Source organism: Telmatherina bonti (genome assembly GCF_933228915.1).
Source record: "Telmatherina bonti genome assembly, chromosome: 4".
Taxonomy (NCBI): Eukaryota; Metazoa; Chordata; class Actinopteri; order Atheriniformes; family Telmatherinidae; genus Telmatherina; species Telmatherina bonti.
The window spans coordinates 22,928,151-23,072,329 of NC_136622.1; the positions used below are offsets into that span (position 1 = coordinate 22,928,151).

The following is a 144,179-nucleotide window of genomic DNA, read 5'->3' on the forward strand; positions in this document are numbered from 1 at the left end:
TGTGACACAGAATTTAAGCATGTGAACAATCTGTGAAAAAATGCCCACATCTTGTTTTAATTCATGCATTTTCAAATCAAGCAGACAAAAATTCCTTTTGATGTAATTGTTTTTCTTTTAATTTTTTCAAACCTTTTCAATAATGCTTCTTTTCAAGTTATTCAGGTTTTTATTTGACATCTTTGTTTAGTTGCCATCATGTTTGTTTGTCATCACCAACATGATTGCTGGTGTCACCTAAACCTAAGAATGCCCCCTTCCTGGGAAGAGGGTTGAGTACTGTCATCTAAAAAGAGACAAACTCCAGCATGCTGTGTGGGAGACAACTTGAAAGAGTGCCAGCGTAAACACTCCCAGAGCACATGTTCTCCCAGGGCAGAAGGGCTGGCCTCTCTCCAAGCACATCTGCACACAATCCCCTAGCTCACAGCAAACCAGCCAAGGAAACAGAGTACAGCAAAGGAGGGAGAGACGAGGGGGAAAGAAGTGTTCCCAGACAGAGAGAACGTGCTTTCTCTTTGATCATCTGGTGTCAATGATGAAAGTGGAACATCTAACTTGGAAATACAAGGAAAACAGAGTACAAAACATGCAGAGGGAGGTAGAGAAGAACCTACTTCCTGTGTATAAAATTGGTAAAAAAAAAAAAAAAAAGTGCATTTGAGAGTATTTAAACTGATATTTGCTGCTATCACAACACTGAACTTACATGCTGAGGTCTGCTTATAAATTGTCACGAAACTTGTCTTTAAATTTAAGAAAAAATGGATTCTAAAAAATCTCACTTCTGTTGCATAACACTGTCTAGTGCTGTGTATCATTTCCAACCATTGCTCCTCTGGTGAAGTCATTTAAAAAGAAAAAAATTCAGCTCATGTATGTCTGAGTGTAACAGAAAATGCCCCCCCCCCCCCCCCCCCCCCCCCCAAAATCCATCCATATTCTCTCGTTCATCAGACTTTAATTTCCCAGTGAAGTGTAGCTTTGCAAATATTTTCACAAAGACTTAATTACTGAGCATGCTATGCTGACAACACCTGAGGAATGCGGAGCATGCAACAACAGCATGTGTTCTTCTCACCACCACCCCAACATTAACCCCACCTTCATTTGCCCTCATCTGCAACCCTCCCCCATACAGCTCCCACAGCAAAGCATACATCCAGCACAAAGTTCAGCCAGCATTTTCACAGGAGAGACTTAATCAGTGTTATTACATGTTTATGCTCCTCTACCAGGACTGTTACTTCAGGACCAGTTTGTTGAAGATCCAAATGCTTCAGAATATTCAGTTTTTGTTTTGGTTTTCTTATCAAATTATTGTTTTCTGTAAGCAGAGGAAACTCTATCCCAGTTCCCAACAGGCCTCGCTATTCCTCCTACCGGTGAATTCAGTGTGCTGGCTGACTCAGATACTCTGACTGAGTCACTCCTCAAACTGGCCTTGAGCTCTGTGGAACTCACAGCCCATCTGGCTGAACACTTGCCCACCATCAAAACACTGCATACATTTAAACAGAGGGGACTGAACAATTTTGGGTGACCTAATTGTGGTCTGAATATGGTTCAGTCAAATATCTGGCTGGGAAAATGAAAGCAACACAGAATATTGTTACCTTTAGGCAAATCCAACCAATGCATTGCTCATGGTCTAACATTGTATGCACTTATGTGTTTGGGAAGTAAAGAGGATGATTATGAATTCAGAAGAGCCTCTTTGTTCTGCTTTATGACTACACTATCATGATGAAATCTGAATGAAATCCCATGTGCATGTGTGTAGAAAATACCATTACGCCATTTGCAGGCTGAAGCCAGGTCTCTGTACACATTTGATAATATCATAAAAAATAAACATTTTACATAATATTTTAAAACGATATGTACCGGTGCAGTCCAAAGCATTTGTGTATTCACCATAGAAATGCTGTTTTCTGTCCTCTATCTCCATCATCAGACCAGTGCAAATCACAACTATGTCCTGAGGTGTACAAATTTTAGTCTGAAATATTTTAAGAAATGACCCAAAATCTTGTTTACAGGAATGTACACAGGGAGCACAAAGAACTCACTGCAATCGTGTTGCAGTACAGAGTATATACAGTATGAAGTGCATATCCTTGTTTTCAGAATTTCACTGTCAACTTTTTTAAATCACTACATCAAGAATTTTTATAGGCATACAAAATTTGTTTAAGAAAGTGTGTGAAAAATAAGGCACAACTTTCCACTCATTATAATTGATGCAACATCAATCAGTGGTCTCAACTAAAGAAAATATTTTGGGGGGGTAAAAAGTGCTATTGCATTTTACTATCATCTGGATTCTTGTTGAAAAGAAGATGAACATTTCAAGCCTCAGTGTTGTTGGTCTTAACTGTAACTCTATTGTATTTATGTACTTATGATTGCCATAATGTAAAATGCCTCAACTCAATACAGTCAGAGGAATCTTCACGTTCAAACTTTATGTCCCAGGTGCATAGATTTACACAAACGATGTGAAAAAACCACAAAACAAACAAACAAAAAAAACCACAAAGTAATGACTGAAAATATAAATGATTATTTAAGGAATAAGCAATAAAACATTGATTTGTCCCATGCTGTTTGTATGTTTACTGAAATTTTCATTTGAATGTCTGATTATTAACACTGTCAATCTTTCTTATGTTAACTGGTTTTAAAGCAAAAATTGTTTCAGATATTTTGAACTATTTTAAAAAAAGTGCCCTTTCTTCTGAACAAATATAAAAATTTTAAGAGTTTTAGAAAATTTCTAGATATTAATGCGAAAGTACATGAGTGTAAATCACACTTTCTTCATACTTGGGGAACAAATAAGTGATCGATTTCTCATCACTTCCGAAGCGTTTCAGTTTCTTCCTCATTTAGCTTGATACTAAAACTGGCTGCTCAAAGTTCCGCTGAAAGTGTACAGGATGTGACTAATGGAACCACAAGTTTGCTAGGAAACAAAGGGTCTTAATCATTGTTTTCCCCCAGGGCTTTAGTGGGAATACTGGAATATATTTTTCTAAGTCTACTGGAGTCAAATACTACAGCACACACAGTTGTACCTTACGTTTCCAAACAGTAAATCATACTGGGTTAACTAAAGGACTAGGATTAGTACTTGTCCTCATCCTGATCAGCTGCTTTAAAAACTAGTGATGCAATAGATTAGAAACAACAACCTACTTTACTTGGAACCTCACAAGTTATAATATATGCGAGCTCACTGATTCACAGAGGATGCAGTCTTCACTATATTTCACTCTGTTCTCATACATCTGGCAAAGAAATACTACTTTTGCATTTAAGCTCATTAAATTAAGTAGAATAGGCCTGAGTGCTGTATGTTACAGCTGGATATAGAATTTTCTTACAATAAGACTTCACATAGCTCAACGTCCAACACAGTTAGCTGTGTCATAGTGGACATAGTTGTGTCCTCAGCTCCCTTTACTTTACATGGTATTTAACAGTATTGTATATTTATTATCTCAAGAGTGCTTAAATCTATTCCCAACTAGCCTGACTCACTTGCCTACCTGGTGTCTACAAATTCATTGGTCACTGAGCATGGCAACTGGCAGACAGTGTACACAGAGAGGCGTCTACCCAGAGCCCAGCTACATGGCAAGTTCCACCTCACCAAACTAAAACAGAGCTAGCCTATCACTTAAAACACTAAGGCAGTTTATAATCCTTTTTAATTTATAGCTTTAGTTTTTATTAGAAATAAGAAACTACATGTCATTTTGACAGAATCTTGCGTTGTAAAATGATTAAACAGAACCTCAAAACGGGAGAAGTTAACGCAAAATATCTCTCAAGGTGCATGTGTTGTGATGTTTTCAGCATAGCACACTAAAAACAAATAAATCACACAGGCAGCGAATAGACTCCATCAGAGTGCCGTGGAGAGGCTTGCCATAAACCACTACCGCTGTTCCTGGCTGAATTTCCCGGACTGACGTCAGCTGACTCCGCTCCTCCGGACACAGCGCCGCGTAAAAATGCTGCTCTCTGTGCCGCCAAGGACAGGAATCAACCATTATAACGACTACCCCGGCAAAAACAACAAGAAGGTAAATAACTACGGCGCAGCCACTTCTATCATGTGTTTGTGGAAGTAACTAATTTTTCGATGCGGGGTTGTTTCGAGCTCTGCCTCTTCCAGTTAAAAAGCTGCTCGGCTGTTTAAGCTGCAGTGTCCTTGAAAGTGGATCTCTGGCGACGTTTAAACTCGCTTGATGGCTGTTGCTGTCATTGTTTTGGGCTTTTCCCGCGTCGTTTTCACACTGTTAGAAACTTTAACTGGGCCTGTTACATTGTTTTCCGTGGATTACTAGTTCAGTTTGCTTTCGTTTGTTCCAACACGGTCGCGGCTCCCTTCCTACATCCAGCCTGCGCACAGTACAGTTTACGAATTTGCTATAGATGCGATCAGTATTACTAATAAGCTAATAAGTAATATTATAGTGAACTTCATGATGAATGGGAGTAATTACGCTTTTACTTAAATGTATTTCTTCAAATTGGACCCAAATTAGTAAAGTTTTCTTTCTCTTTTACGCGTAGCAATACGCCCCACCCCTTTAAAATGATTAGAGGGGGTTCATTAAAAAGAAGAGGAAAGTCGTAGATCCTGTGCAGTAAATCTGTTTAGATGTGTTTTGCATCCATACTGGATATGATCTAGATGTAAGGCACGATGACTTTAAGCCGGAAATATTATAAAAGGCTATCATATTGATTGGTCTGTTTACTGCTATGAATAATTAACGGTATGAAATTGTCTAATTTCGGTCCCTTTTACTGAGCAGATCAAATGGATTTTACATTGAGATGATGGAATATCGTTTACAGAATAGTAGAAATTATAATTTATGTCGAGGATGTAAATTTATTAAATAATATTTAATTCAGAAAAGTAATTCTTAATACAAATTTAAAATGATGATGAAAGGCTGTTAGCCTTCATCCAACATCCAAAACAGCTGAACCCAAACACATCCCTCTTTGCTTGTGTCATTCCATCCACTGCCTCACAGCTGGAAGGAATTCAGATTTCTCAGATTAAGGACCTGGAATTCCTGGAATCCTGAATTCAGACTGTGTTCTCTTCACCAGGGGCTATTCAAACACCAACTTTATTTTGTAATGAAGACGTGCATACACTACTTGTTACAGACATTGTCACAGAGCCAAAGTCACACAGAGGGAAATCTTGTAAATCCATCTTCAAGTGGTAACCTCTGTTCTGTGTCATTTACTACGAGAAAAAGGGCGGAGAGAAGAAAAGGATTAAGAGACACCCCTCCTTTTTCCTCTGCTTTCCATTAACTCCTGGTCTTTTTTCCTTCTTCCCGCGTGTTTCACATACCTTGATTTCAGTTGAAAACAGACTTTTCTGCTTTGGGTTGAAAGTGGATTGAGTCAGAAAAATAGGGAAAGGAAGGTCTCGCCTCTGAGCCACAAGACATCAAGTGTTTTCAACACTTTTCCTTTTTTAATTTTCCTGTCCTGCACCCCCCCACCCCCCCCCCACACACACACACACACACACACACACAAAACAGCTGCAGAGATTTAATATAAATAAACTGGATCTGTTCCTATGATCTTCCCCACTGTCTCTGTAGTCAAACAGGTAGGACCTCACATTTAAGATGTTCTTTTTAATTGTATGTAAGCCGCACACTTATGTTTTGCTTTGGTTGTTGCATGATATAGAGCAAACTGTTTTGTTTATGACTAACTTTTACATTTACTTTTGAATTATTGAAATGCTTCTTTATGATAATGTTATGTTTATGATAGTGATCACATTTTTTTTACTTTGCAGTACATTAAAACAATGAAGTATTATGCTTCATCAGAATCATGCAATTTGTTTTCTTTGGCTGATTTGGGCACCAAATGTTTATAGTCTTAGAACTAGTGGAATAATTTAATGTTATGGACAAAAGCTGAACAAAAGGTTGCTATTATTACAGAGAGAGTTTTCATTTAAAAGTGAGATGGCTATGGTATCACTTCACAGCTGGGGCCACATCCTGTTTTCTTTTACCCTCATTGTTCTGTTCATCTTAAAAAGTCCTTGAGTCACCTGCACTACTGGCATCACCTCTCTTCCCTCCCACTGTAATCACCTCATCAGTCTTCAACTGGTGCCTGGAACACACTCCTGTTCTTTTCACAGTGCTGTAGGCCACTTATTGTAATTATTCCTCTTGTACAGCCAAAGGAATAACATAAAGAACTGTCTTATCATTCTACTATTACTGTTGCAAAATGCAACAGTGATATAAGAACTGTTTGCATTTGAAGCTTCAAACAAAAACTTTGATAGCAAGCAGGGATGTGGTGCAGAGTAATAGGTATTTTGAAAAAATCTGTCTTTTTTTTCTTTTTTTTCTATTATTGTAGAGTATACCCACTTCTAGATCCTCTCATGTGGCCATCAGATTCAGTTAAGTACTGGAAGTTAATTTTTTTTATTAAATTAGTTCTGGCATTAGCTTCAGTTTTCATACTAATGCCTATGCTTATACACCAGCAAAACATAGCTGACAATGTGTAAACCATACTTGTCATTTTTGGATCTATAAATAATGCAAAGTAGAAGTTAATGCAGGGGTGCCCAAGTTCAGTCCTTGAGATCTACTCTCTTGCTACTTTTAAATGCAAACCTTCTCCAACACAATTGAACCAAATGAATGACTTATTACCAGGCCTATGCAGAGCTGAGTAACATGCAGATGAGGGAATTAGGATTTTTGATGAAGGTTTGTTGGAGAAGGGATGCATCTAAAAGTTGCAGGATCGTCGATCTTGAAAACCACACTTTAGTATCCCTGTGTTTGTTATTGCTTATAACAGAAACTCTTTATTGTTTACTGGTCAAGAAAAATAACATGCGGCAGAAATTAAGAGTATACCCATTTATCTAGCCACTACTATGGTATCTCCTCCTGACAGAGGCAATTAGATATGTTATAATGATGAGAATTAACACTCCCTATTTTTCATCCAATGTTCATGTGTATCACATCAGTGAAACCAATGGTGTAGTCCAGGGTATACGCAGGTATACAGAGTATACCCACTTCTTTTTCAGTCAGAGGATGTTATATATATATATATATATATATATATATATATATATATATATATATATATATATATATATATATATATATGTGTGTGTTAAATATAAACAGGTATAAGAACTGAAAAGTAGTAAATATGAGGAATATCAATTTCCTAACTCTCTCTTTGTTGGCCCTGTGATGGACTGGCGCCCAGGCATCACCTCTATTCCCTCCAGGGTATACCTTGCCTCTCGTCTACTAATTGCCAAGATAGGCTCCATCTTTCCTGCAGCCCTGAATTGGAGTAAACGGTATAGAAAATGAATGAATGAATGCACCAATCAAACAATCAATCAATCAGTCAATGACATGGCAAGAGGTTTTGAGCATAGACTATACAGACGGGTTGTCTTGCAGGTTGCAAGTCTATTAGATCTGTTTACCAGTGGTTCATACTCAATACTTTTGTTATAATTCCTGACCCTCCCTTCTTTACTATTTGTGTTCATCTGCATGCATATTTGCATGTGACTGCATCATTATTTTGGACTTTGCCGTACATGGATGGCAAACCCCTTGAGTTGACGCTGGTGCAGATACAGTCCTGACTCCATGCCATCCTCTTCTCAAATGAAGCCTAGCGGAGCAGTCTTAATGAGACACTACCTTCTGACTAGAGAGCACATGAGAGGGATTAGCACTTTCCACTAACAAGCTCAAATCCCAATTAGACAGGCCTCACTAGCAAGACTCAGCCTGGACTTGGTCTCCTGTCAGATTCTATCTCTCCAAGCCTCTGAAAGTATATCACACCTGATAGTTTTTGTGGTGGGCATGCTGTGAAGTCAGCAGAAGATGAGCGTGTGATTGTGGACAAATAGTGTATTGCTGCTACTAAATAAGAGAGGAAGATTAGAAAAGCAGACTCAGATGAATGGACTCTGTGAGTTATGGTGATTTTCCCAGCTTGGTTAAAAAGACAGCCATCAGATTCTAAAGACTGATCGCACTATAGTTTGAAAAATATGAGATAGCTAGAGAGCAAAGGTACAAGAATCACTACGGCTTCCACTTATTTTAATTAAACTTGAATGTATTCTGCTGTTACACCATACACGAGTATACATCAGGTTATAATGATATTTAGAATTTGGATTTATTATTGACATTATAATACATATTATACACCTGCGATGGACTGGCAAGCTGTCCAGGGTGTATCCTGCCTGTCGCCCAAGCCAGCTGGGATAGGCTCCAGCTTCCCCGCGACCCTGAATTGGATTAAACGGTTTAGAAAATGAATGAATGAATGAATTATTATACATTATACTAGAGAATACTGTCATTATTCTTTAAAATTTAGACAGCAAAATTCAGACGTACAATTGCCATTATTGTAATAAATTCAACATTTGTTAAAAAAAACAAACAAAACACAATACATGTAATCTTTAAATTTGCATCTGCTTTGCTTTATAAACTTAATTTCTTTAAACTTGACACAATGTGTAAAATTTACTGTTATAAACTTTTGACTCATCCAGTCCTTTAATATGCATGTGCCCACAGTGTGATAACCTTGTGTTCTTTGTCAGTATGAATGACTTTTGCATAAACATGCACATGGCTAACATGGTGAACAAATGTCCCAGGTTTAGCTCATAAATTTGGGTTAATTTAAATATTTTCACAAATAGACATAAAATGGTGCATGTGTGTAAAGATTTATTTAATTGTAATTATAACAAAGTGAGCTTGTTTTGTCTTTGTCAGTTCACCATCTGTTGTTTTCTTTTCATTATAATTCATATGAGTGTATCTCATTGTATGGTGGCAATAAGAGACACTCATTCTATCTCATTGCAATGAGAAAAGTCTGTTGACAGACAACTTAGATGAAGTACATCATTTCTGGATAGATTAGTTTGTCAATGTTTAAGTGAGTGGGATTTACTCATGCGCTTATTTAGAGGTGTATCTTTCATTAAATGGAATTTATTATTCCCGTGTAATTCCATGCTCTCATGTAATGTGGTTTACTTTTTTTCCTCCCAAAATACTGATTTCAAAACAGGTATACAAATTAAAAACTAGATTAGAATTTCTATTGATAATTTGTGGTATAGCATTATAATATTTGATCATATACAAGCAATGTGTATTTTTTGTTCATACCTTCAATGATAAACAGTGTGTTTTGTGTATGACATATCCAGACACAGAGGTCCTGAAATATGTATTCTTTACTTTATTAGTAAAGATTTCTCTTGTTGTCCTAAAGGCAGAGCGATGTGCCATTCAGTTGAACTTTCAGTCTTGGGGCCACTGTTCTCCAGTCTGTGTAGTAATGGAACCGCTTGCAAGCAGTTTGATAAATTTAGCAATAAATAATCAAACTATCGTTGTTTTTTATGATTTTCACTCTATCTTTGACCAATAGAATATTTTTCTTAGATTCGTTCTTTTTTTATTGTCTATCTCATCCCACCTAACCTTGTGTGATTAAGCAATAAATTTCTATTTATATCCTTGTTCTCTTCCCGGCTTGCTCCAACTCCACGGCCCCATCTGGCTGGATTGCCGTTTCATATCCAGTTAACTAACCCATTAGTTTATACGTGTGGGTTTATGCCAGTGTGTTCTCTGTGTGTAAGTGTACCATTTCAAATCTGATTATACTTCCTGTTGGCTCTGCAGCAGACATATGTGTCCCCCTCCAACCATCAAATGGCTCCTCCGAGCCCCAACACCAACAACAATAGCAACAACCACATCAGCAATGGCAGCAACAGCGCTGGGGGAGAGCAGCTCAGCAAAACCAACCTTTACATCCGTGGCCTCCACCCAGGAACCACAGACCAAGATCTGGTCAAACTCTGTCAGCCGTAAGTCACACAAAAACCAATTGCTCCACCGTCTTCTTAAACACCCAGTAAATCTCCCTGACTGTCTGTTGTGAATGTGAACCTGGTTAGAGGAGCGGAGCAGATTACGATTTTTTTGAGTGATGCCTGAAAGGCTGAATGGTTTGCACATTAGTTTGGCCGAATACTGTTGATGGATAGCTTTCTTACAGTTATGAGAAAGCTATCCATCTAATGTAAAAGAGGGTCACATTTTCATCTAAACCATTTTCAGATTCATCATGGGATGGCTTCATGGAAAAAACAACATTTGCTAAGCTCCAAACAAAGACTTCTCAGTTTGGCAAAGCTAAGCGCAGACTTTATTACAACTAGATACGAAATGTTTAGTCTAACCCTCTTAAATGAAATCGTTCACTGTTTCACTTCTCCCTTTTTAAAATGCTACACTACATGATTTATTATTTATCTATGCTTCTGTTGTTTTCATAACACAGTGTGATGAGAGTCAGACCTTGTCATCCAAATTAGAGTCATATTCCACTCTGTAAATATCACACTGTTGCACATCAGCATGATTGTAACCATTCTAAAACTCTATTGTGGTCAGCATGCAATCGAACATTAAACAGCACCATCATCAAATCCATCTGATATGTTTGTTAGGCCTTCAGTGGAAGACATCAAAACACCGAGGGCTGAAATGAATGATCTGCTTTTACATAATTGAATTGTGGAGCCTGGTGATGAGAACCAGAGGAGAGAGGAGGAGTAAAGAGAAAAGGAGGGAAAGGAGGCTGGAGAGATCGAATAAGGGAGGGTGGGAGGGTGAGGCCTGCTATTTTACAGCTGTCTGGAAGATATGGCTCACATAAGGTTGCCCAACCCTACAGGAAATGGCGAGCCCAGGGGAAAGGGAAAGACAAACAAGGGCAATGGCATAGGGGGTAGAGGGTAAGGATGTAGCGAACCAGAGGGGGAGGAGTGAATGGAGTTCAGGGTTTGTGTGTCAGGTGGTGTTCTGTGGGGGTAGTTCTCATATTTCTGCTTTTACAGAGCAGATAAAATCACTGCATGAAATTTGCCTTTCAGCAGGGTGCATTACCACCAGCAGTAATTTTCAGGTAAACAAGAGTGAAGGAAGATATTGTATCCAGTAGTTGTAAATAAGGGATTACTTCTACATGAGGATTTACAGCAGAAGAAAGATAACTCGTGGAAGGAATTGGACTTTCCAAACTTCAGTTTGTACAGTAAATCTCCTCACATTACCAGAATGGGACTCCCAAAGCTCCCCTCCCCCACACAGAATTGTTCTATACGACCAGTGAGATGTACTATGTACAGAGTGAGGGATAAGAGGAAGAGATGGGGGTTGGTTCTCCATCTCTGGCTCTGGCTGCTTCAGTTTTCTTTCTAGGTGCTTTGCTGTTGCGCTGGGCCTTGGCCTTATCTCTGGTATTGGCAATGGATGGACAGTAGGTTTGACCCTGTAAGATGTGACACATGGCTGAGTCTCTGGCCCCTCTTTTTGTCCTGCATTTCAAAGACCAAGACCTCTGAGCACAATTCAGCAACTCCACTATATGAGTAACAAGTTAACAGCAAGAACTCATAACATGAATATAATGTCAAGTGGTCGGCTGGTTGAATCACTGTCTATTCACTAAAAAGTGAACACAGATATCAAAAGATAATTGCTATATTATCAACTAAGAAAACTGGCTGTTATTTTAAGACTTGACATCAGAATGTTCCATGACAGAATAATTTTCTATAAGAGGTCAAATGCATATTACAACTAACCTTAAGTTGATCTATTCTAGATGATGATTTACAAAAAAATTCAATTTAATAAGATAACATAATGTTCACATAATGTTTAGTTATGTTCAGACATTAGTCTGCTTTTAACCAAAGCAGTTGTGGAGAAAAATATTTTTCACATTAGTTATTTTTTATGATTTAATTTCCATCTCGCCATAATCCAAGAGATAAACGGAAATATTAAAATTTTAGGTCATAACCTCATCTATATCAATTAAATTTTCTTTAAAAGTAACTTCTCTTGCTCAGACTTCTCATGAACCAGTGTTGCCGTGCTACACTGCAACTGAGACCCAGTAGAGGATAGAATGCAGCCTAGAGAGAAACTGGTTTGCAGAATGAGAGTGTGGCTTGGAGCCAGCATTGGACAGGACAGCCAAAGAAAGGCGTATCAGATTACACTGCATGAACATGCCTAGAGAGATGGGTGCTGATAGATACTGCTGCACAGATGCTTTTGCCAAAGTCAGGTACTATTTGTCCTATTCAGCTACTCTATCTACATCCCCTAAACTGAGTAGAAAATTCAGGACTCATATTTTCACAATGTATTGTAATGAAATCTTAAAAAGATAACAGAGAAATTCACCTTTATCAAATTGTCACATCATGTTGATTCCATTTGAGGTAGAGTCCCCGTCAATATTATGCATGAGCTAGAATGAATAAAAAATGGGAAATCTATAGGTCTTTGTAGCATGCAGAGACCCACAGGACATTACTCTCATTTAATTTAACCATTTCCCCTGAAAGATTTCCTTAAGCGTATGATTTATGATCGGATGGGATAATTATATCCAGTGCCACTGCACAGAATGTGTTGGGTGAAATATAATTAAATTGTGACCAACAGTGTGTGTATTAAGTTAAGAGAGAAACCACATTGTCTCAGTAAGGTTGCCATGCAGAAATGTAATGTGTGCTTGTGCTTAAATATTCTCCATACATAGTGCAATAGTGATCCACATGTGTAAATCTTACTGTTTTTCAGGTATGGGAAAATTGTATCCACCAAAGCTATCTTGGACAAGACAACCAACAAATGCAAAGGTGAGGTGTAAAAGCATAAGAAAATGGAAAATTGTTGACCAAGGCTGTAAGAACATTTTATTCTAGTCTCCAGTTCCAGAAAATTTGTGAAGTTTTATGAAATGCAGCAAGTAATACATTTTAAATGAGAACTTTTATTCATCAGACATGAGTAAGAGGCAACCAGTGTCTTCTTATATCTCTTCTTGTAAAACCTTTGATTAATTCAATAATTTGATACCAGCAACACTATTAAAGAAAATGAAGTTTATACACTATATGATCAGTAGATTAACGGTTCTACCTAATGCAGAGGCATTACGAATGGGCAGCAGAGCTTTTGGCCTGGCACCCTATTCCACCTTGAGCATTTCAGATTGGAAATTTTCTATTGTGGTTGGGTTCTCAGTACACTTGATCACATCCATCAGAATCCACAGCATGGGTGACTTGCATATGTGTGGAGGTACCATTGATGCAGATGTTTATATTGAAATTCTGGAAAGGCACATGCTATCATCAAGGTGATATCTTCTCTGCACAATTTGTGGTTATTTCAGGAAAATACCAGACCTCTTTTGGCACAATATACAGCAATGTGGTTTCATAAAAGCAGAGTGCGTGTGTTTGGCGGGCCAGCCTGAAATCCAGATCGGTCTCAAACAGAGAATGTACAGTACATAGGAATAATAACAACCACAGTGTGTTAAGGTGTTTGCTTATATTTATGGAAATTGCCTTTTTTTTTTTTTTTTTAACCCAACTTTATATTGGGGCTTTTTTTCTACTGTTGTGCTTCACTTTTTATCTGCCGAACAGGTATGATGTATCATGGGAAGTGTTGTATAACTCTTGATTTGCCTTTTGTGGACAAGTTAAGTTCACATCTATGGTCACAGATTCAAACACCACTAATCTTATTGTCATAACTTGTATGTCTTGTATGTTTTGATTCCTGAAGGCTATGGTTTTGTGGACTTTGACTGTCCAGCTTCAGCTCAGAAAGCAGTGACAGCACTAAAGGCAGGCGGTGTGCAGGCTCAGATGGCCAAGGTAAGAACCCCACTTAAGATGTCAGTATTTAGAAGGTTTATTTCTTACAATTTGCTTTGAGGTTAAATCATGTTCAATAGTCAATTTAAAAAAAATTAATCTAAAATAATATGAGACATTTTTAAATGTGTTGCAGTCTTCAATGGAACAGAGTTCACTCCTGTGTAATATCACATACATTTTAAACTGAAAGTTTAAAAGTAAGATAAAGAAATAAACTTTTAAACTGAAAAGTTGATTACTTTATTTGTATGTGTGCAGGTGGGGTATTTTTCTTTTGAACAAACAAAACAAATACTTGACTTGTAACTTTACTTGTAACATCTAAGTAGCACCAAAGTAAAAAATTTATGCAACAATAAAGAATCCACCATTGATCGCAAATGCATAGGCGCACAATTTCTTTGATTAGATATATGTCATGGGTTAGACGCAACACTGTCTAAACCCATGTGTGACTTGACAAACAAACAAAGAAAAAAGATATCTGAAAACAGTGAGGTACAAAGAACCTATCCAGTAGCTGAAAAAAAAACTTCAGTAAATCTTCAGTAAATCTGAAAAACCTTTGCTCAAGACCACTTGAAAGATTGCAATTGATATTTTTTGCATAATATTTATATTTATGAGAGAGAAAGTACAATTATGAACTTTCTTAGTTTTAAATCCATAGACTGTGTCCAAATTTACATTTTAGAATCTGGCAAAAGATGGGAAAGAATACTAGGGAGAATAGGTTACTTCCATAATCTTGCTTTGAAAACAGATGGGCACATGCTCAAGACTTACACAGGAGTTATTAATGGATTTACACATTTCTGTGACGGCTTCGGCAGTTTTAATGAAGCAGCATAGATCATATAACTATGGATTACATGAGAAAATTAAAGTCATGCTCTTGCACATAAAGCTGAAAGGTTAAACATTTCAAGAGGACAAGAAAACATTTATTAAGACCAAGATTAGTTGTTTGGACTTAAATGGCATCAACATGTTTCCCATAACTCCGACAGTCTCCAAAGCATAAAGGTCGGAGTGTGATGAAATGAAGCTTTATGAGTTCGTAAAGTGTTGAGTAGTTCATTACATATGAGACCATGAATGCATGTGATTATAGTAAAATGAGTGTCAACAAAGAGTCTCCAGAAATACGAGTGGAGAAATATCGCTGCTTAATTGTGATGCAACACTCACTGCCACAGAAAGCCACAGGAAATTTTCCTTAGTCACCTTACTTAAATCCGAAACAACACCCTTGGGGTATTTTTAAGACAAAGGCAGAGAAGAACAATTCTTCAAGCAAGGAGCAGCCAAACAAATTTCTTAGGATAAAGTCAGAACACTACTTCATATTTTTTTTTTTCTGTTTTTTGCAACTCTGATATTAAGCTCATCAGTTGTGTCGTCTGTTGGGTGTGTGTGTGTATGTGTGTTGAACTGTGTGGATATGTGTCTAAATCAATGCCTTCAAGGGTATTAATGCACTGAAGAATATGTCTTTGCATAAATAAGAGCCAATGGATGCACACAGGTACCTGTGTGTCCTTGGTAGTGGTGATGGTGTTTGGGGAGCATGTCCCAGGGCCTGCTTGCTGAACTGCCTGTACAAAGGAGCTGTCTGTTCTCCCTCATGGCATCTGACTCAGTGTCTGAGCAGCTCCCCAGTCAGCAGGGCGCAGTGCCCAGCCAACCGCCCTGTCAGCACACATACACAGACAGTGCACATAACAATCACACATGCACCTCAGCAGCCTTGCCTCTACCGGATTATGGTACACGCTCACCAACACGCACATCACCAACACCCTGGGAAGCTGATCTCACTTTAAGCTGGATCACTGACATTCATATGGCTTCTCGCTCACAAATATCATGTTTTCAGTCATCCCAGCAGTCAGGTCTTACAACAAGGCTTGTGTTTGCATTAGAATTTTTCCTGACTCAGTTTGACTCATTCACAGTTGAAACCTGCAGCAGGTTTCTTCTGCTTGTTCTCTGGGACTGAAAGGGAGGAAGCTGAAGGACAAATCACCTTCATCACAGGTCGCAGCGATAAAGCTGAAGGAGAAATCACCTTCATCACAGGTCGCATGGATTACGCATGCATTATTCATGGGATGGAAATGAACTCACACTGCATTTACTGGAATTTAATCACATCATGGACGATGAATATGCATGATGGCTTGAAGGTGATACAGACTGGTTATCTTACAAGATAGTGTAGGATGAATTAGATTTGTTTGAGGGAGGGTATGAAGGAAAGAAGAAACTAGCTCACAAGAAAAACAAACCACGACAATGTGTAAGAACGTTTTTCTAGGGGACATTCACACCAGGATATTCCAGGGGATTTGGTGCAAGTGGGCAGAAATTTTCTTATAGTTTTTACACCTTCCCCTTCACACCCTTTGTTTAGTTTGTGTTCAAACTGCACTTCACTCAAGTGGACCAAACCACCTGGGCAACGTCACAGTTAACAGAAGGGTTTGCTACGGGGCGATACTCCCCCAAAACCACAGGTACAAATTACATATAATAAATATCATGGAAGTGGGTATTAATTTAATGCTGGTGGGTTTTTTAGACATTTTTTTTTTTGTTTTTTAACCTGATCAGATGCCTAAATCACCTCTATTGTTAAGCGTTGCAGGAGTATTTCCAAACTGTGTGTTTTTTTGTGTTCTCGCAATCCCGCGCATCGCAGCCAGTGAGATATTTTTCTGCTGCTGGTTCTGTGATTTAGGATCAGATAACACAGCTGAACCCAGAGATGGTTTATGCATCTCTCAATCAAATGAATAAAGCTCCTAAGTAGGAAAAAAACCTACTATAGGGAAGTAGTCTAGTGATTCAGTGTGATGTTATGCAAGTTAGAAAAAAAAAATATCCTCAATCCTCCTGTGATTGTCTTTGGATGGGTTTGGATTGGTAAAATTTTCAAGAACTTGTGCTTATATTCAAGGTCACGATTATCACATGAATATAACAGCTTTAATGTAAGTGACATATTATTATAATAACCCAGGGAACAAGGTCATAACGATAGCACAGCTATTTAGATATTCTATAAAGATCTTTGTCTTAAATGTCACTGCTCTCATAACCAAGAGACGGCACTTCATCGTTTGAGACCATCCATACATGAAGAGCCAACATCTAATTATGCTTTGATATCACATTACCTGAATCATGCACTTTCAGCCTCTTCAGGAGCTGATCTCACAAAATGGCCTTTTTTCTGCCCTTATGTAAATAGCATGATAAGAGCGATGCAGTATGTGCACAGTGTCTATTGCCTATCCTGAAAGAAAAATATCTCCTTTGTTGCTCTGGGGTTTCTTCAATTTAATTCAATTCAACTTTATTTATATAGCGTTTCTTCCACTTTTTTCCTGCCAAAGACGATGTTGTACTATTTGTTGTACAGATTAATTAAGTAATTTGGGAAATTGGGCAATGCTTTCAATGTCATTGATTGTTGTTTCAGGTCAAGGCCTAAATTAAATCCACCTCCTGCTTCTCTACCCTTTCTCTTGTCTTGAAACAAACTTCGAACCCTTTATTGGGCAAATGACAAAATTTATATACGTCACTGGACATACAAAATTTCTCATGCAAGTTCCTGACATCATGAACCACAGAGTTCTCCACACCAATCATCAAAGATCAGACTATATCCCAGCTACGTCTTTGAGATCAGTTTTCAGCATAAAGATGTGAGAAAAAACTTAGTGCTGACCACTTATTATATAACTTATTTTAGAGAAAAGTATCTATGTTTTAAAGTATTGTTATATCCACCAATATTTTAATAACACTTTTCTGTGGTTAGAAATGTAAATTTCCAAGTATTTCAATGAGTGTCTGTTGAAGGCTTAAAAACCTGTCAGCATTTCAGATTCAGACGTTCCCAAAAGTTACTGGAAAAATTCCCTTATAACTCACTGAGGGTCGGTTTTAAGGTTCCTGTGCTGTTTTTTATAAAACTCTTTATGGTCTCTGCTCTTTGTGTATTTTAGAAATTCCCAATTATTTATGTAAAGTATGTTATGTTGCTATTTAGTATGAAATGCTGTTGAATTTTGATTTAATTTTATATGAATTTCACTTTGTAAAACTACAATGATCATGCAAATATTAGAAAATAAAATGCTCTGTATTCTTAATGTGCTAATTCATTAATTCCTCGATTGAAATTCCTCTGCTCAGCAACAGGAGCAGGACCCAACCAACTTGTACATCTCCAACCTGCCCCTGTCCATGGATGAGCAGGAGCTAGAGAACATGCTGAAGCCCTTCAGTCAGGCCATTTCCACTCGAATCCTTCGCGATGCCAATGGCACCAGCCGAGGAGTGGGATTTGCCAGGTAGAAACTCTGGGTAGTTAATCACTTGTATTTGGGTAGCTGGCTAAAGTCAGTAAAAGTCACTTCTGAAGTCCAAAACAACTTCAACATTAGTATTAAATAGTGCAAGTGAGCCCTCTGGTGGCAACCATAGATAGAAAATCTAAAGAGTTTTCAGTTCTGCAGTTATACCTTGTCACCAGAAGCAGTTTTGATTATAGCAAGGCGAGTCAAGTTTATTAACTCAGAACAGTTTAACTTGCAGTTTACAGAGACATTGAAACATCAGACAACAAGAAGCATATATTAAAACAAAGAGAAAGGAGAAAGAAAGAACATTAGATAAGTATTAAAAACATGATCAAATTTAACAATCCATGTTTAAAAGAAACAGTGCAGACTTAGACTTTCAAATAAAACCTATGCAGATGAGAACAGGTGGGTCTTTAACCTGGATTTAAATAAACTGAGCTGTTTTGCACCAATAATGGACTTCTTCCCATTTTGATATAGGATGGAGTCCACAGAGAAATGTGAAGCCATCATCCAACATTTCAATGGGAAATATATCAAAACTCCTCCTGGAGTTCCAGGTGGGTTTGTTTGTTTTGTTTTTTCCTCCTTTTTTTTTTTTTTTATCTATCTTTATCTTGAGCTGCCATTTGTTAAAAAAAAAAAAAATCTTGGTTCAATAAAATTAACAATCAAACAAACAATTTTTCTTATTTGTGGTCCAGTACCATCTGAACCATTGCTGTGTAAATTTGCCGATGGAGGCCAGAAGAAACGTCAGAGCCAAGGAAAATATCTGCAGAACGGCCGGCCATGGACTAGAGATGGGGAATCTGTATGTTTATTTATTATGTTTGGTTTTGTTATTGTTGTTGCCTTTTTAGACCTGTTGACTAGGTAACAGCTCTTCTCTGTGATGGCATATCTTTTTATCTATAACTTCCAGGGAGGGATGACTCTGACCTATGACCCCACCACAGCCTTACAGAATGGGTCAGTACTACATCCTTGTGATCCTTTTTTTACAGCCATGAGAATTGGAATCACATTGCAGTCATTCATAATGTTTTTTCTTCCTGTAGGTTCTACTCCTCCCCCTATAGCATCACCCCCAATCGGATGATTGGGCCAGCCTCCCTTGCACCATATATGCATTCACCCATGTCCACTTATCAGGTACAGGGATAGTGTTAGACTATTAAAAAGTCTTAATTGGGAAAATATTCTAAATGTATTTTTTTCTCTAATTAACTTCATATTTTTTACTTACATTGAACATAACCATATTAACTGGCATGCTTTTTTTTATTTTAAATCCTGCAGGTACACAATCCATCTTGGCTGCATCACCAGTCGTACATAATGCCACCCACAGTGAGTGTCTTTACTCTTCAAACTGCTTGCCTTAATATTCTGTTAATATCTGCTGCCTATAAATAGTTTCAAACCAATTTTGATAGTGTGTTAAACACTTCCAACAACATGCATGTTTTTTTTCTCACACAGGGAGCAGTTTTGACATCAGGAATGGACCACACCATGTCCATCCAACCAACCTCAGTGATAGGGCCCCTAACCCAGCAGCTCAGCCACCTTTCCATGAGTAGCAGTGGCACAGTAAGTACACTGCAGCTTGTTTAGCATTGAGCTGTTATTCAGATTTAACTACTAAAGCTGCGACCCTTTCTCTTCTACCTGGACGTATGATGTATTTTAGGGTAAAATAAATACTTCACCAGCATGGATTTAAAGTTTCAAAGAGTTGCATGGGATGTTCCTTTCCTTTCTGAGGATGACAGAAGCAGGTATATTTGAGAAAACTTTGTTTTAGTTTCTAATGGGATCAATATTTCTGTTTCCCTCCAGTATATGCCTGCAAACACATCTATGCAGGGGGCCTACATACCCCCATACACCCAAGTGCCTGCAACCAACATCTCAGTTGAGGTAACCTCTTTTTTTTTTATTTGTGTAAGACTGTAACATTATAACAAATAATCACTCATAACTTTAATCTTTATTGCCTCTTACTCAGGAAAGTGCCGTCCAACAACCCGTCGCCATAGAGACACCCACAGAACACACAAGCTACTCCTACCAGCATAACAAGTGAAGAGGTTAGTTTAATAATTTCTTTAAGTATGTTTTTACATCTTGTTTTACTGCTATAATCTGGCTGCAAAATGATGTGCTGCAGCAGCTTTTGTTTCTAATTGGTTGGTCTCTGTTGTCAGATCTTTCTCTGGAGCCTGGAGTGTATTTTAAGGGGCCCAAGTGCTTAAATGCAGCACAGTGACTCTGCAGACACTTTTTTAGGGGCGTGAACTGTTCTACATCAAGGACAAAACAAAAAAGAGATATTTTCTATAAGCTCATGTTTTGAAGCAAAATCTTTCCCTCCAAACAAGCAAAGCTGGAGGGTGGTGGGGAGACCAGGAAAAACAGAATAAGGAGCATCTATTTTGATAACAGTCATGACAAAAACACACACACTACACACTTCAAGGGTTTGTTGAACATCATTTATGTGCTTCTTTCGTATGACTCCAGGGAACTGGAATTAAACCAGGAAAAAGAACATCTCAACTACATGTCTTTTGAGTCATGTTTTGTTTAGACTTTTGTAAAAATATGCTGATTTTACTTCCCTTTTTGTATGATGTTTTCACTGTTCTTTTTTTTTTTTGTTCTTTTTTTTTGGTAGAGGTTGTACATAATTATTGGTTTTGGTGTGTTTCCAACTTGATTTACTGGTAAAACTATTACAAAAGATTGAAGTCCTTTTGAAGCTATTGACTTGTATTACAGATGTAGATTGACAGATTTTCTCAGAATGGTGGCAAGTTTATCAGGCCTGAAACCTTAAACTTCTTGTTTGAGGTTGTCACTTCTTTCTGGCACTTGACTCATATAAATTATAGTTCATATAGTCTTGACAAAGCTTCAGACAATCATAATTTGAAAAGGTAAGAAGTATTCTAAGTGATAAATTCAAGAGAGGACTTCTTATTATAAAAGAAATAAGATTTGAAGCATTCCAAAAACAGTGGCATGCAAACGATTGCCTGACATTTGTAACTGTGAATGGCTATTATCAGATACATTTTTGGAAGATTTTCAAAAACTAAAGACATTTCTTTTACATGTTTTTATGAATCAGGACAGTAACAAGAACCAGCGCTTAATAACTGTCCCATTGGCAAGTGTCATAGATTGTAAATGCTTTTTGCAGTAGTCAAATTTGAGTGTTTGGAATATAAATGTCCATTGTTCCTACAAAAAGCTTTCTGGTTCTGTAAGACGCTGCAGTCGTCTTGTTTTATTGGGATATTTTTTTTCACCACATGTCCAGCGTGCACTTCATGATCTTGCATCATCTACCCCAAAGTTTTTATTTTAGATCCTTATACTAATGCTAATGAAAATGATGCAACATCCTGTCAAGTTGTTAAGCTCGACACAATGACACATTAAATTTGAGACAGGTGTATTGAAGCTGGAAAATAGGCAAGACCTACAGGACAAGGTGGCAAGGACCACTTTGCGATACTAGATCTACCCATTCCTGATAACAACGGTGAACAAGCCTAGCCCTATCATACAACTGGTAAAAGTATCTTTAATTTTTAATTTTCCTGACGTTTTTTCCTTAATATTTCTTTCAAATTCAACACTTTAATGCTAATACCCTAAATTTGTGTTAAATGTTGAAGTGTTTGATTTCATGAAGTGTTCTATTTTAGTCCATCTTCTGCTCACTTATCACAGTAACATATTTTACATGTGACTGTAATATTAACAGAGTTCAAGTAAATAATTGACTCTGAGCTGCGTGACACAATAAAATTCCAAAGTTGCTTAACAGGGATCATAACATGCAGGGCTCCTGTAACTAAGAGATAAACATGCATTTAGGCTTCAGTTGATATCTTTTTCCTTTTTTTTTTTTTTACCCAAGTAATATTTCAGTTTTCAATTTTAATAATATTACACCAAAAGGTCTGAACCTTCCAACTAGTGTTTTTGTTACGTTTTCCAATATTACTTTCACAAGAGCAGAAGCTTGTTTCCACTAAATTCCACAAAATTTGTTTTCTGAAGCAAGACTTAGATGTTGTTATTAAAGAATGGAGATCTTTTACATAGACATGGAGATAAACTGGTAAATCATTGTTCTGCATTGTAAAAACACTATTATGGTTGATTATGATGGCCAGGAAAGAGATATTGGCCATTGCTGTTTGTCTTCATCGACTTTTGCATTTTTTGGTTTTCACATTCATTTTGAAAGCTTTTGTTATTTAATTTTTTTTTATTTGTTATAATGCCTTTAAGATTAATACTTTTTTCAAAGAGGCTCTGATTTTATTTTTGATAGTGTGTTGTGTGAGACAAATAGTGCAAAATAGATGATAGGATCTTTTGTTGTTTTTGTCCTTTTTTAAAAAAAAAATTATTTGTATGTTTGCATCTTACTTTGTTCTGGTTTCAGTGCTGATGTCAAAGAAGCTTTAATATTTTGCTAAACATTTCAGGTCAGTCAGTGTCACAAATGTTGGCACTTTAATGACATGACTTCAGATCATGGATGAAATATGTAAGGTTCAGATGCATCGTTACAGAGTTGAACCCCAAGCTGTTGGGATCAATGTTTGAGAAAGAAAAAATGTGCTCAAAACTTTAACTTACCTCATTCTGCCAGAGCAATGCAGATTCAGTTTGTGTATAAGATCAACAGGCAATGACCAACTACAGTCAATCTCATGGCTGTTCACAGCTGGTACTGTGTCCACATGCTTTTATTCATCCGTCCAATGTTTGGAAAACACTTCAGTGGTCTGATGATCTATGCAATTTATTTATTATCTGTTTAAATGCAATACTTCAAAACCCAAGAGATACCCCTTGCAATGACAATAAATCACCCCACAATGTGGCTTTTTATCTTTGATTATGAATAAATTTAACACAAAAATTAAATAAATTTGTGTTTGGCAATAATTACTCATCTTTAATAATACCATTTGGTGTTGTATTAAACTTAGTTGGAAAGTCAAATCAGTCAGCTTTACAACCAGGTATAGTTTGTAATTACTGTGCTTCTGTGGAATGAGCAGATTAGATAAAATTGTTGGTAATGACCTCAAGAAAATGCCAAAAGCCCCTGTAATATTGTTCTTGTATTCATTCTTGTTGAGATTAAAGTGCTGCGAGGTGTGTGGCAGTTAAAGACGCATGTCTGGCACCTGATTAGCATCTAATGTATAGATGTATTAAAATAAGATTCTGTAGCCTGTGATGATCCTGTATTTACAGAATGTCAGACTTAACTCTGTTCTCCAGGATGACAACACTCTCCCCTACAGAGAGGGTCATCACAGAAACACTGGGAGTGGAGAGGATGGAATCATGAGTCCATATCCCAATGCAGCATATCAGTTACAGGTGTGCTGTAGGTGCTAGAGTGACAACTCCTGGTTCAGGAATGAGTTACAATGCCATGCCAAAATGTCACCAGGGTGGTAACCTGCATGAGGAGGGGGCTCAGGCTGTTGTGGCTGAACATGGATCTTTCAAATACTACGGAGGTGCTTGAAGGTTTGAAATGAAGAGTAAAAATGGTAAATATGTGTGCATTTTCCATTTTACTGTTGGATAGTGCAATTATTTAATCCACTAAACAACTCAAAATATAAGTGAAAACTAACAGGACAATATTACATGGGGCCATCTTTGAGGGACACTACCCACATGTATAGCACTGTTACCTATCCCAATAAGACATGTATAAGTTATACTTCATTGGTGACTAATCATGCTTTCCAACTATGTAAAATTGAACACCAGTCGGTATTAATAAAGAGCAGAAATATTCAAACCCATATTTCCTCACTTTTTCACCTGGGTTTCAGATGTGTTCAATTTCTAACCAATGATATTTGGTTCTTTAAATGTGCTGCATTAAAAGGGAACAATTTCACTCAAAAAACTTAGTTAATAGGACTATAACAAAAGACGACACGGGTTGCTTTAAATACAACTCACAAGTCCAGATAGTTTCAGCTTTCATGTTGGGGTTCAGTCTCATTTTGTTTAACATGTTTGCTTTCCTTAAAGCATTAAATGTTTCTTACCATTTAAAATCTAACATCATAGAAATGCCTTAAATGTCTCTGGAAGGGAGTGTGAAGTGCTACTCAGTCTTGTTGGGTTTGACCTCTGGCTGGAATTGTTTCCATGCTCTGCAGATGTTGAAGCTGTTGCATTAAACTACTTGGAACATAAACATATAAAACAGACATGTTCAAATCATGTTTTGTGCTCCACTGTCATTTTTCATTGTCTTAATGCAAAACATTGAAGAAAAAGAGGAGTCTAAATACCTACTGCTGCTATTTTTGGTTTTCCCTTTTACCTGAAGGTCATTCAATATTTCACAAAAGGTCAACTAGCAATTGCTGTTCAATACTGTCCTGAAATCTGTTTTCTCAGCAATGTTTGTGTCATGATGCAGGTTTTTTTTCCTTTAAAGAATGCATTAAAAAAAAGAATCTCATCTTAAGCTTTTCACTGGTTTTACTTGTTTTTTAATAAATGTTTTTCCACTTAGATTTGTGTTTTTATTACACAACTACATGCCAATCAAACCATGTCAGCAGTGCTGACCTAAAAAAGAAAAACACATCGATTCTTCCATCTTTATAAAGTTGTAACTATCCAACTAATGACAAAATACACAAAGACGGAAACACTTTATAATTTATTTCTAAAACAGTCTAGATAAAATAGGAAATGCTTTTGAAAAGTTTCATACTGTAGGCTGCATATATTTTAATTATGTACAAACTTCAAAATATATTGAATTTGTCCCAAAAGTTGCAGTTGAACAAAAAGACTTGCATACATAAAATATACTTTGAACCTCTATTTACAATCTTATCAAGAATGAATAAGGAAATGGTAAAAGATTATTACCCTGCTGTTTCAGGTTGTAACTGTTAAACTTCAGTGAAGAAAGACAACATTCTTGTTTTCATTTGAAACCACACTCTGAGGCTAATGCATTTTATTTAAAAAAAAAAAAAAAAAAAAAAAAAAAAATCAGTTTCAGGCGTTAAGTTCAATATACCCTGCAGCAGTAACCAAAGGAATATAACCACCATTGCTTTTTATTTTTGTGTACTCAATAGTAGCTGGTCATCAACAGCCCTTTTAAATAAAAGAGACAAGTAAAATTTTCTTACAAAGTTTTTTGGCTTGACATCTTTAAAGTAACAGGGTTGTTTAAGTTTGAGTGATAGTCAAATTTTTCTGCACCATATAAATAGTATAAATGTACCAATACCCTTTCTGAACAACGCTTATGTAAACAAAAACATGAAATGAACATTACACCTCAGAGCATGATTCATAGGTCAGCACAGGAGTGATTTCAAGAACAGTTCTACCTGGGTAATACAAAACACGCAGTGTTTCAGCTGCTGCATTTATACTCCATTGGTGCACCAAAAAGTTAAGAACCAAAGAGAGGGACTAGGAGGCAGTGAGTTTTGCTCCAGAATCAACATCCCATCATCCACCAATGGCTGTTAGTTTAACTTATGACTGAAAATGAAAACAGCTGGTTCCTGATGCAAGGAGCTGGTGTGCAAGTCTTTCCCAGAAGGACCAATGTCAACTGAACCTCCTGAAGATTGTGCAACAATCTGTCATGAGCTGTGAGCTGACTGTACATGTTCTCACTCTCCATCTTGATATCACAACAGCTTGTGGTTCACAATCTCCCAAACCATCCGTCTTCTGAAGTAGGGCATGTGTTTCTGTCAAGAAAGGGTAAGCTTATCAATTTCAAGGCGACAATAATGATGATTTGCTAAATGTCATTATAAGTGCAATTTCAAATGACCTGTGTGAATGTGATTGGCTTGTCTTTGGTAATATAGTCTGCATATTTGCATGTGAACATTCCACAGTCACTACCATTCATCTGCTGTGGGATTTCCTGCAAGAAAAATCAAATCAAACCTCATTAAAACAGTGATAATCACAATCATTAACCACTGTCTGATAGAGGATTGCATTATCAATCACAAACTACTTATCCAATACAAAGATACTGCTTTGCAATGAACTTTTCACTCAAAATACAGAAAACATAGGAGCATATTCTTGAAATTGCAGATTGTTGAAATTTAGCAATTCAGATTTATCCATTTCAAATACATTTCTTGTTCTTTTCAAAATGTTCAAAAGCAGCACTGCAAAACAACCTTGCGATTATAAGGTTTATATTAAAGTGTATCTCCTTGTCTGGATCCATTACAGAAAACACCATGTGAAGTCAACATTAGCTTTGAGAGTTTTAACACAGAAAACACATGATTAAAAGACAGCCCAAACTTTTTTTAAATACACAACATACAAACATTATACAATGAAAGCAGACAATTTGCAGTTTTTGTCTTTGAACAACTTACACTGGGCTTTTTGCTGTGTAGAGTCCAGCCTGAGGTATCTAGTTCTTTGCCCTTCTTGTCTTTACTTTCCAGTTGCAGGTAGTCACTGTAAAACATCAAATTTAATCTAAACATATATTTGACTTATAGTTGAATGCAATAGCATTTAGCTCTTTAAATAAATATTCTTATTAAATAAAGATAAAAATGTGACTGAAACTTACAACAGTATTTGGCATGCCGAATCATTGTTTCCTCCCATTGAATCAAAGTACATGATGGATTTTTTGCGGAAATCCACTACCTTGATTGAAAATGTAAATAAAAATTTAATTTAGAAAAACAAGAAAAAATTTTTGATGGACATGTTTCCTCTCAGGTTTACAATTACAGTAATTTAGACTTACAGAGAGGCACCAGTGCATCCCCAAGTGAACAGGAACCAACAGGATGTCTTTAGCAAAAATGTCCATCTTTTTGGTCCATCGGCGGACAGCAGAGTAGCCGCTGCTGCGCAGCTTTGGATAGAAAAAAGTATTGAATGTATTGACTGATGGCAGGTTGGACTCCCGGCTTCGCTCAACCAGTAGGTTCATATAAAAGTTGATCACCTGAAAAATAAAAATGTACAATTTGAACAGACTTTATTAGTTAAACTGATTGCTACTGCTAAAGCAGCAATACCAGAAACACAGTTAAGATTTTTAAATTAGATATGAACTTAATGTGTTCTCACTTCATCATTGAGCCAGTTCAGATTGCTAAGGGTTTGCAGGTCTTTGCGTGTAAGGCTGAGACCAAAACCTTCACTTAACACTTCATGAGGATTTCCTCCTTTCATCAGCGCCCCGCTCACCTCGGCCTCCATTTCCTTAACAGAGAAAGTGCAATAGCATACATGAGAAAAAAAATAAATTGAATATGACAAACTCAATAATGGCCAACCAAGGCACCACTTAGGCTTAACATTTAGTTATTCGACTTAATTTACCTTGAAAAGAAATATGAACCAAATATTCTACACAACTCTACTTGAGGGGTTAATCTAAGTACATCTATTGAAGCGAGCAAACACGGTAAGTGTATCAAGATACCACACCTCTGTCAGCTCAGGAAATTCTGGTTTCTCTTCCAAACCCTTTGGTTCATCTATCACAAGAGCCAAAGGAACCTCCTTCTCTAAAGGAACACGAACACCGACATCTACATCTGAGCTATGTTGACCTTCTTCGGACAAGCGCTGAGAACATCAAACAGGACAGTGATAAGTTAATGAGAGACAGTTTAAAACTGTAACTGAATGAGGGTCTCGTGGTGCGTTCTCACCTGTCGCAGCAACTGGGCGGCCAGTGCTTCCTGTTCTTCTATTTGTCTCCGTCTTTCTCTTGCTCGAGAGTCATACATGCTAGTTCTAAAGAAAACAAATAAACCAAGTGTTTTCCCTTTGCTAAATTGAGTTATAATGTGTACAAATTTATATAAGGTTTGAAATAAAATATTTAGGGTATACTTACAATTCTTTGATCCATAACTCAGCTTGGAAACATGGCACACTGTAGAAAGCAAAATATATTGTTGATGCAAATAAAACTAAAATTGACTTTCATATTTATTACCTCTGGACATCTTGTACAATTAAAAATCAAATTTTAAATGTAATCATGTGGTGTAAAATGTTTCATGTTAATGCCAGCCTATTATTGAACTATAATTATGCCACTTCAGAATGGATATTCCACCATGTACAACTTATTTTCATTATATTTCAAAGTTGTCTCCCAGCGGGATCAACTGATTAAGCTCTTTCAAACCAAGATGATCAGGAAAAATTACACCGAATTTCAAACGAGTTGAAAAGGAAGTGGAGAGGATGCAGGGCAGAAGAGAGGCAGAGAAAAAAACATTTCTTCCAAAAGTTCTGATGGATGACATGAGATGGATAGCTAACAAAATGGATGACCTTGAAGGGCTAACAAGGTCCAAAAGAAGAATCTGGGGAGGCAGAAAGACATGGCTACATGAACAGATCCCAGACTTTAGCGTCTCCTCCTGGGGATCTTCCACATTGGAAGCTTTGCCTGCTTGGTCAGCAGTTGGTGCCATAGTGATCACCCTTGTCTGGATGGCTGGGGATTCCTGTACTGCAAAAGGATGGCTGTGACATGGATTCTGGTGTGCCCTGATCTGGATGGTTCCTGTGGTGGCATTCTGTGGCTATAGATGGGCTGGCGTATGTTAGATATCATGTGTACATGTTTATGTGTGTGTGAGTGCACTTGTGTGTAAATAGACTAATGAGATTCTTAAATTGTGGCTATATATTCTGGAGTATTTTTTTTTTGGGGGGGGGGGGGGGGGGTTAAATTTTGTAAAGGACTTTGGCCCTGTTAACACTAAAATGCTGAGACAGTAATACAGAAAAGGTTGCTTACATTCTGGTCTCTTGTTTACATGGTTACAAAGTTTTGGGTGGATAAAATTGCAAACATTTGACAACAGCCTCTAGAGTGAAGTTTTCTTGCACTCCAAGACAAGTCCTGTCAGTGTAAACTGGAATTGGTATCTTGGGGCAACCTTAATGTCTTTACAATCATCTTCCACTTGCACACTCAGACTGTGTTTAACCCGTGACAATCAACAATGGCAGACCCCTATGTAATGTTTGTGGACCTGCATGTTTTTATTTTGGTCTGATGTAGCAAAACTTGGTAGAACATTTATGCTATCAGCGAAGATGCATAGATTACATCAGGGGTGTCAAACTGCAGTCCTGGAGGGCCGGTATTCTGCAGGTTTTTGTTGTCTCCATGCTCCAACACACACCTGACTGACAAACAGGTTGACAAGAAGCTGCTGGATCCATTGATTTGAATCATCTGTGTTGGTGGAGGGAAACAACAAAAACCTGCAGGATTCCGGCCCTCGAGGACTGGGTTCTGACACCCCTGGATTACATGCACCAGATAACTAGCAGTTAACATGCAACGCTTCTGTTCTGACGCATCTCCCTCCACATTGGAAGACTGAGGCCTCCTTGGCCCCCACCCCTAGACTGTCTGTCTCTTGCAGTCAGGTGAAGAAACAACTGAAGAAACAACTCTTACTGTTTGAAAGTCAGTGCTTCAATTAATTCATTCTTTATACCGCAATTCAGGGTCACAGGAGACCATCTCATCAATTAACAAGCAAGAGGCACGGACTGTAACAGGTCATCGGTCTATAACAGGGCAAACACAGTAAGGCAACCACTCACACCCACATCTTTCTTTCCTTTAGAAATTTAAAGTGACCAATTTGGAGTAACAAATTAACCAAATGGGAGGAAACCGGAGTAACCAGATAAACATACAGAGAAAGCTCTCTCTCAACGGAGCTTGAACTATCAACCTCCTTGCTGTGAGGCTGCAGTGCTAACCACCACACCACCATGCAACCCTCTTAAAACATCTAAAAACTCTTAAAAGTGCAGCAACAGCATGACATGCTATTCAAGGACAAATGCACAAATCTGGAACACTTCTGCCTGAAAACTACATAGGGAATCTGTTTGCTAAAGCCACTGAAATAATACAATTGAATAAAATTGATCATGGAGTGAACATCAGCCTTTACTAAAAAGATTTACTAACCTCGAGCTGTCTTGCTTTTTACCTTTTTGCTCATTTACAATTATGACAGAGTCACCATCATGAGCTGCAAGACAATGAAAGTGTATTACAAAAAAACAAAAAAAAATTCAATTTAAAAAAAAAATTACACACTAAAACATTTATTCAGTTTACATGGGAGATCTCATCTCCATTGAGTGTTCCATGCTGGTATCTCACCTGATGACTGTGTGTCCTGAGAGGTGTTATCCTGCAGAGCTGATGGGGAGGGAGCAGATGTGAGAGCAGCTGCAATGCTGGAATTGAGGTCTGTGTCTTTAGAACCCATCCCTGACCTGCTGGATGCTCCCACTGGGCTCGGAAGGTTGCTGGAGCTCTGGCTAGACATCCCTCTGGGGCTGAGAGGGCTACTGGGTCCCTCTGAAGTTAGTCCGGCTGCTGACCCAGCAGGGGAAGAGGTATGTAGTATCCTGCGGCTGGTGAGGAAACTGGTGCTGATGATACATTGAAAGGGTAAGAGGGACAATCACAGCAGATATCGTCAAGAAGCAATTCAGTAGAGACTGACAGCAATAAAGAGAAATACCTATCTGATTGCTATATTTCTTACATGCCAATTCCAGCTACAAACAATGACAAATCAGCAAACACAGCTAAACTTTAGTGCATGGAGCAGTGAGCAATTTTCATCTGTGATTTTCCATCAATGATGATCAGCCTTATGTTAGAGCCAAGCCACTAAATGTATTTAAAATTATTTTTTAAAAATTAGCACATTAAAAACATTTTGATTCAACACAAACATGGCTAAGCTACATCCCTCTAACATAATAAAATTTGAATACATTTTTAAAGTATCCTGCATTTGTATACGTACAAATCTCTATGTGACCTGACAATGGTGTGTGAGCTGCCATTGTGAAGGAAAGATGACTGGCCACCAGAAACCATGGTCAAAAGCTGCCTGTAGATCTCCTTCTCCTCTTCACGAACAGACTGATGAATATACAGGAGAACAACAACATTAACAAAAGAAACAAAAAAAAACAAAAGAAACACGAATCAGATTTAAAAACACAATGTCTTCTTGTCTGTATGCCTGACCTCCTGTGCTGTGCAGCGGGGCGTGTTTCTGTGTAACCGACTTGATGAGGCGCTGTGCGTTGGACTCTGCACCACTTTGATAGGAAACGTCTTCTCATACATGCTTGTACAGGAACTGCTTGGGGTGCCCACTCCGCCAGTGAAACTGTGGACAGTTTAGTAATAAAAAATATATCAGAAACTGACAACCTCAGTAACATTTACTGAAACACTTTTTCATTGCAAAAGGTGAAAACCAAGAAGCAAGTAATACCTTGAAACGCCATGCGGTTTGAGGTTTAGCGGCCTGCCTAACCGTGGGGTGGGTTGAAATTTGGGGATGATGGAGGGCAACATGTTGACTGAATGCCCATTTGTTTTTGGAACCTCACGATGAGTAGGACTCATACACACTTGTCGTCTACACACTTTTGATCCCACAATGGACTTTTCAGTACGTGAGCACTCTGGAGTTGGAAGGAAATTTGGAAAACAACAGTGCAATAGTCAACTTCTGTCCAACAGTTCAAAGCCAGCAGACCTTGGCAATCAACACCAGATGACTAAAGCTGGTTACAAACTCCATGAAAAGCGAGAACTTTGCATTTGTTCTTAAGGCCGCAAGAACAAAAAAGGAAGTGTTTTGGTCAGGTCAATTCACACTTCATGAGAAGCTTCATCTGTGATGTGGTGGAGATTGCTGAAGTGTGAGATGTCTGTACTTCAAGGTGAAATAACCAGCCAAACATTGGCACAATGGGGCTGTGAACCCGACAGGGTCTGTGCTTTTAATTGCCACTCATGCTGTATACATTCAATCTGCAATAATGCAGAATTAGGAGCTTATTGCTTTTCTATGTTAACAACGCCCACCTGAAATATCTGACCAATCATACAATACATCTGAGAGCCCCACAAGAAGAAAGTTCTGCTTGGCTAATGCGACCAGAATAATCCACAAGAAGTCCCTAATGATGTCTGCTTTGTTCTTGTGGCTTCAAGACAAAGATAAGAGTTCTTGCTTCTCATGGAGTATATTACAGGCTTAACAGCAAATGAATGACTAAATGTATTTGTAAATATTATTTTTACAAAAACACTGGCAGAAAAACATGATTAAACAACAACATGACTTAATTAGCCTTATGTTAAAACATTGACACTAATGCTATGAAGGAATGTGATGAAGTTTTTCCAAATGGACTGTGTTGCACAGAATTTTGCATTAAGAGAGAGAGATTCACCTGATTTGGATGTTTTCCACTCCAATGTTGTCGAGGGGGCAGCAAATGTCTCATCCAAAGAATTCCTGTCAATAATCTTCATTCAAAACAAAGAAAACAAACACAAAGTATAGGTCAATATCTTTAGTTTTAAATTGTAGTGAAAGTGAGCCAGTGTATTTTTGCTACCACTTTATTTGGCTGAATACCAACATCTAATAAAGCACTGTAGTGTGGTTCTGGGAATTCCAACTAAATCCAAAAATGTAAATAGATGGTCATTAATATATACCGTAGTTGGTAATAAAAAAAAAAAAAGAGTCAGTGGCATTACAGTTTGTGCTTCTGCAAGCAGACATAACAGGGAGAAATTATAAAGAAATAGTGACAGACAATATAATCATTGTTGGTTTCATCCAATTAATCACAGAATTTGGAGAAAATAAACTTTAATTGACTGAAATGACTGTGATAAACTAATAAACCTATGATAAGGCAGTGATCTTAAAAAAAATAAAAAAATAAAAAAAAAAAAGGGGGGGGGGGGGGGGGGAGACAAACCAATTAAATGTGTTTTACTTGCTTTTTGAGTGACACTCTGAAACTGTAAGTCTTACCGGCTTCCCTGCCCAGACTGATGAGGAGGATGTTGAGGGTTGTGGCTCTCCAAGAGCGGCATCAGGGGAAGTTGGAAGAAAATTTCTCAAAGTTGGGCTAACATTATTTTTCATCCACGTAGCCACACTGGTACTATGACTTTTAACCCCTTCAGCAGCACTCTTGACTGTATCCATAAGATCCCCTGCAGAAATATTAAAAAAACAAATGAAAACCGGTTATGAGCGTCACATTGGTTGAATTTCAACCACATGGTTAATCACATGGTTTGGGTAAGTTATGATATACGTACCAATTCGCGATCTCTTAATCACTAAACCATCTTGATCAATGTTATGCCCATCCACCAAACTAATGAAAGAAAAAAAATAACGATGATTACTTGTAATAGATTAATGAATACCATTTACCGAAACAAGAAAAAACATACATATACGAGGCAATGGTATTCATACTGAATTATGAAAATATTTCCCGTGAGTTTAACTATGTGCACTTTTCAACGGAGTTGAAAAGTAAAGGCTTTATTTCATAAAGCTTTTACAATTCATACCATTCACTAGATCGTTTCCTTCTCACTTGACCATCTCTCGTTGCCCGGTGTCCATGTGAGTGTTCCGCAGCTGGCTCATCATTTCGGAGATTGGCAAAGCTCGTCTCGATCCATTCGTAGATTTTATTCAGCATGGCTCAAAAGTCCCAGAAATTAAACCGTTGATTTAAAGATGGGTCGCTATGGCTACTATCAGTAACTGTCAATATAGACGAGTCAAATAAAAAAAGGCTTCATTCAACGGAGATGGGTTAGCTAAGGCTTAAACAAAATGCTAACACTCCCCACAAATGCAATTTTACTTTCCCAACAGCACAACTAATAGTTAGCTAGTTAGCTTTGAAGTAGCTCTGCCTAGCTAGCACGCTAGCTAGCGTTGTTAGCTACAAAGCTAATTTTTTGGAGTATGGTTAAATTCCAACAGGAATGCAATAACTCTCTTCCGGTCCAGTCGGAAAACTTGCTATCATTTTGAGTCGCAACTTAAGTCATGTATATATCTCAAATATGACTATACATTGCAAATAAACTAAGAAAGAACAACATCTCCCGCTTCTTCCTCATTCAAAACCACAACATGGCTGAACAAGAACCTTGAACCATCGCACCTTCTGATTGGATGGCTGGATGCCGTAAAGTCAAGTGTGACCTAAATGCATTGGTTGATTGCGTATTGAAGGGTCGCATTTAATATCACGCCACACCCACCGGCACAGAGCTGCAAAATCCAGAAACATATACTTATAGCCATAGAAAAATAAATCTGTCAGAAAGTGGCTCTTGAATTCCAAAGCTCCAAAACGAGAAACGGTAACAAGACACGAGCTCTGTGTCCTGACATTGAACAAGCTCGCCAAAACGGACTCGAAGCGTATGATACTGAAATCAGTAAAATGAATCAATTTTATGCGTTATTGATTGAGCTATGCAGCTTCTGTAAAGTTTCTTTATTAGTCATGTGTTCTCTAGCTGTTCCCAATGTGGTTTCATGATTTCAGAGGTACCGTAATCTTTGAAGGTTCAAACCTTATACTATGCTTCATTTTCTAAACAAAAGTTTTCATGAGCTATGTTTCTATAGCAACTAATCAAAAGGTTAATACCTCTCTCCTTTAACAATATAATGGCTTCACACTGAAACAGGAACCTGACTTATTAGTTGACGTTTTCAAGAGTTTTTGGATTGTTTTAAAACATCTGTGTTGGAGTTACAATTATTGTCTATTAACAACAAGGGTTTGACTTCTCTCTTCTTTCTTGGATTGATCTTTGGCTTCTTGCAAGAGATATGGAAAGCAACTTCAGTGAAATTAGAAATGATCCCACTATAATGACTGACTATAAAACTTCTCAAATATTACCAATGGAGCTCACAGAAAATCTTTCAACAGCTGGAAATGAAATAGTTCATTCTTATCTAATGAAGAATTGGCTAAATCTGCCAAAAGATTTAAAAAATAAATAAATAAATAAACAAGCAAAATCATCAAGCAACCTTGGAAAGAACTCAATCCGGTAATAAAAAAATTTGGGGGTGTGGGGTCAAGGCGTTCCCAGGCCAGCCGAAAATTTAATCCCTCCAGCGTGTCCTGGGCCTTCCCTGAGGTCTCCTCCCGCAGGGACGTGTCAGGAACACTTCACCTTGGAGGTGTCCAGGAGGCATCCTGACCAGATGCCTGAGATACCTCAACTGGCTCCTCTCGATCCGGAGGAGCAGTGGTTCTACTCTGAGCCGGATGACCGAGCTTCTCCCCCTATCTCTAAGGGAAAGCCCGACCCAGCGTAGGAAATTCAGTTCTGCTGCCTATATGCGCAACCTCGTTTTTTCAGTCAAAACCCACAGCTCATGATCATAGGTGAGGGTCGGATCATAGAATGACTGGTAAATCGAGAGCTGCGCCTTTTGGCTCAGCTCCTTCTTCACCACGACAAACTGGCATGAGTTTGCATTACTGCAGATGCCGCACTGATCCACCTGTTGATCTCACATGTTATCCTTTCCTCACTCGTGAACAAACTCCTCCACTTAGAGCAGGACCTTTCTCCTGACCCGGAGATGACAATCCATCCTATTCCGGCTGAGGACCACGGTCTCAGGTTTGGAGGTCCTGATTCTCATCCCAGCTGCTTCACACTCGGCTGCGAATGGCTCAAGCTGGAGATTATGGCCAGATGAAGCCAGCAGGACCACGTCATCCACAAAAAGCAGGGACCCTATCCTGAGATCACCAAACTGGATTCCCCTCAACACCTCGGCTGCCATAAAAGTTATGAACAGAATTGGTGATAAAGGGCAGCAATGCAAACCAAGCTCTGACACCTGTCGTACAGGGACCGGACAGCTCATACAAGGGGGTCCGGTACCCCACACTCCCGGAGTACCCCCCACAGGAGGGACACCGGGGACACGGTCAAAGGCCTTCTGCAAGTCCACAATGCACATGTAGGGGTTGGTCAAACTCCCATGCCTCCTCCAGGACCCCAAAGACGATATAGAGCTGGTGCACTGCTCCACGACCAGGACGAAAACCGCGCTGCTCCTCCTTAACCTCCTGACCCTCCTCTCCAGGACCCCTAAATAGACCTTATCAGAGAGGTTGGGTAGTGTGATCCTCCTGTAGTTAGAGCACACCCTCTGGTCTCCCTTCTAGAAAAGGGGGACCAGCACCCGAGTCTGCCAAACTAGAGGCACTGTCCCAGATGTCCATGCAATGCTGCAGAGTCATGTCCACCAGGACAACCCCACTGCATCCAGAGCCGTAAGAAACTCCAGGCAGATCTCATCCACCCCCGGGGCCTTGCCACCAAAGATCTTTTTTTTTTTAACCACCTCAGCAACCTCAGCCCCAGAGATAGGAGAGTTCATCCCTGAGTCCCCCAGCTCTGTAGAATCCTGAAGACAGTTTGGTAGGAATGAGGAGGTCTTCAAAGTATTCCTTCCACCACTGCACAACGTCCTAAGTTGAGCTCAACAGCTACCCATCTCCACTGTACAGTGTTGATGGAACACTGCTTCCCCCTCCTGAGTCACCGGATGGTGAACCAGAATCGTCTTGAAGCGATCCGGAAGTCTTTCTCCATAGCCTCGCTGAACTCCTCCCATGCCCAAGTTTTTGCCTTGGTGACAGCCAAAGCCACATCCCACTTAGCCTTTGATTAATATTGTTGATAAATTCTATATCAACAATACAATAAGGTTAAAAATATATTTGATCTTTGATGTTCAAAATTCAAAAGATAAAATTACAAGTGAACTGAATTTTAACAACAAAACTAAACAACAACAATAACAAAAGCTTTTCAAAATGAATAATTTTTTGTAGCAGACCCTTAAACTTTTGATTTTTTTGTGTTTATCTCCCTATTATTTTTTCAGTGCTTGTCAATCTTTTCAATTATTTGTATTTCGGCATTTTTATATATGATGCTTGTGTTGATCCATGACATGCTTGTAAGACTATTTCTGCAACTTTCAAAATACACCTATGACGTTGGTTTTTTTTTTTTTTTAGAAAACTTAAAATATGGTGGTGTCTTTGTCTGCCATCAGGATAACACAATTTTGGATTATTTTTTTTATTATTTTGGATAACACAATGTAACTTTTCATCATTCATTTTTCATATGGACATTAACAAAGGTTTACAGATTAAATAACATGCTAATGCAAAGATGTTAAAGCATATTTTATTAAATCAAAGAACCAGTGACCATGTTCACACTTCATATTACAATAGAGTAACACCAGTTCTAGAATGAAATGCAGTGTCATCTTAAAACATAATACTGCCCCATCATAACAGAAGGTAATAAAAGGCCAAATTAAAATATGCACCATAAATTACTCTCAAACACCAAAACTTCAATTTTATATAACACGCTTTCTGAAATATATGGCTCTGTCATACAAAAATAAACTCCAAATGTACTTAAATATTATCTTTCATGTCTTTTCACAAAAGCAGGTCTCATTAAAAGTCAAGTCAATCCTTGCATATTTGGCACTGTTTTGTTTTTTTATATATATATATATATATATATATATATATATATATATATATATATATATATATATATATATATATATATATATATATATATATATATATATATATATATATATATACTGTGTGTTATCAAAATATCAGCACAGTAAAGAAAGTAAAACCTACAAGGCTCAAACTAAATACTAAATATTTTTGCAGAAACATGGTTTCCAGCTCAAACACATATGTTGAACAAATGAGATGCAAATGCTGCAAAGCTAATAACAAAAAGCTTTTTGATTATAAGTCAACAAGCTAAAGAGATGAGTTGCATAATACTAAATCAAAAAGAAAAAAATATCAGATTGTCATTCAAAATCCAGAAAAATGTGTCATCTACCCTCAAAGTGCCCAGTAAGTACATAAAACTACTTTGTTATAATTCACAGTACACATACATCATTGGAATTGCCAGAAAGGTCAGCAAAATTATTTACATCCTTTCAGCTTTTTGAAGTTAGTATTTTCTCTTTAAGTCACTGAATTAACACACATGGCAACAGTCAGAAGATGGAATGACTGCACTTGGTATGGTCAGGGCTAGAAGCCATGCATGATTTCTAGATTTTAAAACTTCCTAAAAAGCATCAATAATTACTTGCAGGAATGTACAACTCATGAGAATACATAAGACTGACAGACACTTCCAGAACCTTTCTTCAAGACTGAATGGAGAGAAAAGATCACCAACTTTCACAGAGTGTTTCTTGTCCATAGTTGGGGACACATAGGTTCACAAACATGCTGGAGAAGGATAAGGTTTCATACATTTTTTGGTGTAGATCTTGACATGCATTGGTATGCATAAACAGCTGTATGAGAGATTTTCAAGCTATTTTTGACTCCATCACTATCAGTCAAAAAAATAAAAAGCTGTAATAACTAATTGGAAACATTGTCACCACAATCACCAAAATTTATGAAGACTATTATCCCATTTGTCTACATTTCCATAAAAGCATAGCTCTTGTCTGTTGGCTTGAAAATGTTTTGTTTTTATTCTCGTTTTGTTCCGAAGATTTGGAGGAAGAAGGAGAAGACATACACAATATCAAGGTAGATGTTGAGAGTAGCAAAGACATATTCTTCTGGACTCATGGTGTAACGCTTGTTCCCCATAAGGAGCTGGGTGTCAAATGCCAAAAACTGCAACAGATGATAAGAAAGGAAGTAACTCAAAAAGTATTTCATTTAGTTAGAACAGTCGAAGAGAAAGGGACAGAAGTTGCGTTTATAATTGCAAATACTTTATGTAATACTATACCCAAAATCCAATATTAGCAAAAGTGAAAGCAGCTTGCACATCTCAGTACCCAAATCAAGGAAAACAAAATACTCGAATTAAGTTTTATATTTGGCTCACATCACAGGCAGAAACATGCTTACATGTTTTGGTGCAGAGTCTTCATCAGAGCATCTTCAGTTCTGATAAGGTCAATCACAGAATACAGTAAATATAATACAAACCCCACACTAGCCATGCACACAATGCGCATTCCCATGGAGGCTTTACAACACTGAAAGCCATTGTCATGCCAAGGCAGAATTTGGCTTGGGAGCGCACACCCTTCAGTATTGTTTGATTGCCTTTGGTATGCTATAGTTCACCATGTAAGCAGAAAAGAAACAACACAAATTGCTGGAATTATTGAGGGCTGTTGGTGTTTCAGCAAGGTTTGGATGAGTTTCTAGTTGCTTTAAGTACTATACTTGCTTCGATTTTTCCGTAGGTATGCTGCTATTTAACTGTCTGTCTATCCATCCATCTTATCCAAGATCAGATCACAAGGTGGGCCAAGGTTACTTTATTTCAAATGATTCACATCACCCTCTGAACAGTAGAAAAAGCACACTACGGCCCAAATTATTTAGCTCCAAATTATTTTGCAATATTATATCATGGCTATGTTTATCGTGACACCATTTAAATTCTGTAAAAACAATCGGTTCCAAGTTATGAAATAAACTACTTTGTAGAAAACCTGTAATGATTGTTACAATCCCTTTGGCTTAGTGACTCAGTTAAAAATTATAGGAATTTTGAGCAAACCATGGCTCACCCTCTTTATTGAGGTTTCAACAAGAGGGGATCTTTTGAAGAAATTGGCTCAAAGAGAAATCTACTATTTACACAAAATACTACAATGCCAAAAGGACTTAATGATTCTATTCTTTGGTGTTTTCTGACCTGAGATTGTTCATTTCAATGAAGCGCATGATGCAATTAAGAGGACTGGACAATGATTAATTAGTTGCAAGTGACATATGTATAGCATTTAGATATGTTGTATTTAATCTATGATGTCAGAATTGAAGATGTTTTGATGAAGGATCTGTGGCAAATTGTGTAAATGTATTTTTATCTGTAATGTAAGCCAATTAAACAACCTAATATGAGTACTATGCTCACTTTGAATTAAATACAGATGTGTGAGCCCTTCTTTTTTCCATTTTCCTTTTATTTAGTAAGTTTCAAATGTTATGGCAATAACAAGTTATGATTTAGTTCAGTGGTTCCCAACTTATTTTTCCCAAGGACCCTCTTCATGCAACCCTTCATTTCCTTTAATAAAACCAAAGTTAAGGTGGTTATCTATGTATAGCCTTACTTTTTTTTCCTCAAGATGGATGAATCATTGCAGCATTTTTGTGGCATTTCTCAAACATGTTTCATTAAAGAAATAGTGCAAAGTTAGTGTTTCGGGTCTCCCAATAAACTGATTCCATGTGACTGAAACACCCAAAATGAAAAACTCATCTCAACTTATTTCTGCGTGGACATGGTGTGATTTAAATCACACAGATTTTGAACAGTCAAAGCCTTGGGGAGCCTTTGTACTCTTTGAGGAGGCCCCCTTGGGAATCCAGGGAGTCAGAGACCCAAGTTATGAACCACTGATTTAGTCAATTACTGATGGCTTAGCTCTATCTATAATCTTACCATTGTAAATAGAATGGCTCCCAGGGCAGCATATATGGCATCCAACCAAGGTACCTAATCAGCAAAAATGGCTTAATTAGATGTGAGTGCAGACAATCACAATGTCAGAATTCCTCTATCTGAGGTGATATTTCTTTCAATGTTAAATGTACAAGTGGACTATATTTTACTTAATGCATGCCCAGGTCACACAACTCATTGAATATTATTCAATATATTCATGTGGCATATTTGTTAAAAGAGGAAAACCAAGCATATTTTATGCTAACCCTATTCTCAGTCCTTACTCTTACAGACACTTGAGTGAGACCCTTTGGAGCAATGGTTTAGTGCACATGGCATCTTTTTAGTATCTATTTCAACTTGTTGACCAGAGATCTACAGCTATATTAGGTAGGATGATGGTGTTAAACACTTTGTAGGAAGAGCAGTTGCTAGACAAAGGAATGACCTTTCATAGGCAACTGCATTGCTCTTTGTAGAATTATACTTATTCTTGGACTTTGTTTTAATTTTTCATTTTCAGTTATAATTTAGCTCTAGAAAAAATACTTCGTAAGATTTATCTAAATGCAATGGTTTTGGCTGAAATAAATCTTTTTAACAGAATCAATCACATTGTAGAGTACACACTTCTCCATTTCTGCAAAAAATGTCTTAATTTTCCTTTTGAACCCTGTGAAAAGTCCTGAGATAATGATGTCAGCTGTTTTTGGCTTTAGTTTCATGATATAATTTTCATACTTTAAGGGACAAGTACATCCCACTGCCTTCCAAATTAAAAACAATACTAAAGAGAAATGCTGTGCCTTGCCATAGGGTCCTAACCAAGTGAATATAAGAACAAGTTTCTGCTGGAGACAAATTTAGACCTCATGGAGCTGAAAGAATTCCTAGTTTCTGCATTCTTAGTCTGCACTTTTAAATTTATGAGTTTTATTACAGACAACTTATGTAGTTTACCGATTTAGTTGATCACACTTACATATTGAAAAGGGAGGACAACAGCCAACACCAGTCCAGAGATGAACATTACCATGCAGAAGACAAAGAGCACACCCTGGTATGAGGTCACATCAAACTGGATGGAGAGAGCACATAAAATCAAATAAGCTGGTCTACTCTGATATATTTGAACTTTATTTTGTTCTTTTGAATAATGCAAGAAATGCAAGGTGGGAACGTTTTCATTGTTCCTCACCTTAGTTTGGAAACTGAAGATTGTGACCAGGAGGCAGACTGCTGCTGTGATGCCCAGACACATCACCACGGACTTGGTATTGTAGAAGCTAAAACAAATATACACATTGTGATATGAAATATCGTTTTATTACACACACTTGGGTTTGACTGGTCTTCATGAGATTAAACAGATCAAATGAAACTGAACTTTTCAGATTAAGACTAAAACCAATACATTTAATTTGTTGTATTGATTGTTTTTAATATTTGTCAAAATGGCTTTCTGTAAAAAAGTATTAATAATGGGTATTCACATGAACACAACACCCATTATCATAGCTAAGAAGTCTGTATAAAGAAGATATCAAAGTTACAATAAGACAGCGACATGAAAGGGGGAGGAAACATGAAAATATACCTGGACAACATCCCTGTCATGTAGGAAAGAGATAGGGTCTGTAACAACACAAAGAACAATCAGGATTAAATATTTTCTCTAAAGGTCTGATGGAGTACAATAAAAACATATCCATCATTTACCTTTAAATCTGCTTTATAAGTAACTTGTCACATAAAAAAAGACCTCATAAATAGCAATGTTGATAAATGAATGTATCTTATATTTCAAATCTCAGTCTGTAACTCTACTGGACAACAACACGTATCCAAAAAAACATCAGTAATACATGATACATGTAATATTTCATAAAAGCATTTCCATTAGGAGCTTTGCACTTACAAAGACAGCGAGCAGAATCAGATTCCACGGAAACTGTCTCCTGCAAGAAGGAAAACAATATGGTATTGATATTTTTGGGCTGAGTTTTTTCACTTTTTTTGTGACACATTTGGCTTTTATAATCATTAACTTACCTTGGTGCAGAGCAGCATGATAGAGTAAGGTAAGTGACAAAGAATACAGCACTGTGGAAAAAAAACATTACACATGGATTTAGACAGAATCTACATCAGTGAAAGTAATATGTACTTCTGACTTAACTTATTACTTACTATGAGGCCCAGTACCACCCAGGGTTTGTTTGAATGTAGTCCTTCACGGGGTCACTAAAACACACAATTTAAAGTAAATACATTACTTACTGAGTTTCACATTAAAGTGAGAAGAAATTAAAATAACATTTCTTACACTTACCAGAATGTGAAAAGAGCCACAATAGCAAGAGTGACCAAAAGCTGTACCATCAAAATGGTGTAAACCTAACAGAGAGGGAATTAGAATAAATAAACAGATTATGATTACTGTTGTGTGTCTTAGCATGCTTCTGAGGCCTTGAGCAAAATGATCAGTGATACACAGTATTTACAATTGCATTGTCATTATATTTAAAGCGATAATAAAGCCTGGTACCTTGCGGATGAAGACTCTCCTGATATTTTCATCATCCCAGGTGAATTCTGTGAGCATCTCAATATCATTGTAGCAAGGAGCACTGACACCTAAAAGATGTATTAATTTATAACATTTAATTCCTAAATACACTTACACTATTTCAGAACTGACACACTTGTTCAACATAATAATGACTAGCATATATGTGTAAAAGATGAAAACGGACAAATAAACTATATCCATACCCACGGTGGCTTCCTCGTATGTGGGGGGAGGTGGTGCCACTAAGGCCTCTCCACTGGTGGAACCATTGCTGCCTTTGTTAGCAAGTGACAGCTAAATTGATAAAAACAAAATTAATTAATTGAGAAAATAAATAAACTGGTCAGGCCAAGTCAGTGCTTTTAACAAAAATCTCTGTTACATTTGGCCCATAGTCATCGAACGGCCAACTTGTTATGGAAGCTGCATTTACTGACATTAAATGAACCATTTAATTGATACATTAACTTAATATATAAAGGTATATTACATAGAATTAGAATAAATTATTCATGCTTTTCAGGATGATTACAAACAAATCTTCCAAGAGCTTCACCATTTCTTTTGTAGAAAATTACTTCTTACTAAACAAAATGATTGATTACTATGCAGTACCATGACAATACACTAACCTGCGTTGTGGTATGAAGTAATCAATATATATTAAAGTATAACATATATATTGCTATATATTGGGGGACCAAATGTAAAAAAAAAAAAAAAACATATTTAGAAATGAATCTTTGTGCATCATTATTATTAAGTTAATCAAAAATAGAATTAGCCCCATATTAATTAACACTGTCGATGGCAAGTGCTGGGCACAGACCGGCGTGTAATGGGTTGTCTGGGTCTAAACCTATGAATTCGTCGATTTAGTCGAATCGAGTAACATAAGCTGGAAAAAGTTAGGTAGGCAATTGTGTCTGATGTCAAGGTATTGTCTTCGTCAGAGTGTGGGTATCAGGTGGCGCAGCGCATTAAGAAACCACTGATGAATTCCACTCATCTTACACGGACTGCACAGGCTGTATCCTATCAGCTTTGAGAAAAATAACCATTTTAGGATGATGGTATTAGATGCCATCTGTTTTGCAGTAATATAGAAACCTAGAAACAAGTCTCTTACGTGCACAACTTTATAAGTAGCCTATTTTTGTTTTATTATTAGTTTAAAAAAAAAAAGGCATTAAATCTATCGATATTTTCAGCTAAACAGTCTGCATTGCCATTTCGCATTTAATAAGAATAAAGGAACTGCGGGCCTGGACTGCATACCTCTTATGTAATGATGAAGGGCACGTGTAAAATTTCTATAATTTTAAGTATTGGTTACAGTTTTAATTACATTTACATGAACAAAATCTTCTAACAAGCTCCTTCTTACCTTGCCCTGTGTCATGATGTCTGTCGTCCTGCTGTAGGTCGTCTTTGAAGCGGTCTGTTTATGGGGTTGTGGCGTTTTTTCCCGTCTTTTTTTTAGGGTATCTCTTGAAGACTCACCAAAGACTGACAGCCGTGAGACAAGACCTCGGACTTAAGGCCGAACAGCCAGCTCTGACGTTGTAGTGATGCAATTCCAAAACAACGCAGTTTAGACTTGTGCAGATGCCCCTCCCGCACCCACAGAGGGATGTTCTAGCAGCATCTAGATGAAGCTGCTCCATAGAGAAGAGCTGGGACTGTACCACAGCGACAGGGGAAATAGGGAGTATGGACCTGCATGATGTGTTATGAGGACAGAAGTCCAGAGAAATCTAGAAATATGCTCTGCGGCAGAACTAGGGGGTAGTTGCAAATGCTTTAACTAAATTAAATGTTCTAATCAGTGAATGTCAACATTTTTTGATACAATTTCATTCGACCTATTCTGTTTTAATGTACCATGCTGTTTTAACTCAGGTCTTTCAAATAATCATTTTTCCAGTCGATGAAAAACCAGTCACTGTCACATCGCTTGTGTTAGTAGTCAATGAAATCAAAAGTAGAACAATTTCATTCTGCATAAGTTTGGTTTATTTGGAAATCGTGCTTGACATTACAGAAGTCATGTAATGCACAGAAGTTTCTAAGAAGCTCACACATGTGCAGATATGTAGCTGTTCCTTATTATAGTAACTTTGTTGACCCTATTGACTGGCAGTCTGTTCATGGTGTACCTCTGTGTTTTATCCACTGCTTCCCCATCCTGACGCAGGATATAGAGGAAATGGAACAACTGAAAAATTAACAAAAATTGGACAAATACTTCCTTGGAAGACAACAGGTGCACTTTTATTTTAAAGTGTAAAGAAAAGTGTAAAGAACAAATATGTTAAGACAAAATATCCTGTATCTTATGCAGACAAAACATTCAAAGTTGACCTACTGCAACTAACTTTTAAAAAAAGTAAGAGAACGAAAGAAATAAAAAAAGTACTTTGGAAACAATTTTTCTTTTAAAAAAAATATTGCTCTACAATCAAGTCACAGCCATACAGGTTTACATAATGATTCAAGTCTTATTCAGATCAAAACTTTTCAAGTCAATTCTTCTACATTTGTTAAAACATTTGCATTACTGATTCTTATTAAAGATCTGAATTGATTTATGCACTGTATATAATACATCATGTAGTTGTGAAATAGGTTGATATTTTAATTCAGTTACATCAAGATAAATGAAGTGGTGCAAGAGTTGACCAAAGTTTCTGCTAATTGCCCAACAAATAAGGGTAGATGGTGTCATGTTCCCAAAGTATCTTTACACAGACAGGATTGATAAGTCTCCTCCACATTAACAACCAAGTAACAAAAAAATATAAGAGTAAAAATTTAATGGTTTAAATTGTCCAAGCTCCCCCAGTGGATGATCATTTTTTTCATTTGGCAGAATGTATACTTTAGTTTAGATAACAAGCTTAATCAAACAAAGATGACTTTTAAACCTGAATATAAATAGATGTGTAGCCCAGTCCTTACTACATCTCTCCCTCCCCACGAGTGCCCTCCAGCCTCAGGTCGGTGTCATTTCTGCTCAGGGTGAAGAGACTAATGACAGCCATGAGAGCTGCCAGCATCATGATGGCACAGCCGCCAAACATGTGTCTAGTGCCGCTGCCGCCTTCCCCCCCACCCGTTCCAGATACTTCTCCATGGAGCGCTAGCAGTCCTAAGCAGGCCAGCAGATGCAGAGGCAAGCGGAACCAGGCCAGCACACCAGATCGCTTATCTTCTGGAATTACCCTGCTCTGCAGAAAACTGACTGCAGGGAAGTAAAGTCCACAGGCCAGCTCCAGCAGCAGGAAGGCCAGAAAGGATTCGTGAGGTCTAGGTTGTCCTGGAGCAGTGGAAAATGTTAGCATGAAAAATGAGAAGAAGGCCATCAGTACAGCAAGGCAAAGCACATGACCGGGTTGTAAATGATAACGAGTGGAGGTGGCTAGACGGTATAGCAAGGAGCCAACCATACTGGCAGCCATTAGGCAGGAAAACACTATTCCTAAAGGAGGCCCATGAGGATCTAGTACTGGCGTCCACAGGAAAACAAAAATATAGAGAACACTTTCAAACAGAGCCTGGACTCCACCCAAGAGCAGGACTCTCCGGTCTGACAGCAGGCAGCGCAGCCCATCATGACAAGTGCGTGAGAACCGGCCTTTTGCAGACAATCGGGATACACCTCCATTTGAAGTGCCAAGGAGCCAAGTCGGTTTGTTTCCTTCAGGTTCTCCTTCAGCTTCCTCTTTTCCCCAGTCTGTTAACACCACCCAGCCACAACAGCCCAGGCAGGGGACAGCCAAGAGAAAGGGGGCCACTGGGCCAAGGTTGAGCCACTCAGCCAACAAGTTAGCCACCAGCCCTGCTCCCACTGCCAGGCTATGGTTCCAGGTAGCAGCTTTGGCAAAGGTGCTGGGAATCCACTCCTTGGGGAAATCATAAATGTCTACGTGGCGATGCACATACCAAGCTTCAAATGTGGTCGCAAGGAGGGATGTGGACAGACCCCCAAGTATACGGCCCACAATCAAAACAAAGTAGTCCCTGGAAAGCTTTGTGAGACAGCAAGCAGAGTAAGACAAGCAGAAGAGAAGACACGTCTGTCTACGGCCCAGGGCTTGAGGGAGCCAGCCTGAAAAGGGAGCAAACAGAACACATGAGGCCAGGCCACACACATATAAAATGGCTATTTGGGATTCCAGGAAGCTGTAGTGCCGGTACAGTTTGTAGAGGTAAGGGCCCTGGAGCCAGTCTGCCCACAAGGCCAACAGGTATGCCCGAAGAAATATACTCTGGAAGCGACAAAAAGCTGGGTTGGCCACAGCATTGGGAGTGGGCTGAGGTGGTGTGAAGTGGCGTGCTGTAAGCTCCAGCCCAACACAAAGGACGAGCAGGAAAATTATGGCAAGATATGCTGTCACCAACATGGTGTGAAACACTGCAATTTTCCCTTCAGGTCAAAGCATAGGTTATGGGGTGTTCCCAAGGGATTTCTTTCTGTTCCTCTGCACCTATAAAAAAAATAAATTAATAAATAAATGTAAAAAGTAAGTTATTACTAATAACTCAAATTTGTGTTTGTTTTTTGTTTTTTAAATTTAGTTATATGATTTCTCATGTTTTGGCTGCTACTACCCAAGTTAGTTATGTATGTTATATATAACGTCAGTTTTTCAAGTCTCAATAACATAAACTTCTGAAATGCCGGTTTAGTTCATTTATAACTTCATATATATTAAGTTAACAGGGCACAATACTTTCTTTGCTCCTGGTAAACTGTAAGCTAACCTGCTAATAACATAGATGTCGGTTTAATTTGCACCCATTTACCCCCATACGTTTTCAGCTGCTATGTTATCTTATATATATGTATATGAAAAAGTCTTACCTTATATCCTGACAGATGCGTCATGTTAAATATACGACTCAGGAAATCGCAATCTGAAACTATTTAGTACCAGTGGGATGTATTAGCAACTGTGCAATAGCAAAGACACCGTTTACTTCCGGTATCCGGTGTTTTCTCTGTTTCACCAGAAGGTGGCGTCCCTGTATCATTTGGTGAAAAAAACTATTGACATACCATTCGGCATCCTTTGTTGACTTCTTAAAGGTTACATAATTTATCTTCCAACTTAGGTTACATGTTTCCTGTGAAGTTCTTATGGCACATAGAGTAAAGGTTTGTCAAATAATGAATTGAAATTAATTGAAATCTATAAAAGTACACCACGTTTATTATAGTTGGTCATTAATATAGATTTATTGTTTATACTTCTGCAACAATACGATGTAAAAGGTCCATACATTGAGGTGCACTTCTGAGGGAAATGGGATTAAGAAAATGGCTTGAATGCAAAATGGTCTCTGGACACAATCATGATGAATTATGAATAAGGTTTAATACAAAATGTCTGGCATAAAAAAAAAGATCTGCAGAAACTGTAAGGATTCCCAAAGCCAATTATGGAAATTTCTGTTTACTACCTATGTCAGCTCGTTTATATAGAATACAGACAAAGACATTTCTAAGGTCACATTTGGGCCTAAGACTTACATGTAAGTGACATATGACACTGTCCATGTGTGGACCTAAAACTAGACCCTAAACAGAAAAACAGCCTAGCCCAGGAGAAGTAGGTTAGTATATCAAAATATGGTCATAATACCTATGGGATGCTGAGGATCACACACTACAATATATTGGCAGTAAAAAACTAAAAGAAGATAAAGAGCAACAACTTACATTTCATGAATTGTAACATGTTTGCTTTTTCATTCATTTATTTAACTGTAACCATATTGGATGCATATTGCATGGCACGTTGTGTAGATGTGCATAGATTACAAATGTAGATTATTTCATGTATGCTCTGATTAATCCTAAACATAGTCTTAGATATGTCTTACTATGATGGAACAGAAAAGTCTCCCAACATTGTCTTATACAATTTACATAAGTTACACAGTATTGGGAAAGATTTTTTTTTTTGTATTTTTGTAAAAAGTCGTAATTCTGACTTGAATCTGACTTTTTCCCTCCCAGAATTCAACTTGTTATTTTCTTCAGTGGCCCTCATACTCTTCCTGACTTGTATGTTTGGTTTAAAACATTTTGGCCAACTGTGTTGCTAGCATGCTATATAAATAAATTGGATTTCGAATTGGAGAATATAATTTGCCAGTGTTATTCAAAATTTATTGTTCCATCTAGTGGCAAGCTGGGAAACCATGGGAACATTGTCATATCTCATTCATGGAATAAATTGTGGTTGCAGTTTTAGTTATTCTTCAACCACAAAACTTAAGATATACAGAACCATTTTCCTTCCTTTATGAAGAACTGGCATCTCTTCCACACCCACTTTCAGTTGACCGTAATGACTAGAATTTCTCCATTAAAATAATTTCTTAAAAGTTACATGCTTTCTCACTCTCAGGTGTGTCCAAACTTTTGATTGTACTGTAAATTAGGAACTGGCATCCTGTTAAGTGTACCCTGCCTCTCACCTAACAGTTGTTGGGATAGACTCACAGCTGTATGCAATTATGACAATTAGCATAGTGAATTCAGTATGACTCAGGGTTGCTAGACATTAGGGTCCAGACATGAACATCTTAACTCAAAGTATAAATGGATATAGTCATAAAATACTGAACTTCTTTATTTATATATGATAAAGTAAACTTTTTGTCTTTCAGTGTCATTTTAGAGAGATGTACAGAGCTCAGTGTAATCTGTTCAAACAGATGCAAAGGAGGACACAGAGGCATAATGATGCGACATTTGAACTTTATATCATTGAATCATATGTGTTCAGGAAGAAAAAAGATTTACAAAATATACAAGATGTGCTCAATCAGACTTAATCAAACAAGCAAACATTGAGAGGACCAATCAAATTAGATCGCCCACCCAAAAAATATCTCTGTGTTTGTATGACAAACATTGGGGGCAGGAAAAGGGTGCATGTGGAGTGAGTGCTGGTGATTTCAGGGTTTACGCTGGTTGGTTACATTATCTAACAGCAGGAAGTGTGTTTTAGCCATCTGAGAATCCCTAATACACATTCTCCTGTGCAAAGCCCCCTTGACATACCCAGACCTCCTCTTAGCTCATGAAGGTCAATACATTCTTCTTTATACCAAACTTCTGCAGCATGTCTGACCCATTAAATCTCTTTAGCAAATGATACATAGACATTTGGATAACATAATATTTACAGGAACAAAAACAAATTAAGGAACTTATTGTCCAATTTGCTTGTAGCAACTCCATCAGTTCAGCCTTGATACAATACAGTGACAAAGACTAAATGTTTATGTGAAAAAATAATATAAAATGCCACAGACAACTGAAGTTAGCATGTTTAAACTTAGGTGTGTCAAATTATTTCTGGAGGATTAGTGACAAATTGGTATGTGACAGAATACTTCCTACTGTGAACAAGTGACACAATAAAATAGTGGTCACATTCCTACTAATGCAGATGGTATGTTGGTGAAACAGCAATACACAAATGCCTTAATATTTCTGGTTTCACTACTATACTGTATATACAGGTTCCCTTTCTTGTAAATACAAACTGATACACAGTTAATAATCAATAATGGTCCCTAAGTATTAACTGTTTCAATCTACAATATCCATCCTTCAGATGCTGCTTTATAATGGCCTGTTGATACTGTATGACTGACAGAATACTGGCTTTTATTCTTAAATACACTGGATATAATGAACAAATGAACAAATGATCTGTCAAAAATCAGTTACTTTACTAAATTATTATTATTTTCTAAATTTCCTACTTGAACAATGTCTCTTAAGAAGTGTTAAGTTTTATGTATGTACATGAGTTGGTGTGTATATATGTTTTCAGTCTTTTATATCTCAAAACATTGCATGAAAACTTACAGTATGTCAAAAATATGTTTGCTGCCCTTGTTTATCCTTTTCAAAAACACTCCTCAGATTGCACAATTCCTTGTTCCTCAATATTCAAGGAAGTCCTGCCCTTGGAAGATAAAATCTGTGTGTGTTTGTGTGTACTGTATATCTCTGTGTAAAACAGTTCATGTTTGCATCTAGTTTTGCATGTGTTGGCCTGTTCACTGTATGACTGCCCTGCTTATGGGTCAATGCGAAAGGCCAACAGTTTGTCAGAGTGGAGATTGTTGAGGGTTCGCAGGTCAGGCAGCCGCAGGAGGAGTTTTGGGAAGAGGGCAGTGTCATCAGGGTGACGGTGAGTTATCAGTGACCGAAGGGCTCGAATCAGACCTTCCTGTAGCTGCTCCACAGCTTGCATGTCTGAGATGCCAGAACGGTCTAAATAGCACAGAAGAGATTATTGTGAGTTTTTGACACATTTACTACATTATTGTCTGGAAACAAATTCTCACTGCTCTATAGCATTTGTAGCTGCCCCTTTCTCACCTGCAGATACCAGAACCACAGCCATAAAGAGAGCCATCTCATCAGGCTCTAGGCCCAGGGAGCTCAACTTCTCACTGAATTCAAACATTGCATCCAGCAGGGAGCTCATACCCAATGCTCGCAAGGTAGAGAGGGGGTAAGTTTGGCCATTTAAAAAAGTTACTGTACGCTCCTCAGCATTGAACAAGGTGCAAAACCTCACCATTAGAACCTGTGCAAACAAGAAAAATAAAAACCAGAGAAACAAGGTTTAGTTAAGGAACATCCTTCAACCAACAACACACTAAAACCCACAATACACAACGCATAAAGAATGAAACACATATTTTACATTTATGATCCCAAACTAAAAAAAATTGAAATGTATGATGTTACCTGGAAGGTGCCGGATTTTAGTAGCATGATCTGGTCTTGCTGGCTTAGCTCTTGAAATCCGGGAATGCCCTTGGCAAACTCTACGACCTCTTTGACAGCAGGTGTGAAACACTGAGAGAAGGATTCCCATATCTCCTGACTCGTGTGTTCTGCCCCTGATACCGGGCATGCATTGAGAGGACAGGCCTGAGAGAACAATCAAGGAATTGAGAGAAGCATAAATTGATGGTCAACTAAAAATAAAAGCAGGATTATTTATTTAATTTGAAAGCTTCTTGCACTTACCAGCACTTTAGCTCCTGGAGGTAATTTCCATGGACAGGAGGATTGATTTTGGGCACTTCCTCCATTGCGAAAACCGTTATGGTTGGTAGAGCTCCTCCTTTGAGATGTAGCATTTGACAGATTATAATTCTGATTTGTTGACACTAAATAGGTGTAGCGATCATTGTCCCCATTCTGAAATGCAGTTTGGTTGTCATTCGAGGCAACAGGGCACACACTGCCTGGGGCAACAGGGCAAGACTGGTAGCTCTGGGCAGGGGTAGGGTGAGATAAGACTTGTGAAAAACTGCCATCCTGAGAAATGGGAGAAGTGCTGTTGTTGTTGTTAGGGGTGATGTTGACGCGACTTGATGATCTTTCATGGTTGCTGCTGTTGCTGGTGAAAATATCCAAATAGGCTCTGGAAATGGCCTCTTTTGAGTTGCAGTCATCTGTGCTGGTGGGACTTTCTCTTACTGAAGAATCCATGTCCATGGCAGCTGACTCATTTAGGCTGTTCATGTAGCTCTGCATCTCATCCATAAGTCGCTGCTTTTCTCTCTTCGGGATGCGGCCAAAACGTACAGCTAGAGACAAAAGCAGTAAGGACAATATCAGCATCCGAGCATTAGATCTAACTAGATATCCACACAGGGTAGGATCTTTGCTCTGATTTCTATTTCTTTTATGTCAGTCATAAGGCAGACAACACTGTCACACACAAGACACAATTATAAATATATTATAAATAGATACTTTTTTTAAAGGCAGGTGCATTCTACCACATCGCTAGTCTAGAGTAAACTATACCCCTTTATACTTTTTTTAAAATTTGAAACCACAAAAACTGATTCAATGTGTTTCAAGGAGATTTTGTGCAGTTTGGGTTCAAAACCCTCTCTTTTTTCACTCACATCCCCATCCCCCTGAATACCCATCAGCTGGAAAGACTATTTTTAGACCTTCTGCTGCCATCTGCCTCATGCTCCCCTCTATCCACCCCTTTCTCCTTCTCCTTCTCCTTCTCTTGTGCTCTCTCCCTCCATTTGTAAGTAGGGCAGTGGGGCAACGTGAGCATGATGTCACTGGCACTCAGATTGTGAGAGGGAGAAGGATAAGAGAAGTGGGCTTGAGACACATAAATGTCTTGAGGAGACAGTGATGAGAACATGAAAGGGCTGACATGAGAGACATTAAAATATGGAAAGTAAGAAAGTGTGTGTGTGTATTTTTATAGCTCATGCTGGAGGGACTCAAATCTGTTTATAGAGTCACATTGTGAGGACAAACCTCCTTTTTGAGGACAAGAAGTCCTCTTGATAAGTGTCTTTTTACTTCAGCTTGTTCCTTTTTGGACTTGATATTATTTATTCATTCATTTATTATCCTAACTGCTTAGTCCAATAAAGGGTCGCGGGGAAGATGGAGCCTATCCCAGCAGTCTTTGGGTGAAAGGCAGGGTACATCCTGGACAGCTCGCCAGTCCATTGCAGGGATAATATATTGACAATAATTTCTTTTTTTATTTGTTTTGTTTAGTTTTTTGGCTATTTTGTAAAATATTATTACTTTTTTCTTTTGCTCAAAACAAACAAAGAAATACTAAAATACCAAGTAATATTTAGATTTCATTTTGTTTTTCTTACTTGGGTTTTATTGTTCTTGTTTTGTATAACCTGTTTTTACTGTGTTTTTACCTGTTGTCCCCATAGGATTTTCTTTTAAACCAAAGATAGTTTTTATTGATATCATTAGTGTGCATACTTTAAATTTGATTTTAATTTTGTTCAGTATTTTGGTCATTAGAGGTTGTGCTAAATGTGCTATAAAAATAAAATTTGAATTGAATTGAATATAAATCTGTAAATCTTAAGAGGAAGATTCGGCAGAAAGTTAAATAAATGTTCTGATCTGTGAGTTGTGATTAGGAGAAGGGGGGAAATTCAGGTCTGTCGGAAGTGAATCTATGTCAATGCGATGTCTTCTGAAATGGTGGAAATGAGATTGTTTGTGTGTTCCCACAAGATGGGGTTAGATGAGTAAAACTGGTGCAGTTTCAAAGACTTTTGCAAAAAAAAACAACTATATCTATATATTTATTTATGCACATATTTATTATATATTAGATTGGTGCAGTACAAGGGATTTCAATGTCACATAACTGCCAATGGGTGTAAAATCAAGGTATCTATTGTGGGCTGCAGTCAGTTGCATGCGGTTTTCCTGTTTTCACAGTGGTTGAAAGAGAACAGAAAAGGGGTTTTTAGGTTGTGGTCCTTAACATTTTCAAAAGTTTCCCTTCAGAGGGTTGGCCTGACTGTTTTCATATTATTGAACTGCATTTTGCCACCCTATTTTGTCTTTGCACCAGAAGTGTCAAGCACATGCAGAAATAACACTAACCTCTTTACTAGATTAGGCAATGCAAAATGCTGGAAGGGGGAGATAAGCAGAAACCATACTGAGGGAGAAAACGGGCAAACTACACCAAGTAGGTCATCATGTATGAGCACACTATAAGGCCAGCTCAGTATTGTTTTTCTAGGTCAGCTCAACTGTTTCTTTAATATGTGATGATAGGTGATCAATCAAGGCTCATCTTTCAGAGCAAAAACCAGGTGATGCAAGTGTTATGCCTGATTAAGCCTGTCACAGCAATGTTTTCTGCATCTCTTGCTTAATTGTTTCTCTGTCCCTTATTAATTGCAGGAAGGTGTTCTTTGTGCATACACAAGGTAATCAAATTGACCCTGTTCCAATTTCCCAAAATAATTCCTGTGTTTGCTGCAGTTTTCAAGATGATAGATAGCTTAAGGGACTTCAAGGCTCCTTTTCTCATAAATCACTGTCTAAGGGGGAGATATAAGAGAGCTGAGGGAACATGGTGGGTACATATAGGGGGATGGGCTGTACTAAACAAGAGCACAAAGGTAAGAGTGTGTGTAAGGAAGCTGCAAAGGACAGCTGAGAGACAATGAGAAACTTAAGAGATTGATGCAACGAGAGATGATTATCAATGGCAGTGCACTGACAAAGTAGAAGGGTAACACAGGTGCAGGTCCTCTAAATGAGAGTTACTGAGCTACTGGCATGATGACCTCAAAAGCCTCCCAGCATCACATTTTTCACACAGACCTACATATCAGCAAGATTCTGCTTTCTGGCTGTCCATTTTCCTGCTGCTTTGACTAATCGGAACACTGTTTCATTCTGTGAGAGCTGCATGAGCGTCTTTCTCATTAATGAAGTGCAAGGATGTCTCACCATCTCTTGACATGCCAACAGAGAGGCATTTCTTAAAACGGCAGTGCTGGCATCGGTTGCGGTTCATGCGCATGATCAGACAGTTCTCATTCTTCACACACATCTTGTAGTTGATGTTCTGCTGGATGCTACGGCGGAAAAAACCCTGACAAACAAGAAAAAACTTGTAAACATCATAACAATCGAGATGCCAAAATGAACAAACTGTGAAAACATTACAAGCATTTTAATTGTGGTTTTACCTTGCAGCCCTCACATGCATGCACTCCATAGTGGAAACCAGATGCAATGTCTCCACAGACCTTGCAGAGCAAGACCATTCCACCTGTCTCTGCAGAAAGGGAAAGAGGTGGTAATTAGGCCAGGAAAATATAGGCAAACAATTAAGAATAGCTTCAAATCAACAGTGGGGAAACACTAACTGGTGAAAGTTCCTGCAAATCCACAGGGTCTTTTTGCAGCAACAGGATGTGCATAGGTATGCTGTGGAGTTGCTGCTGCTGAAGGGTTGCTGTAGACTTCTGGGAACTGGAACACCAGTTTGGACGATGGGGTGGACGGAGTGTTTGATCCAGCTGTCCTCCCTTGTTTCAGTGCCCCAATCTCTGTGAAGGTAACTTCTTCTGGAGATGAAGGCTGGGAGTGTGAAGAAGGTGACTGTGTTTGGTAGCCACTGGAGGGGCTACCAGGACTTGGGCTGGCACTGCCAGAAGATCCTGCATACAGGATGACTCCACCTCCTGCAGAGATAGAAAGGCAAACATTTTAATTTATAATAGTTATTAGTAATTTTAGTACTTTATTATAGTTATTTAATTGATAGTTTATATATATATATATATATATATATATATATATATATATATATATATATATATATATATATATATATATATATATATATATATATATATATATATATATATATATATATATATATAAGTTATGTATAAGTTAATATAAAATAGTTAATTTGCGTTATTTCCCAACAAACGGTTCAGCTATACAGAGTTGAATAAGTTGTGATGTAATGTTGCTCAACCTCTGGCGAGAGAACAGCTCTGAATATCGGAAGCATCGTTGCCTCATCCTGAGTGTAACAGGCGTAATGGTGCGCTCAGGCGGATAAAGTGTGCGCTAAAAATACTGCTGGCTGCACAGCAACACAGCAGTGCACGCAGACATTTACTGGATGCTACAAGGCTAACAACAAATGCACTATTAAGACACTGCCTTAATATGTGGTAGGCTATGTTTTTCGTCCATCAACCCTGACGTTTTGCATCCCTCGCATCATCTCTCTTATTCTCTCCCCTTTCGCGCGCACTTCCAGTCATGCGTTGTGGATGAGCTGAGACACGACCTCACGTGTCTGTGGGGTCTGCTGCCTCCTCCACTCCAATAATAGCCTCGCTCCCCTGGCAGCCTGCCCAGCGCCAGCTAGCAGCACGACACCTGACCGCTGCCTCACATGCATGGATTCCTGACACGGTTACTGCCCGAATCAAATCCGCAGTCTCGTGTAAAAATAGTACTACAATGTGAAGTCAAATCTATGTTTATAAACAAAGCTGACTGGGAAGCTCTCAGAGCGCAAAGTGGCACCCTGTCCCAGCCCCTGCTGTCTGGGCACAACCAAAAGTTTTGGAGTGTGAATCACGTTTTTGAAAATGGAAAAAAAAATCTCAGCTGCAGATTTGATGCAAATTCAATTGGATATTTAAATAATATAACAGTCTATGTATAACCCAAAACGTAATGGGCTGGGAATGATTTTCATGCTATAGGTCACATTTCGTGCCCTCAGTGTGTGTCTGCCACATTAGGTACTTGTTTAGCTCAAATGTTTTGATAATCTCTCCACTAGCACGTGTTGGTGGATTTGTTGACTCATGCCAGAGTGAGAGACTGATCTAGCAGACGCAGGCCTGCACCTTACCGCCTCCTGAGCTCATGCAGTCGATGCCCAGCCTACTACTCCACCCCAACACATTGCATGTCCACCTGAAGACTCACATGTACAGTAGCCTTGTGTTTATGAATGACCCCCCCCCAGCCAATGTGCTGTCAACACTGTCAATTGATAATCCCTTTAACAGCCCACTTTTGAGTGGTGAAAGAGGAAGCACACTGAATAGGCTGCAAAGTGCCTTTACAGCTGCAAATCATTCAGCTATGCAACTGAAATTATTGCTGTTCTGACTGAGTGCTGGACATATTATTGGTTGTACATTAAGATGAACTCATAAGAGTGTTGGGGTAGGGGGTTAGGATTTATTCATGTAAAAATATATTCAGAAACTTGTTTTTAAATTGAACCTACTGTGCAAGCATTGATCTGCATGAGACTGCCAGCAGACAAAAAGTTTTCAGTCAGGGTCTCCTCTCTTTCTCCCTTGTCCTTTATCTTTTTTTTTTTAGTATTTGTTTGCACTTCGTATAGAAAATGTAAAGTTATTTTTCACTATCAGCATATCAAGAAAATGCACGCCCTTTTTTGTTTGGCTAATCGAAAATGATGGGTCACCATGAAAAGAGGTAAGTCTGCTCTGGTGCCATAACCAGAACACTTGGGTATTTGCAGTATACTTCATCACCCCAGTCATGTGTAAGTAGGTCAATACCACAGGAACCTGATAGAACTGTGTCAATGTACCTCTAACATCTCTTCAAACTAGTACTATCACGTGGTACCTTTAGCTCATGCAATTAACAGCACAGACCACCATCACAGTAAAAAGCTGTATTTAGTAAAGAACAGCAAAGTTGCTCAGTCTGTTTTTATGTTAAGGATTCGATTAAATTGCTTTAGATCTGCCATCTGTTTCTGCATCGGGGGACAGAGGGGTGAGAGGGGGTACCGTTCCTGCTCAAACACACTCTTGCGGATGTGTGCCCGGATGTACGATGAGGACAGATGTTGCAGTTTCAAAATCGAGTCATCTTCTACCACACGGCAATGTCCGTGATTCAAATGAGGGGAAAAGAGAAAGGGGGGGGCTTTCAGTGCACTAAGTAAGCAAACAGTGCATGAGGCGGAGGAACGTGACCACAAAGGGGGAAAAAGTTAATGCACGAAAACGCTGACCCACTGACCAAGCTCTCCCTCGCCAGCGCCGCAGGCAGCATCAACACAGAAACGTCCATGAGAGCAGAGAGGCGGTGGGAGGAGGGAGGGGAGGGGAAGGAGGGCCCGGTATCTCACGCGTCGCACGCGGCTCTGCAAACGACGCCACGTGAGGAGGCTTTTGACGGAGCTTTCAGCGAAAAGACATGGGGCATCGCTTCAACCAGGAATCAGAGTTTCTATAGTTCGCCAGCGTCTTCTAACCAAGGAGCCAAATGATATATAACATAGAGAAGCGTCTTGCAGCGGGGTGGTCCCATCGGGCACTGCCAGCAGCACCGCCTACAAAAAGGGTGAATTCAAGCCTATGTGTCACAATGTGACCAAGATAGTCAGATTTCTGCAGAATCCCGCGCCTTTATGTGATACTTCTTTTTTTTTTTTTTTTTTTTTTTTTTATTAGAGTACGAAACAGCAGAACAGCTTTAGCTGTAATACAAATCCATTAAACAGCTGCCAATAGTCAAAACTACCTCCATAAACCATGAATGCTCTGCTTGTTTTCAAGAATAAAAGTAATAGGGCTATTAATTTTCTTTTTTGTTTCCTCAGAGTTTTTTGGAAACAACGCCATAGCATTTGAGGATGGGCAACTGAGATGTTGACATGAAGTTTTATTAAAACTGTAAATCATCCTTCAAACTATTTGCTAAATTAAGTGTTTTTAATATATGTGATACCATATTGCTTGTTTCGTGCTCATTTCAAATTATGTAGGAAACCTCCACCAGGGGGTTCTCTAGGGAAATGTTACAGAGAGCAGCAAAAATGCGGGAACTTTGGATTCATGTACGCTACTATGGAGCCCTTGTCGATGGTGCATCTCTATTTTTTTGTATGTAACATTATAATTACATCATAATACTTGTGAAAGAGATTTATATGTGTCTTAGCTAACTCCCTCAACAGGTAGTACAACTGACCCTTGAACTAGGTTTTGCAGAGCATGTAAATAAAGATTCTGTCAAATATTTTATAATTCTTTTCGGTTTAGCAAATGTGATCCTATTCATTAAATACACCAAAAATCGGCGACAGCTGATAACAGGCTCCCTTCTACGTTATGTTTAATATATATATATATATATATATATATATATATATATATATATATATATATATATATATATATATATATATATATATATATATATATTAGATAATGCATAATCAGCTCTCATTTGTATATCCAATCCAATCCAATCCAGTTTATTTATAAAGCACCGTTAAAAACAACAAAGTTGACCAAAGTGCTGTACAGAAGAAACAATAAAACATACATATTTACATCATAATGGGGCATCAGCACATTGTTAATAGTAAAACAACCCTTTAAATTAGTCAAACGCCAAAGAGAAAAAATGAGTCTTCAGACAAGACTTAAAAACAAGAAGCGATTCAGCCTGTCTAATGTACAGGGGCAGCTTATTCCACAACTTGGGACCAATAACAGAAAAAGCTCGGTCACCTCAGTTTACGCTTCGTCTTAGGAACCACAAGCAGAAGTTGATCTGTGGACCTCAGAGAGCGTGTAGGGGAATACCTCACCAGCAGGTCTGACAGGTAGCGAGGGGCCAGACCGTTCAGGCATTTAAAAACAAATAAAAGAATCTTAAAATCAATTCTGTAACGGACAGGGAGCCAGTGAAGGGAAGACAAAATTGGTAAAACATGGTCAGACTTTCGAGATCCAGTTAAAAGACGCGCTGCAGCGTTCTGCACCAGCTGCAGCCGTGCGAGAGAGGACTGACTGATCCCACAGTACAGGGCGTTACAATAGTCAAGCCGTGTAGTTACAAAAGCATGGATCAAAATTTCAAAATCATGTCTTGAGAGTGAGGACCTTATTTTTGCAAGCTGTCTCAGGTGGAAAAAACTTGCTTTCACCACAGCACTAATTTGTTTGTCCAATTTAAGTTCCTGATCCATATATCCAAATATCGTATTGACATACTTGGGTGTGATAAAGGAAGTGTAATATTTACAATGGGATAAGACTCAGATCATTATCAGCTATGTTTACTAACTATTTTCATTGAATAAATAAGATCAAGGCATGTCCTGTTTGTGTAAACAAATAGGACATTTTTCTCTGTATCATAATTCTAATTAAAATAGATTATTGCAATATTATAGTACAGCTCTAAGCTCTCACTTGAATCTGGAAAATAAAAAATAAAATGAAAAGATGCTATGTCTTTTTAAATGATTGGTCCCATCGGTTTTAAGCAATTTATTAAATTATTTTTGCTGGATCAAAGCTAAAACTTGATTCAGTCCAGCTAGACCCAATGCTTTTCTCACAAACACCAAATATCATAAAGACACGAACCATAAACAGACAATTTATGGTTTCTCTTCTTTATTGGCTAAATAACGTGGATTTACTTATAAACACAAAGTCATAAATCAACAGTGAGTGGGTTCAGTCTTGATCCCAGATAATAGTAACATGTTGATGGAGCTCAGGGTGTGCCTATCACCTGTCCTGGAACGTGACGGTCACTGTTGTAAATGATTCGTTGTCAATTAGGAGGGAGAAGCCAAAACATGTGGCACCTTTGGCTGACCTCGAGAAAATGCTGCCTAATGCTTCTTAACGGATAGAAGTCTGTTATCAACTTTTATAGTTCGGTTATTCGATGATGACCTTGATATTGCAAAGACGCACTCTTTATGTCTGTTTTTACTTTCCTCCTTGAGGCGGCTCAGTGACATGAAGTGCTGCTTCTGACAGATTGTGATTACGCCGACAGCCTGGTTACTGTAGATCCACGTGAGTTTGTTTTCGTGGGGAGAAGCAGGAAGTGGTCGGTCTCACTACTACAGTGAGCAGCTGGCTGTATATGCACAGCTGAAGTTTCATACGTTGCGCTGTTGCACTTGAACGCAACACAACAGATAATTGAAAGATTATTTTACTAATTTAAAAAAATGTATAAAAGACATATTTTGTTTACCTAAATGACAACAAAAACCAAACATTCTAAAGCGATTCTGTGACAGAAGAACAAACTGTTGCACAAAACACGGAAAACCTGCTTAATATGACATAACAGAATCCATGCACTCTGGTTCATGTTATTAGAATTAAAACATTAATTCACATGATCCATTAAATGCAAATCAGAAAATAAAACATTTTGTCAGTGTCTCAATTATGTGTTTATATTACTCAATTGTGGGAATAAAATTGGTTGAGTGTTGCTTAGTGTAAGATAAATAAAATTAGTTGCTTTGCATATTGATTTTTTCAAAACAACATGAATGGATAACTCGATCAATTCTATGTCATAATCATTTCCACCACTATGAAACAGATGCTGCAGATGCCAAATACGATGTTAAAAGTAAATCTTACCTCCACCGGGGCTGTTATCCATCTCTGGGGTTGAAGACTTTGATGAAACTCGACGAAAGATGCCTGGAAACGCCACTAGGTTTGAGCACAAGCCTTTTGAAGACTGATGATAAAATTAATAAACAATTGTGCGCAAAACACCTGCTCCATATAGCACAAAAATAGGAAACTAGTGATAAAAAATGCGTCCAGCGCGGGCAAAGTTCTTCCCCACTTAACTGTGGTTAGCTGCGTAAGAGTCAGTTCCTCTCTTTCAAGAAGTGAATTACAATGAGTAGTCTCCTCTAAGATACCTGGATGCTTTCTGCGCTCTGGATCTCTGGATACTGCACCACACCGCACGGTTAGGGCACGCGTGTTGTTGCACGAGCGAAGATTAAATGATTCTCATGGATTCCAAGAAAGTGGAGTCAGCATGTCTGTGACCAGCGTGAGAGTGTCAGGCATGACATACACACCCACTGATACAAACACCCACATCAATCACGTTTGCAGGTGAGTGAGAAATGTGACCGCCTTTCCGCTCGCTCCAACTTCTGTTGAGTCTGTTTGTGTGGGATTTAGCTCACTCTCTGTATCTCAGAGTCCTTTCTTTGCCTCTCTCCCCTTCACGCCTTTGAGCAATTTCATTGGTGGGGATCTGGAGCTGAGGGGAGTTTGATGCGCTTATTCGACCGTGGTATGTGTTCAGTAAAGCCAAACTACATGTGCGCGCTGCATGTGCCGGAGAGAGCGCTGCCCTACTGATACACATTTTATGCAAAACACAGAGCGTGTGATTCAGGGAGGATAAAGAGATTGGTGGACGCAGCACATGGACAATAGGCGTGGCTCACCGTGACTGCTTGCTCTCTGGACAAGCTCCGCTGCAACAGGATGGTAAACACCGAGCCATGCCAAACATCGTGCAAGTGCCAAGTTTAAAACCCATGTGCGGATGGAGATAGGCAACTGGACCGATGGCACCCCAGCTACTTGGTTCTGTTTGAGGAAAAATTATGCTCACCCGCTAACTCACAACTTCTGTTGATATTTTTATCGCTTGAATAAAAAAAAACCCTCAGTTGCATAGATGATTGTCTTTGCATTTGTTCACATTTTAAGTTCCAATATATACCTAGTAGAACCAGTTGCCACGTGATCTTTAGAAATGGGAACAATCCTGCTGCCCAACATTCAGTTGACAACAAACAGTTCCTCGGAAATCTGAACATGCAGAACGCAAAGCAATACTGTCTGCACACAGCTTGTCGAAAGCGCCCCCATGTGGCTATTAGTGGCCTTGACAAGGTCAGCGGACCGGTGCCTAATCTACGGGCCGAGCATGGAGTGGAGGATCCATGTTTCACTCTTTTGGATTCAGTGGTGAAGCAGTGGACTCGACACACCCCCAATTATTGACTTTTCTTCACCATCTAATAATGTTAACACCAACATTTTAATGTTCTGACTTATGGAACTACAGGTTTCCCATGATGCCTTAAAGAGCACTACCCTAGATCGATCTATCTATCTATCTATCTATCTATCTATCTATCTATCTATCTATCTATCTATCTATCTATCTATCTATCTATCTATCTATCTATCTATCTATCTATCTATCTATCTATCTATCTATCTATCTGTCTGTCTGTTTGTCTGTCCGTCTGCCATCCGTTCATCCATCAACCCTAAAAAAGAAGCTCAAAATTAAATCCAACTGATTAATCCTACTTTAATGTGACTGCATCTTTCTTTTCCAGTGATACATAAATCCCATTAGTGTCATTGTGGGAAAAACATTATTTGTAAAGAGAAGCTTTAGATATAATACTTCAAGTAATAATATTATAACTAGAATTCTCCTTGTCATGATATTGTTAGGATGTTATAAATCTGGTGGTAAATAACACTCATAAATATCTGTCTTTAGTTTGGCCTATTTAATTTTACACAACACAACACAGCATAAACATAGCTGATCATTTTATCCTGTTGTTGGTCAGTGAACTCCATATATTAGTCCAGCTAGTACTTAATATATCATTTCTAATGATCACACTAGTTGTTTTATAGCACAACAGACTGTGATTAGGCAAACTTTACAGTTTTTCTCAGTTGCTTTGATGATTTTCTCACAAAATTAACATTCTCATAACTATTAGTTCAAACTCCAAAACCATTAGTTCTTTTTTTAGCATCAAAGTAGCATTTCTTTTTGCATCAATCAAATTGCAAAGGCTTTTTGACAATGTAACATTTGTTTTCATACTCTGTGCTTTAATTTTTATATAGTTTGATTTGGTCATATCAGTCAAAATGGACTATGCTTAGAAGTGTGAAACTGATAGTCCTCGTTTCATTTTTCACGTAATTACAAACAATTAATGACCTCACAAATAATACATCACTGGAGTGATTTGTATTGATATTTTTATACAGGGGTGTTTGGTTACATTCAATACAGTACATGTATGTACTGTTAGTAGCCAATGTTGTTTACAGTTGTGATACAGGGTTAATACTTTAGGCTTGTTGAAGAAACTGAGGTGTGTTTATGCATAATGCTCTGAGTAAATTACTATAAAATGGCAATGAGCAAATGAAGTAAAATGTTAATTAAACATGATCTGTATGTAATCAGTTGCTTTACAAAAACAGTAACATGTAACTCTATTGTAGTTTCAAATGGTATACATCCGGTGCGTTGTGGTGTCTTGGACATTTTCAGGTATAGTGTCTCCAAGTTTTGTATTAAAAAAATAGGCATTTGAGTACCATACCTTGTTAATACTCAATGGTGACAGGACTTTTCAGTTTGATGGTTCTGACAGTTCCATTGACATAAATACTTGCTTTTTAATAATCTATTTTTTAACAAGTGTGACACTTTTGAAGACTATCCACTAGGTTCTGCAGTTTGTAATAACTGTTTGAGAAACAGACTAACTGCTGTGAAAATGCTGATTTTGTTGTGTATAAAAGGCAGCAAAGCGACTGAGTAACACTTTAATGACAGTTATGATCATAGGCTCGTAAGAAGACACAGGCGTATTTAATTCAAATAATTATTACTGTTATAGCAGAGACTACCACAAGCAAGTGACTATTTATTTACATCAATACTATTTATTTAAATCAATACACACACTGATGTGTTTTATTTCGTTGTAATTTCCCTTCAAATCAGCTAAGATAATTTGCGATGCACCACTAATTCCCGTCACTAGAGGGAGGTATCGTGTCAAAATTGTACGCGCGCGGCAGTCCGATAAACGCCCCTGAACTGCGTTGACAAAGTGGCCGGTTGGCAACAAAAAAGGCAACTTTACAAATGTGTTCGGCGACATTTGAAGAAAAACAACGCCCAAAGAGGAATTTCCAGAAGACTGTCCATTTCTTTGTTTTGTCTCCGTTGCAAACTTCAGTGTGCCTGCTCGCGTCTTCCACCATAACTTCTGGTGAGAGAAGAATGCACTGTTTGAAGCCGAGGTATACACTCCTCTAGGTGAAGAAGGTAGGACTCCGTGCTTTTCATAAATCATCTCGTGTCGTGATTTATTGGATGTGTCTAAAAATAAGCGCAGTTCGAGCTGCGTCAGTCCGGGCGTATGTTTACTGTCTGTTACTCACACGCACTCATCCCGAGGACACGTTACGGCAGGGCACTAGATAATTACAGGCTGCTGAAACTGTGTTTGGGGACTGAACAGAATAGAAGTCGCTGCCAAAATACGCACCTGCACAGCACTGCCTTGCCCGAGGCTTAAAAGACAGTCTTCATCACTCTGAGACTGTATGGCTGTCGCCCAACTCATAACCACCCCTTTCCTCACTCGAGAGTTGAATGTGCGCTTTATGAGAGTGATTCCAGTTAGGTTACTGGCTGATTAAAGAATTAAGTTTTTTCCAGTTCAGACTTAGCCCACCAGACAGTTTTAGATCATCTTCCAGGACGCTGTTTAGCTCAGGAAGGCAAAGCAAATAAGCAAAGAATGCAGAACATTTTCCAGTAGCAGATTTTATGGATGTGGATGTGTTCATGCACTATATATATATATATATATATATATATATATATATATATATATATATATATATATATATATGTATATATATATATATATATATATAAAATGTGTATATGTATTTATATGTAGCTATATAGCTGAGGTATATATATATATATATATATATATATATATATATATATATATATATATATATATATATATATATATATATATATATATATAAAATGTGTATATGTATTTATATGTAGCTATATAGCTGAGGTATATATGTATATATATATATATATATATATATATATATATATATATATATATATATATATATATATATATATATATATATATATACATATATATATATATATATATATATATATATATATATATATATATATATATATATATATATATGTGTGTGTGTGTGTGTATGTGTGTGTGTATGTGTGTGTGTGTGTGTGTGCAATGCCTAGTTTTCTCATAGGGCCGTTTTATGTGCAGGGAAAGAGGCATGGAAAAGAAGACCTTTCCTTTTGAGCTCACAGATTTGCAGTAATTACAGAATCACTTCCATATGTGGCTTTCTGGCTGCCTTCTCACTGCCCCCACCACCCCTCTACTCTCTAGTGTTCTCTTTTTTCCTCTTTCATTTGCATTCTCCCCCATTGCTCATTTTTTCTGCTTTGAGTTTGTTGGCTTCCTTTCATGCAATCTGAGATTTTATGTGTGTGTGTGTGTGTGTGTGTGTGTGTGTGTGCGTGTGCGCGCGCACATGCGTGTGTGTGTGTGTGTTTGTGTAAAACCACAGCTTAAACAAAGTTTATGATAATCAGATCATCCTGGCATTTTTGGCAGATTGCACTGAGTTTGGTGATTCAATTAGGTTACGCTTGCCAGAAAAAAAGTTAGTATTCTTCTGAAGGAAAAAAAAAATATAGACATGGATGGGAGAGGGGAAATGTTGAAGAATATGAACAAGAATGTGAGCTCCGTGAAGTATCTGAGAGGCAGGAAGAGTGAGTGAAGGACGGAGAGGTGGAACAGAAAATAAGGCAGAGAGAGGGAGGGCTGGAGTAATGCCTTTTGATAGAGGTGGGTTCAAGATGGGTTCATGGTGACATCATGGGTGATTATTGAGGAAAGTATAGACAGGAGAACCGTTCATCTTTCATTGGACACACATGTTGGGGAATAGGCAGAGAGAGCTCATTCGCTGGCACACATGCTGGTAGCTGTATCAACAAACTGAGTGCACCCTGAAATATACACAAAAAGTGCACACACATACACTTTTTATTTTCTCTTTTCTCCAAAGTTTTATCTGCAGTAAAATTACGTTTGGCTTCTCCTTTTCTTTTTTTTGTTCATTTGTTTTTGTTAGAGTGGTGGTATATACCCTTTGGTCCCTAACACATACATTTCTCCTTTTGCCATGAGTAACTCATTTTCCTGTGAGTTGTACTCATCTGTGTGTTTTTACTTGAAGGCAGTTGGACTCTAAATGAGCTCACTTTGCCAGGTGGAATGAATGCACTCCTTTATTTCACAGGATGTGTGTAATAGTCTCTAACCAGAAAAGTCCAGGCAAAGTGTACATTTTTGAATGTGTGTGTGTGTGTGTGTGTGTGCTTAAATGTGTTTCTGCCTGTGTGTGTGTTCAAATTATTTTTAAGTGGGATGTGTGTGTTCACCCTGCACTAGCAGCCTTCTCAGCGCAGCACCAAACTTCACATGACATCAATCTGAATGTGGGGAAATAGTGATCTCATTTTGGGCATCTTACTGATTAAAACCTGCCACTGCAGGCACCAGTTCCTGGCACTTTGTCTTACCTCCATCACCAATCCCCCCACCCATCCCTCCGTCTCCCTATTTCACACCTCTTTCGCTCACATTCCCCGTACCACAGGCCCCCTCACCTCCAAACCTTTCCTCCCTCCCCCTCTCGCCATCTCCCTGTAACCCCTCTGACCTCACTTCCTCCTTCTCCATCACCCCCTTCTTCCGCTTTCCTTTCTGCCTTTTCTCCTCTTCCTCTGCCAGCAAGCCCCAGGCCTTTACTCCATTGCTCTGCGAATGCTAATACAATGAATGTAAAGTGAAAACACACGACTGACTAAGATGTTGCCATGAATATTTCATATCTTTATAAACGCATCGAGAGAAGCTGCAGACTGACATGCTGAACAATGCCTGTGTTTGCTGGATGATTTCCTGCGACGAATCCTGTCTGTCTTTGACTTTTTGTGGGAACGCACTGTGTTAGGATTGATGTCAGGGCACTGTGTTATGATGTCACCGACTGAAGTTAATGATACAAGAATGGCAGGGGCCACAGGCCATGTTTCCAGTGGTGCCCAGAGAGAGAGATAGCACTCTGATCTGTCTTCATTATCCCCCCACTCTGCAGCCTCCCAGACACAATGATCATAAATCTCTGCCTGGAGCACACTTCACTGACACTGAAACACAAACACTAGTAACCTCTGACCTTCTCACTGCTACTGCCTACACACTCATCCACACACACAGTCTTAAGTACACACACACACACACAGATATTACAGCTGCGGACGTGTGTGCTGCAAGATGACCACCACTCTAAACACACCCCCGGCTCAGGCTCGCTGTCATACTTTAATAATGAGCCACAGCATGTGCACTGTGTGGACTGTGCACTGACACACATCTGTCTTCAAACGCTTGACTGCACATTCTGACACAAATGCATGGTCTCAGACAGTCTGATGGCCTCACACTGACTTGGAATCCACACCTTTCTCTTCCTATTACTCTTAGTTTTTGAACTAAAGCTATATTTGCTTTCTTGTTTCCTATTACACAATTGCCAATTTAGTAGTGCTATGCAAACAGTCAAGGGATTTCTATTAGCCTTAGTGACCTCGTGAGCAACACATAAATCAAATGTAAACGAGATAAGGATCAGCTGAAGGGCTTTTTGCAGTATGGCTCAGATCTATGCTTCCTGAATATAAGGTTTCAGCAAAAAGCCAACCGTGCCTTTCGCTGCTTATAAATCCATTCATTCACCCTGATTATGTGCTGGCAGATCCACATGAAAAATGTTTGAAGAACAATTCAGTGGGCTACTGTAGACCATATGTGGCTGAAGAGATTGGAAGGACACAGGAATAACAAGAGTAAAGCGGAGAGGTTTTTTTTCCCCTATTACAATGGCTTGACTTTATCCTGGAGACATATTGGGGTCAGCGTAAGTGAGGATAAGATCTATCTCTGTGTCAGGCCAGTTGCTGAGGTTTACAAACAAAGTAAGCAGCTGGCCTTACATGCACAGGTAGCTAGAGAGATGACTGGTGTTGCATCACCTGAAAATTCTGCTGTAGAGTGAGTGATGCATGTCTAAGTAATTTTAAAACTTCTCACAGCATTTGCTTGGTTCAGACAAGAAATTGCTAGTATTAATGGAAAAGAAACCAGCATGTATTTAGACTGGTTGTATTTACTTCTGTGTATCTTCCATATCTGATAAGAAGAAATACATAAGTGTGCCCGTTGAGGTGTGCCTACCCCTCCTAGTTTTGAGGTTTTGAGGTGCTCCTCATAAGCAAAACATGTTGAGAAACATTACATTGAGAAAAACAGGGAAACACACCCAGAACCACAAACACATAAACACAGATCTGAAACATATGATCTCATATGGAGAGAGGGGCACATTCAGGGGCACACCCAGATCTGTCTCTGCTGCTGCACGGCCCTGCCATTTCACCCGGGACTTCCCTTCAGCCGATTTGCCAACACACTAGTTTCAGTTTAGAAAGTTAAGTGATTTAGTCACTGCCTTTTAAAAGAATAAAATATCTTGAGCGTTAGAAACAGTTTCTTAGTGCATACTATTTGGCAGGATGTTGACAGATGCTGTGTATCCCAAAAAATGTTGGCTGTAAATGCCAAATTCTGGTTTTCATTTCATTTCCACCAAGATCAAAATGTTTTGTCACATTTCTTGTGTCCAACATGGTTTTCCAAAGGTTACTGTCTTTAATAAAGTGCTGTCAGTATCAGGAAACATTATGGGTCATCTAATAGAGTACCCAACTTAAGTAGGTGCTAAACTGTGCACATACGCTTAGTAAGTTGACAGGCATGGTATAAATCTATTAAATAGATCACACTAAAGATTTATGACTAAATTAGCATAAAAAAAAGAAAAAAAACAAATAAAAACAAAACACACATACAAAAAAAACATTGACGACTCAACAAAAATTAGGACACCCTTTCCTATTAGATTTAATGGGGAGGTGTGTCCAGACTTTTGACAGGTAGCGTAGAAGTTCTTGGAAGAATTAACTTATTGGCTCTCAAATAACTTTCCTCGTCTTTATTCAAGAAAGTAAAAAGTGGATGATCTGCATTGCTCAGGATACCAACACTTTCTCTCCCGATAAACCTGGTTACTTCTCTCATTGACTAAACACGAATGATCTAAGATCACAACATGACTTTACATTTCAACATGCACAGTTTGTAGGCAAAGTAAGTCTCCAGCCAAGAACTAGAGGGAGGAAAAAATAATTCACCCAAGAGACAAAGAAGGCAGAGAGAATTAAAAACAGAAACTTCAGCTTGCTGGGCCTTTTTCTTCCCTCCAGGCGTTGTGTGGCTTGTGAAAAAATGTGCTGTATATTTGAAGTGTTAGGGTCACGTGACAAAGGAAGGCTTTATGAATCACAGTATAATTATTTCTTAGTGAGAGAGTGAGTGTGGGCCTGTATTTGGGGAGTGAAAAAGTGATTTTAAGAGGTAGGGACTGAGAGGAGGAGGAGGAGAATGCAGGAGAGAGTGAGGGAGAGAATTTGAAGCTCACTTCTGCTCTGTCTTTGCTGTTAGAGGAACTCTGTTGAACGTGCACACATCTTTTCTTCCTTTCATTGGCTCGCGCTGGTCATCAGACCATTTTGTCAAGGACTTCATCCATCCATCCATCCGCATCATCAGCGTGAGAGCTTGTGAGTAACTTGTTCTTATGTTTGAACGTGGTAACCTTTTTGTCAATGTTTTTTCTTTTTGGCATGCTCTCTCTGTCAACGGAGGGACACTGTTGTTGTATTTTAAGGAATGGCTTGGCAGTTTTCATTTAAATAGAAACAGAGCGTGCAAAACATTTGCAAGACTTTGACACAATTAATCATGCTCCAAAATCTGAACAGATTTACACATGTAAACACTGAAATGTCTCAACACATGCGTTTGTTTGCATGCTGTGTTTCAGTTTGTTTGCCTCTTGGTGTCTTATAAATGTGAGCGTGACACTGAGTTTATGTGAAAACTAACTCGACCATGTGTGTTTGCCTGCATGTGCTCGTGTGTGCATATGTGCTTATTAGTGAGTGTTTCAAGTGTTACCCAGTGCCTGTGGAGCTCTTTATTATTAGCATATGTGTGTGTCGGTCTTAGTGTGTACACTTTTGCATGTGTTTCATGTGTATTCACCAGAGGAGTCACCACTCCTTGACCTGTTTTTTTTTTTTTATAACTAGCACATGAATACTTTGAGAAGAGAGGCATTGTTTTCCATGTTTTAAACAACACCAACTGATTCCTGTGGAGTGAGGTGTGTCTGCAACTATTGGCCATGCTCTCATAACCAGCTGGATGCCAGTGTAGATAATTGAATGATGTTGGAATATGTTCTAGGTTAAAAAGTTCTGCTTCTTATAACCATCTGTAACACGAACAATTTAGCATTGTGTGATTTAGATATCAGATAAAGATTACATGACTTGTATCAGAAAGTAGCTTTACGCCAGTGTGTTTTGATTTATTGCTCCTGATGTGAGTGGCCAGTAGGCAAACTGCTTCAGCTTTGCACCTGCTCTTCAGCATTTATTTCCCCTGTTGGGACTGATGTAAGTGTGATTGAAGTGAATAAACAGAGTTCAGGATACTTGTTCCAAGATTTGTAATATGTGAATCGCTCTTTGCTGTAATCTGGCCTGATATAGTCTGAAGTAGAAAAGCAGAAATGATCTCTGAGAAAGAGAAATCTCACCACACTCTCCTCTCTATCCTTTAATGAACCACCTGTGGGTCTTACTTGAGGTCAGACTGTCTGTGCAGAACAGCTTCTTTTGAAGGCGCTTGTTCAAATCTCATTGTTTATATTCAATAGTGAAGTATATTCATGATTAAAAGTTTGACTGCAAAACCATCTTTACATTAACTCATTGAGCATCAGACTACCTTAAATTCTAACCACAACTCCACCATGTTTCCATGTGTAAGGTACAATCATATAATGGCAGTATGTATTACATGCCAATGGATGTAATAGTTGTTTAAGCTTTTTCTGCTTTTTGTGCTAAATACATCTGGTAGGAAAGAAAATAACTTGTGAAAAAAACAACAATTTGCAAAGTACAGGATGTAATAACAATAGCAATCCATCATTTTGTCAAAATCTTTCATCTTAAAAAAATACTGTAGTGTGGAAACGTCAAATTTTTGCATCTTTTGTTTACAAATCTTTTTTGGATTTTGAGGTTTTTCTAAACAACAGTTGGCTCACCAAATCTTCTGTGTTGCAAATCAGACCTTATATGTCATGACTTTGAGCAGTAAATCAAGGAATTGTTGGTATTGGTCTGTTTCTGGAATTTCTATAGCAATTAAAACCTAGTGGTGGGGAGGGGTTTGCCAGGTGATTTTTATAGGAATCGAGGGGCTCTGTGTTACTACACTATAATTAACAAGGGAACTATTTGCACACCATTTCCTGTGTCTATTTTTTCAGGTGTGCTATTCTGATTGTAATGATTTACATTTTTATCCTGCTTCCAAACCCCATTAAAAGAACTTCTGGCATAAAGTTAAACTTGTGTGGAGGTGTGCTTTAGTGCATGCTGTACATGCAAGTGTGTGTTTGGGCCTGCTTGTGTTGCTTTTACTCCTGCGGCTAAAGTCAGCGGTGGTGGTGAAACCCATCCATTATGCTTCACTTTATACAGAAGAAGGATTGTTTTCAGTCTCAGTTAAGAGGGGGAAGGGGGTTGGGGGGTACGACACCTTCATAGTTGCCTGTGTGGATCTTTTAGAAGTCATTCCACATGACATATTAGTAACGCCAACTGTTATATTTCACTATGTTGCCATTTTGAAATTTTTCTACAGACAGTTCTCGGTCTCGTAACATAATTTTTCCATGTTTATTCCCTTAATGGTGCGTGTGTATATGTGTGTGTATGTGTATCAACTTGTAAACTGTTGATACTCCAAAGAACTTACCACATTATGGAAACGGCAAGCTGTCAGGATGACTGCATTATGTCATCCAGTGTTTTATGTCTAACTGTGAGGTCTCACTCTTTCCAATGCTCTTTTCACCACTGCAAGTCAACAAAAATTATTATGTGATGTTACGTTTAACTAAAAAGGGTTTAGGGAAATGTTTTCAATTATTCATATACAGCAAAAGAAGGATTGCACACCTCCCAGTGGCAGTACTTGAAAACAACAATAAAAAAAATAAGAAAACACAAAAACAATATTCTCTACAAGGCAAATTGCCACACTGAGTTACCTCTTTTCATTGTTGCTATAAGCAAATATGTCTTTGTGAGATTCCAAGAGTAGGCAGAAGTCAAACAAGTTTCAGGTGATGGAATGCAGGTCTGTTTGGAAACATCAGATCATCTGTCACTCTTGTCTCTTTTGGAGCCATTAGCCTACCAGTTGTTGAAAGATTGGAAGTTGTCACCTTTTCATCAGATAATAGTGTTGAGCATATTGCTTTCACAGCCAAAATACTGCTGACGCCAGCAACAAGATCAGATAATTCTCTTATGAGTATGTTTCAGAATGAATATTTAAGTTTGTATGGACAACTCTGGGTCCATTAATCTTTACAGTAGCTCGTTGTGACCTCATTCAGCAGTGATGATGCTCTGTTTGATCTAAGGTGTTGAAAAAGCCAGGCTGTCAACTCTGTAGGATACACTGACAGTAAAATAATATTTTAGCTGCTTTGTTAGCATGACTTCATGTACAACGAAACTAAAACATAGCCCTCTCTGCCACGAGTAATTTCCTTTACAAACTCATGGAAAATAAATCACTTGACAATGTTGATAATTGGAAGAGAGAAAATGGGGAAAAAAAACATGCAGAATCTTCTGTCAAAAATGGGAAAAAGCCGGCAAGCCAGAGGCGGAAAAAGAGCAAAAGAACACTTTCCCCGGCAGGATACATGGCACAGTTCATTTATTTAGAGGCTCTTAATTTATATCTCAGACTGTGTAGTAAGGCCTTTTATTTGCTTCTCTACACAAGCGAACTGACATGTTTTTATTTTACCTAATATAAAATATGCATATTGTGGCCATCTTAGGAGACTCAGCACAAACCTGTGCACTTTCTCAATGTCAGAAAAGTGAACAAAAATGTATTATCTACAAGAACTGTTTTGAAATGAGTTTTGGAATACCTACTGAAATCTAAAATTACAATTTTTATTTTTAATTCCATTGATGGGAATAAGAATCGTCCACCAGGAAACAGTGCAAAGAAGTTATGGTACCTTAAACCCTGTGCATATTTGTTGAGTAATAACTAGTTTTTTCTTGGGCTAACTTTAAAAAAATGCACCTTTATTTGTTGTGTGGTGGAAAGCTTCTAGGGATGCTGTGATTGTTTTGTCATGTTTGATTGCAGAGACTTCACTCTGTCACGGTTAATGCATGATTGTTGTTTGGGTCACTGAAGACTCGATACCTTATGTTTCACAGATATTCAGTCTCTGAGAACTGTTCTCCCTTTCTGTCTATCTTCTTCATGTTTTTTTTCATTCTGCTCTTTTCTTTTCTTTTTTTTTTTTTTAAAGCAAACTCTTAGCAAACAACAGAATCTCATTCTTTCCAAGCATGCCTCATCTTGTAGCTGTCTCCATATTGCCAGCTTGATTAAGTTAATTTTAAATGGTAGATGGTGTCATGTCCTGATAAACCTCTACAGCTTACCTCTTAAGCAATGATGGAAAGTCCCCACAGTAGCAACAATAGTCGCCATGAACCCACCCATCACTTGCTCTGTTGCTCCTTGCCTGCCGGGTCGCCTGTTGGCTTCTGCCTGCCCCCCAGGCTCAAGGGGGAAATGTGGAGGCCCTCCATGTCCATTGGCCCTGGCTAACATTGGTATGAGGTCACTCCAAATTCCCCTTATTCTCTTATAACCCCAGACGGGTTGGCGAAAAGAGACTACCACAGGACCCAACATAAAACATAAATGGCTCTGTAAAAAGCTGCCGGGCTGATGTGACTCATTAAAAAACACTGGCGCCAGCTCGTTTTATTAATTCATTGTTATGTTTGGGAAGCATAAAGTTACTAGGCTTTGCTTTAAAAGCTTGCATCTATGCTTCAGCTCCTTATTTTTGAGTGTCAGTTTAATTTCTCACTTCACAATATTTATTTGTATGTACAGTTGCATTTTGGTTTACTGGGTGACAATAACTGGGTCTTGTTGCCTTAAAACCAATGTCAGCCAAAGGTTTTAGACTGATACAGTTTAATTTACTGCTGTAGGAATGAAAAAGTCAAAATTATACTGCTTTATTTTTCTGCTATCATTAGCTACCTTTTCCTTTTTCTTCTTTTCTCTTCCGGCTGTTGTAGAGATATTGTGCTGCCTTTATGGAAACTGGTTAGAAATCATGATGGAGATATCCAAACGGGCCAAGTGCTAGCCAAGCACATATATATTCACACACTCACTTGAACAGTGTACACATACACACATAATGAGCCTAAGTGTTGCTGGCAGTTATGTTTTTCCAGTCTATACCTTTTCTCCCATTAGGCATACTGTGAAATCTTTAGTGATGTTTTTTGCGTTAGCCACACAGTGGAACTGCTGAACAGAGTCACAATACAAGTTGTATAAGCAGTAGAAGAAGATTGAATGGGTATGGTTGGGGAGACAGAGCCAGAGAAACGATTGAGTATAAGGACGTGATTATAAATATACAACAAGAAATGCATAAAATAAGGAATGAAAAAAGAAAAATTATGGCAGGGTGTGTTGGCAGGATGGGGGTGGGTGCCTGTCGGCGGCTGCTCCTTCCTGAAACGTGGCCACCCGAGCCTGCCTGGGCCCTGGATGCACATGTGGAACAGTTTACTGTAATGGAACTCTAAATTAGTGGTGGTTTGAAGCTGCCTGCAGCAGTAGGGTGTAATTAACTGGCTCTGTTGAAAGAGAAAGAGCCAGAAAGAGAGGCAGGGAGGGAGCCAGAGCCCTGGAAAAAAGGCATGGGGTGAGAAGTGTGTGTGCATGTCTGCATATGTGTGTGTGTGTGTGTGTGTGTGTGTGTGTGCATGCTAGACAGGGTGCTCTCCCATGTGTGATGTGTGGAGTTTTTGAGTGCTTGATTGCATGTGTATGTGTCACAGACTGCGGTGCATATGTGTGCATTTTGGAAAGCTTTCCCTCTTTTTCCTGGGCATGGCGCCACCCCTTAGTGCCCCCAAGTGCCCAGATCCTGTCACTGTTCCTCTGTGCCTTTTTTCCCCTCTCAGTTCAGCAGTTCACCGGTTCAGCCTTAGATCTTTTTTCCCCTCTCATTTCTTTGTTTATACCGAATTCATTACCAAGATTTTTTCCCTGTCTTTTTTCCCAGATTCACAAGCCACAGCAGTTCCAAATTCCTTCGCTCTGCTCTTTTTCAAAGCCACATTTTAAAAAACAAGCTGATCACACAACCTACTCATGAAATCACTCTAAGGAAGCAAAAGGCAAAAAGAAAACGTCTTTTTTTCAGATTTTTACCTTCTTGTAAGGAGAGTCAACAGTGGGGCATAACTGCAGGATTGTCCAGTGTTGAGCCTCACTACAATGAGCAGTCAAAGTGATGAGCTGACTGCAGGAGGTTAGAACTAAAATGACTCTGTGGGATGGGAGCCTGACCTCAAGCGAAGATAGTTGGAAGTGACAGCATCAGTTAGCAATCAGTGGATCTCATTCTCCCTGCCCACCGACCCCCTTCCTCCCTCCCTTCTTCATGCTTTGGACCCCGTGTCTGGGCCTCTGGTCCTGGGGGAAAGAGGCAAAGAGGCAGGCTGCTGTGTTAGGCTGGCAGCAGAAACAGAGGAGGTCTTTATAGTAGAGTTCTGGTGATTTAAATCATATGGCATAGCCTGGAATCACTGTAGAAGTCTGGAAGCGCTTCAAAACTGCAGGAACAAGAGCTCTCTCTCTCTCTTTCCCTCTTTCTTTTTTCTCCCTCCATCCAGTCCATCCATATTATAACTTTTTCCAAGCTTCTGTCTTATTTTCCTTTCCCCTCACCCAGTCCCAGTTTTTCTGGCTATCCCTCTTGAAGCTCACTCATAATTTTCCCCATACATCTCTATCAATTTGATTCCTCTCATCTCCTCCTCCCCTACATTCTCGTCCCTTCTCTTGCCTTTTGCTCATACCTGTTAGTGTGAAGTTTGTAGCGCCTTCTTTCATTAAAACAATGCATAAACTATCCCCTGTCCCAGAATGTAGATGGGCTCAGAGATGTGAGGTGAAATCCAGTGAGGATCTAAACACAAATCACAGATTTTATCTTCATATTTATGCTCAAACTCTTATCTTTGGGTTTAATGTGGTGAATTTATAAGTTTGAAATTAAAATGCTAACATACATTTCTGTTGTCTCTTTCTCAGGAACTGACTGGATACTTCCTCTCAAGTGAGCTCTGTCTCTCCTTCAGCAAACCGGACAACACACCGCTGCACATACGGAAGACGTGGACTTGAACTCTGTCCAGGATTTCCAGGTGTTGGAAGAGCCTGCCGGCGTGCTGCGGACCTCTGGGTGTTCCGTCGCCATGGCTACCAACAGGGAACAGCAGGTGGGTCACATGACCGGCTTCCCACCTGCTGTCTATCCCTTTCCCTTCAACTCGATGAGAAGCCACTCCCCCTTTGACCTGTTGGCCAACAGCAACCTGTTTGGGAGATTTGGGGCTGACCTGCCCAAAGAGATGGCCGCCCTCTGTAAGTAATTTTCATTACTGTGTGTACTGGAATGGCATTCCCTCTCATGTGTCATTTCCAACTCAGCTTAAACTGCACATGCAATATAAATAAGGCCATTACCATCATTTCACTCAAGTCCCATTAAAAAACTTGGACTTTTTCTGAAAAATGGACCATATGACTGTTTGAATTGCAATTTATTATGTGTAATTTTGAGAAAATAGTAAAACTTCAAGGTTTGTTTGTCATATAGGATGAGTGGTAGAAAAATAATCTACCAAAGAAACCATGAGGAAAAAGTCTGTTTTCACTGTAACAATAATTACTCTACTCCTGTGGTTTCCTCATATGCTCAATGCTTATAGAAGATGTGGTTAAGACCACAAACTCTGACTCCGGCTTCAATAACGTGTTTGTGTGTGCAATGCGTGTGTGCAAAGTTTTTGTGAGGCAGGCAACAAATCTGCAAGACAAAACAACACTTTTTTGTTGTGAGGCGATGATAACTAAAAATAAGAAAAACTCTGAAAATGAGCCATGCTGTAGTTCTTTTCTAAAACTGAGCGTGACACACACTTATTTGCAGAAAAAAACGTGAGCTGGAAGCAGGATTCATAATACAATGACAGGCTCCTCTAATGTCAGGCTTGTAATTTTAGACTGACCACAGGGGGCACTGTTGTACACTGAAGTGCTAAAGAGGAATTATGTATGGAGCACAGAGCAAAAAGAGGAAACTGTTGGCAAACTAGTGTTTTTTTGTCATGCAAAAAAACAGCCAGATTAGAAACATACTGCCAACACATATAGCTTATTGCTGAAAACACCTGCTTGTCTCAAAAACTACAAATCAGCAATAGATTATAGATCCGGATGTTTCCTTGTTCAAAACTACAGTTCATTAGGTTGTCAGTGTGCGAGAAAGGAGACTGAAATGAGGAAAGAATGAATTGAGGTGAGGGTAAGCAGGAGTTATTTGAAATCTGACCTGAGTTTGGTCTTACGGGGTGGTAGGTGGTGGTGGATATAGGGGTTATAATGGGTGTGGGTGGCAACAGCTGAGTGCCAGCCCCCCCTCGCACACACACACACACACACACCACCACCACAGCATGCCTGAGCACCTCTCCAGCTTTTCAGCCATCAATCACTGCCCCTTCCCTCCCTCCACCTCTTCCTTCTCACCGCCACTGCCCACCCACTTAATCCTCAAGGTATTTTCACAAACCCAGAGTGCGCGAGAGAAAGAGCACCTGGGGGTAATGTCCCGGTGTGGTGGAATCCAAGAACACACCCTGCAAGAAAAACACACAGGCAAACACACCAACAGAGACACTCTTTCCACAAAACCTTTCTTGTTCACACACACATACTCACACACAGATCACTTCTTTCATCTAAAAACTCGAAACATACCCCCTGACGCAGAAAGAAATCCCACCACACTGATAGATGGATTCTTTTTGGTTTTTGAGCTGGCATGAGTTAAAACAAAAACAAGTATCAAAGCACAAACAGACGCAGGCAACCACATGCACTGGGGATTCATACATGACTGCTTGTACTGACACATCTGTGCTGGCAGTGGCATCATTCACAAGGGTTAAACAGGGCAGTTTTTCAATTTAAGCTCTCTGTTACAACTCAAACAAGACTGGGGTCAAAGATTCAGCAACAATTAGCTTAAACTCAGGTTTTTGTGTGGAAGATGATGGCTTTGCAGTCCATCTATTTGTTTACATTAGCTGTTGTGATCCAGTGCTATTTACTGTGATGAGCAGTGAGGGTATTTTTGAGCTGGTTAGGGTTAGGGTTATGAATGAATTCATAATTGTCAGTCATATTTATTTGTCCATTGCCTTGAAATGCTGTGTGAATTCTTAAAATTGCTTGGATTGTTCTATCAGTGGTCCAAAATCCCCAAATTTCAGTGACAATTTTCAATATAAAACTAGTTTACTTTCTAGTATATTTAGTTTGCATATAAATTACTTGATAACATTCTTAATAATTTTTAGTCAGTTATTGTATATCAATATACTGTCTAACTCTAAAGTATCTGAAATTCTTGTTCTTTGAATCTTGAATCCAGAAAAAAATAAAGCCCAGTATCCAGTTTAAATTGTGGCCGTTCAGTGGAAAACTGTTGTTTTTTTTTTTTTTATCAGCTTTTAAAACATCCTACTGCCGTATCCCCTTGACAAAGAATGTTACAAGTCATTTTGCTGACAGCAGTCTCATTCCCCACTCTCTCTAATGTTCATGGGGAAGACAAAAGGCCTTGGTTTAGACATTCCCCAGGCTCTGTTTTTCTTTTCCTTCTACTTCTTCTCTAGGTTTTGGCTTAACAGTCCTGTTCATTGTTTTGGGGCCCATCTGTAGGCCAGACTGAGAAAATACCTTCCACAGAAAGGGCACAGTGGTTGTTTCTGTGTGTGTAATCAATAGATCTGCCTTTTTGTCCAGCCTCAGAAGTCTTTGTGTGTAATTGTTGCTTGTATGTAGTGCGGGTGATACCTGTTTTTGTTTGGCATGCATTCTGTGCCAACCTGTCGGGACACCTGCCATGATGGCACTCTGTTTTGGCACCAGAATATCTTTGGGAATGTCATTTTTACACAGCATTGGAAAAAGACAGTGGCGAGATGTGTGGCCCGACTGCTTTTTCAGTCATGTTAAATCGAGGAATAGGACCCCCCCCACCTGAGTCAATGTGATCATGTACTTGGGCAGCTGGGACATCTTTGCTGCCCTCATCTGAATAAATGGCAAAGGTGTTTCCTTGTCTGTGAGATGCTCTGATGGCTCACTGTGTAGTTTGTAGCCGAGGCTGTTATCAGTTTATCCCTGTCATTATGGGAGCCCTTCAAACAAACAGTTGGAAGCCCATTAAGGCTGCTTACTATGTGATAACATCGTCACTGAGCCCTGAAACACCTCTTTAAGCTTTCACCAATCAGGGGATAGAAGTCTGGCCCCAAAGGCAGCCACATGGATGTTTTGAAAAGCTAGTGGGTCATTTCCTTCAGCCCACATGGCCTGGCCCAAAGACTCAAGTCCTTCATTGGGTTTGGACTTTCCATTCATACCATAAATTGTAAGATTATGCTTAGCGATGAAACGGAGAAGTCATGAGCGGCTTAGTTGTGAATGTCTGACTAGGTGAAATTTAAAGTATTGCATTTGTAAAAATGCAATAGATTATGTGTAGAAACTTGGGAAAAAACCAGTCTACTCAGCCGTGTCGTAGTGGAGTTGAGATACACAGCTGGTGATGTGTATTGGGAGAAATGTATGACATTATAAACCACAAATAAATTAATGCGCTTTGTGCACACATGTAAAAATACACATTTACAAACTCCAGCAAACAGATTACTCAGACAGGCAGGAGAAAAGGCATGGAAATTCTCCAGCACAAAAAATATCCTCATGCATAATGACATAATTAAAAACACTCATTGCATTCTCAAATCCCATTGCACACTCATAAGGAGGTCATGTTGGCTTAGGGAGCTCAGGGAGTTGTGTAAAGGAACCATTTTGGTGGGAAATGTGGTATGAGGGGGAATGTAAAAATGGATCTTTAAATGGAGGAGAGGAATAGCAGGGAATGATGTTGACTAACATAATGAAGACTTCTTTGGTGGAGGTAGAGCACAGTTAGCACATTGTACTGTGTTATTTATTTTCCCTAAGTGCTGAGTTTCAGTCCACCCTTAATGGAGGTAGGTAGGTAGTATTGTAGGGTTGTAATCACTGGGTGGACATGTGTGTGCAGTGTATTATGTGAGAAGACGGAGTGAGTTAAATGGAAGAGAAAGACATTAATACATGGATAAAAGAACAGTGATCAAAGTCTGACTACCCCTAATTTCCTTGTAGTCATGAGCTTCCCCACAAAAAACTGAACTAATGCTTCTCTTGTTGGCTCTTTTTGAAAATTTGAAAGCCCTTTTGTGACACCCAAGTTTTCAATTTTTTATTTGCTCTTGAGAGCAAAGTGAATCTGCTGATATCTGTCAATTTCAAGTTAAGCAATCTCCAGAGTGACAAAGTGGTTGCATAGCAGAACTGGCTCAAAATAAAAATAAAAAACACACTATGTATTAAATAAAAGAATACAGATTAAAAAAAATGTTGAAAACTGGTAAAATGCATTAAATATTGTAAATGCTCTCTGATAAAGTACAGTCTTTGTGCCACAGACATCCAACACATCTTTATACTTTTTTGAATAGTTGAAAAAAATGGGATAAATGCAACTAGAATCACAATTGTGAAATATAGAAAAACTGACATTTTTGTGTTATTCATTGTTTTGATAAAAATTAAACCCTGTATTTTTTGAGAATAAGAGAATGTCAATTGCTGTAATTCTCAAAGCTTTTCCTTTTTTAAATTGGTTTAAATGTATGAACTAATTACAGTCTGAGCCATGTTGTAATTTACACACACAGTGGGTTTGGTGTTGTTTACTGAAATGAACAAGCTTTCCCTGAAAAAATGCCACATTTACCACTCCAAACTCAACATCATTAAGCTATAGGGATGCCTTCTCAGGTGTACAAGTTGCCCCAATCCCCTCACCCAGACTGCATGAGCAGCGTTCATTATTTGCAAAAATAATTCAAGATTTTGAATCTCTAGATTATGGGATAGTTTTTCACTATACTCAGTCTATGTAAATGATCTCAGGTCCCAAAATTATCCCAATTTTGTCAGATCTTGTTTGTATATGCTTTATTCTTTATGATATAATTTTATTGTGATTTCCTTCTCATATTTGCAAACCTTAAGATCACAACCATTCAATGCTTGCTCTTGGTTGTGTTATCTCCAGAGATTTTAGAGATTCTTTATATGCAAATACACAGCCTCACCCAAAATGCTTCCTGGTCCAGAAAGTAAAAGTCCTGCCATGTTTTTGGATCTACCTGTACATTCAGAACAGTTGTTTTCACTAACAGGCTCGTTTACTAGGCAAATAAACTCTGCTCATTAAATTCAGCTCGTTTGGAGACTGGTCGGAACAGCTGCCGGACAGGACTTTCACTTTCTGGACCAGGAATTGCCACTGCTGGTTGCCACCATAAAAAGGTCACCAACATTATTTTGTTGGAGTGCTTTGAGCTGTGATTGTACTGCCCGCTCCAGTGTTGCATTAATTTTTTGCTAAGAGCTTGTATGGATGATGGGAAAGTCCTGCCACTGTTCAAAAGACTTCTCCAGCACATTCCAGAGATTCTCAATGGGGTTAAGGTCTGACTCTGTGGTGGCCAATCCATGTGTGAAGATGGTGTCTCTCTTTCACAATTTTAGCCCAATGAATCCTGGCATTGTCATCTTAAAACATTGCCATGCCATCAGTGAAGAAAATATTCATTAATGGAATAGGAGGTTTGTACCGGGCTGCACGGTGGCGCAGTGGTTAGCACTGTGGCCTCACAGCAAGAAGGTTGCTGGTTCAATCCTTGGCTGGTTTGGTCAGTGGCCTTTCTGTGTGGAGTTTGCATGTTCTCCCCGTGTATGCATGGGTTCTCTCCGGGTACTCCAGCTTCCTCCCACCATCCAAAGACATGCATGATAGGTTAATTGGTCACTCTAAATTGCCCCTAGGAGTGAGTGTGAGCATGAGTGGTTGTTCATCTCTCTGTGTGTGGCCCTGCAATGGACTGGTGAGCTGTCCAGGGTGTACCCTGCCTGTCACCCAAAGCCAGCTGGGATAGGCTCCAGCTTCCCCACGACCCTGAATTCAAATAAGCAGTTCGGAAAATGAATGAGGTTTGTACCTTTTTGCTAAGTTAAATCAAAGAGGTGGTTTTTGTTTTTTGGCCAGGCAGTGTATTGTGCATGCAACTTTATCAACAACTTTGGTACTGGATCAGAAAAAAAAACTGAAGTTGGATGCTTCCATGCAGAGATGACCTTTGTCTTCTCTGGCAATGATGTCTGAAGTGTAGATACGCACAAATACAGATTTTACTCTTGCAAGATAAGATTATATTGATATGAAGCTGTTTGTAATCACCTTCTCATTCTGTCTCTGTTTCTCACTATTTGAATAATTTTCTATAGTGGTGTAGGGAATTAATTGATCATTTTAAGTGAAAACATGAGCCAAATGGAACTCAATTCAGCGAGTTTTAAAAGCAGAGCATTAAAACTCGGTCATGACACTTAGTCATAGTTTTTGACCAAGGTGTTCAGCACTGTAACAGCCAACACTTCATCAGAGAAAGTGCTGTTAACGAGCCATCTGCCTGCTGGTATCTCAGCTCTTGTGATCATGATCTACATTAGTAATGCTGGACTTGGCCATTTGTTAGTGCTTGTTTGGGATGACAGCATCACGATCTGACTGTCTCCTTGATGTATCAGTGAGACTGGATCCTCCTCAACTTTAATAAACAGCTCTGCTTCATCTGACATCTCTGCCTTTATCTCCCTAGACAACCACTAAGTGCCACTAACTTTTAGTGAAAGTGATAGAAAGTGGAATATCTGGTGCTCTCGAGGTATCCATCTAAAACTTGTTGGCTTATGCAAAGTTGCTCCTTTCATTTTACTCCTTTTTTTCCTTTTGAGCCCTCACCTTGGACTTCCTTTCATTATTCCTCTATGCAAGTGTGAGCCAATTTGCCCCAAGTCCTGGAAACTTTCTACAACTTTATGTGCACTGAGTATGCATATGCTGATGTATGTCAGCATGCCTGCACATATGAAAAGTCAGAAAAAGCGAGAGGTCACAGAGTACACTACAGCTTTGACATGATGACAGTTAAGATAAAGAGGATAGTATTAAAAATGGAAGGAGTATCTTGTTCGGCAGGCCTTTATGAGCACGTGCAAGATGAAAAGCACACAATGGCGAGAAAGAAGGGTTGGGCCTCATGGCATGGGAGGGCACACAGGCCCAGGGCGAGTCTATGCAAACTACATGGGGCTTTGTATTTTTGGCTGAAAAAAAATATGAGAACTGTGCCCCCCTTCCCCCACCCCCCCAAAAAAATTAAAAGAAACATTGGTAGGAGAATGTCATGACAGTGCAGACTGTGAAAGAAAGAAATGAAGTGAAGACTGATAGCGCTCTGAAAAGTAGCTCTGTTAGGACTTTGGTGGGACCAACATGTGAACATGTGCGAAAGATGTGAGGTAAAGATGGCCACATATGAAAAAAGGGCTTTTCAGAGGCCCTGTTTCACTTTCCCACATCCCTCCTCATCTTACAAATATATATTTCAAGGAAAGCACTGTGAGGGAGTGAGTTCGATGACTGGATAAGATGGCATGTCAGAACTGAACATGTTTAAAACCTGTGACTGGTGAAGCAGTTCATGGTGTTTTCATAAAGAATAAACACGTGCAAGTATAAATTTCCTTTATTTTTAATTCCAAAGAAAATATATTGATTTGGAGGTTAAAAGAAAAGAAAGTCTGAATGAGATTTGTGTGTATATGTGTGTTTGGAGGGGGAGTGTTCAATGTAACCGGAATCTGGCTGTAGTGGGAGGGCATCCTGGACTGGTGTTCAGCGTCTCTATCATCACTAGCAATCTGTATCAGCATGTTCACACACTGCACACATGCCCACATCAGAAATGGAAAAAAGCTCAGCATTCCTTTCAGAACTTCCACGTTGTATTCAGTGCAAAGGCTCCTTTTTATTACCTAACACAGCACTGTGTTGTTGACAGTTTGGTTGGAACCTGAATGACTGTATACAGAGGAAGTGGCAACAATGTGTTGTATATGTCTTATCTGTAATCGGCATCAGGGTGTCAGACGGTAGTAAAGCCTGATTTTGTGGGCTACAACCCATGTGGAACTATTGGGTGCAGCTGACTGTTGCTGTGTTCTTTGGATGCAGACATGAAAAGTAATATAAAGCATTATTTTTCTCTGGGTAATAAAATTTGTTTTAATCACCAAATGTGAATTTAATTAGAAGCTGTGACAAACACAGAATGACCGATGAGTTGGCAGCCACTGAAAATGAAATATTCTGGAAAAACAGAAACAAATACAGATAATTTTGTCAACTAAAACAAATCAGGAAAAAGTCAGAAAAAAATGGCCATAGGGAACTTGATGAAATGGAGAGAGCTTTTGCAGAAACAGAGGGGGAGAAAAAAATTAGGAGAGAAATAGAGAAACTTTTGAGCCAGAGAGTCATGGAGAAAAGGAGGGAGGGCAGGATCAGTTTGGGGGGAAAGTTAGTGGCCCTGTGGGGGTTTCTTCTAGAGTTCAACCTCTCTGGCTGGGGAAGGAAGAGGAGGGGGGGCAGGGACCAGCCTGGGTCAGCAGCAGTATGGAGTATGTGTAGATTTGATGTCTAAACTCACTACGCAAACTCTCAGAAGCCCTGCAAGACTCGTAGCTTGCAGTGCTGCAATCCAATAAGTGGAAAACCTATGGGGTAAGCAGTCTGAGTTATAGCCTCAAACACAGTTAAAAGAAATGTCAAAACCAGGGGAATTTGATAGGTTTCATAAATCTCTAAAAACTAAAGGGTTTCAAGTGTGAGGACACAATATTATACATTGATTATGTTGCAGCTTGCCAGTTCATAAAGCAAAAAAGCTGATGTTACATAGAACATTTGAGCACCGGGGAATTCAGTAGTTTTTAGTTTCCAGGATGCTGTATGAAACTGGCAGTAAGGAGAGAAACAAAAAACAAGACTAAAAACGCGAGTGCAAGAAGAATGCATGTGGATCATAAAAATGTGACTCCAGGCAGTGATGATTTAATCTGATATGCATCTGCGGTCCAGGACATGTTTTTGAATTATTGTGTACATGAGTTGAGAGGTGTAAACATAAGAGAGAGACATTTTTAATCACAAACTCTTGGTTGTGGCATTGTTAACAGTTAGTTATCTTGCCTCAGTGCTCTATTCTTGTCTTAAAGCCCCCTTTGATGTTCTGACAGTTGTCTGAAGAAATGCATAAAAGCTATGACTGTTGTTTACTGTTTGACAAAATAACTATTTAAATGTGTGTGTGTTTTTTTCTGATTTTTGTTCAGTCGTGAGTGTCAGCCCATGTGTTTGACTGAACATGTGTGTATTTGCCAGTTTAAGAAAATAAACCAGATGTCCCCACTGGAGGAGTAGTTTTTAGGTCAATAAACAATATAATGAAAATAATTCAGAACTGTCTAAAATGTGAAAGCATAGTTTCTTTCATGAGACAGGAAAAGAGTGAAGTGTGAGACAGAGGAGGATGGTGGAGGGAGGGCACAGTGTGTTTATGGAGAGTGTAGCCAGCGACACAGATTGACAGGAAATGGTTTCTTTTTTGCCTGCTGGGTTGTACCACTTGTACTGGTTTGACAGGGGGGAGATAAATGTGCTGAGCTCACAGGCGCAAGCCATTCTATTATCAGTATCTCCCATTGTATCAAGCTGTTTGGTTTTTAGCTCAGCCAGTGTCTTTTCGTCAGCTGAGTTAGGTCCAGTAACAGTCTTTTTTTTTTATTGAATGGGGACTATCTTTTGATCTTCTTTGATTTATTGTCACTTTGAGGACACTTTTTTCTTTTTATTGAATATGTTTATGTTCATAGAGAGATAGTTTTAAAAAAAAGACCAAATATAGATATATAGCTCTTTTATGGAGTGAATTGCAATTAAAAACAAGCTTAACAATCAGCTATAATACTTTAAAGACATGTTTTGTCTAACCTGTCCAATAATCTGGATCAGTGCATCTCTTTGAAAAGCTTTTACAGATGTAAATTGAAAACAAGGTCAAGTGAACCTGTGAGGAGTGTGTCCAACACATGGTGTGTTTGTATATTTGGGGTATTTGTCTGTGTAAATGCACTGCGGGGACTGAGCAAGACAACCCTCATTAATCAATTTTGAAGCACTTCCAGAAGGAAAGATAGAAAGTACTGCCCATCCTCTGTTCCCTCAAGCAGACAGAGGAGGGAGGGATTTACCCTGGCATCTGGTTTCTGGATTCAACCACAGCACAATGTTCTTTCTCTCTCTGTCTCTGGCTCTCTTTTTGACACACACATACTCACCCGGCCAGTGGCTGGACTTTAATATGGTTATGATTAGAGACGGGGGCTCAGCAGAGGGAGGGGAAGGGGCTCATATTTACTGCAGAGAACTGGGGGAGGTGCAGTGTAGAGATAGAGATGGACCAGATTTGAGTGGAGGATGTTTGTGTGTGTGTGTGTGTGTGTACATGTTTGTTTGCATTTAAGGCTGTAATGTGAAACATGCAAACACAGACAGAAAAAAGCACAATAAGAATGGGAATAAAGTTTTGTCCTATAAGTAGATCAGTTTTTTCCTCCAGTGCAGGCTCTGCTGGACAGCCCCCTCGGCTCCCTCCATTCTGCCTCCCCTCTTGGTTCCTCTCTTTATCCCGCCCTCTCTGGCATTCTCTGCATCTCTCTCCACCCCCTCTCAAAGTGTCATGCCTATAGCAGTTGGTTTGCTCCGCTGTGTCTGGGGCTCAGTGAGAGCTGTGAGAGGCTGTTATTTAGGTCTGTTACAGCAGACAGGGAGCAGCTCACCCAGGGGTAGGGGGAAAGTAGAAAGGCAGAGTGACGCTCAACTCAGCCCAGTTCAGCTCAGCTTAGCCTAGCCTAGCCCAGCCCAGCCCAGCCCAGCCAGGCAGGAACCAGCCCTGCATTCCAGCTGAGACGCAAAGAGGGAAACTGCATCGGCAGGAAAGCACAGCTCAGAGATTGACAGCCAGAGATAAGTGGAAGAAGGGAAGCAATTCCAAAGAGCTCTTGCTGCTGTGTGTTGTTGTCACTGGCTCAGCGAGTGACGTGAGCAGTGGAAGTACGGGAGGACACAGACAAGACTGAGCACTTAGTGATTTAAGCTTAGGGTGGGGGGTACCATGTTCGACTGTATGGAAGCTCTGGGAATGGGCCCCCGTCAGCTCTATGATGTCACCAGTCGCGGTGCATGCATGCTGCGGAAGGCGAGCCCCTTCTTTGCAGGGTTGGATCCCTTCGCCTGGACGGGCAGTGCCAGTGTTCAATGTAAGTGGGATCCTGTTTGATTTCTTGTGTGACACAATCATGCCTCCCTCTGTCTCTCTCTCACATTCACACATACACACACTTTTTCTTGTTGCTGGCTTGTTTACCCCTCAGGGCTTGGCCAAGGGGGCTGCTGTCAGGGGCTACAGAGCAGCGCAGGAAAAGACTGGGACAGACAGTCTCCTCTCCTCTCTTTTCCTCTCACTACTAGTTTGGGCCACTTAGACATGTGAAATATAAGTGCTTTGCTATTATATTCTATTTATTGTTTATCTGTGTTTTTATGTGATTGTTTGATTCCCGCCTGTGTCTCTATGTTTGACTTTTGAGATTGCACCCATGGAGTCAAGTTTCAGTGTGAATATGAGCCACCTGAGATTTCACCTTGCCATGTTAAAGCGGAAAAGGTTTAGCGGCTGACAGGAAGAGAATACACTTTGAACAGTGCAGTTTTTATACCAGTTGTGTGGTTACTAATGACAAACAAAGGCTATTCTGATATTACAGATGCTAAAAGTTTTATGCAGTCTGCTGCAGTCTTTGTAGATCACAGATTTGATTTATGTGTGTGAATGCTCGATTGATAAGGATATTCTTTTCAGCCAAATAACCTTGAATTAATAACTAAATTTATTCATTAGCACATAAGTGAACGAAGAAATGGGAATGCATACAAAGTCTAAAAAATGCCAAAGGATTCTGACCATTTTTTTTTGGCTCTCTTATCCTCTTATCCTCTGTTTCTATCATTTCTCTCTCTCTTGTTCAATGACGGACTTAACAACAACTGTGTGCCATTTCCACACACTTCCAGGGGGTTACTGCTGCCATGTGATGACTGTGACAGTGGAATAAGAGTTGGGGGGAGCATGGAGGGAAAAGTGTGGACAGAGCCAAGCCATATATGACAGTGGAAAAACAATCAAGAGTGTAAGATGAGCTGGGGCAATCAGTTGGTTGTTTTCTTGTTTCTTAGGGGCTGCGTTAAAGTGGTTGTGACTTTTTTGTGTGTATTCCTCTGTTAGCTCACCCTTGTGCTTTTTGTTCCTTGCTATTGCCTCTTGGGAGGGGGGGGGGGGTGATCTGTCTTCATTAATCGTGAAGACACCAGCATTTCAGTGGCCGTCATGCACACTGGCTAAGCTTTAATGAAGACAGATGCGCTGTCAGTGGAGGTTGAGGCCAGAGGGAACTCCAGCCAGCCCAGCCTGCTCTGCTCTTCTCAGCTAGGGGAGCCCTGATGATAACAAGATGAGATTTGTTTATTTAATCAATCAAGCCTATATGGCCTCTCCATTTAACCCGTTTTACACACATGCACACATTTAAAAATCAGGCTCCCAGATTCCAAAGGGACATTTTTCTTTTAAGGCTTTGTTCGTCAAAATCAAAGGTATAAGAAGTGCTGAGATGCTGCCTCGAGGGTATGAGAGCAGAGAGCAGAGCAAAGTGGAGGCTGGCATGGTGTACTGTTTCAAACCTTCTGTGATCAGTAACCTCTGTAAACAAGGCTGTCCTATCCCTGCACAAGGAGCCATAATTCCTCTCTTTACTAAAGCACTTGCCCCTCATTGTCCTCATCAACAAAGCTGATGAATTGATGAGTCTGATATCTCATTAAAGCTAGCCCAGCTGCACAACAATCTGCTTGTCTCTTAATGTCACACTCACAGAAGCATGCACTCTGCACACCATATTAACCACTGTGTTTGTGAAAACAGTCACCTGGCCCTGCCATGGTACCTAACAATAAATTACTGAAGTCATAGTGTTTTCTTCTTCTTTTTTCTGCTTTAAAGAAATTCAGCTGTCTGGCAAATGTAGAAATTGAGGAGCATTTCAGAAAAATATATGGATACCAAAGCCTTACTTGTTTGATTAAAATGTGTTTCCCCTAAGTCTTCTACAAAATGAGTAAATCCTGTTATATTAGTTGTAAATCTGCTGCAATGATAAGTGTCACTGCAGTTGGCTGTTAGCCAGGGACAATCGGCTTACTTAAAAGTGTGTGGTCAGTTTTCCTGTTTTTAGTGCGATAGTGGGAGACCTCAATGTCAGAGGTTAGTCAGAGGCTACTGCCTGGCCAATGTCAGATCTACTGCATGTGTGGTGGCCTTGTCAGCTCACTAAAAAGGAGACCCTTTCAATCAGCTTGGCCTGTGTAATGCTCTTAAGTGCCTTATGCTTCTGAGCTGGTACTACATCTGAGCTGCCCCACACATAAGGGTAATGGACACTGATTTAGTCATACATCAATGAGAACTGAATTAGTCAACTGCTAGGGAAGCCATTTGAGAGAGCCCATGCAGACCAATACCCTCTCTGTCATGTTCATTTGAGTAGAAGAATGAGACAATTACGTTTAGCAGTTCTCTGGGGTCAAAAAAAGGGAAAGTGTGTTTTTCCTCACCAATATGCAATCATTCTGTAGCTTGAACATTTTTAACACAGTTTAGATTCTGATGCTAAAAGCAATACAAGAGCCTGAACCGTAACAGATCACTTGAATAGTTTGTCACTATGTTGGCATCGCTCTCACACAGACATCCATAGGTGCATGTGCCTCTTTGTTTTCCCTTAATGTGCCGTTCAGAGGTGAATTGAGGAGATAATTGAAATGGGGATATAGATCTCAGCAGACGTGCCAGAGAAGTAAGAGCTTCCTGTGATTGCTGGCACATTCTGGCTCGATCATTTTCTCCCTGATAGAAGTCTGTTGTTATTTCATTATAATTACAAAAGATTCAATTAAAAGATTAGAATGCCTGAGGGGGCAGGACTGTGGTATCTTGGATAGGAGGACGAGATGTGTGTTTGCCAGAAAAATAGAGTGAGAGATTTAATAAAGAATGATCACTATTGTCCCAGTTTACATAAATGTTGTTAGGTGTTACCATGATATTGCTCTGAAGTTAAACACTTTAAACCGTCTAAGGTCATTGAGCTATAATTGGGAATTGTTCAGGGAAAAACCTTTGATTTTCTACTAAAACAATTATGCCAATGTGAGTAATTGAACTTTTTGAAATACAACTGCCATTAAAAAAAGAAAATCTGAATATAAATCTGAATATAATCAATATGTTATCATGCTATCTCACAGTATACCAGGCTACAACAATATTCCCTCACTTTGTAATGATCTTTTTAATGAAAGCGTATAGACTGAATCCTAATTTTAAAATTTTAAGCTAATATTAGTCATATAGTTATTCCATCATATTGCTTTGTACGATATTGTATTACAGCATGCAAATAGTTTTATGGTGTAACGATATCATCAAGATTCTACTTGTGCAGTAGAATCACAACCTCTTGTTCACAAATCTGTCTCAGCCCCTTAGTAATAGCCAAGCCCATTAATGGGCATAGTGACCTATAAATAAACAGACTCAATCCTAGCTGTTGCTTAGTTTTTTCCACTACCCTTTTTCATACATACTTTTGCTTATGCATAAATAAGAATGTGGCTGCCAGTTCTTGTTTGTATGGACTGTGTGTGTGAAGTTCTGTATGTCAATTAATGTGGTGTTTATATATCTCTTTGCTTGATGTTGGAGATTGAGACTGCTGTGTCAAATCCAGAGACAGACAATGTGCCAGGCTAGATTCCTCAAGCATGTGCTGGAATCCAGCTCTGCTCTAATAACAGTTTATAACCACTCTGCAGTGTCAGTCTCACCACTGTAAATAAAACTAATCAACGAATGTGTGAAAGCTGAATCTGTAACCTCAAACTACGTTCTCATGCTTTCTTGTCTGTGTTATTTGATTTAAAAGCCGTATTTCACTGGAACTGACTCTCAAAACAGTGCAAGGAATCCTGTTCAGCTTCAAGTGTGCGGAGCACAGTATGGCGGAAGTTGCTGTTATGAAGCCATTAATCTGCATCATTATTTGAGCTCTAACTGAGTTCAAAATGTTGACTTTCAGATAGTTGTTGGTCACAGAGGTATTCCGGCTGCCCATTCCAACATCCATGTCTGACTCCTGCTATTGTAGCTGTTTACTGAGAACAGCCCTGTGGCTGCCAGACACATTTTCCCTTGAACAAAGGCATTGGCAGTTGTCAGACTGAGAGTGGATGTGTGTTGGCTATACTAATATGTGCCTAAGAGCTTTATTTCTATGTTGAGCATGTGATATACTCTACACATGTATGGTTGTTTAAAGCATATGGAATCATGTGTTTGCCATCGTGGAGCAATGTGCAAGCTGAATGTGAGGAGATCTTTTCTGTCACCACTGTGTTATTGACTGACGGATTGGCTCGAGTGTTGCTAGGGGTTCACAGTTATGAGAAGCAGAGACCTAGGACAGCCAGGCCTAGACTGGAAGCCCAGACGAACCCGACTGTCCTCTTTCTGTGTATGTGTGAATGGGTTGTGTTTACGCAACCGACAATGTTTTCGCAGAGAGCGGTGAGTTGCTGTTGTAGTACAACTATTTTCTGAGTTCGGGTATAGATGGAGAGTGATAGACAGGATGGGGAGGGAAAAAAATAAATGAGTAGAGGGAGATGTTTCATCCCTCAAACATTTGTCAAATTCTGTTCATGTTCTCATGAACAACTACCATGATAATATTTATGGTAAAGGTGCAGGAGTTGATTTGTAAATTACGTTTGTTAATTTGTTTGTGTAATGCATGTCCATTTTATGTGAGGGTGCTTTTGTGTGTATATTTTTGCAGTGTGATATGCCAGAAGGAACAGGTGTGTATAAACTGACATGCTTGTAATTGTGCACCCATTTGGAAATTTTGAATAAGATATTGTCAGTGTAAAACAACCTAGAAATACTCTTCTGTGCATCTGTGAGTGTTTCTGTTAATGTGTGTGGAGAAAATCAGATAGCTGTGAGAAACCAGGTAAAGACAGGAAATATTGAGAATTTCTGGAGAACTTCACACAGCAGCCCGTAGTAAGTTTTTTCTTTTTCCAGTCTCCTTTCATGTCTTTTAAATCAAAGCACACAGTTTTTTTGTTTACTGTACACATTTTAAATTTTACAAATACTCTACTGTATAGCTATGGAAGCATACAAATTTTAGTTTCTTGACTATTCTATTGAGATTTGGGATTTATTTATCTTTGGTAAAAGGAAGTGATCTTTCCTTTTAATTTATCCTACTTTACCCACCACACCAGATAACATCTCTTCTCAATTTTTGATAGGTTCAGATCCTTTTTACAAACCAGGTCAAGTGGTTACATAAAAAAGAAAAGCATATGATGTTAATAATCTTTCTGTCATGAAACACTGTAACCAAATTAGTCATTTTCAACAAGCTCAGTGATTCAGTGGGACCCTGTTGTCGGTGTTTTGCACTGAATCTGACACAAGAACTGCATCATCACATACAAACATGACACACTGATGGGCAGGCATGCATATACACAGGAAAAAAGAAAAAAGAAAAGTACATACTTTTCAGTGGCTACAAACAAGCATATAATATGTTTAGACTGTACTACTGTCTGAGACCGATTGATGGGCCAACTGTAACTGTCCTATGATCAGACGTGGACTTAGGGCACATTTACATCAGCCCTTTTGATTCAAATCTGAATCTGTTTGTTCAGAAAGTCCACTTCGTTTGGGGAAATGTGAATGCACCAAATGAATTCTGATTCGGGTCAAAGAAGCAGACCCGTCTTGGTCCGTTTCAGTCGGACCAAATACAGGAAGTGGACTACAAAAAAGTTACTTCCTGGATTTGGCTTAGTACTGCATTGTGGATAAATACATAGTGATCATGTCAGGGTTCCTCTGCCTCATTTGTTGTTTATACTATGCCCATTGTCACATTGTATTTCTGCAGTACACTTGCATAAGACAAAATAAAAAACCAAAAACAGCGATAGTTTTGTCCTCCATGTTTAACTCGTAAGTAGAGTTTTCTTCTTCAGCCGGGTCTTGTCCTCTCTTTTGCTAAATACTAGTGAGAATGTGGATATATTATTCTAACGATTTGGGTTGTTTGACCAATGTGCAGTGTGAATGCGATGTCGGTCCACATAAATACAACCCCCTACAACTGAGTCGTGTCCCCAATTGGACTGTGTCTAGTAGACTATCCTGATGTCAATACACCCTTATTGGCTTCTGCACCACAGTGAGAACAGCCAGACAACACAAAGAGGAAAGCCAGCCAGAGTCAATGAGATGAGATACAATGTATGGTAATAGTAAAAATGCAACATTACTGTTCCATTTCTTAATTTCCTTCTTCAGTGCTTCATGAAAGGAAATGAATCACTGTATGGCTCAAACCTGGGTGTCTCATCAGAGCTCTGACAGCCCACACCCAGAGGCAGTATTGGGCAACCAGTTGGTGGTTGTATGCCTAGCAAAAGTGAAAATTTTTGACATGCATCATTGTTCCACTTGTTCACTCAAAGCAGAAGTTTCTCAGGGTGGCTTTTACATCTGATATGACTCTTTAGTGTTCGTGACAGTTTGAGGGGACTGCCAGTGTTTCAGAAATCATCATACAGATGGACTGTAAATCAAAAACAGCATCTTTTCCTCTGAATTCTGCGTACAGCTGTAAATTTTTGACTACAAAATCACAAGTCTTTAGATAAATTGCTACATAACTTTGATCAGTCATTCAGTTGTAGTATGTAAACCAATAAGAGGAAACTTTGTGGGTAAAAGATTTTGGCACAGTAATTTACATATTTGATGGGAATGAACTTTGTACTACTACTTGTGGGTGAGCTGGTCTCCTAAGGGAGACTTGTGTTTGCACACTTCAGCCTGTGGTGCTTCCTCAAAGTGCTGGAGTGAATACTACTGTTGTTGTTTACGTTATCCTCCTTTCCCCTCACTTCCTCTGGCAGAGCGAGACTGCAGCCATGGCTGGGCTACTTCTACTTTTGAAGGTTTCTATTGTTGTGGGGAGGAAGCAATAGCAATTGAACGAGCTCTAGTGGCCTTGCCAGAGACAAACAGGTGAGAGCCAGGCTACAGATGGTGAGAGGAAGTCTGGGAGGATGAGAAACAACTCAAGGATCAAAGAGTTAGGGTTTCCCTCGATGGCTGTCCTCTCCTCTCTCCTCTCCTTGCCCGTCTGCCTGCCTCCACTCTCTGTCTGCTTCCTCACCAGCCTGTGAGTTGTCATGTCTTCTTGGCATGATCAATGGCCCAGGCTTGTACTGCACAGCCAGGTTTGGGTTCATTCTCCAGTCACTGGAGGTGAGCCGTTCTCCTTTCTGTCTTCTGGTGGGCAGATGAAGAGTCAGCTGGAGCTCACCGCAGGGATGAAGAGGCATGTTTTTTCCGGAGATCTGCACTTGACTGTTTGCTTTTTGCTTCACTAGCCATAAAAAATCATTGCTGAAAACCTTATATTGAAATAAAATTTGGTAAAACCTCCTCCTTCCTTCCGTGTTTTACATGGACATTTGAAGGAAACTTTACTTGCTGAGTTCATAGAGGACAAGCAGTTTATTTATTTGTAGTCAACTTGTGTTTCTTGAGTTGACAAGGCTGTGCAGTGTAGGAAAGAGGTGGAGGGATGTGTGTGTGGTGTGGTTGGGTAAGTGGGTGGGGGTGGGGTGGAGTGGGGGGGATGGGGGTGCCAAATGTTGGCTTGGCTGACTCCATCCAGTATATATATCAAAAGGCTCTTTATGAGGTGCTGTAAAGAAGAAAGGGTGTTTTGAGAGCACCACCAGACTGCAGGGGTAATTCCACTTTTAAAATGTGACTTGAAGATGCATGCTTATCCCACCTGCTGCCTTTCCTGATATACTTGGCTTGTATACTTTTTTTGTAAGGGACTATAGATAATGGCACATTAAGTTTGTATGTGTTGACAAGAATTTGTATGCCATGTCATGTGGTACTAGACTCCACAGTTTTGTCAATAACACTTCTTGCTGCCATAAACAGATGACAAAATGTTATTTAAATGTGTGCATCAGGGATGTGCTTTTGCTTATTAGTCTGTATTAAATGACTTTCTGCTGGCTGTGACAGAAGGGTGTAAATTCTAGGAGAGTGTATGTGTGTATCTGTGTTTTCCAATATTTGACCAACTTGGTGTGTTTTCACTTCTTAGACCTGAGCCGTCTCCTTCTTTCCAACTCTGTTTTTTCATAGGCCTTGTTTAAAAGGTCAGCTTTACTAGGGCCTCTTTATAGGCATGTGTGTATGTCTCTGTGTGAGTGTGTTTCTGAATGTTGGAGCCCAGGTAATTAGCTTTCTGACAGCTGTTGAAAGGCGTTGCTACTGCTCATCACCTTTAATGAAAGCACCCCTACCACCTTGTCAACTCACTTAGGAATTCCCTTCCATCTTTCACCCTGTTTCTAACTCGTCTGTGTCTCACTTGATAACCTTCTCAGTTATAGACAGGTAACTATTGTTAGTGCTTGTGTAACTCACACAACAAGGACTTTGTAGACCACCTACATAAACGCTTGCAGGTGATTACAACAGAGCTTGAATAGAATATGTGACCTGTGGGAAATGAGAGCACATTGAGGAAGGTGTTACACCAAAGGACACAAGAGTAATGGCAACAAAAGCAATGACGGAGATCCTCCGGAAAGACTGGTACTGAAAAGAGGAAGGAAACAAGCCTGTTGTGTGGGGCCTTGCAGCAGAAGACTCAGTGATGGCAGGAAGACGTGGGCAGAGAAACATAGAGGAGGAGAGTGAAATGCAGTGGCATCACTAACAAGGGTGTGGTACTTTCTTTTCCTCTTTTTTTGAAGCCCACTTCTTCATGGAAACCATTTGAATGCCAGTTGTCACTCAGTCAGTACCCTGTGGTGCTGTAGCCTCTGCTACAACATAAAGGGCCAAGGGCACCCTCAAAGGCCACACCTAGTGTGCCAGCGATACTCCAGACCCACTGTTCACCATCCTCTCTCAATCTGCTGTCCGTCTGCCACTCCTGTCTGTCTAGAATCTAGTCCTCTTTTTTTTTTTTGTTTGGTTTTTACTGTTAGCCCTGTTATGCCTCTGTTTCCCAGCCAAAAAGTTTGACTCTTTTATTTATTATTTTTTTATTGTCTCGTGTATTCTTTAAGAAACTGTAAGCTGTGTAGGTGTGTGTGTTTGTTTGTGTGTGTGTGTTTTAATGAAGGTCAACATTGAGAAAAAGCTTGCAAAATAACAAATGTTTTCACAATTCAAAACTTTTGGTGTATACGTTACAGGTAGTGAGACAGTTTAATCACATTACTCACATTACATACAGGGTATATCTATTCAAAGTACACAGTCTAAGATTAGTTCTTCAAAAGTCTTCATTTCTGTTTTCTCTACTGCTCTTTTTTTTTGTAACTGTACTTCCATCATTTTATTCAGTTTGTTTTTTTCCATTTCAAGTTTGACTGGCAAACCTTTAAATTTGTTATCTAACAGCTGTCAGTTCTTCCTCAGCTCTTGTTGGAGAAATTACATTGTTGGGTGGAAACACTGGGAGGAAAGTGCATTTTGTTTATCTGATATTCTGAAAAATCTTTTAAAATATATAATGTATTTTGAATGGAAACTTCATTATAAACACTAAGATGATCATTGATATTTGCTCTCATTTGCCAAAACAAGACTCCTGAGTGTCCCACTGAAGATTCAATCATACAAAGAAGTCATGTAGACAAAATCTGCAGGCCTATTGTGAAAGAATAGTTGTTACATTGTCAGAATGTGATATGTTGCTCAGTTAAAAGGCCTGTGTTGCAACAGATGTCTTTTAACAGAAGCTGCATAGTCATGCTTTGCTGACATACATTGGAAACATTCCCTTTTTCAATTGGGTGAACAGCATGCAACTTTAGTCACATGATAAAGTCTCATGTTTTTATACATTATGCCTTTCTACACTCTGCCTTCTCTTCTATCATATCTGTTGAACCCAAAGGGATGCCGATTGACTCGGTTCACTAAACTTAGAATGTAATGCAATTGACCTAGTTGAAGTCACCTTCAGCTAAACAGCTATTTCTGTCATGTGCAGATACATTTTACATCTAATGAGGTTGTGGAGTGACGTACTAAACATCCCACTCAGGCTAAAGAATTTAATGTTAGTGGGGCAGATTGTTCTCTGTGTGTGCTAGTGTGTAATGTGTGTATGAGCAGAAGATTAGGTCTGGTCAGTGCAAATGGGCCACTGGTGCACGAAGACCATTGCAACAACGGATTAGGGAGTAAACTGATACTTAGGAAGAGAAGAGTGGCTACTGATAACTAAACTAACCCTACTTCTTGAATCTCTTATCCTCATTTCTTCCTCCAACAACAGTAGCCACCCACCTATCCCAGTCCTCTCAACTCATCTGTCCGTCATCAGCTCTCAGGCCTCGGCCAGCAGATTGTCATGCAAATGGTGCCCCAGGCCTCCGAGCGCTGATAAGGAGGGCCTCTCATTTCACAGGCTTTGTTTTCTAAATAGTGATGAGCTGAGTTGAAGAGACAGGGAAAGGGGCTCATGGTGGTCGCCTGAATGGGCCCTCTCACTGTGGCGCCTTGGGGTAAGTGGCAGAGGGGATTTGGATGTAGTTGGCTGAATGAGGCTCAGTTTGGGAGGTTGGTTCAGGAGAGATGTTATTCGGCAGGAAACATGTTCCATGTGTTGACAGAGCATGATGTATTTTCTCCAGCACGGATGTCTTGAGTTTTCTCCTGGATGAACTTTCTCTGTCTTTGTCTCTGTCTATCCATTTGGACCATATCAGTTGGTGTTTGTTACTCGAGGGCGCCCCAAATAGGTTGTCCCTTTCTAAGGGGTTGTCAGAGCTTAGTCTGGAGCTTCAACTGGTGATGTTATTATTGCATCAACAGTGGTTCATGGAACATTCAGAGGGTTTCTGCTCTCCCACTGACTCTGCTGCTTAGTTACATTCTGGCCAAGGAGATGAAAACTGCTGTAGAAACAGTCAGTGGGCATAAACTTCGGATTTAAATTGATTTACACATTTGGCTTTGGGATTGTTCTAAAATCTAATGGAAAACATATTTGCCTCTTGCAAAGCAGTGCTTTCAAAGGAAGAATTTAAATGTGAATTCTGAAGAGTCAAATATAAAAATGCAAATAAAAGACATATGTTTTAGAAGCAGGCAATAAATGAAAAATGTTTAACGAATTTCTGTTATTATCATTAATGAGGCTGCAGTGGGTCAATCACAGCAGCTGTTGTAAAAGTAGTGGCGACGGTCAACTTGGTCTTGAACAAGACTTGCCCTCAGGAGCAACTGTGTCCCCACCCCTCACCGTCCTCTTCCCCTTTCTCTGTTTTTTTTTCCATCAAATTCTTCTTTTTATGCCTCCCCTTTTTCTTTTTGAAGTCACCCCTCTCTAGTAAAAAGCCAAGCTGGTGGTTTTTGCCCCAGCCTTGAGTGGGAAAAAAAAAAGAAGCGGTTGATTGCAGGTTAAGTTTAGGCAAGCCCTCTGTGCTTTCCATTGAAGGTGCTGGGGGGAGGTAGGTGCAGTAAAAGTTAGAATTTTAGAGCCTCCCTGTTTTTTATTTTATGATTGGCTTTTTTTACGGGCTGGGAGCTACAGCTGGTGGTGTGAATAGCTGCCCAAGGTGACCGAGTCCCAATAAAGTGCTGGCCAGCCGGGCTGGGGCCTCCAGTTCAGCCATGGGACTGTCTTTATAGGCTGCCTTACGAGCTTAGGCCTCTGTTAAAACTTGGCAGGGCTGCACTGAGGAATTTAGGGCCAGGAAACAAGAGAAAATAGGGTTTGTGTGTCAGGGGGTGGTAAGATGTAGAGTTGGGGGTTGAAGTTATAGGGTGACCAAGGGTAAACGTGTGACTGTGTGTGTGGATGGTAGGGGGGTACATGTGTGACTGAGTTTGTGCAGACATAGGTTTAGTTTCATAAGTGTATGTTTCTCAGAGTGAGTATGGAAGCTTATGCAGAGTTTATTTTGGAACATAATGAAGTGTAATGTATCATGACAAGTATGTGACAAGAGGAGACACTGACGTCACAACTATTTTACAATTTGAAAGATAGAAGTAAAGCCTTACACCAGTTTTGCAAGCCTGTGTGATTGTCGTGTGCCTTCTCTGTGCGTAAGGCACCCACACGCACTGTTGTCAGTGTGTGGAATGAGGAGTAGCCAGCTTGTGACTTCTTGGCTTAAGTAAATCTAAAGCCCATGCATATTAGACAACTTGCCACTTGCAAGTACTCTTGCTTACTGCATAAAGATAGTTTTGTCTGTGCTATCAGGCATACATTATCCCTTCATTTTTCTGTGGTCAGATGAACCAGTAATATCTCCAGATTTGCCTCTTAGACTCACCTCTTGGCGTGACAATTAGTGCCAGGAAACACTTGTCTGTTGGTCATGAATCATATGTCTTTTACGCTACTGTGTTATCAATTTTGTTTTACAAAGGGACAAGCTAAAAATTGTGATCTCAATTCATCTTTAGGCTAAATATTAATGCAACCGTTACTTAGTGTGTCTGACACAGGAAAACGAATGGCTGGAAACTGTCATGTCTGAGTGCAGTTTGACAAACTCAACCAAACACATCTTCGACATGAACTCACAAATGTGCCTGAGCCATTTGTAGACTGAACTTTAGATGTAGGATAATGATTAGTGAAATCTTATATGCTCATGTGTTCTTCTGTGTTTTTCTGTTTCTTCTCTTTCCATAGCGGTGGAGACCCAGAGCACCAGCTCAGAGGAGATGGTACCCAGTTCTCCATCTCCACCTCCCCCACCTCGTGTCTACAAACCCTGTTTTGTGTGCCAGGACAAGTCCTCCGGGTACCACTATGGGGTCAGCTCCTGTGAGGGTTGCAAGGTGAGAGAAACCTGACAGGTTATTTAGAGCTATGCTCTGTCTCCAGACAGTTTTTTTTTTTTATTTATTTATTTTTTTTACAAAAATATGGTATTCTTTTCTGTCAGATTGAGGATATAGCTCTTTTGACAATCTTGCCTAAATTAAAAGTCACATCCTTCTCTTGATAACTATAATACACATTATCTTTCTCTTACCTCATCCTCTTTTGTCTCTTGCTTCCTGATGCTTCAGGGTTTTTTCCGTCGCAGTATCCAGAAGAACATGGTGTACACCTGCCACCGAGACAAGAACTGCCAGATTAACAAGGTCACACGCAACCGCTGCCAGTACTGCAGGCTGCAGAAGTGCTTTGAGGTCGGCATGTCCAAAGAAGGTGAGCCCACCAGAACTAAAGAGATTGAAACACTTCAAAATTGGGATCTTACATCCTCAAGATATTTATCTGCTTGGTTGCATCTTATGTGTGTTCACATACACACACATTAATCTGCACACACTTTTTTTTTTAGCTGATCTCTTATTGCTCTGTCAGAAAACTCTGGGAAACTATGCAGCTGAGATAGAAGCAGATGATGAGTCTTCCAGGGGTGGTGATCGGGGCGAGGCTGGGCACTGTACCAATCATATGACTAATCGCTTTACAAAATGAATCTGACTTCCTGTTTCACCACAAAACCTCGCCCCTCTGGCCAGCAACAGACACTGCTTTCATTCATGAAGACAGCACAGGAGAAAACAAGATTTAAAGTTATGACAAAGATAATTACAGCAGTATTCATATTGTTTGTAGTAAGACCCTGTTTTTTTTTTTTCCTTTTTCTTTTTGCTCCTTTATTTTGCCCTTTTTGTGTGGATGGCTGTGTGTACAATAAGTGGCAGTTTCTTGCCCTTCACACAGCCCGTGGGACATGTATGTGGGTGTAATGTTTGTGTGGGATGTGTGTTAAGACCGGGATCACATTGTGCCTCTGCTATTACTGGATATCCTGAGAGGAAGGAAAGTATGGGAGGCGGAGGATAGAGAGGAGGCAGAGTGGGATAGTTTAGGTTGGCTGTGTGCATTGGTGAAGAGATAGATTGACAAGGAAGTGAGTGGATGATAAGAAAGAGATAGCTGGTGCCAGTAGTGTCCATGTTAATACCAATAGGAGTATCTTCTGTTATCTGTTATTATTTGTACAACAGGCATCATATTGTTGATATCGGTGATAGACCCTTACTATGCAGGGCATATCATCCGACAGAATTAACATTACGTTCATTATGTTGGTGATCTTTGACGTAAATCGAAATATGTTTAGATAATTTGTAACTTTATTTCATTGCTCTACGCAGCTGTGCGTAATGACAGAAACAAGAAGAAGAAGGATGTGAAGGAGGAGGTGGTGCTTCCCGAGAGCTATGAGCTAAGTGGTGAACTTGAGGAGTTGGTAAATAAAGTCAGCAAAGCTCACCAAGAAACTTTCCCATCACTTTGCCAACTTGGAAAATATACCACCGTAAGTCACAAACATATACTCATGTCTGATTTTAACTCACGGTGCAAGTGGCAACATTTTTTAAACTATGCCATCACCAAGGACTCTCAAAATGGAAGGAAAGACATAAATTCACTGTACCTTTCCAAACATATTGGCAGGTTAACTTATTATGTTTCCCATTAAGCCATCTGTGTACAATCTGAATGTTCAATGCAACGTGGAAATGGATTTTTTATTTAATCTGATTGCCAAAAACTGTAAATGTGTTGTGAAGGTCACTGTTGATGCATACAGGGTGTAAGGATTTGCTGTGTTTTCAGAACTCTAGCTCAGACCATCGCGTTCAGTTGGATCTGGGACTGTGGGACAAGTTCAGTGAGCTCTCCACCAAATGCATCATCAAGATTGTGGAATTTGCAAAGCGGTTGCCAGGTTTCACCACCCTCACCATAGCTGACCAAATCACTCTACTTAAGTCAGCCTGCCTGGACATACTGGTGAGGAGCAATTTTTGATTGCTTTGTCTATTTCTTCACTTAATTATGAAGATGTGGGCAAAGAATTCATGTTGAGATGAGAGTGTGCTGGCATCTGCTGGACAACAATGGTAGTGTAGCAAAGTATACAAGGCAATGCAATGTTTAATGTAGGGTGAACACAAATGTCTTAAGCTCATGTCAAACTATGTACCTTTTTCAGATTTATTTATTTATTTTATTTTGTGTTTGAAGCCCTTTTCATACCACCTTTATATAATATTTAACTTGGTTTCATTTTGTTCCATGTTTATAGATGTTGAGAATCTGCACACGTTACACCCCAGAACAGGACACTATGACCTTCTCAGATGGCTTGACTCTGAACAGAACTCAAATGCACAATGCTGGCTTTGGACCACTCACAGACCTGGTGTTTGCCTTTGCTGGCCAGCTTCTGCCGCTGGAGATGGATGACACAGAAACTGGTCTTCTCAGTGCCATCTGCCTCATCTGTGGAGGTAGTGCAGCATACAGATGGAAAAATATTTAATTAGTCTAAATAAAAAGGAAGTTATTGCTAATCTGTAAATTAAAAAAGTGTTAATATTTTGCCCAGAAAATTTGTCTTCATATGCAAAACTAATTTAAACAATGCAGAAAATGTATTTTAAGTCATTAAAGAGAACTTTATGTGTTGTCTATGTCATCCATCAGACCGCATGGATCTAGAGGAACCCCAGAAAGTGGATAAGCTGCAAGAGCCCCTACTTGAGGCTCTTAAGATCTATGCCCGCCGCCGTCGTCCCAACAAACCCCACATGTTCCCCCGTATGCTGATGAAAATCACCGACCTCAGAGGCATCAGTACAAAGGGTCAGTATTTAAATTTCTTATATTTCAAATTTGTTATTACTTTTCAGACCATTTTTTTATTATGATTCAATGAAAAGGTGAAAGATCTCCCTCTAGATTTCCAGAATACATTTTTACCTGTTTTCTAGGGAAAGTCCACCAACTTTTCATCCTCCTTTCACCTCAAATTTGATTATAATATCAGCATATCACAAAAATAAAATTGGAAAATAGTTTGATAATTTTATCAGGTCTAGACTGAAAGAGTGCATTAGCACAAGGCTGATTATTTGCGCTTAAGTTCAAACATGTAATTTTTAGAATTTATTTCAATGTTCACATCTGTGTATAATAAGCATATTATTATTGAATGAAAGAAACAATTACTGTTTATCCACTAACTTATAAAAAACAGGTATGATAAGATATTGTAGGTCAAAATCTGCATCTTGTTACCGAATGTCACCACATCCATCACACTTCGTTAACAATTGGACTTGCAATTACTGTTGTAATCTGCTTCTGTTCATACATTTGATTTACTTGGACAAATCCAAAAGCAAAGTGTTTGCTCTATCTTATTTTGTTTTTTAAATATCTTTAATATATTGCTACTTTGGTTTTCTATATAGATCTTAAGTTTGAGCCCATTCTTTAATTTCTTTAAGACAAAGTGACCCGAATGTAGTTGAGGTTCATAAAATGGGCCACTCCTTGGTTTATTTTTCTTCTCATGTCTTTCTTTGGTAAAAACTGTAATTTGTTTGAAAGAATCAAAACCAGATATCAGATTTTCCAACATCAGTCTTTGTGCATCTTCATTTGTGTAAGAGTAGTGTTGTTGACTTACCAATTATTTGTTAACTCATACTCTTGTTTTCAGGAGCAGAAAGAGCTATTACTCTGAAAATGGAAATCCCAGGGCCAATGCCTCCTTTGATCAGGGAGATGCTTGAGAACCCAGAGGCCTTTGATGACCAAACCGAGTTCAATGAGAGCTTGCCGCCCCCGCTGCCACCCCCACCGCCACCACCAGCACTGGTCCTGAAGCAAGAGGCAGAGGAAGAGGATGACAGCTGGGCAACAGAGAATGGCAGCGAGCCTTCACCAGAGGAGGAAGATGAAGACGATGATGATGATGTAGGAGATGAGGAGCGAGATCGGGGCTCAGACAGTGATGGGGAGCCTTGGGGAGTTTTGGATAACTTGGATGGGTCAAGGAAAGGCCTTGTTGGGAGAGCACAGTGAAGAGAGCATTTTATGCACAGACATACTCACACACACAAAGGTTCTGCAAACATACACAAGTACATCCACATATAGACACACAAACATACAGCACAACCTCACTCTCCCACCTTAAAAATGCTGGCCTTCTCTTGCCCCCCTCCGCTCTCTTTACTGCACATCACTGTGTTTTCCTCAGTGAAGCACAGCAGAGCCTTAAGTGCACAGACACTTCTAACTCAGGCCACATGGTCCATGACTAGTGAACTCCAGAAAGTCGATGGGAGATGGCAGCGAACCATATGAACTCTTGGCATAGCCACGAGGGAAGTTAACGTGACAAAAAGAACATAACCTCTTTGAGAAAGCTAAATATTTCTCCCCCCTCCCCCCCAACTTTTGTTGTTGTTTGTATCTAAGTAGGGAAATAGCCTAACCAGATACCAGAACTGAGCAAGTGATTTTTGGAATGATTACAACAAGCACATCACAAAAAAAAGTACAGGACAAAACCAAAATTGAGTATGCTAACCTTTTTTTGTGCTTATTGCTTTTAAATATTGTTTTCTTTGTTTTTTTTGAGTTTCTGAAGTCCATGCATATCTATATACCATTATATTTTGTCCTGTATGTGTTAATCTGGCTTCATATATGAATCCTTTAGACATATTTTTCTTTGAAGAGCTTTCCTGAGAAGATATTCAGAGGGAAAGAAGGGTAATTAGAACTGACTGGGTCTTCCTTATCAGCTACATATGCTTAGCTCGGGCTTCTTTGAGCACTATGACTCACTGTGGATGTCAATGATAATCAATCCAGAGGACTATTATTATGTTGCAATGATTTAATCCGTTTCTGTTATCAGGGAATTGGCATTATTCTATTTTTGTTGTAGTTGCAGCTGACTTATGCTGTCAATGCAGGAAGTATCTTTGTGCCAAAGTTAGAAAAAGTTATCTATGAAGCTTGAGTTTGACCACTGGCAGGGACTCCAGCTATAGTCATGCAATCCTCACAGCAATGTGCTCCCTTTCATATGCACTAAAAATACACCCTCAAGCCTACAGGCAGTGTAAGCTTACAGCAAACACACACACATACACTTCTTCCATTTTATTCTTAGTGGTAGCAGATATGCTGACCTGGCCCAGAGTACTGGGATGGAGATTTAGACTTGACTGTATATGTAGCACTTTTGTGTCAGAACTGATGGTAACATCAACATAATAAATACAACCTTAGAGCACTCCCCAGTGACATCAGTGGATAAATTCATGCAGTCAGCACCAACACAAACTTCCACACATAGCAGCATAGCTGCTTCAAACTTTTTAAAGGCATATGCAAACCTAAAACAGGAATTCTTATGGAAGACATTATCAAATCAGACTCAGGGCTTTTCAGTGAGGACCAAACCCTAGCTGCTTTTTAGGCATGCTAGAAACGGGCAATATTTATGTGTGTATTCTTGACTATGTATGGATTCTCAAACCCCTTTGTATGTACATAGAAGGCAACCAGTTTGAAAAACAGCATGGATGCCAGCCCAACTCTTTAGAAGGGGGAGGCGGATGCTCATCGTCTTTTATCATTACTGCCCCACCGGCGCTCACGCTGGCATCCATGCAGCAGCCTGCCTTCTCATCCCTAAAGCCATAATCTCATTTTGTATTCTTGTTTATATTCTCCCTTCAATTTGTAAAAGAGCAGAAGATTGTTTGTTCTCATTAATCACTTTTTTTTTTTTTGCCAAATTGTCACAGTGGGAAAGTATGGATGATATATAATACATACTTTTTTTTCCTGCCTCTCTTTTGAAGCAATATGAACATTTCTTTGTAGCAGTGACACTTGTCTTCTGAGCATGGGCAGGTCTCCTCATTTTTGTTGTTTGTGTGTGAGCATGTGTAAGTGTGTGAATGCTTCAACATGTTTTCAGTCATTGGGGTGGATGTCCTTGGCATGGTGCTGTCACACAAACATTTATGTGTGATGAACTCATCTCTCCTCCCTTGCTGGGCTGTTATAATGCTGGTGATGGTCATGCTGGCAGAATATTGAGATTATTTTGTCTTATGTTTTTGTTTTGTTCAACATGGCCAACATGTTGTCAACCCTCTGTTTATGTCAACTCTTGTCATACAAAGAAAAGCCATATAAACAGTAAAAAGGCACAATAAACTACTTTTGTGAACATATTGGATGCTTTGTTACCTTTTCTCCCTTTCACAGGACAAGCGATTATACTCGCATGCAAAGCAAGTATATCTTACCCAAGTACAACAGTAGAGGGAGCTCTTGCACTTTAACTTCAGGGTGTGCTTCACACAGCGTTGTTCAAAAGAGAAGAGCTGGGTCCTTTGGGTCATGGAGAGCCATGCCTAATAAATTACAGTCTCCTACTGAACAAGGACATCAGATAAAGGTCCGCTCTTAAGATTTGTTCACCTTGCCGTAAGAAGAGGAGAGCAGGTGGTATAATGAACAGCCTCAAAATTGTTCTGTCCTGTAATTCAGCTCAATAGTTAAGAAGTGGAAAAGCACATCCATTTATTGGGAGATCTTTAGAGCAGCTACAACATGAAATAGAAAGAAAATGAGAAGAATTCAACTACAAAATCCAAAAGGGATTGAATCCAAAAATACCCCTCTCCCCCCAAAATAAAAGTCATGCATTAATGATAACATCAGAGATCCACTGAAATGATAGTAAAAACAAGATATTAAGACCTGATATTTAGTTGTCATGTTTTGATGAGTGTTTTCCTCAACTTACTATGATTCATAGATCATGGGATTAATTGGATAATTAGGGTAACTTACTCAATGGTAGATCATTCGTAAGAGCTCTGCCAGAGGAACCCCCCCCCCCTTAAAAGAAAAACACTTCTACAAGAGCAATAAAATGAAATAATTTGTAAGGTTTTCCTGTTGACTCAGCATCATCACATTTAATGCCAAAAACCTGTGCAATAAATGAAAAAAAGAACCCAAGATGTCTTTTAACATTTTTCAAGTTGGTGTTGTAAACATCATCAAAACGATACTGATCTTAACTATATCACAGTCACTGCCATTACTATCTTATCTTATTCATGCAGGAATCCTGAAGGGCTGCCGATAGTAAACATCTCTTTTTTTTTCAGGGAGCTTGAATGGGATACTCATTCCTGACCCTGATTTTATTAATAGAGAACCAAAGAGAATCAGAAGAGGGTGATAAACAGAGATGAGATTCTATCAATTATACAGTTGCTTTAATTAACCATCATTAAAGACAGATCAATAATACCAGACTAGAATTAAAATAAGGCCCATACATTATACACTATTTTACAAGGAACAATCAAATTGCCTCATATACTGTGAACCATTCAAAGTGTTGCCATGGCAACCTATGGGAAGACTTGGTGCATGCTTGGAGGGATTTCTAGGTTTCGGTTTAATTTATGTACACTCATCTTTACATATTACAGATTCTTAATAAAGTAATTAATTTGAAACACAAATTGGAAAATGGTGGAAACATAACAACTAAATTACATTTCTATTACCACTAAATACAAATTCATAACAAATTATTAAAGTGTGGAAAGGCCAATGCATTTTCCTTACAGTTCCAGGTCATCAATTATTTATAAAACGGTAAAGGTTCCATAAAAGTAGGCCACAAGAGCAGCACACCAAGGAAATTCATTTGAATATTTAAAAGCAAGGCAAGACCCTGCTCTGAACATAGGCAAACTACAGTAGTGCCTGAGTCAACACAAGAGAGATAATGGACCACCAGAGGCTCTAGCTCCTCAGTGATCAGGAGGATAAAGCTCAGGGACCTTTTGTGCTCACGGCAGTAGTTAGGGAGGAAGGGTCTGGGTGTGATAAAGCCTGAGAAAAGAGGTTTTTCTCCTTGTACCACAAGTTATACACAGAGACAGAGTTGTATGTCATTTGCTGGTTACGTGAAGTTGGACACGGTGTCATCATCATGAGAAACAGTGCATCATGTACAGTGTTCCTCTGCTTGGGTCAGAACAGACAAAAGGACATGTTTGTCATTGGTTACAAATGGGTATATCCATAGGGAGTTTGGAATCAGTCAAGGGAAGACAGGAGAGGTGAAAGGAGGGTGAGAAGTACTTTTAAGTAGATAAGAGCATAAATTTAGCATCTGCCTGTACATGCCAAAGAGGAACAATAACTAACATAGAGAAGGTAAAGGGGAAAGTGAAGAAACAGGTAAAGATCTGCAGCTGAAAGTGGAGTATGTGGCTGCAGGGGGAGAAATAGGAAATAAACAAGGCCAAGTAGAGGGGGGTGATTTGGGGAACGGGTGCTCGTGCTGGGCAGGAAGGCGTTGAGGTCATAAAAACTAGGAGATGTGTTCTGGCCTCTGGCTCTTCATATCTTTTACATTTCTAATTAAAAGAGATAAAGAGAGAGGGAGTCATCAATCCCACAGTGATTTCCCAGTTAAGGTTTTAGAGGGGGCTATAAACTAGGCAGCCCAGCATCATTGATTTTATAATTAGCTATCGTCACCCCAGACTTAAGATGGAAGGAGTGTGGTAGGGGAACAGCAGAAGAGTTTAAATGAGAGAGCAGAAGACTGCCACAGGAGTGGGAAGGCACAAGGATGAAGACGACAAGGAGGCCAGCCCTGAGGGGAGCCAAAGGTGAGAAATATATACAAAACAGGCAATGAGCCAAAGGGGAGTATAGCTTATATGGCTGCGCAAAAAGAAATGGGATAGTTCATTACCACTAAAATGACACGAGGATCAAAATGTTGCAATAAACTTAGACCAGAATAAGACAAATATGCCCCTGTGATGAATATGTTTTATTGAGCTGAACCCCACCCAAACTTGTTACATGACTGAAAGAAAATACAAAGAGGTGTACACGTGGGATGACCTTTACACACAAAACGTCCAAACAAACCATAACCCACTGGCGCTCCACTGCAGTGTGCAACAGGGAGCACTCCGAGTGGACAACAAAAAATCCTTAAGACATAAAGTCAAAGCACAACAACAAACAAAGACTACAAAGGGTACATTTTGTGTGCCATCTTCTAGGAAAAACAGAAAACAGCTTAAAAACCTTCAAACTTTTAAATAGACTATTAAACATGTAGTGTAACCATGGCAACACAAGATCAATACAAAGATGGAAAGACATGTAATTCTTTGAGTAATATTAATTTTCTGTTTTTAAAAAAAAATCTTTTGCACATCTGTCCATATCACTTAAACATTCCCTTTCATTAGCAGTAATATGCAACCTATTCATATATTACATTTTATAGAGCTTATATGAGTATTTGAAAACAGAAAGTGAAACATCAAATGTAGATAAAATGTTAACAAAACACAGAATTTGAGAACTGTGATAATGGTGAAAAGCACACAACTGACACACTGAGTATCCATGTATCAAAGTTTCATCTAAAAACTCTTTCATATATATGAAAAAAGAGGTGCAAATACAGCATATAACATCAAGCATCAAGGTATCTAAAGCAAATGTAAGCCAAGCCTGGAAAATTTTGTTTCCAACATTAACAAACTAAACTCCTATTTCAAACTAAACCAGGATATTGTTTAACTGTAGCATAACTCAAGTTAATTGTAAAAAGAAAATCATGAAAAATGCATAAAGTATTGATTAAAAGGCAGGCAGCAAATTTTTATTAGGCAGTATACTTGCTTTAGGGGGAGAGGAAAATATCAACACCTAAATGCTGATGTCAGAATATAAACAGACAATTAAGTCTGGCTCCTACTTCATATTAGGCACAAATTTAGAACTGCATGATGATGAATTCAGCTTTTGTATAAGATATTGCAGTTAAGGTTAATACTAAAGTATTTAACTAAACAGCAAATGAAGTTCAATTATTATAGAAAGCTAAATCCTGCTTCATTAACACAGAGACAAGCTGAAAGCTAGCAAGCCAGTTTGGTAATGATGATATGTAGTTTCTGATGTACAAAGTTGCAAAGGGCAACTATCTGAACAGACATTAATCAGCTCAATATGGTTTATTACACACTAAATCAACTAACTGCATCTGCATGGCAATCAATCGCTAATGTGTACAAGAAAGTGCATATCAAGTCTTAGTTCTGTTTAAATGGAAGAGAAATATGCCACAGAACTACATTATTGCAATATATTTTAGCATGACGCTGTATCATTGCTTTATGCTGCCATGAAAAGTGCCTAAAGCAGCCGTTGAGAATTTAATGCTAGAACAGAGTTTTGCTGTGATTTCAAGTGGAACCAGGCCTGAACAAAACATCATAATTACAGTGCCTGTCATGACTCTTAATCACAATTGCCATAAAAACGACATAACATCCATCGTAAAGCTCTTGACATTGTAATGATTCAACAGAAATCATTGTGCTACAGACTGCAAATTCTCCAATGCCAGCACCCATGCCTTAAAGCCTCCTTCTTCAAATCGTGCACCAGTAGTAAACATGGTGTTTACCTGCCACCACTGGCAAAACAGTTATGGCTATAACACACGTGTCTGGAGAGTAAAAAACAAGGTATACTTCAGGTTTGGTGAAATTGCATATTAACATTTTGACTGTTTTACATGAGCTGTTTATGTGCTTGTGAGAGGAAAACTCCAAGACTTCCTCGTACTGTCTTTGATCCCTTGCCATAGCCACAGCTGGATGTGCACTAGTTACCATAGTGAAGTGTCGGCCAGATCACTGGAAGGAAGACACAAAGCAGAGTGTGTGTGGTAAAAACTGAAAGAAATACACATTCTGGTTAAAAGAGGAGGCTAGGCTGAAGGAGTGGGTGAGTGGGAGAGCGTGAGCCTTAATGATGCTGAAAATTGGCCCGTGACTGCAGTACTGCCTTCAGGTAAATCATTACTACAGCTTGCTGTCAACTTGTCTGTCCCCTTATCCTCCCCATCACCCTCCCCCACACCCCAACTGTGTCTCAGTCTCCCTCACTTCACCCTGACTCAACTTCTTTTACAACCTCATATTCAAAACTTCCATCTTCGAGCCATAGTCACCCTGTCGCCATAAATAACGGCCTCCATATCCCTACGTGTGTTTGCAAGCTTAGAATTCATTGCGAAACTTGTCTGTGAAGCCAGAGACTGAAAGTATTCTGACTCAGGAGCTGTGCTCTGCTTGGGATTTCAAGTATTAGTATGTTAATGCATTTTCCATTTGCATACACTTGATGCTTTTACTTGTCTACATCTCAGGAAAAAAATCTGAAAAAGCAAACTCCCTTGTATTTATGTAGTGGCTTTGTTCTGTGATTACTCTGCATATGAGGACTGTACATACAAATGAATGCCATGAAATGATAAAAATGTGAACTTGAAAGCAGTTCTGGATCTTAAAACCAACCCGTATAATAAAAAAGTAATCTGGTGTTAAGTCAAATCTCACTTTTCAAACACAATCAAAAGTGAGATTTGACTTTGCACCAGATTTCTTCTCTATTATACTGGTTGGTTTTAAGCTCCAGAACGGCTTTCATGTTCATGTTGCAATCAATTCATCATCACTTGTTTAGCAATCTTACACCTTTTATTATTAAGGAAATACCCTGAAAATATTTTCAGTGCTGGTAAGCTTCTATTTTTGCATTTCAGAGACTATAATACTTGCAGTTTTTGTACTATTATGTCATTTGCAACATTAAATACTTTGCAGTGTTTATGCAATGAATGTTAAAAGTAAGTGTGAAAGGCTAGAGCTAGAAAACAGCTCTCCTGAACAAAAGTAAAAGTACTTGCTAAACAAATCTTACTTTATATTACTGCATGTAATGTAAACATAGCACTCTTAAAGTATCACCATTTCAAGTACTTGTGCTGTAGAGAAAGGGAACATTACTATATTCAGTACGCATACAGTACATACTGAAATGTTGACAAAGTTTAATGTTTCAATCTAGGATCTTTCAAAGGATATACGTAAACGCAAGGCAATCAGTTTTCCTTCTCCTGTGAGTATTTATATAAATACATTTACAGAATCTTTAATGGATGGCTATGTGTTTTACCTTTGGACAGTGTCTATGCGCTCAGGCAACAAAAGTGTTGTTTCCTCTCCTGAGCTGCTCCTCTCACACTGAAGTGGATCAGCTTCCTCCTCCTAAATACCAGAGGAACATACACACATAAATACACACACATGGACACTTAACTCCAGCAGCTATTACAGTTTAATAACTTGCAGACTAGCTACCTAATTGCTTCCACGAGATAATGTCTATATCAAACGACCCACTGCTCATGTTTAACTGGAATGCATTCTTATCTGCATGAGGACACAACTCATTTTCAGTATCATATATAATTAAGCTGTGGTGATAATAATTGCCTCAGATAGCGTGTCTTACCGAATCAGAGCTGTGAGCCAGAGTGTCAGCATTGGCCTGGTGTGGCAAGGAGAGAGGGGTAGGCTGGCTGATGACCACTGTACTCCTGTCTACCTCCCTCGGGGAGAGAGGGGGAGTTGAGAGAAGCAAAGAGTCCAGCTGGCCCTGCTCACACAGGCTGTAGTGTCCCAGAGGTCTTGCTGGATTGAGGATCTGCAAAGCCTCAGGGCTTTCATCTTCAGAGTCATTTAATGCGCTGTCAGGACACTCTGGAAAGAGGACACATGGAAAGACAGAAGAAAAAGAGGTCACTTTTCTTTAGAGCTCTTGCCACATGTAACATAGGCCATACTGAACAACATTAAAAGCTGAGCTCTTGAGTGATAGCTGACATCAATTTTGTTGTTTACATCTGCAGAGCATATAGTACATATGTATATGCAGCTTGGTTTACCTGTAGAGGCATTGTGAGCAGCATACCACCTGGCACTGGCCACTCTTCCCATGTTCTGCTCCAGCTGACAGATGTACTCCATCAATTCCTACAGTGGATAGAAAAGGAATAATATCAAAACCATGGTGTCACTTCAGCAGTCATCACCCTTATACCCTTATAAGGTCTGGCTTCTTCAAGCCAAAGCCACATAAAAATGTTGAAATGATAAACACAAAAATACAACATTTATTATTATAAAAACAATACAATCACTGGACAATAAACATTTTAATCTTTTATTTATATCATGTGCCACAGACTGCTTGCAACATTCCCATCTGGCCAATATTAAAATGAAGCTAGACACTGATTTTAAAAACACTATTTACTTTGCCTGTAGATGGCAAATGTGATACTGGTTAGCCAACAAAAACTATGCAGGCACATTAACAGGCAGAGCGCTGACTGCCCTGAAATCCGCCATTTTATATTGCACTATAAACAATTTATATTGCACTATAACATGAGAGCAACAACAGAGAGACAATTCCCAACACCTGGGGCATTCACAATACTAGTATACCTGTTGTTATATGAGTATGCTTCGGGATACAAATTTGTTATTGTACCCAAGATACTTAGAAAAGAAAAATAACTAGCCTGTATTTAAAAAGATACCTACATTTGTTCTATATTAAAACCTAAATCCCAATGGCATCAATTCCTGACAGTATAAAATCACACTGTTTAATGCAAAGATTAATTGACCAAACAGCCATGTTTTCTAGATTTGGAAATATTTCTGTTCTCATGCAGCACATCATACACGGTTTTTGACCTGTTTCTCTGCTAGTAGCTGCTCCTTCTCTTTTTGGGCGACCCTCAGACTAGCTTTCAGCTCCTGGAGCTCTCTGCGGGTTTCACTCAGCTGAACCTGCGGGCCAGATATCATAAAACAGAAGGATGAAATATATCATCACCATTTTATAGATAATGTGACAAATGAGGTGTGAACAGGTTAACTATCACACAATTCTCACTGCAATTTCTGACATCTGCCTCATATTTGTATCAAGTTTGAGTGCCCTTTCTACCATTTAGGACTGAGCATCTGCCACATTGACATGAAATAATGTAGTCTCTCACCCGATTGCAATCTTTTTCTCTTCCGAGCTCAACTTCCAATTTCACTCTGTCCATCCTTTCCTCCCGCAACTTCTCCTCCATCGTCTGCATCTCTGCGTTGAGTTTTTCCAAATGCTCCTGGTCCATCTGTTCATGTGACATGCACCTAATTAATTGCTATTTCTGGTTATAACACACTTCACCCCCCTTCTTTCCCACTTCAATGCAATAATATCTCTGGATTATGTGTAAAACTTATCACATCTTCCATCTATTAATTCTCAAGATACTAAGCTCTGTAACAATGCATTACCTCAACAGTGTTCTGAAGATTCTGCCTCTCCTGAGCCCACTGGGCTCTTCCCTCTCTCAGGGACAAACTTGAATCTGCAAGCTGAAGGGTGAGTTGGGCAGCTTGCAGACGAGCCTGATGTAGTTCAGCCTGCCCATGATCCCTCTGGGCTATCATGGAACTTAGATCACTTTTTAACCGTTCTGATGCACTTTCACTCATGTGCAGACGCTCACGCAGACTCCGCATTTCCTTCAGTGATGTCTCACTCTCCGTCTGTTGACAAAGCAATGAGACGGTTCAAATCTCTACCATGACGACAAAAAAACTAATGTAAAGTACCAAAATTATTTTAAAGTTCATTCTAGTGAAGTTTTAAGATGTACTGAAATAATAAACCAGAGATAGTCACTGCACTTAACATGTTCACCTGACACCCAAAATGTACAAAATCCCAAAAGTGCCTGACCTCTTTCCTGTGGGCAGTTGTAAGTTTTTGGGTGAGGGTGGTGATGGTGTTTTGGAGCTGGAGGACACTGGTGTCTCTCTGTGCAAGGGAGTTCCTCAGACCCTGAAACTCTTTTGACAGACTTCTGAGCTCTGCCTCTGTCTGTTCCAGCTTCATCTAAAGGAAAAACGTGCATGATCCAGATGGGAAAAATTAAAGTAGGATACAGAAGAAAAGATCAATAGAGACATATTTTATGTTTTTTTTAAGTTACACGGTATGTGCTGTAATATAACTACCTGTAAGCTCTTTCTTTCATTCTCCTCTTCTTTTCTCAGAGTGCCCGCCCTCTTGGCTCTTTCTTTCATCCTGCACACACACATTTGGTTATGGGCAATCAAAACTATTCACAAGACCCACATAAAACTAAGGGAAGAAAAAGAAGAAAAAGTGTCAAACCTCTCCAACTCTGTATCTCTTTCCACAGCTCTCCGAGTCAGGTTTTTGATGTCATCCTCTAACTCTCTGATTCGCACTTCACTCGCCTTCCTAGCATCCATTAAAGCAGTTTTCTCCTTGGCTAGTGATTCTCCTAAAGCCTGCTTCTCCTTAGTGACCAGAGACATTTTTTTTTCACTTTTACAAATCTCTTCAAGCAGTAATTTTAATATAATAATGAAAATAATTTTCTGCATTTCTGTTGAGGGAAATTGTTAAAGTAGAAATTTTAGGAGAATAAGAGCAGGAAAAAGTATGGATATAGAAAACTGGCAAAAAAAACTCTTAAATGTGGGGCATTATTTGTTTCTGTCAGTACATCACCTGCTGTTGCTTCTCTATCTCCATAATCTTCTCTAGACTCTGCTTCAGCTCTTCCTGAAGTCTGGCAATCTCATATTCCAACCCTCTACGTTGTCTGTCCCAGGCCTCCTTTGCCTTCTTGTACTCCTCCTTCTCTTTATCCCTTTGCTTTTTTGATGCCTCCTGTATCTGCAACAGCTCAGCACGCTCTTGAAGACATTCCTGCAGCCGGCTCTGACAACAAGAAAAAAACACGTTTGTGTTCTTGTCTATGTGTGACTGCAGTAAATAAGGGGTGTAAAGAAATATCGATATATCAGAATATTTTGTGTTATTATATATCATTATGCAAACACATTGCATAAACATTTTTTATAAACAGATCTTTATTGATGAGGCTCATTTAAATTTTTTGTTTTTCATCTTGTAAATTATTTTTATTTATTCTGTAGTGAAATGTAGAGCCCTCTGTTCATACTCAGAAGTTGCTTTTTAAGTTGATTTTAAGCATGTAGCAGCTTTGAACGCTTACTATCCTGTGACAGTTTTCTTACGATTAAATTGTAATATAGAAAAATCACAATATGTTGTCTTGCATAGTATCACTATGTATCATATTGTTGCCCCTGGATTGAGACACTTATTGTATTGCCAGATTCTTGCCTATGCACACCACTAATAAATAACAGAGCTACTTCCTCAGACTTTGTGTTTTACCAACAGTCATTTATAATGCCACCTGAAAACTATTTCAATGCTTATACTCACCTGCAGCAGCTCGGCCCTGGGCACAACCAGCAGCATATCTGTGCCTTCCTCTTCTCCATGAGACTCCTCTTCAAGGGTTACAAGATCCTCAAGTGGCTTTGGTGCACAAAAAGTGAATTTGGAGCTGTAGGAGCACACTTCTCCATTTGCGTTGATATAGACAAACACATACTCTTGGGAGCTGGGCTTTGGCAAGTAGGAGGCTAAAAAGGTGATAGAAAAGTTCAAGTTATTGGAAAATCAAGTAAAACAATAAGATAATTGCATTTTAAAATAGTCCTGTTTGTTTTAGATTTTACTTCACACCATACTTATTTGCACATTAGTTGTATCTTAAGTCAGATCTATCAGTCAAAAAGGTATCAAGAAAAAAAATTACAGTGGCTTATAGATTATTTATCAGATTCTTTTGTTTCATGATACACCCAGTGTTTTCAGTGAGTAGCTGATCTAAACTACAGACTGGTCACTTAAGCACCCATACTCATTTATCACAGAGCCATGCTGTTGTAATATATTCAGACAATGGTATTTTCTGTAGGATCACATCCGTTTTGTTTTTCTCTGCCCACACTAAAATTTTATATTGCATTTCTGCGTAAAACTACAAACTGTTTTCCCTGCAATTATTTTCAGAAGGATTGGTTCATGCAGTAATATTTTGTTGGGGCAAACTGACAACTTATCTGAGGGCCGCTGTGGGCCAAACTCACGGTTATTTGCCAGATATGGATTTCACCAAAAACTCAAAAGCCCTTCTGTGTCAACAGCGACATGTTGATTCCTTTTATCTATCCACAGTTCCAAAATCAAATGCAATTAATGAACACAATGGTCCTATAATTTAGACTAATTACCAGAAAATGTGACCACCAAGCTCACCCCACTTCTTGATCCATTCATTTTAAACACCAGTGAGTTTGGACCTTTCGTGACACACACGCCCACAGTAACACACCCACTAGCCAGATGTTGATACTCCACATCACCTGTACCACCTTATGAATATTCCAAACATACTAGTATGGCTCATACATATTATTAAGAAATTATATTTGAAATTAATGCTGCACTCTGTGAGGATCACAAAGAGAAATCATTTATATATTCTTAAACAATTTGTTCACAAAGTCTTTAAGAAAAATCTGTGTGACCTGTTGTAAAAAACATTTCTGATCTAAGTGTGGGACAATGCAAGATTTCAATGTATTGAGATAAATTCTAAAATAAATTGTAAAAAAAAATCTACTTTTTTACTCTAACGTTACTATTGAAATATAGAAAAATGTATTACATACTCTGTTATATTCTATAATTAGATGTTAATCAGACTGCTGTGAGTCCAGTTGGACACAGGTGCTGCAGTATAGAGCAAGAGGTAGGGCAATTTTGTTGTATACTAAAAACATGATTGTTTTCTATATAGTTTACACTACTATTATAAGCAACATATGCAGACATCATGTCCAGTTGCAGGCCATTTCCCTCTAACCTACTTATAATCTGTTGGTGCATGGTAACAGCTGACTCATTGCTGTCAAGGGTCTTGCTTTTCAAACCCAGCTCTGGTGTCCAATATCTCAGAGACAGTGGGAACAGTTTAGTTGTGCATTTTAGATGCATCTGATCTGATATTTACATAATGAAGGCCAATTCATAACAGCCTATATAAGGAAACCAACAGATTGAGTTGAGTCCAACTCAATCTCCCATCCTGAGCAAGCACACTGGCAACAGTGGGAAGGAAAAAACTCCCTTTTAACAGGAAGGAAACCTCCGGCAGAACCCGGCTCAGGACAGGCAGCCATCTGCCTCTGCTGTGTGGGGGGAAGAGGACAGAAAGACAACAGACAACAGGAACTGCTACTCCCGGCCAGGGAGACCTGCTGAGACAGGAGACATACATGTTAATGATGCAACACTGTTATGGGGGGGGGGGGGGGTAAAAGAAAGAGATAAAGAGAAAAAGAAAGAAGCTCAGTGTATCAGGAAATGTCCCTCAGCAGTCTAAACCTATAGCAGCATAACTAAGGGATGCTAACCATCCCTAGCTATAGGACTTATCAAAAAGATAAGTCTTCAGCCTAGTCTTAAAGGTGGGGAGGGTGTCTGCTTCCCTAACACTAACTGGGAGCTTATTCCATAAGAGAGGGGCCTGATAACCAAAGGCTCTGCCTCCTGCTCGGCTCTTTGAGACTCTAGGAACCACAAGTAAGCCTGCAGTCTGCGAACGAAGTACTCTACTTGGTGTATAAGGAACAATGAGGTCTTTGATATATAGTGGTGCCTGGTTGTGGAGGGCTTTATATGTAAGGAGAAGGATTTTAAATTCTATTCTAGATTCAACAGGCAGCCAATGAAGAGAGGCTAAAATGCTGGTTCTGGTCAGGACTCTGGCTGCAGAATTCTGGATCAGCTGAAGGCTTTTCAGGGCATATTTAGGACAGCCCAGTAATAGAGAGTTACAGTAATCTAGTCTCGAAGTAACAAAAGCGTGAACCAGTTTTTCTGCATCACTCTGAGACAGAATGTCCCTAATTTTGGCTATATTACGTAAATGAAAGAAGGCTGTTTTAGTAACCTGCTTAATATGTGGGCCAAAGGACAGGTCAGGGTCAAATATTACTCCAAGGTTTCTCACTGTAGCACTGGAAGCTAAAGTAATGCCATCCAGGTTCATTACAAAACCGGAAAATTTAGCTCTGAGTTTTTCAGATCCAACGAGAATTACTTCAGTCTTATCTGAGTTTAAGAGGAGAAAATTTCTAGACATCCAAGTCTTTATGTCTATGAGACAATTTTGTAGCCTATTGGGCTGATTTGTTTCATCTGGTTTAAAGGATAAGTATAGTTGAGTATCATCTGCATAACAATGAAAGTTTATTCCATGCTGTCTAATAATTTTGCCTAAAGGGAGCATATATAGCGTGAAGAGTATTGGTCCAAGTACAGAACCTTGAGGAACTCCATGACTTACTGTAGTTTGGGAGGAGGACTTGTCATTTACATGAACAAACTGAAGTCTATCAGATAAATATGATTTAAACCAGCTTAACGCTGTACCTGTAATTCCAATCACCTGTTCTAGTCTTTGTAACAGAATGTTATGATCGACTGTATCAAATGCAGCACTAAGATCAAGCAGGATAAGCTATTATTTTAGTTAATTCAGAGGGTTGGACAGGACAGAAACTATTTAGACACAAGTCAGATCCTGGTTCTAAGGATGCTTCGGAGACCACAACAGGCTCAACATTATAGGTAGAAGGAAGAGTATTGTGAATTTGATCTCTAATAGTGTCAATTTTATTCCTGAAAAAATACATGAAATCATCACAGCTAAGTGAGAAAGGAATACATGGCTCCACAGCGCTCCGGCTCCTAGTAAGCCTAGCTACCGTGCTGAAAAGAAACCGAGGGTTGTTTTTGTTTTCCTCTATCAATGATGAATAATAAGCTGTTCTTGCCGTACGTAAAGCTTTTTTGTATACGATTAAACTTTCTTTCCAGGTTAAGTGAGACTCCTCTAGTCCTGATGAACGCCATCTGTTTTCCAAACGCCTTGATGCCTGTTTTAGAGCTCGAAGCTGGGAATTAAACCAGGGAGCCTTCATAATCTTACCTAATTTCTTCTTCTTTAGGGGAGCAACATTATCCAAGGTTGTACGCATTGAAGCTGTTATAGTATCAGCATGTTGATCAATCTGAGCAGGAGTAAGGCTTAAAGGGGGACTCTCAGTCATGCTAACACATGGTAGATGTGAAAAAATTGATTCAATTGATTGTTTAAATTTTGTAATATTATTTTCTGATAAACATCTACTATAGTAGAATTTATTTTTGGTCAGTGAGTAATCAAATAAAGTGAATTCAAAGGTTAATAAGAAGTGATCGGACAAGACAGGGTTTTGAGGAAATACTTTGAGCTTATCAGTCTCAATACCATATGTTAGAACAAGATCAAGAGTGTGACCATGAGAGTGAGTGGCTCCATTGACATTTTGTGAAAACCCAATTGAGTTTAGAATAGAGCTAAAGGAAATGTTTAAACTATCATTTTCAACGTCAACATGAATATTAAAATCACCTAGTACAATGACCTTATCAGTAGTCAGCACTAATTCAGACAAGAGATCAGAGAATTCGGTCATAAACTCGGAGTAAGGTCCAGGTGGGCGATACACTAATGCTAAAAGGAGCGGTTTCTCTGAATTCCATTTTGGATGAGATAAATTTAATGTCAGGAATTCAAAGGATTTATAGTTAGTTTTGTGCTTAGGATTAATTAAAAATTCTGACTTAAAAATAGCTGCAACACCTCCTCCTCTGCCTGTAGTTCTAGGAATGTGAAAGTTTAAATAGTTAGCTGGCGTAGCTTCATTAATACTAACATAATCCTCTTGCTGTAACCAGGTTTCCGTAAAACAGAATAAATCAATGTGGTGATCACCTATCAAGTCATTGACTAATAAAGACTTATTTGGGAGGGATCTAATATTCAGTAGGCCACACTTTATTGTCTTATTTTCAGATTTTATTAGATCCATTGTTTTTATTTTTATGAGGTTTTCACGATTAACCCCAGAAGTGTTTTTGTGTTGTTTAATTCTTACTGCTGGGGAGTTGTGTAAGGTCGGAATGGGGTTTTGGGTGGGAAGCTGCAGAAAAGTGTGTAGGACTACAATTCTGCCTCCTGGTCCCAACCCTGAGTTGTCAATTTAGCTGACTAATAAAAGAGTCCATATTGCTAGATAAGAGAGCGGCTCCATCCAACGTGGGATGGATGCCATCTCTCCTAATAAGACCAGGCTTTCCCCAAAAAGCGCTCCAATTATCTATAAAACCCACGTTGTTATCGGGACACCACCTAGACAACCAGCGGTTGAAGGATGACATGCGGCTAAACATGTCATCGCTGATTAAATTTGGCAAGGGACCAGAGAAAACTACGGAGTCCGACATGCTCTTGGCAAAGTTACACACCGAAGCAACATTAATTTTAGTGACCTCCGATTGGCGTAACCGGGTGTCGTTACCGCCGACGTGAATTACAATCTTACGGTATTTACGTTTAGCCTTAGCCAGCAGTTTCAAATACGATTCGACGTCGCCCGCTCTGGCCCCAGGAATGCATTTGACTATGGTATATATATATATATATATATATATATATATATATATATATATATATATATATATATATATATATATATATATACACACATGGGGCTGTTTGGAAATAAACCAAAAAGTACTAAACAGGAGACCAGAACTAAAGAAGACAAAAACTACAAACCCCACAACCATAGCAATCCATCCTCTGAAATAAGGTAATTGAGGATAATATTTTCCCAGAACAGGTGATAGCTTTTTGCTTTGTCCTTTGAATGTCAAAGGGAAACTAAATTTGAAGGGGAAAGAAATTGGACTAGAAAAATTAGATGTAACATTTTATGAGCTGCATGCAATTTTCTTCTTCTTCACACATTGCAGGTTATGTAAAGCACTTAGCAGTTTTTTTAGACTTTTTTTTTAAATTTGCAATTCTCCCTAGGAATTGCACTGACAGTCAGGTTGGTAATAAATCATTGCCATAGGTCAGTGCTGCACCTGTTGCACATATGTTCCTCACAGAGAATTTTCTCTTGTTGGCTGGGCCTGACACAGAGGACAAAGTAAACAATGTATTTTCTAGTGAAAATATAGAGACAGTGTGTGTTAAGAGACAAAGGTAAGGAGGATATTTGTCTACTGTCTAGAATTTTTTTTAAATATATTGTATGTCAAACATTAATTAAGTCAGAACAACAAACATACTATTCCAGCTCATCTTTTTTTTGGCTTTTTGTTTATCCTACTATAAACATTCAATATAAAAATCATTGTGCCAAACAATGGAAAATTTATATAGTTTTAAAATAGAGGCAATGGGTACCCTGGAAATGCACACAGCAGTTGACATCTGTGCCCTCCTGATAGTCAGCTGGGGCCTGGGCCCAAACAAAGGTTTCATAGTCCTTTACTGATGACCATCCCACCTAAGGAGGAAAACGTGTATACAGACTGTTATTTTTTCAGGTAAATATACATACTCTGTATTTTCTTGGTTTTTGTGACAGATTACAATACCTTGAAGAGCCCGATCCAATCATTGCTACCCCATTTATGCTGTGAGCTTAGGGTGTAGTGACAATCGACTCTGCTCTGTGGGAAATAACTGCAGCCTATGTTTCTAAACTCCACCCGCCGAGCCTTGTCCATAGCAACACAAAACAAACGCACGCAATTTTGCACCTAAAAAAAAAAGAACAAATTGATAGTGGTTTCAGATAATTTACTACAAGTATAAAGTAGAAACTGACACGTTTGGTTAGATGAGCTGATGGTGAAATAGGTGAGAGGTGACAGCTGGTGAGCAAACACGAGCAAGCCAGGAGTCTGAATATTTATCCAGTGTAAAAAGATAGCCTGACTAACTGCACACCTGAATAAAGAACAACAAAGCTGAACCCCAATGACAGGATGAGCTTTGAACAGCAGGACATATCACAGCTTTGTCACTATTTTGGTCATGTGAAAATCATTTGCTATTGTACTTAATCACGTGCAAACACGTGGGAGGAGGTGTTAGGGGTTCAGATTGCAGACATACATATACCATAATTTTGGCATCCTTTGTGTCAGCAGAAGGCATTAATAATTTAGCACTATAACATGACCTCCAGTACAGATCATATGTGCCCAAGTATATGCTGTAATAATAGATGAAGTGTGACTTTCACATAACTGTATTTATCTTGATGGAGAAGTTACTGTATTATCAATCTGAATTACAGAAGTTTATTGTTTTCTTTTTAAGTAAAGCCCCCCAAAACCTACTCTTCGAAGGGGAAAAAATGTGACTCATGTATTTACTCCAACTCAACAGTGGAAAATCACATGTGATGGACGGAATTTTACACCAACTTTATGAAGGTTCGTGTTTCATAGCGCAAGGTTTGAGGCCCAAACTGCAGCACATGTTGTGCATGTCGACTCAACTTCAAGAACAAATGTGTAATAACATCTATTGCAGGCATAGTTGAGATACGTGGTCTAATCATATATTTCCTGTTAATTGTATTGTACGGTTCTATTTAGCAAGGGTATAAAAAAAAAGAAAGAAAGAAAGTGAGAAAGCAAAAAAACTAAGAAAGAAAAAAAGACATCTGCGCACATGAAGTGAAATCGTTTTATAAGTCTATCTTACCTGAACAGGTCACTCTTTACAAACGGTGTCGCTAACCCTTATGATTGAAAACAGAATACAGTCTGAAAGGAAACGACAAAAAAGGGGGGGAGGGAGAAAACCCGCCCCAGACAGCTGTGCCTTTCTTCGCAAGCTTTGCCTCTCCAGTAACCCGAAACAACAAAAAAAGGAAAAAAAGAAAAAGGCAACCGCTTTTCCTCCAGAGTGGAATTATGGGAGCTGGCGTTTACAGTGTAGCCAGAGTTATGCTACCGTCCCTTCCCTAAAACTACATTCCCCAAGATAAAGGTGTTTCAGCACAAGCCCACTGAACGTAACGTCACGCCGTTGTTTTTTGCATAAAAGTCTCCTGGAGAAGCGCTTGTCCAACAGATCCACCAATGTCTGCGCGTAAGACCGACAACCAGAAGCCTTACATGGAAATGACGCGCACCCCCCCCCCTCTTTTTTTCCCCTACACAAAGTTTTTAATTTAATTTAATTTAATTTAATTTAATTTAATTTAATTTAATCTTTCTTTATTATCGTGAATATTTGTTTTTTTAAAAACACGTTTTATCAGTTTTTTTGTTCACACAAACATCTATCTATCTATCTATCTATCTATCTATCTATCTATCTATCTATCTATCTATCTATCTATCTATCTATCTATCTATCTATCTATCTATCTATCTATCTGTTTGTCTATATTCGTACATGTTTTAGATTTAAACACTCAAACCTTCAAGTAAACTGATAATTAGTTCAGAATCGTTGGTATTAGCATATGCTCCAGATTTGGTTTCAAAATTCAGGTTGTGTGCTTCTCTAAATATGGCTTCTTGATTGCAGGGACTTTGTATATTTATAGACATTGCTGTAAATATACCAGTATTAGCTATGCAGCTCCTTTACACCTGCTGTCCCTGGATGAGATTAAAAAAAAAAAAAAAGCAAACCATGACAAAAAATTTCACACATACACAAACAACAATAAAAATAAAAGTAAAAACTAAATATTAATGATAAATACAATCAAGAGTCTAAAACACAATAAACCACAATTCTAAAATGACTAACAGTTCGTCAAAGTATTCAAATATCCAATCAACTGAGGAGTTCTGCTTTTTGAAAGTGCCCCATTTTGGCAATTGGCTGACATCATTCTTCCTGCACTTTAAGATTTTGAGCAAATTTAAGAGCTTGATGATATGCTGGACAGCAGATGGCAGTACACCATCTATGAACGTGGTTCAATGGCATACAATTCAGATTGCAGTTGCAGGGCATTTCCCTCAGACAGTGCATATCCCCAAGGTTGCTTCGACTATCCCACAGCTAATTCCGTACTATACTGCAAATAAATTTAGAATATCATTGTTTTTTTTATCTTTTACTTTGATGTAAGAAGGGTTAAAATGCAGAACATGTTCTAAAAATAAATATACAAATAAAATTATTATCTCAGCTAAACATTTATTAAGCCTGGTGGAATTGATCCTTTTCAGATATTGCAGAGAGTAGTTAGGTAATTGACTGGCTTAGTAAGCAATGCCAGAGAAGTGAGGGTATACAGCAATGAAAATAGCTGAAATAGTAACTTTATTATTTGTATTGTACTAAGGTGGTTATGAAATTATACATTAACTACATAAATACAAACTAGCTTTGTGTCTGAATGAAATGCATTTGAAAAACATCATCAATAATGCATAAAAATTCCTTTGCATTAGTTCGGCTTACTGCAAACCCTCCTGCATTGCAGTTTAAATAATACCAATCATAAATTACAGTTATTGATGAGATCATAATTTCATTTGCTTGGTCATTTAATTCTACTTATTAATGAGCAAATTTCAGTTACAGAGTACTTTACTGTTCCCCTAATTAGTAAGACCAGTTTGGCTAATTTAGTCTCTTGATGACACTATAAGGATCTTCATGTAATTTTATGCTGAAGGACAGTCGATTTTGAGACCCTATAAATTGTGTTTAAGTGGATTAATAGTGTGCTGAGCTTTTGTGAGCGAAGAGGTGATGAAAGTAGTGTCTCTTTTGCGGTCATTGCAGTTGGATAAATTAATCTGTTGTACGACAAGGACTATACTATACAAGGACCATTGTTTCCAAGTGTGTTATAGAACAGGGTATCAAAAAATAAATATCAGGAGTTGACATCTTCCATTGTTGTAACGGCAAAGTTTCAAAAAGATTCAGACACAATTGTATACCATATACTGTCAGTACAAGTTGTACTGTTTATTTGGTTGTGGTAATTTTATTTTGGAAAATATTGCACCAGCTCTCAGTTTTAATTCTGAGTGGTTACTGTGAGAAGGAATATGCAGACAATTGTGCTGTTGCAACACAAGGATTTGCTATAATAGAGACTGGACTTAAAGTGGATTGTCCATGAAACTGCTTGATCTTGACCTGTCTGCCTGCCTTGGTGACGCCTCCATCTATTAAAACAGCACACCTCTAACCTTAGAACTTATATGTACACTCACATCTACACTCACTCCTTTCTATTTATTATATACACATAGAGATGTATATAAATTTGCTTTTTTTCTTTCTTTCAGAAGAGCACTTGAACACATTTGGTTATCTGGTGGGAAACAAAAAAAAAAAAGAAAAAAGAATAACGCTATTAAGTGTTTTGGCACAAACCCTTCAGCATGCTGTTTATTTGTTGGTTTTAGAACTACTCCACACAAATTTAATCCCTGTCATCTGCTTATTTCTAGCAGCTTGGCTTGAAATTCCTCTCAACATAAGAAAATGGTGTAGCCCCTGAGTGCTACTGCAGTTTTATTACCTGAGGTGGTTTGTCTGAATATAGTGTACCACATGCCTCATTCTAAGCAGGGAATGGCAGGTATGTGTCACTAGTCGTAAATTGCAACTTGCCTTCAGCAGTAATCAGTTGCCAAGGAAACCTCAAATGGGATTATGACCTTCTGTTGTATATAGGCGAGTAAACTGTTTGAGTTGTCAACATCCAGGAGTGGAACATAAAAGATTTATGTCAGTAAACAATTTATTTTCTCATCACACTAAATTAATGTGTGATGTGTTTTGTGTTAGAGTAAAACTCTTAAAAATAACTCTCTGATACTTATATGCAAAAGGTATTTGCAAAGCATTTCAAGCTATTTGAATTTAAACATTGACAATTATCCTGAGGTAAATGATGCAGTCAGTGGGTCTTTGTGACCATGTAGTCAAGGAAAGGCATTAGAAGGGTAGAAAACAAAGAAAGAAGGAGGAGAAGCTGAGTGCCTGAGGAGGACAGAGTGTTGGGAGGGCGGCGATAGAGGAAGGGAGGACAGAGGTATTTAGTATGCACGGCCAAGCTACCCCATCTGCTTAGCGCAGCAGTCCCTGTCGTATAACTGTCTACAGGCCGTGGGCCACATAAAGAATGTCTCAGATTTGATGTAATTCTGCAAAATTAATGACAGCTTTACTCGGTATGGGCCGTGAGGGAATGATTAGTGTTTGATCGTCCATCTGATCAGTTCACTTGGCTGGCTGCATGAGGATGATCCACTATTTGCTGGTATGCTGTGTATGGCATACACAGCATGCACACATTGTTACACTTTCCCCAGAAAGATTTTCTGGCCCTTGTGCTCTAGTTTATATTTTGGCTCTGTTCTCCCTGAACAAACACAACCAATATCTTGTTAAAATCTCTCTGCTGTGACACTTCACATCAAAATGAACACCTACTGCTTGGCTGCATACAGGTTCCATTGGTAATGTGATTGTGCACAGGCTACTTTTATGTCAGGCTGTGTGCTCTTTCAAAGGAAAGTGGGCCAAGCAGCATCCAATTTAGAAAACTTAGAGGTCACAGTATGACCTTTAACAAGATGTGCTTTATAGCACCTGTGATTGGAATTGGATATTAGTTTTTAAAAGAGATGGGGAATGGATTGGGAATTTGAGGGGAAAAAAAATTGATCCATTGGATGGATTGCTGGAGTTGGACAAATGGAATCCCTTCTTCCTTTTAATTCAGCCCCGCCTCAACAGGCCCAACCCCCATCTTTTTTCTCCCTCTTGGGCTGCTGCGTTTACAAGCGAAGGGGGCATTCTATTTTACAAGTGAGCCTGGTGGGTCTTGGTGTGCTAGCAACATTAAAATTGAACTCGTCTTATCTGTGCAAACCGTGAGGTTTTACATCAGAGGCTGTCGTGCTCCTGCCATGAGGCTCCTGTGTGCTTTTATGTAATGTGGTGCAGTCAAAAACCCAGCAGACAATTAAAGCGAGCTGATAGACAAAGAAGTGATTGAAGACCTGGACCTGTTAGTTTAATGGAATACTCCATAGACTTGGGAAGAGTGATTCAAGAGTTTATTTTTGTTAACAAGGCCAGATCTAATACATGACATTTCTAAAACTGATCTGGAGAAAAAAGCAGTTTTTAAAGTTGTACCCATTTTGTGCTGACTTGCATACAGCAAAACTAATTTCCCATGATTAGCACTGGTCAAAAAAAAAAAAAAAAAAAAAAAAAAAAAAAAAACAAGCACAGGGAACCTAATTCAGCAATAGCTTTAGGAGAATTGTGATTCTGCCAACACAGATTGTTCGACAGATTGGCAATCCTTTACTGTGTGTGGATGAAATCCCCGACCCCATTCCAAAACTGTAGACCATTATAACAAATTACTTGCAAAAACACTATTAAAATGAACAAAAAATGGTTCCAGTTCAGTTGCAGCTTAGTTTGTTGTCCTCTCTGTTCTCCTCTTTCCTCTGTATTTTTCCATTTTGGTATTCCCTTCCATAACACTGTCTTTCCAAATTACTTGAACGTGTTTCCTCCTGCCTGGATCCTCCCCTCCCAGTCGGCATCCTCTGATCTTTCATTTTGCTCCCTTTCTTGGCTGACTCTTCCTCCCCCACTGCTTTCTTTTTCTCCACTCATTTTATATTTTTGGCTGAGCTGAGGACCTTTCCTGGTGCAGTGACCTTTCTGGTTTTAAATTAAGCCCCACTGCGGTATGTCTCTCTTCATAGACCGCCAGTTACGAGCCTTTAGAGAACCGCAAAAAAATAACGATTCTGATGAAATGGCCCTTTTAAAAAGCTCTTCCAAATTCCTTTTACATTTTTCTTACCCTCTTCCCCCTTTCTGGTTGCATTAATATTCACACTAATGAGGAACATCCTAAAGATCAGACCATGGAAAATGTTAGACGAAATACACACATGCCTGCTCGCGTGCACTTCATACACACACTGTTGGTTATTACTAGTCGGTTCTAATCAAATGCCATCCATGTTTAAAGTGATTTATGAAAACTGGGCAGTGCATGCTTGCAATGTGATTGCTTAATCAGGAAGAGACCATTTTTCAACGGATAACCCGGTTTGTGGCCTTTTAGTGGAGATCATATTTTACATTAGAAATGATTGATAAGCTTCAGTTAAACTGCATTTAGATGATAAAGAGCTCTTACTTGACAGAGGTCATGGTGCCACAGGTAGTTCTGTATTTGTGGCAGTACATCATATAAGTTGTTAATGGAATGACAAAAGATCCCTGTTGTGTTATGATGAAGTTGGATGAAGTTTTGTTACACAGAGCTGCAGAGGCTGAAGAACGTGTATGATTGTATTTCAGTATCATTGAGTTTTTAGAAATGTGAAATCAGATGCAGCTGGCAGCAAAAGTCCAAAATTGAATTGAAATATCAATAACTGAAATATCATGAGGATTTAGAAAACAACAATGACTACAAGGAATAATTAGAACATTTAAGCTCAACAATAAAAACCAAATACTTTCTTTATATTCTATGAAAAAATGTTTGCACTAATTTTTATTGAAGTTTAGTTTCTTCATCATATACAGAATTTTGCTGAGGAATATTTATTTGACTTTTGATGCATAAATTATGAAACTATAATATTGAGAGAAACTTAATTGTCATGTTGTTCCAGAGTACTTGCAAGATAGGTAATCTCTCTCTCTCTCGATCTATCTATTCATCTGTCTCTCTGTCAGATATATATACAGTGGTAGAAAAAAATTATTAGACCACTGTTGGTTACCAAAATTTTATGTTCATTTTATGTTCAGAACAAAACATATATTTGTTTAGAAAACAATTTGTTTTCCTCAACACATGATCTTGTATTTTTAAATCCAAAAAGAAATACCACTCTTGTGTTCTAGATGCCAGGCAGTTGACTCTATAATAGTCTGTCATACTTTACTTAATACTACTACTATTACTACTACTACTACTACTACTACTACTACTACTACTACTACTACTACTATTATTATAAATAATAATAATAATGCACAGTGGCGTAGTGGTTAACACTGTAGCCTCACAGCAAGGAAGCGGAGGCGAGGCAAACTGTGACCTTTCTGTATGGAGTTTGCATGTTCTCCCCGTGTATGTGTGGGCTCTCACCAGGTACTCCGGCTTCCTCCCACCATCCAAAGACATGCATGTTAGTTAATTGGTTACTCTAAATTACCCCTAGGAATGAGTGTGAGCGTGAGTGGTTGTTCGTCTCTCTGTGTGGCCCTGCGATGGACTGGCGAGCTGTCCAGGGTGTACCATGCCTGTCGCCCAAAGCCAGCTGGGATAGGCTCCAGCTTCCCCGCGACCCTGAATTGGAATAAGCGGTTCAGAAATGAATGAATAATAGGTAGGTTCAAAACCTGACTTTATTAAAATAAGAATAAAATCCTTGCCTTTTTGTATATATCCATCCTTTTCTTATGTTATTGATTCGTGTTTTAAATGCTCACTCACTGTAATGTGTTTCATTTTGTAAACTGATTCTTATTTTTTACCATTTTCACCTCATCTCAGTTTTTATATTTGTTTTTGTCTGTGTGGATCTTGTATGCAATAATTTAGTTTATTAATTTCTATTAGTTTTTTATGTCTATGAGTGCAGTGCTTTCTAATCATAAATAAGTGCATCTTACTTAATTTCTTATAGTGTTAATTTTTATTTTTACTCTGCTAGGGGTCGGCACTATACTGAATTTATTGCATAGGGAAGATGATTGTATTTCACACAGTGAAATGCCTCTTTTTCCATTCACACATTTCATGTCATAAAACGTCCACTGACAATTGCATACAGACACTATACCAAGAAAAATGGTGCTGAAAATGCAGAGCATCCTATGACCTGATGTGGAAATATACAGGCATCAGTGTGCTGGTTTCAACAGATTGGTCTTCTTTACTAAAGGCAAGCATATTGCAGCAGTGAATATTAATGCTCCCTCTATATAGGCTACATCTAACAAGATGCAGAGATGATTTCTGGAGCCTATCTCCTAAGGTGATCCTTGTAGCCTTGGTAACCCTAGTGAATTATGGGCCAGCCCAGTTAAAACATGTGTGGTATTACCCCATTCCAGGTTGTGTCCTCCTGGGTGTCTATGAATCATGATCTCATCAAACTGGTTCTCTGTGTGTGTGTTTCACTTCTCTTCTCTTTGCATCTTTTCTCTTTTTGATCCCTTCCCCCACTCCCTGCTACAGTCCAGTCCCCTGGGGCATCTGTCTGGGATCTGCCAGGCTCATCAGTAAGGGAGAGGAGAAGACTACCTGGGAGTCCTTACTGGCTGTAAATCTGACCTGTGTGGGTGGGGAACCTGCAGTGGCCACACTTCCACTGCAGCCCAGTAAGTTCAGCTGCTCCCCAGTAAAGCCTCTTATATGCATTAGCAAGTGCACTCACATATGCAAGCAAGTCCTTAACAAAGTTGTTTGTACTCAGGCAATCCGGTGTAAACAGACATCTAATCCCAGCTAACCCAACTGCACTTAACTTTTAACTGCTAATCCTCTCCATCTTCATCTTCAGATGAAGAGAGATAAAAAAAAAGACAGGAAATGATTATGGGTGCAGACTGTAAGTGGGAAAAAAAGAGTCTCTATGAATACATTGCATACAAATGTATGACTTTGTATTAAAGCCTTTATTTCCTAGATAGTCAAAGAAACTAAGAATGAGTTGTAAATTCTAGATATAATGTTTAAAAGGTGAGGCATAATATTTAATCCATTGTGCTATGCAGAGGTAATTTCAGTCTCAGAGTAGCCATTAAGTCTCAGAAGCTCTGCACAGATCTCGACTGCAATGCAGTGAGTTGGGCCCTTCTCTCTCATATATACATTTAGCTGGGTGTGATAGCATTCCATACACAGAGACACACACCCTCCCTATCCTTATCTGAGAAATAAGCATTTTTACAGAGTTTGAGCTGTAAAAGGAGAGGAGCAGATAGCCCATAAATCTAGCCATAAAAACGTTAAGTTGTCAGAGGTGCCATCAGCTATCAATCGTGTGCGGCAAGCTGATGAAGGAGAAATAGGTGATAAAAAACAGCATTTTAGGGAAATTATGTCCAGTCTTCCATTTGCGAAGTGCTGCAGTCGCATCACTGCAGAATCTTAATCACTGGCTGGTGTGGCCAGGGACTGTTCCATGGTGTGATGGTGAGGAGGAGCACACCCTAGTGGGAGGGTGGAATATGGAGGAGGTAAGGTGAGCCATGGTGAAGGGGGAGCAGTGTTGTAGAAAATTATACAACTACCATAAATCACTTCTACACTACTGTTTTTTTCCTCTCCCTCAATTTCTCACTTCCCCCATCCTCTCATGCGCTCTTCGCCTCTTTCTCTGTTTTTCTCTCCATTTCATGGCTGTACATCTTCCTCTCCTCATTTGCACTCCTTCACTGAAGGTTCCCCTGGCTTTCTGTCCTTTATTTTTCTTTCAGTCCCTAGCAATGTACGTTATTTGAGGTACTGTTGGTTTCCCTCACTGCTCCACTCTCCATCCATCTTAACTTCATTTACAATGTGGTTTGTTTACATGCTTTCTTTATTGATCTGCCTTTTGTTGCCTAGCAGGGATTTATCTCCTGCCCACTGAACTGTATTAGCAAACCTGTCCCTCTTAGATGGTTCAGATATAGTCTGTTCTTAAAATAAAAGAAATGCTATTGTGTTTGTAGCTTATTTTACAATATCTTAGGCAGCAGTGTGACAGAAATCTTGGAATAATAGTAGCCACAAGTAATGTTTTTAAACTGAATGGCACTTTAATATAAATATAAAATGACTCCTCAAAGAAATACAAGACAAAAGTAAATTGTAGAACATCCTTTTGCCATCTTTATATTAACTTATGTATAATACAGTACTTCAAAGACAAGAGATATAAAAGAATCATGAGACTATCCATGTGTATTGAATTGATAAATGTCTTCAATGTCTGATCTCTGACTCCCCTTTAATCTAGGGTCATTTGTTAATTAATTTGAATAGCCTTACAGGCTCTGGTTCTGCTTCATTAGTCTTACTTGAGTGATGTCATACTGCACTGAGCAGGCTTAAAGCACTGCAAAATGAAAGCAGTGATGCACATTCATCTGCAGTGACCCTTCCAGCATGCTCTGCCCTGTGTCCATTTATCAAAGTATAGTGTTATTGAGCATGTACAGCATTCCTTAGGGAGAGAAAGTGGCAATAATCAAAATGGAATTAAGAATAAAGACAATTCATTTGATAAATTGAGGTAAAAGTTGAAGCTAATTTGATCAGGAAATTAAGATATTTTTTAATACAGGACTTCAGTCTCTGTGACTGATCATTTTCAAAGTGGATCCTTGTTTTTGATGGTTCATGTTCAGTTGCGTAGAGTGCTCTCTGGTGATTGCATAGCCAACTTCTTTGTTATAGGGTCTATGCTGCCACCCTTAGTCATGGTAAGGTACTGTAATGCAGTATCTATTTCAGAGTCAAGTTTTGATTACCTACTCTACAGTTCAGCCACACAGCATCTGTTTGCAACAGAGGGTAGTTTAACAACACATTTCACCTCACTGCATCACAGTTAGTGCTCTTGTACACATGCAAATTTGATGTAAAATGCAGTGTCCCAAAGATATACTCTCCAACAACAGTAAAAATGTTCAACACCTTATGAGTGAGGTTAAAATTTGAAAGCAAATCACTAACTTTGTAAGTGATTTGCTTTTGTTAGTTACTTTGCTTTTGTTAGTTAGTTACTAACTTTGTTAGTGATTTGTAAATCTGTGTTTTTCTATATTACACATATTAATTTATTTAACTGCATTTTTTTTTTAACATATTGAATGTTTTTTTTATCTGTATCAGTTACTGTCTATTAAAGGCCAAAGCTGAACGTTTATAGTTTCTATGTAATTTTTGTTATTGCCCAACAGTAAAGTCCTGGTGAACAGTAGTAATTTTCATCCTTTGGCATTCTACAGTATCTGAACATGAAAAATACAGACTATACATTTTGTGCAGTTAGTCTTAGTGTTTGTTTAGCATTTGAAGCTAAATCCATACTTCACTTAAGAGTTTGTACAATTCAATTAATTTTTTTTTCAGGCTCATCCTTTTAATAAGTGTCCTTTATATTTTAAGGAGGTGATAAAGTTCTGGCAGTTTCAGAAAGTTTGCATCCTTTTGCCCTGTCTGGATTCTGAAACTGTTCCTATGCTTCTTATTGAGAAGCACAAAAAGAAGCACATGTTTATTGTTTGGGTTTGAGAGCCTTAAACAATAAAAATGGCATAAATGAGAAGATGAAGTATCAAATGGGTTAGAAATTAAGCATTTTCTGGGGGGTGTTTAGTGGTTTTCTTTCTTATGAAGTCTTGGTGAAGTTACAACTTCATCTGGCAGGGGGCAGACGAGCACACACATCGAGGCGGCTGTGAAGGACAGTCTTGTCTTCTCAGATCACTGCTTTCTCACCATTGAAGAAATATTTTTCTTTGTGATTATAAGTCCAAACATATTTAAAGCAAATAAGGAACTATTTATTTGCATAGAAATAAGTATTCATATCACAAAATGTTTTTGAACCGTGGATACATTTCTGTGAAGCTGTAGTTATAAACACTCACTGATTTATATCCCCTAATAAGGGTCTATTCATTAGGATTAAATCATGTAAGTCCTTTTCCATTTGGAGGTCAGATGAGACACAAGGAATGAGGTAAAATGATATCCTTAAAACAAAGTGTGAAAAGAAGCAGTATGAGGAAGTATAATCTATGTTAAAACATTCAAAAAGTTAAAACAGTACATACAGCAAGAACATTTATTCACTGACCAAAGTAAGTTTGCCAGCTACAGTTCAATGAAATTAAAATGTGGAGCTGTAATTTCTAAACTGTAAAAATATTGAAAGAATGTCATTCATTTTACTACCACCCATTTTCCTGCTCAACTTATTTATGAGCAATAAGAATAGAGCCATTAACATTATTGCACTTTTTAATAATGGTGCTTTAGTAAAGTTTCAACTGAAAATTCATATTTTTTCTCAACAAAATAAATGAATAGATGAAACAAAGTAATAATTTTAGTACATTTACTATCTTAAACTATATATTTACATGAATATTTAATGTTATGGTACTTGTGTGTTTATAATAGAACCTAAATGATTAAGTATTGCTGTTTGTTTACTGATAAGTAATTTATTTCCTCCCCTTCAGCACTTTCACTGTCGGTGGGTTAAAAGGTTTTGTACTTCTTTTGTTCAGGTATTTGGTAAAAAATATGTTACCTGTAGAAGTGTGGGTGCACTACATGCTGTACAGTCCCATTGTGCTAATAGGTGATCAGATCTTGGGTTTAAACATGTTTTTCAAGCTCACTGTCACTTCTGTTTCCTTGGCCCTCCATGGAAAAAAAGTCATAAATGTTTTTTTTTTTCCTTCTTTTTTCTCTGTTTGAGCAGCCGTGTTAAAAAGAACACCTGTAACTTGACACACAGCCCTCTCTACCGAAATGCCATTGGCAACTTTATGACTCATGGGAATGGAGATGCATGGCTAAATAGATTGTTTGTGTTCAAGTCTGTCTTCCAGTCAAGCATTCTCTTGGTTTCAAACTAAACATGCATTTGGACAACATCTGAATGGAAGCCATTTTGGTTTGGCCTTAGGTTTGCACAGTCCTGGGATTGTGCAGTTGCAAGTAAGGGGATGGGTGGACTACTTCAGCTTCCTTGAAGACTCCTGTTAATGTTTTAGTCATTCTGGAGCCTCTGGGCTGGGAGACAGATTCAGTCAAAAAGCATTTGAGCACTCTTAAGTCCTCAGAGTGATTTACTGCGTATTTGGACATCTGCAAAAAGCTCTTGCACCTTGACATTCTTTCTCTCTGTACCTCTTTGCCATAGTAAACCTTTGGGAATGTTTTGTCATACTGAGTCACCTTGAAGGTATCTAAGACAGAATCATTTCCTGTCACCTTTTTCTTCAATGATCCAACTCTCCCTTCTGCCCTTCCATCTTAACTCATATTTTGTTCACCTCTGAACCTTCTGTATAGACCTCAGCCACACCCATTTTCATCTCAGCCATGAGACTTAATGCATGCTGCTCTTGCTTCTGTGTTTCTTAGCCCACCTCTCATTCACCAGCTGGACACATCAATCCACGTAACATGTGCTGTCAGTCTTCTCCTTACAGGGCAGCAGCTCAAAAAAGACAGTCTTTGACAGTACAACTCTACCAGAGGAAGAAAAAAATTGCATCTAGTACATGAAAATGTCTTCATGGGTTGTCTATACTTTGCAGCAAAACAAGTGTAGACAACTGATAAGCAGTTATGCTACCATGACAAGTTGTATTTACTGCTTTGTTGCCTATGGCAGCCACCCTGAGTTGAGTGAAGAGGAAAGCCGTCAGTGGTCATCAATAACAGGTCTGTGTGGCGTGGGTGGTGCAGGCTGTGTGGCATGCGTTTTAGAAGTGATGGCCAGAGGCCCTCTGCCTTTGCAGCTCAGAAATATAGTGTCATTAGCATCTGTGCCTCCATAACTGGGACTTTGGAAGAAGAGGCCCAAACATATCTGGTATGCAGTGTTTAGGAGGCATGCAGACAGGATAATTGCTGGGTAGAAACTGTCCACAGCTCCAGACTTTCAAGTGCTCATTGCCTTTGAGCATTTTACACCCCAAGTGGCTGAATAGCCCCAGGGAAACAAGGCCTGCATTGATTTATAGCAGACCCTTAAGTCTTTTGTTACTTAGCACCAAGGACAACTTAATAAGCAAAAGAAATTTTGAAATTAATTTGGTATTATCCCTGAATTTTGACTAGATATTTGTTGGACATAGAAATCCAACTGGCACAGATGTAAACAATTTGTGTGCTTTGTGTGTATCCCTAACTTTGTTCATGTTTGGCTGCATTTCATAAACACAGCAGTTTTTCTGCCAGTACCAGCAATTAAATAAGAACAAAGTGTTCTGTTTTAGGCGAACTTAGTTTTGAAATGCTGCCAGGTAAAGACCTAGAATTTATTTCACTAAACAAGAGGTTACTATCATAAACATTTCTAAATGGTCCTTTATTATGATCATACTATTTCTTTCTAATTAAATCTGTCTTTTGGAATAAATGTACTACATTAATTGCATATTTACTTTTCTGCTGAATAAATCTTGACCTAAAGATAATTTCCCTCCACCCTGTTGTATCCCTCTTATCTCTGCTTGCCTGTCTTGAATATATTTTAAAATGCGCACCCACACACACAGGTACACATACAAAAAGAGTTCATAATTAATTCCACATGGTCCTCATTTGGCATTCCAGGTTATTTGTGCATTGGTCACATGATCTTTATATTCAAATATTACATCTTTCTTTGAAACTATTTATTGTTATATTATGCATTTGTCAAGACGGCCCTGTTTTTGACACCACAATGAAAAAAATAAATAAAATAAAGAGATTGTGAATGAATTTTGATTTAATGCAACGGTAATATGTACCGTAATAAATGTACCAGGGAAATCTACATACTTATAACAATTTGGATATGTTTTTTCACAGTTTGAGGTAATAACCTTTTTTCTTTCTTTCTGTCTTTTTTTTTTTTTTTTTAATTTTAAAATAGATTATTACCTTAAGGCACAGGTTAATGTTTAATGTTATCTTGGTAATGCATCTTATTAAGTTAAGAACTCCCTAGTATAGTCTGTGAATTTCAGCGGGTGCTTGTAGTTTGAGGTATGCCATTGTTAGCCGCACTGTGTTGAATAGAAGCATTTTTTTTTTAAAAATGAAAAAGCAGCCAACCAACCAAACAAACAAAATGCGAGAGAAAAAAAAAAACATATTTAGAAAAAATATGTTTGTTAATATAATTTTGCCTCTGTCAATTTGCTACAAACTGAAAAACCTTTGCTTTGTCTGAGGATTTTGCTGAAATAGCTGGAATATCTAACCATTTGAACAAACCCCTGCTAAGCCCTCGAAGGTATGGCTCGAAGTATGTTAAGCTTCAGCCAGCAGCCATTACTTGCCAGCACTATAAATGCCCAGATGTCAGTACCTAAGCAAAGGCGGACATGAGGAAAAATGATTAAGACAGCCAGAATCTCCAACACACATGCAAAATGGCAACAGCCACTGAGAGATAAATATTTGCTTTAAGTTTTCTATCAATTAAATATATCACAAGTGACAGAAGAGCCAGTAAATTTTCAAACATTAGTTTTAAATTATGGAAATGTTCATGGGATTCATAATATTCCGCTGTTATAGAGGATTAGGAGTAATTTAAAATACATTTGGTAGAAAAAGTATCACAAAAGTTTGCAATATTTATACACAAAAAATGCAACCCAGTCCGTCTCCAGACAGAAAAAGAAATAGTGACATACAAATTCTGGCTCTTTGATTAGAGACCACCTAATGGTTTCAATTTTACTCTTTTGTGGTTGGTAGTGGTGGTGGAAACAGAAATGGAAGGCAAACGTGAGCTCAGCATATGTAACTGGAAGCATATTAAAACTATCTACGTCATGGAATGGCAAGGGAGGTTGAAATCCTTCAGAGGTGTCAAAAATGACAGGAAACATTTCAGAATAATTATTATGAAAAAAATTAAATTGAAGAGCACAGGAAAGACCTTAGTGGGAACATGTTGTGCAAAGGCAGTTTTCCTCCATTTGAATAAAAGAGGAGAAAATAGGTTCTTTTGTTTCTCTTTTGCAGTTTGAACTCCTCCCCCATGACCAAAGAAGTGCCGAAAGCTGTAACATACTCCACCTTTCTTTTCTATGAATTAAAGGGTTTTGTGGTCTGATTAAAAATAATACTATTTTCCTTTTGCAAGGATTTTATGATAATGGTGTATGCATTTACTTGTGTAATTATTTACAGGGACATATTAAGTCACCAGACATGGGTGTGTGCTCATGCAGACTTAGAAAACCACTGAAGTTGAGAGAAAAATACTTAGTTGTAGAGAATTAAAGACCTTGTGAAATGACTGTAAGTAGTTAACTTTAAAGAGAGCAATGGCTGAGTGAGTGAGATGCACCACAGAAAGTGATTTTGATTCACAGCTTTTGCAATTTTAGACGATTTAAAGGATCTGTGCCAAATCCAATCATAAATAAACAGACAACCTCCCGCATGAAACTAAAACAAGGGATTGGAGTAAAATGCATTCCTAAATTTACTGCCAAAGTTCTATATACAAAACTGACAGTAAGTGACTGTTAAACAAGATTAAAAAAACACTTTATTGATTGTAAAAGGTCTAGTAAAGAAGACCTTTATTTTTGAGTTACGATGTGATGAAAAAACTGTGAAAAGCTATGGCTCATGTAATATAAAAACTCATAACACAGCCTAAATTTTGGATAGTAACTTTTGTTACACTTACTTTTAAACAGAAACATTTATTTTGCCACTTATTCCATTTTACACATGTGCCAGTCAAACATTAATGATGCTCAGAGACTTTAAGTTCAGAAGCGAAAAACATACAGTACAGGCAATGCATTCGGCACTTGAAGATGTAAGATATTTAGTGGTACAATGTTTCCATCTTCAATATTTTTTATTACAATTTGTGCCTATTAACTCATAATTTTACCAAATGTATGTTTAGAAATTACATACATACCATTGCTTTATTTGGCGAAAACCAAGCTCAAGGTAAATTTTTTAAAATTACATCAGGTTTTGAAAGTCAAAGCCCTGCGATGTACTGGCAACCTGTCCATGGTGTACCCTGCCTCTTGCCCAGTGATTATTGGGATAGGTTCCAGCTTCCCTTGACCCTTATTTGTACTAGGCAGTTCGGAAAATGAATGAATGATTGAAGGAAAGCCGAAGCCAACTCATGTGAATTTAGTGTGCTTGGCTTAGGACGGAAAGTTTAATCAGTTTATGTATTTGTATCTGTTTATCTCTATATTTATCTCTGTAAGTCTTTTATCACAATAAATCAAAGAAATTAAGAAAATCAATCTTGCTGATTTATGTTTTCCATTGCAGCAAGCTTTAGTTCTACTGTATGCATTTATGTGTGTGTGTGTGTGTGTGTGTGTGTGTGTGTGTGTGTGTGTGTGTGTGTATGTGTGTGTGTGTTTGTGTGGGCTAGGAATAACTGTCACATTTTGGTTGGCTTCTTCATAATTTAGTCTTGCTTTGACTGATAAATGTTCTGGATAGGATGGCACAACTGTAATGCGACCATAAGTTGTAAGAGTTTATGCATGTCTTTGTGTTTGGGAAGATCTGAAAAGGAAACTGGCTCTAAAGATTACAACTTACAGCTGCAGCTACAACTGTTTGCTGCTTTTTACTGTGATTATTGTTGCAGTAGGAATACAACTAATATACTCTAATGATCACAATATTTTAATACAATTTTTTTCTGACTATTATTATTATTATTATTATTAATATTATTATTATTTTCTGACCGTTATCTTTTTCTGACTATTATTATTATTATTATTATTATTATTATTATTATTATTATTATTATTATTATTATTATTATTATTATTATTAAGTATTTTAAATTTTGAATGAACCCCCACAAATGAGATAACTTTGTTTAAGTTCCTCCTAACTCCTTAATGATAATCGCAGTTGTTGCAGGTTATTTTTGTGTTGATTGACTAATTTGTTTCAAGAATGCAAATACTTAGTTACTTAGAGTAAGAGATATTTGTGCTGTATTTATGGTTTTTGTACAGGCTGTATTAAGAAAATTGAGCTGAAAAGCATCTCAACATGCTTAGTTTAACATGTTCAGATATTATTATTATTATTATTATTATTATTATTATTATTATTATTATTATTATTATTATTATTATTATTATTATTACACCCCAAAACCCACAGTGGATAAAACCAAGTCAGATAGAGGCTGTTTTTAATTAAGGACTAAGGTATTAATCAGTAATAATATTAATAACAAAAACAACAACATACTTTAACGTTTTAAGGTCCATCCTTGTTTGCTAAAAAAAAGACAAAACACACAACAAAAAAAAAACCCAGCAGGCAAGAGCCGGTTAATGCAGTAATCAGACGCCAGCGGCTATGCTTGCCAGGATTAGCTTCATGTTAAACTGATTACCTAATGAATAGGGCTATTGTACATTACACAAAAAGTTGTAAGAGTGACATAGACTTTTTTATTCACACTCATTTCATAAGACATGGGTTTTTATTTTGCTGTTTTGTTTTCTGGAAACTGTACTTACCGTTATCGATGGCAATATTAAACTTGCAAAAAAGGCCTTTCAGCCATTTATCCAACAAAATTGGAAGCAATTTGATATTTATTGAAAAAGCAACCCTTGTTTCCCGGAAGTCATGGTTGCCTCTTGTCCTTTGGTTAACTTTGTAAGATACATATAAAAAGAAGCAAAAAGCAATGATTGTAAAATTTATTACCACTATTTTGTTTTGAGTAGAAAACAGAAATGTTACTTTTCAAAAGTGAGCTATTTTACCATTCATTCATTCATTCATTCATTCATTCATTCGTTCGTTCATTTGTTCGTTCACTCATTTGTTTATTCATTCATTCATTCATTTTCTCTCTATATTGCTTAATCCAATCCAGATTTTTGAGGGCTTGAGCCTATCTCAGCAATTAGCAGGTCCTATTTTGTTATTTCAATAAAAATTTCCAACTCAACTTGAATTTGATGATAGCCATGCAGTTAAAAAAATTGAGTCAGGTAAAGCACATCAGGGTTCAGAAGAGACTTTTTGAAAGAATTCATCCATGCAGTCTGCCCGAGGACCCAAAGATTACCACAGCTGGCATTACCCCTCTGTGCCAGGAGATAGGCTGAGGACTGCATAAAAGGGAGTAGGTGTGGGATTATGAGAGGACTGGTGCTGGTAGCAGGAAGGGACAGCGATTATGCAGAGATACCTATGGCAGCCCTAAGAGAATGATGCAGATTGGAGCGAGCAGTGCTGCAGGGATTGCTAGCCTTGTCAAGAGAAACAACGCTAATCAACAGATAAGTGTAAAGGAAAGTTTGCACCTCTAGCTGTTGTGTGTAGGTAGGTTGGCTCCCCCTTCATAAAGAGTGTCTCAGGGCACATTCACATTTGCCTATTTGATTCAAATACTAGTCTGTTTGCTTGGAAAGTCCGCTTCATTTGGTGAGCTGTGAATGTACCAAACAAATTCTGATTTGGACCAGAGAAGTGGACTTGGTCCACCTACAAACGCTGGTCTTGGCCCATTGCATGCGACCCAAATACAGGAAGGGGACAACAAAAATAAGTTACTTCCTGCATTTGACGTAGCATGGCATTGTAGGTAAATGCATAGGGATGCCATTAAGACTCCT

At 38.8% G+C, this 144,179-nt stretch overlaps 7 protein-coding genes across 9 annotated transcripts; 2 read left to right on the top strand and 5 right to left on the bottom strand.

The window, feature by feature from the left end:
- The first annotated feature begins 4,006 nt into the window (after positions 1-4,006).
- Positions 4,007-20,853, top strand: LOC306755242 (RNA-binding motif, single-stranded-interacting protein 2-like). Its single transcript, XM_079239560.1, has 14 exons — positions 4,007-4,094; positions 9,801-9,988; positions 12,786-12,844; positions 13,785-13,876; positions 18,089-18,246; positions 18,739-18,818; positions 18,963-19,072; positions 19,184-19,230; positions 19,320-19,413; positions 19,561-19,611; positions 19,744-19,854; positions 20,104-20,184; positions 20,273-20,354; positions 20,472-20,853. Exons 1-13 carry the CDS (start codon positions 4,023-4,025, stop codon positions 20,348-20,350), a joined length of 1,221 nt encoding a protein of 406 aa, XP_079095686.1. The 5' UTR covers positions 4,007-4,022; the 3' UTR covers positions 20,351-20,354; positions 20,472-20,853.
- A 4,305-nt stretch (positions 20,854-25,158) lies between these two features.
- Positions 25,159-34,336, bottom strand: senp1 (SUMO specific peptidase 1). The gene is made up of 18 exons (XM_079239263.1): positions 33,779-34,336; positions 33,518-33,576; positions 33,225-33,409; positions 32,629-32,704; positions 31,659-31,851; positions 31,406-31,550; positions 31,179-31,297; positions 30,521-30,795; positions 30,323-30,386; positions 28,208-28,246; positions 28,020-28,104; positions 27,793-27,933; positions 27,430-27,564; positions 27,101-27,304; positions 26,918-26,997; positions 26,715-26,799; positions 26,144-26,239; positions 25,159-26,057 (listed from the first exon to the last, which is right to left on the bottom strand). The coding sequence occupies exons 1-18, from the start codon at positions 33,910-33,912 to the stop codon at positions 25,995-25,997; spliced, it is 2,178 nt and encodes a 725-aa protein (XP_079095389.1). The 5' UTR covers positions 33,913-34,336; the 3' UTR covers positions 25,159-25,994.
- Positions 34,337-38,820: 4,484 nt separating this feature from the next.
- Positions 38,821-44,742, bottom strand: LOC306755354 (protein lifeguard 2-like; the record flags this gene model as incomplete). The annotated part of the gene is made up of 12 exons (XM_079239714.1): positions 38,821-38,970; positions 40,766-40,819; positions 41,751-41,846; positions 41,967-42,054; positions 42,366-42,403; positions 42,687-42,726; positions 42,821-42,871; positions 42,959-43,012; positions 43,101-43,165; positions 43,317-43,405; positions 43,544-43,634; positions 44,728-44,742. 12 exons carry the CDS (start codon positions 44,740-44,742, stop codon positions 38,821-38,823), a joined length of 831 nt encoding a protein of 276 aa, XP_079095840.1.
- A 739-nt stretch (positions 44,743-45,481) lies between these two features.
- On the bottom strand, positions 45,482-48,308 carry mfsd5 (major facilitator superfamily domain containing 5). The gene is made up of 2 exons (XM_079238432.1): positions 48,208-48,308; positions 45,482-47,830 (listed from the first exon to the last, which is right to left on the bottom strand). Exon 2 carries the CDS (start codon positions 47,744-47,746, stop codon positions 46,301-46,303), a length of 1,446 nt encoding a protein of 481 aa, XP_079094558.1. The 5' UTR covers positions 47,747-47,830; positions 48,208-48,308; the 3' UTR covers positions 45,482-46,300.
- Positions 48,309-51,448: 3,140 nt separating this feature from the next.
- Positions 51,449-62,413, bottom strand: nr1d4a (nuclear receptor subfamily 1, group D, member 4a; the record flags this gene model as incomplete). Its single annotated transcript, XM_079238729.1, has 8 exons — positions 62,145-62,413; positions 56,079-56,396; positions 55,899-55,987; positions 55,657-55,801; positions 52,414-52,979; positions 52,129-52,314; positions 51,754-51,964; positions 51,449-51,645 (listed from the first exon to the last, which is right to left on the bottom strand). Exons 1-8 carry the CDS (start codon positions 62,164-62,166, stop codon positions 51,449-51,451), a joined length of 1,734 nt encoding a protein of 577 aa, XP_079094855.1. The 5' UTR covers positions 62,167-62,413.
- Positions 62,414-78,012: 15,599 nt separating this feature from the next.
- On the top strand, positions 78,013-108,210 carry rarga (retinoic acid receptor gamma a; the record flags this gene model as incomplete). Of its 2 annotated transcripts, none has more annotated exons than XM_079239489.1 (8): positions 78,013-78,181; positions 101,822-101,970; positions 102,205-102,346; positions 103,309-103,472; positions 103,775-103,951; positions 104,247-104,451; positions 104,648-104,806; positions 105,669-108,210. In XM_079239489.1, 8 exons carry the CDS (start codon positions 78,013-78,015, stop codon positions 106,031-106,033), a joined length of 1,530 nt encoding a protein of 509 aa, XP_079095615.1. In that variant the 3' UTR covers positions 106,034-108,210. The 2 variants fall into 2 exon arrangements, with proteins under 2 accessions (XP_079095615.1, XP_079095616.1); XM_079239490.1 differs by lacking the exon at positions 78,013-78,181 and adding an exon at positions 88,699-89,179.
- Positions 108,211-110,833: 2,623 nt separating this feature from the next.
- calcoco1a (calcium binding and coiled-coil domain 1a) lies at positions 110,834-125,645 on the bottom strand. 2 transcript variants are annotated; one of them, XM_079239412.1, is made up of 15 exons: positions 125,505-125,645; positions 124,385-124,549; positions 124,191-124,293; positions 118,256-118,458; positions 117,509-117,721; positions 117,146-117,294; positions 116,986-117,055; positions 116,708-116,863; positions 116,260-116,514; positions 115,968-116,093; positions 115,660-115,755; positions 114,840-114,927; positions 114,407-114,654; positions 114,068-114,159; positions 110,834-112,743 (listed from the first exon to the last, which is right to left on the bottom strand). In XM_079239412.1, the coding sequence occupies exons 2-15, from the start codon at positions 124,514-124,516 to the stop codon at positions 112,716-112,718; spliced, it is 1,959 nt and encodes a 652-aa protein (XP_079095538.1). In that variant the 5' UTR covers positions 124,517-124,549; positions 125,505-125,645; the 3' UTR covers positions 110,834-112,715. The 2 variants fall into 2 exon arrangements, 1 of the variants encoding a protein (XP_079095538.1); XR_013771286.1 differs by lacking the exon at positions 110,834-112,743 and adding an exon at positions 114,253-114,324 and having other exon boundaries at positions 114,104-114,159.
- Positions 125,646-144,179: the final 18,534 nt, after the last annotated feature.

Excerpts from the sequence above, each read along its gene's own strand:
- LOC306755242 (XM_079239560.1), top strand. The coding sequence starts at position 4,023 with ATGCTGCTCTCTGTGCCGCCAAGGACAGGAATCAACCATTATAACGAC. Across the intron at positions 9,989-12,785 it reads CTGGTCAAACTCTGTCAGCC|GTATGGGAAAATTGTATCCA; the intron begins GTAAGTCACACA and ends ACTGTTTTTCAG. Across the intron at positions 18,247-18,738 it reads CGAGGAGTGGGATTTGCCAG|GATGGAGTCCACAGAGAAAT; the intron begins GTAGAAACTCTG and ends ATTTTGATATAG.
- senp1 (XM_079239263.1), bottom strand. The coding sequence starts at position 33,912 with ATGCTGAATAAAATCTACGAATGGATCGAGACGAGCTTTGCCAATCTC. Across the intron at positions 31,551-31,658 it reads AAACCGCATGGCGTTTCAAG|TTTCACTGGCGGAGTGGGCA; the intron begins GTATTACTTGCT and ends AACTGTCCACAG. Across the intron at positions 28,105-28,207 it reads GAGTTATGGATCAAAGAATT|AACTAGCATGTATGACTCTC; the intron begins GTAAGTATACCC and ends TGTTTTCTTTAG.
- mfsd5 (XM_079238432.1), bottom strand. The coding sequence starts at position 47,746 with ATGTTGGTGACAGCATATCTTGCCATAATTTTCCTGCTCGTCCTTTGT.
- calcoco1a (XM_079239412.1), bottom strand. The coding sequence starts at position 124,516 with ATGGACAAGGCTCGGCGGGTGGAGTTTAGAAACATAGGCTGCAGTTAT. Across the intron at positions 124,294-124,384 it reads ATTGGATCGGGCTCTTCAAG|GTGGGATGGTCATCAGTAAA; the intron begins GTATTGTAATCT and ends TTTCCTCCTTAG. Across the intron at positions 116,094-116,259 it reads ATCTTCAGAACACTGTTGAG|ATGGACCAGGAGCATTTGGA; the intron begins GTAATGCATTGT and ends TCACATGAACAG.